This window comes from Schistocerca americana, chromosome 1 (assembly GCF_021461395.2).
Source record: "Schistocerca americana isolate TAMUIC-IGC-003095 chromosome 1, iqSchAmer2.1, whole genome shotgun sequence".
NCBI classification, from domain to species: domain Eukaryota; kingdom Metazoa; phylum Arthropoda; class Insecta; order Orthoptera; family Acrididae; genus Schistocerca; species Schistocerca americana.
Window position 1 is genome coordinate 500908628 of NC_060119.1, and position 144179 is coordinate 501052806.

At 41.6% G+C, this 144179-nt stretch overlaps 1 protein-coding gene across 1 annotated transcript; it reads right to left on the minus strand.

Annotated features, from left to right (window-relative positions):
- Positions 1-6114: 6114 nt before the first annotated feature.
- LOC124567466 (dynein axonemal intermediate chain 3-like) lies at positions 6115-120424 on the minus strand. Its single transcript, XM_047131035.1, has 3 exons — positions 119205-120424; positions 9523-9625; positions 6115-6231 (listed from the first exon to the last, which is right to left on the minus strand). Exons 1-3 carry the CDS (start codon positions 120422-120424, stop codon positions 6115-6117), a joined length of 1440 nt encoding a protein of 479 aa, XP_046986991.1.
- Positions 120425-144179: the final 23755 nt, after the last annotated feature.

A 144179-nucleotide genomic window follows, 5' to 3' on the forward strand; every position in this document is an offset into this window, starting at 1 on the left:
CAAACATAACGGCACAGGCGAGCCCCTCTTTATCAGACCCATTAATGGATATCCAGCTGGATTGGAGTACACTGCCGAATAACTGGCACCACACAGGGAAGCCGTACCGTACACTGCATGCAAACAAGCTCCACACATCCCCCACACAGTGAGATGATCTATGGCCGATCTCCCACTACTGTATAACGATCTTGATTGTTCCAGGAATGCAGCAGCAGCAACAACTGGGACACATCGCCATCGCTTGTCATGGTAATGATGCATGATACCTATACTAACAAATCCAACCTTGCATGAACTATCGCAGCTAGTAAGCCACTACTGCTCTTACTACCCATCCCACTGTCGCAGAGGTTTTTTTCCCACGGCACGAGCCATGGCACTTTTTTTCCTCTGCTCTTCAAATCGCTACCCTCACTCGCGTTTCGTCCACTATCTATCACCTGATGGACCGTGTTAATGCGTAGCCTTACCCAGACGCACAGACAACATCACAGCCCAGCATCCTGTGATCCACATACTAGACAACTAACATGTTTACGGAGGTGACAGTAGAACTTTTGGTTTGGTCACCACGTTGGTGCGGGCGTGGAGGGGCCCCATCTCTATTTGAGTGTACCGTAAAACTGAATGCCGCAATGCATCCTGACTCCAAAGTCGCCTCAAATTAGTCTACAGCCAGTATCAAAGCTACAGCGATTGTTAAAATTATTTTCGCACCACACTACGTGTCCGATTGCATAAAACAATTGCAAGAAATTTCGTTTACGGCATAGGCACCGTAGCATCGAAACAAAAGTCTGAAAAGATGTTTCCTTTAGTTGGTCAATACTACACCGAAACTGACGGAATCCAGCTGAAGCTGTTGAAATTTGATTCGCTGAATAACGAAACATGGAAGACAACTGCAACGTTTTGTCTCCATTAGGTAAATAAATCGCTTTTTGTGGAGACAATACCCGTACCAACTTCGGAGAGCTTAATTGGTGCAGCCAGAGGAATGTGTTTCACCATATTAAGAAAAGCTTGTAAAAAATGTAGAATGAATTGGATGCTCTATCTGTATACTCTACAATACTATACCAAGCGCTGCTCGAGTCTTAAAACTGTCGACATTGAAATAATCGTAATGAAAAAAAAATGGTTCAAATGGCTCTGAGCACTATGGGACTTAACATCTGTGGTCATCAGTCCCCTAGAACTTAGAACTACTTAAACCTAACTAACCTAAGGATATCACACACATCCATGCCCGAGGCAGGATTCGAACCTGCGACCGTAGCGGTCGCGCGGTTCCGGACTGAGCGTAATGAAAATATTTAATAGTTTTTCAATATACGTGGTAAGGACAAATAAGATGAAAGTATTCTGCTTACATGTTGATGTCAATCATCAGACTATTGTATCTCATTCAAAAACAAGATGGTTGTCGTTAATGCACTCTATTAAGAGGATTCTTTAGCTTTGGACTCCATTAAAACGATTTCTTCCGCCAAAGACAGGCCGCCGAAAATAACTTCAGATTCTTTTCAGTAGTACGATCAATGGAATTTATTTCATGTTTGTCCGCAGCTCGTGGTCGTGCGGTAGCGTTCTCGCTTCCCGCGCCCGGGTTCCCGGCGGGGTCAGGGATTTTCTCTGCCTCTTGATGACTGGGTGTCGTGTGATGTCCTTAGGTTAGTTAGGTTTAAGTAGTTCTAAGTTCTAGGGGACTGATGACCTCAGATGTTAAGTCCCATAGTGCTCAGAGCCATTTGAACCAATATTTCATGTTTGTGCAGTCAAACTTGGCTCTATTTGAAAAAATATGTATATAAGAAGCGTGGAGAAGAATAAAGTCTCGATGGTTGAAATAAGAAAAATACTAATCGATACTCAAAGATGTCTGAATGAAAGGAAGACTGCTAAATTTATTTGCTTGATGAATTTCAACAAATTAAGGAATTTGAACAAATTAAAGAATGAGAACCTTAACCAAGAAATAATTAATTTGATTTCAAAATGTGAGGAAGACTCTGTGGCTTCCTATATCGTAGTAATGGTTATTTAGAGATATGCACTATTTGCTTTAATAAATATGAAGTACTTGATTGGATGACACTATTTGAAACCCAAGATTGGGTGATAACTGAAAACGCTGTTCTATACTTGACTAAAAACGGTGTGAAGATTTCAGACGACAATTGTTTTCAGGAATACATGGATCTGAAGAGCTTATTAGAAACTAAGAGTATGTATGTATGTATGAATGTATTAAACCAGGGACCTAGAAACGATGGAGAGGCTTCATCCCGCCGTAACCCTCAGTGGTTCACAACACAACAACGGGCCACAGCAGTCCACCCACCCCACCGCCGCCCAACATCGAACCCAGGGTTATTGTGCGGTGCAGCCCCCAGTGGAACCCCCACGAGTGTAACCGCAAATGTTTGTGTGATAGAATAATTATGGTGTACCGCGTACTTGGAAATGGTATTTGCGCAACAATCGCCGACACAGTGTAATTAAGGCCGAATAAGGGAACCAGCTCGCATTCACCGAGGTAGATGGAAAACCGCCTTGAAAACCATTCACAGGCTGGCCGGCACACCAGACCTCGACACTAATCCACCGGGCGTATTCGTGCTGGGGACCGGCACGCCTGCCCGCTCTAGAAGCAACGCGTTAAGACCGCTAACCAAGAGTAGCTCTGAAGAATGGAGGTCAAAACAATGTTTGGAGGAAAGGTGGGTTTACATTCTTAAGGGACTTGGAAATCCTGAACGCAAATGCCAACTGCTAAAATTATGCGAGTTTTTGTTTTCTATTCCCACACACAACGCCACTATGGAAAGAGTATTTTAGATTATATCGGGCCAGCTAACTGATGAAAGAAATCGACTGCTGCCGGGGACTGTGGAATCAGTATTACAGTGCCAGTTGAAGCTGACTTGCTTGGAGTTTTATAAATATGTAAAAGGGAAAAATGTCGTGGTGAAAAAGGCGAAATCTTGCGAAAAGTAAGGTGTGCCAACTACTTCTGCCGCAACAAGTTCTATGTGACTGTGTTCTAAATAAAAAGTAATTAGATTAAAAAAGTTTTTTACTTCGTTTCCATACTCCCATCTCAGAATGCCCTGTTGAGGTCCGAGCTAGATGTGGCAATCCTAGTTGCAATCAAACTTCAGTGTCGGAGGAGCACCTGCAGCTTACTTTTAGATAAGTATTTATTTGACACTCACTTGTATGCCTAGAGAGAAGTATTGCAAGCGAAAGCAAAATTGGTGATGATTCTTGTGATTCTGCAAAAGGGCTTACATGTCAAAGAACGTTCCAATATAAGAAAATCCAGATTCAAGAAGAGCTTACATCAACCTGAAAAGCAAGAATGTAAAAAGGAACCTACCATTAAATGCAATCATGAACTAGAGGTTTCGCTTTCAAAAGCTGAAGGAATTAAAGAATGCAAAGCTCCTGAACTCTGCTATGAAGGTGTTTTCCAATTTCATCGTCATTGATCAAGAAAAGTTTTTGTGAAAATTCCTTAATATTTCTTCACCTCGGCGCAAAGTAGTGGACACTCAGAATGCAAAAAGGAGGAAAATAGTGATAGTGAAGTATACAATTAGAAAAAGTGATGGTGAAGTACTGCCTGTTTGTGCTTATACTTTCCAAGAAGTATCTGGCATGTCAAAGGGTAGGTTATCCTATCTAGCAAGCAGGTTCCGTGAAGGAGGAAGGTTGCCAAAGGAAAGGAGAGGAGGAAACAGAACAGGGAAGGATCATAAGGAGGTAACTATTGCCATTAAGAATGATATAAAAAATGTAAATGAAGAGTGAGCCACCATGGAAGGACGAAGTCTACTAAAGGTTATTTGCCTTCAGATATTACAGTAAGTGAAATGTTCAATAGATTCTGTGAAGAACGAAAAAAATTAAGACTGAGACAATGCTCCTTATCAAAATACAAGCAAATATTTTACAAACATTTCAGTCTATAGTTCAGCGCATCTCTTACCGATATCTGCTTCATGTATAAGGTTGTTTTAATGGAAATAAAAGCAGAAACATATCTGCAGAAGAAGAATGAACCACGAACAGGACACAGACTACATAAAATTCGTGCAAAGCGGTTTTATGATATAATGAAGGAAAATAATCCAACCGTCATTAAAATTTGCATTTGCGTTGACTTGTAGCAAAACCAGCCTATTCCAAAACCATCCTTCAGTGAGTATGATTTTACAATCTGTAAACCGTGATCCAAACTAAGGAGCAAAAAAAGAAAAGCATCATTTTCTACATGTGGTTGGAAACAGACTCTTCAAAAGGATACAATCAAATTGCTTCGGTTTTGCTGAACTTCCTTCCTGATTTAGATAAAAAAATAGCCAAATGATGACACGAATTATATACATTTACTTCAGATTCTTGCAGCAGCCAAAATACAAACAATTGTATGATGACGATTATTACAGCGTTCTTAGAAAAGAGCACGGAATTCAATAATATCTGTTACGTCTTCCCTGTTCGTGCCTCCAGACTGAGTGTTTGGCATAAGTGAGAAGCTGTACAGAAAAAAAGAAAAGATCTTGTCTCTTAAAGAATATTATGATATTTTAGAAGATTATGGTATTCTCAAAGTTCTAAACGCAAACTGGACTGTTAAAAATCTACAGGTAATGCACAGAAAGTACTAAAATTCAAGCTACCATTCAAAATGAACAGCCCACATGTGATGTCATACAAGAAAGCAAAGAAAATTGTTAATTTGTCAGTAAGTGATACATACTCTGGGGACCCAGTGCAAGTTGACATTCTGAGACGAAAGAAACCAAGTCACCCTACAGTACTAACATCCACCCTATTACTAAAACAAAATGCTGCAAGCAAAGAAAAGAAGAAAGATGTGTCTGCCTTTTAAAGTATTTAGAAATTCTAGATGATGCAAAGGAGTTTCACAAAGATGTCTAAGACGAATAATGTGTAGATGTAAGAAGGAAAACTTGACAATATCAATGAGTTTGTAACATGCAATACTTCGTTTTATTCATTTCATACTTCATGTAGTATTGATAATAATGATATAAACTAAACAATTATGTTAAAATAGTTATCGTTGCTATTATTGTATCATGCCACTGTATTTCTATTGTTATTGTTTGTATTCTCAATAAAATAAAAAACTGTAAATTAAAAAGGTTTGTATGTAATAATTATGTGAAAATATGCATTTTACAACAATGTAGGCATATAATAAAAATGGTTCAAATGGATCTGAGCACTATGGGACTTAACATCTGTGGTCATCAGTCCCCTAGAACTTAGAACTACTTAAACCTAACTAACCTAAGGACATCAGACACATCCATGCCCGAGGCAGGATTCGAACCTGCGACTGTAGCAGTCGCGCGGCTCCGGTCTGAGCACCTAGAAGCGCTAGACCACTGCGGCCGGCGTAGGCATATAATAAGCACTACAGCACGTCCTGCCGGTTGGTTTCCTCCTCCGGCAATTTGCATTTCGCGCTGTTGCGGTTCTACCACAGTTCCTCTGTATTCCATGGAGTGTCTGTTGTGCCTAGGTGGGGGAGTGACAGTGTGATGGCGCTAGCGGCGTCGGAGGTATTGCAAGCTCGGTCAGGTGGCTCAGTTCTTCACTGCTGGGGTTCACGACCGCATTGTTCCCTAGGGGCACTGCAGTGACGAGCCAGAGTTGTGTTGGCCGGGGTCGTAGCTGCCGAAAGTGTGTCCGTTGGCGTGAAGCTCTGCGGAAGTGTTGAGATACGTCTGTGGCGGTTTATTTCTACGATACCTTTGTTTTGGTTATTAGTTGGACTCAGTCAGGATACTGGAGAGAGTGACTTGAAGCCAAGACTGTGGTTAGACCTTCCTGATCGTCCCCGTTGTCTTTCCTCAACATTGCCGCCGGGTTCGGTTAAGTGATGAATAGCATCGTTGTAACGTTTATTTCTACCAAGACAAAGCCGACAGACCACGCCGACGATAAGGGAGTGTGGTGTTGCCAAGGTGGTTGACTAAGAGAACTGGCTAGGACAGCTGCGTTGGTTCCTTAGCTTCTTGGTCGTGTTTTCTATCGTATTAAAGGGCCAATAACGACTGAGAATTGTTAGCGTTATTCTGCAATTGTGTGCGACGTGTTGATTTCCTTGTCTAGTTTTGTGGTGGGGCCGTTGTGAGTTATTGCAAGGACTGGCACCGAGAACAGCTGTGCTTGATAACCACCTTGTTGCTAAGGAAAACCACAAAAGCATGTCCATCACCGCAGTAAAGTGATGGAAACGACCATTACGGAGTAGCTGCTACCATTCTAGAGATGCTACGTTTGATTCTCCTTGTCGTGCTGTAGCATGGTGAGGCCCGTAATGAAATGTTGTAAGGACTACCGGCTGCAAAGTTGGTGGCGAAAGGTTCATCAGTTGCAACGGAGTGGTAGCACATGGACCCGGCGTAGTTGGTTGCCAAAAGGGATTGTCATTCAGCAGTGATACTATTCTTGGCTGTGGCAACTCTGGATCGTCTGTATCTGGTTGTTGCTACTGATGTAACACAAAAGGGATAGGTACTGGTGGTCTGTCGGGTGGGTACGTTTGTAGAAAATTGAAGCTTGAGCTGTGGAAAGCTGAGTCGCCGCTGTGCTGTTGTGTGGTCACAATGCCCTGGCATTGCAGGCCGTTGCATAGTTAGGGCTTTTATCGTATTGTTCCTCTGCACTGGCTCTAAGGTTTTATTATAAAGTGTACAGGTTAACCTTTGAGGTGGTTGTATTGCGGTGTGTGTTCTTTGCAGTACCGCGCTTTGCTTCCGTAGAATGGGAAGTGGTGCACCACCGTAGTTAGTAAATCTTATGTACAGTGCTTGCGGCAACTGATGAGCTGGATACGGTCGCACGGGGTTAATTAATATTGTTTTGTGCAGTACCTTAGTGTACGCACGGTTACAACAACTTGACCAGTGTTCGGCCTCGCTTGCGTGGCTGCTCACCGTTAAAGTTAAGCTATGCTTTCGGTTGTGGCCCTGTGAGCGTATAGCGCGTCTGGGTAACAGTAGCTTATTGTTTGAATGTGGTGGTGACTTATCTTGGCCAATATTTAGTACAGTAAGTTTTAAAAGCCTTGTTACTAAGCCCTGTTAGCCTATTGTTTGAATGTAGTAATCATGCGCTTGTCCAGTATAAAGTTTTTTTTAAATAGTACGATTTCAAAGACTTGTTGCTACAGCCGGGCCCTGTTATCTTAATTTAGTTATCATGCGCTTGCCCACAAAGTTCAAGTTGTAAGAACCTTGTTGCCAAAACTTGACTGTTTCGCATGCCCTTTGTGTTTGATGGTTAAAGCCTTCCCTAGTACTGAAGCTGCCTACCGCCTATTCTTCTGTGTTATTTATAGTCATCGCGGGGTTAAGTAGTTGGGCTTCGGGCATGGGCCACGCCCATTAGAACTAAACAGGGCCGATAAAAAAGTTTAACTATTCATTGGAAGCCTAAGCTTTTAAGACCGCTGCTAAGTTTGCGCAAAGTTACTTCCACGACGAAGGTAGTGACTGTGGTCTGCTTCAGGGATTCTGCCGTAGCGTGTTGCACGTTTGGCCTGACTCACTCACCACCTGATCTCGTGGGAGGTCTTCCCGGGAGGTCGACCAACATCAAGAGATCCATCAGGACCGAGACGGCGTTCGCTTCCTGTCATCATACAGCGGGCGACGGGTGTTGAACATCCAAGAGAGCTGGATTTTTAATTATCGAAACCCATTTAAACAATTCATTCCATTCCACCCTCGATACTTAATAATCCAGCCCTCCAGTCCTACGACATCGGGAACAACATAAAATTAGTTGTGGAAAAAATATACGGAATTAAAGAAGGCAACATATCTGGTATCAGCAACAGTTATAAGCATCTATCGACTTTTGAAAAGAACTGGAAAATTCGCACCTTAACAAAACTGTTATAAAAATTAAATTTTTATGTATTTCATTACAACACTTTAATAATGTCAGTGAGATCTAGTAGTCATCCAAAAACTGAAATGCCCAAACATATTTAGCTGAAAACTCATTTTATGAAAAACTGTATCTGTTGCACTTATCGAGTTTTGAGAAAACGCTCAATTCATATACTGAAATAAATAGTTGGAATCCCGTCGTAAGTTGCATTAAGTATCTTTTTCTATTTATGGTAGTGCCTAATTTGCCATTGTCCGTTCTCAAACCGTCCGTCTTCGTAAGTCATTGAAATACAGTGAAGTGTGCATGTGTGGAACAGCCACGGCAGATAGTTTAACTTAGACTAGGCAAGTTACAGCAAACATTAGCTACTCGAAACATGCATACTTGACTGTATATCAGTTACTTACGAAGATGGCTAGTTTGAGAACAGCCACAATGCCCGAAACTAGTCACCACCAATAAATAGAGGATTCTTCTTACTGCAACGTATGACGGAATCTAACCATTTATTTTAATAAAGAAAAAGTTGCGGCCCAATTTCACCTACAGCATGTTAGAGGCCCGTAAAAATTTGTTAGCTGCATTTTGTAAACAGCAATATATGGCCTACATTTACAAAAACTAGTTTTTTTTTCAGACCCGTTGTGTCGTCTCAGTGAGAACCGCACCTAACTGATACAGCAATTGTCCATCCTCTAGTGCATATCCCTTTTGCACAGTCAGTCCTAGCACATCCCGGCGTCTCCTGATACCGCAGACAAGCATGTGGGTGAAAAATATCTCCAGACATTCTGGCGCGTAACACCTTCAGCGACTTTGTCGCAGCATGATTTACAGTCCTTCTACAGCGTGCTCCTAACTAAATGAATGAAATAAAAGTAAATAAGACATAAGTTAGCGTCGGTCACACAATATTGTGTGACTGACGCGCCTTGGTGTCTAATGTAGTCATATCATAAAGAAGCTATTGATCGTTACCTGTCCACTGAAAGTGAATGTGAATTCTACCAGCCCCACATCAATGTTTTTGAAAACGGATTTTCGCCCTTCCCGAATTCGTGACTACATCTAACATTACACCCCACAACTTCACACGAGACTACACTGAATATATACTTAAGGCGGATCACTCTTTATCCGGATACTGGATATCGACACGAGTGAGTCAGACAGCATCTGTTGTTGGTGGTTGATCAGCAGCAAGGGATCTCTCAGCGTCTAATCTCTTCTAGTCACATTTATTTTCCGGTGAAAGAGAAAAAGTTCCTGTCGACGAGGATGTTATTAGAGACGAGCACATGCTTAAATTGAAAGAGTGTGTGCAAAGATGCGTGTCCTTCCCAAATAAACTATCCTGGCATTTGCCTTAATCGCTTTGCGAAGGCCAAGGAAAACCTGAATATGAATCGCAGGGCGTGCATTTGAATCCCACTCCTCCGAATGTGATTTAAGCGTCTTAATCACGAGCACTTGCTGTGTTTCCCGAATAGGTGGTAATGTTGAAAGTGACAGAGCCAGCTTCACCTCACCTGCTTAGTCTTTCCGCGCCAGACCGTCGGCTCTGAGCAAACTCACCTGGCCACAGGCGAGTCCTCCCACCAGAAGATCGCCGTCCGTGGGGCAGAACGCCAGTGAGTGCACTTCATGCGGGCTCTCCAGCCGTAACTTGGGCGTGAACCTGCACACACATACACAACGGGATACTTATTGTACCCCACCTCCTGTCAATTAAAACTGAAAATTCTGCCTTACATTGAATCCCAAACTGTTTCCTAGAACATTTTACAGCACTGGAGCAACATGTTTTACATGAAATTTATTACTCTTGCAAACCATAGGGCTAGTTTAGCGCTGTAATTTTACATGTCGTCGAAACACATTTGGTACATCACTAGCCATTAAAATTGCAACGCTGGGCAGGATACCAAATAAAGAAATTTTACTTAATGTGCATCTACAGCGTACTAGAAAGAATAAAAAAAATTTCTGACAGAAGCAATGGCTTTAAGTCGGCTGGGTACAGAGTCGAATTGAGATTGGGTAACACACTGGTTCTATGTCAGAAAACAGAGAATGTTATGGTTGATGAGCAATGGTTTATCAGTCTTTGTGAAACCAAAGACCGCATGTTTTCAACTGATGAGAGATTTGGAGAACATGTTGGCCAGTACAACAGTCGGACACCCTCTGTGTCGAAATAGGAAGCTGCGCGGGGTAACCGAGCGGTCTTGGGCGCCCTAGTACGGTTCGCGCGAGCCCTTCCACCCCTCCCTCCCTCCACCCCCCCTCCAGTCGGAGGTTCAAGCCCTCCCTCGGCCATGGGTGTGTATGTGTTGTCCTTATCGTAAGTTAAAGTTAGATTAAATAATGTGTTGGCCTAGGGACCGATGACGACAGCAGTTTGGTCCCACAGGAACTTACCACAAATTAATCGAAATAGGTCGGGGTAGCACAGGCAACATACATTTCTGCATTACCTTATTGAAAATAACGTAAGAGAGACCTCGAAGATAGCAGACGGCCACGGCCTTAACACGACATAAATCTAACATCTGTCCACATTACCACCTATGCGAAACAGGTGATTGTGTGGTGTACCCAAAGGCACTGCATACCATCAAGCCAGGTGCTGATTCCGTATGAAGATGATGCATGTGATCTGGGAACATTCGTTCTCCTTCGCACCTCCATGCACCGATATGTCCATCGTGATGCTATATGCCAAAATGGTACTCATCTGAAACGACAATGTGGTACCAGTCTTGTGCCCAGTGATACAGTTGGGCACCCCACAGTCGGCACATGTCTCTATCGCTACTTCAAAGGAAACTGCAGCAATAGTAGGCGTGATGATGGCCCGCGGTTCTGCGAAAAACCATCTTCTCGGGCGCCAGTCACATGGGGTCTTTCAAATCCTGTGATTCTCTACATGTGACTCTCCTGAGCCCATCGATTCTATATGCGACTGACAGAGTGGGTTCCTCACGCAACATGAGCAGCAGTATTGGAAAACCATCAACTGCAGTTTCGATACGCTACGATTATGTGGCTGTCGGATTGCGACTCGTGCTGGTATTGTTTATCCTTTTTTTATACGATAAATAACGATTTATCACAAACAACATTCAAATGCGATTCAGGAATGAGGAACCTCCTACATGTTTTTTTTTCCTTGTATAGGGTATCCCAGAAATGTTGCTATAAACTTTGAGGGGTTGTAGAGGGCGACTTGAGGAACAAACCGAGCATAGGCACCTGTGTCCGGGGACGTAATCCAGCGACACTACAGAGTTGCCGCCTGCCACTAGGACACCCCTTCAGCAGCAAACGTGACTTTGTACGCTGTCGGATCGTAGGCGGAACACCTCGCAGTGTTTGTTATTCACTGATCGTGACTGATTGCCACGTTCGCCAATGGAGAAGATGGAGCTAGCTGCTGCGAAGGTAGGCCATGTGACCTATGAATGCGATGTTCTGTTGCCTCGGTGGATTATAGTTTTGAGCACGGATTTCCATCCACCGTTTATACTTCTCCTGTACATTGAGAAACATTCGAGACTTTAAAGGGTTCCAGGAGAAAAATAAGCTGTGGATGGAAACCTATAACTTCGATGCTATGTAGTGTAATTGGATGACGTTTCCAGACGGATTACTGTCCTCCATTTCGTCCTCAATGCACCCTCTCTAACCCCTCTAAGTCAGTCGTCATATTTCTGGGACATGTTTTATATGGTGTTCCGCCTAACTATTTTGTGTGGTTGAGGCAAATACTAATCGGTTGCATACTCAGACATGTAGTACGTGAGAGCCGGCTGCTGTGACCGAGCGATTCTAGGTGCTTCAGCCCAGAACCACGCTGCTGCTACTGTCGCAGGTTCGCATCCTGCCTCGGGCATGGATGTCTGTGATGTCCTTAGGTTAGTTACTTTAAGTAATCTATGTCTAGGGGACTGAAGTCCCATAGTGCTTAGAGCCATTTGAACCATTTTTGTAGTACACTTTGTCAATTTGATGTTATTACCTAAGGCTTTCACTGTGTTGAAATTTTAATGGCTAGCACTGAAATAACGTGTTACTGCATCCGACACCTTCAAACACTCACTGGCGACATTACGTTATATGACGGGCAGTATTCGGGCAAAAATCCAAAAATAACTGAATTAGAATACAACTGCCTGTCAACAATGAGACAGCTAAACTACCACAGTTTTGAAACTATTGTTGCGGCCACATGTAGTACGCATTGCTTCACGCAGTGGAGAATGGCAAAACAAAGGTACGCCAGCGACCGAGGCGATGCGAAATAAACGCGCACAGATAGCCTTGCTGACAGCAGCAGTCTACCAACCGGCTGACACAATGACGCACGCAAACCGAGTGACGAGCGAAGCATGGAGAGTGCTGAGTAAGGGGAAGTGAGGCCAGCACGCCAAGTTACGCTGCAATATACTGCGGGAGTAATAACAAAAAGCTGCCACCGTGGGTAAAAAAACGTCCTCCTGCCGGATATAAATAGTGAAGCGCAGGCAGCAACGGACAGAAGCCATTAGGAAGCAGTTCGGATCAGAGGACGGACGTGGTCCGTGTCCGAATGTTCAATCTTCGTAGGTGACGATTCTGGAAGTCTGTTCCAGCTCGCAGGTGTCATCCGTTCGCCGCCAGATGTCAACTTCAGCTCTGGAGGTCGGCCCGAGTGCGGTCGGCACCATGGCTGACTAACCACAGCGAGAACTTCCAGCAGGACCGGCCGCAGCACGGTCTTGGTCACAGGCGCCGCCGGGGACTGACGCCCGGACTTCACGGCAACCCAGCCAGACGGCGTGTAGTCCGTCCATGACGGGACCTTGCGGACATCGCGACTGATGGCTTCCCAGCCGCTGGTGAAGCAGGCGTCGGCAGCTGACCTCACGGCGACGCGGCTCCGTGGGCGTGCCCGTACTGGGGGCGCCGAGCGGCGACGAGTTCATCTCGGTCACAGGGCATCCCGGCTTCAGCGGAGCACTGGTGGCCTGAGATTCCAGAGTGCGATCAGCGGCGCGAGTTGCGCGCATTGTCGGAGAATCTACACAGCAGCAGCCAGGCGGAGGGATCCGCAGGGCTGGGCAGCGACGACGAGGGAGGAATTGTAAAGAAAGTTCCATAAATAATTGCAAAACTCCATGCCGTCTCAGTCTTGGGCGCAGCCACTGTGTCTGCTGCTAACGAGTGGTGCAGAAGTCGTAACAATATATTGTAAGAAGCAACTGTGTTCTATTTCAGGAACGTATCAAACATTCAAGTAAAGGGTTTATATAAAACACCGTTGCTCTGGAATACGTGTCCAGTATTGAAACACCATAGTTAGACAAAATTCGAGCATTTTTACGCTGCTTGACGATTGCTAAGGAACAGAGACGTTGTTAGACAGGAATCATCACAGGCAGTGATGGACGACATGTAACACAGTACATACTTGACAGAGATGGAGTGGTATATTTATAACAAAAAATGGCACAGATTTCACCACACTGGAAAGCAGGATCACAGACATAAGTAACATTCATGTCTGACACAGGTCAGGCTCCCAACACAAAGGTCGATATCGAAATCTCAGTGAGGAATATACCTTCCTTGTATATTTCACACCAGTTATTCTTGTCAACTACCGAACTGTTGACGAATTCTTCGGAGATATTGCTCCACACCTCTCCCAAGACGGTTTGCAGCTCTTGCACGCTTCGGGGAGGGTCGTTCGTTGAGAAACGTGTCTGCCAAGAGCATCCCAGGCGTGCTGTGTAGGGTTCATACCCTGGGAATATGCAGTCAATGCCACAGATAAAATATCTTCATTTTCCAGTTTGTCCTCAGCGGTTCAGTGCGGGTTGACATTGGCGTCCATAAACAGAAAGCCGAGACATATCGCAGTCCTAAATAGTCGGACATGATCCAGAAAAATCTCCCTGTTATACCGCTGTGCCGTAACGGTACTTCACGCTTAGATATGCAGTTGTGTTCGGCCATTGTGAGTAATGCCTGGCCAAACCATAACGCCTAAGGCATACCGATGACTTTCATGAACATTTTGTGGTGTGTAAGAGGTCCCCTCTCTCTCTACACTAACTGGTGGCCAGTATCGCTTGCCACAGTGAAGTGGGATCACTCTGAACCACTGTCGCTGACCCGAACCAACATGCTCCTACGTCAACGAAATCTTTCTTGACGATGGCGTAGTGGAAGTGAGGGTGCATTTAATAGGACTCCGAGTATATAAACCACCCGATTTAATAGCCGCAAAATTATTCTGGCATTGATACGTGTACCGGTGGAGGTTGTAAGGTCTGCAGCAGTAAGCCTAGGAGTGAGATGGCTGATCCTTTCCGCCACAAGGGCTATGTATGGGTCCTTTTGGGGCATGGTGGTTCGTCTACGGCCGCTGAAATGCTTTCACGTAGCATTTCCGCCTTCAGCGGCCTCTTTTTAATTGCGAGATGATGGTCTTGGACACATCCATTATTGTGGCCACAATAGTGACTATTGTACCGACTTCGAGCCGCCCAAGTGCTCGTTCTCAATCAAAACAACTCAAACGATGTCTTGCAGACATGTTGCCGTACCACACGGATCTTACATTAATCAGTTCCAGAACAAATGCCGTATTGTATGAACTGTCGAATGCATACTGAGCGTCTGTGCTCGGCTTCGCTGCAGTTAACACTTCCCGCTCTCTACATTTACTCTACCGTTAGTCAATTGTTCCGTAGCAATTGGCAGTTGATCCTTAGCAAGTGTCAGTTGTTTCTTAGAAACTTTCAAGCAGTATATGTGCGCAGTGGTGTCGTTTATCATGTAACACATGCAGACAGCCATCTATAATCGCAAAAAGACCAAAACGGGCCACCTATCGTGCTCAGTTGGTTTGCTGCTAATTGTGTAACAAGTCGATACGGAATGTTTCATCTTTATAAAACTCACGGTTCTCTGTTTTAGTAGAGTGGAAATATAGTGAGTTTTCATAGCCTAAACCCCCCTCCCGAGTCCAAAAATGGCTACAAGAACTATGGGACTTAACATCTAAGGTCATCAGTCCCTTAGACTTAGAACTACTTAACCCTAACTAACCTAAGGGCATCACACACACCCATGCCCGAGGCAGGATTCGAACCTGCGACCGTAGCAGCAGCGTGGTTCCGGACTGAAGCCCTTAGAACCGCTCTGTCACAGCGGCCAGCCTCCCGTGTCCCATAGCTCTTTAGTACGAATGTGTGCCACGCATGGGGCACTGATACATTTGTTTTGTTCCCATGCCGCAGTTCCCTGCTCTGACAATATACTAAATAAAGTTCTAGAAGTCCTGCATGCTCTTCTCGATTGCTTGGTGATGACCTGACTTGTCCATGTTTTGGACGCCATTTTACTAAATTTAACAGTGATGCGTTCCTTGTGGTGAATATTGCCCAGCGTGGCATGGGTCACAATCAAAGTGCAATGCTCTCTCAATTACTGTTTCCGAAAGTGTCCAAAACTCAGCACTGAGTTAACCCATTGTGTGTGAGGGAATGACAGTATCGCCAGATATGGCCTTGGTAGAGGCCCCTTGACCAGACAGTGAAACGTCCCCTTCGAAAAATTAATGAATTACTGTGCTGATAAACCTCTTACACTATTTGATTTTCAAACAGCTGAGCAAAACTGAACTTACTCAGACATTTCGCTCTTTACCTATTCTGATCAACACTAAACTGACACACAATATTTTTTAGCGCAACGCAATCTGACTTTCAAAAATCCCTACAAAAGAATCGCCCTGACTAACATTAACCTATACCTTTCACAAATCACTTACCTCACAAAAATCTTCGTTACTCGAACTACTGCAATACAGCGAGCGCAACTATTACCAGCTAAATAAAAGATTCAAACTACTGAAGGCACTAACTACTGATAGGCATAGTTAGCAAATGAAAGATTTTCATAGACAACAAACAATGTATTTACCTTAACAGTGTTCAAAAGTCATATATATATATATAACAGTGTTCAAAAGTCATATATATATATATATATATATATATATATATATATATATATATATATAATGACTTTTGAACACGGTTAAGGTAAATACATTGTTATATATATATATATATATATATATATATATATATATATATATATATATCAGTTCATGATACCCAGTCTTACAAATTTACTGTCTCTATCCAGATCATCCTCTCTCAAAACTCCGCCATCTCACTCCCCACATCCACCACTGCTGGCGGCTCACCTCCAACTGCGCAACGCTCCGCGCTATTTACATCCAGCTGCCCAACACTGCAATGGCCAACAACAATGCAAACCAGCCACAGACAGCACACAGCACAGCCAGTGATTTTCATACAGAGCGCTACGTGGCGTTACCAATATAAAAACCTAAACAGCCTACTTACGACAGGTGTCGCACTGTAGATACCAGCACTGGTAACTCCTTACGTATGCCGAGAAGCATCTGCCTATCGTGTTTGGGGTTGAAGACTCCCTGGCCACACCATGGAAAGAACGCTGATGCAAAAGACATGGAAAGAAATGTATTCCACAGTATTTTGTCTATGCCCAGAATGTCGAAGATAATTTCCTGGCCAAGAAACAACTGTGTCTGTAGAATAGACTGAAGATAGTGTTGGAGAATTTGTATCAACTAAGAGTACGAAAATAAGAAATGGGTAGATCCTTATTAAAACAGCGTCCGTGAACCAATAATGGGCAGCACTTTCCTGTGACAAGCTTGATAATATAACTGTCAACACAATCGTTCAACTTGGTCCTTGTCCTTATATTCTTCTTAATTTAATACTATAGACAGATGAAGGGTTATGTACCAACTTGCAACTATGTGCAATTCATTTTTCATACGAAAGAGACCGGTGCCAAAGTTTAATAGAGTTGACACCTGAGTCTCCATCTTGACATTTCACGGCGATTTAGTACCGTAAAAATTAAAATTCACTGCACGAACAATCCCATCCCATCTAATTAGGGCGTGTAGAAAAGCATGTGAGCCCCCAGAAACTTTAGTAGTAAGCACTGCACTCCTAATAAGTCAGAAATTGTACTTTTGATTAGTCTATCAAATGCGTTTTGTATTAAAGCAATTGCGTTGAATGAGATAGTGTCAAAGATCGAATTTCTACATTCCACGTTCTAACACTTCAACTTCCATACATCATTGCATCAGTAGAGATAAGATACAACACACAACACATGAAAGTAGAACAAATGGTATCCCTACAGCTTACAAGCTGCCACTGTCAGTGAAGTTCTGCAAATGTTGGAAAATACACTGCCTGAAAAAAAATTTTTGCACGCAGAATACAGCATCACACGTTGAGTGATCACTGCGTAGTCGCGTGAGACAGCGTTATCAGCACCTCAGAGTGTTTGATAGGGGCCTTATTATGGGTCTCCGTTTGGCTGGCTGGTCGAATCGTGTAATATCCAGATTTGCTGGCATTCAGATGTGAAAGTGACCCAAAGTTGGACTGCAGGGGAACATGAGAACAGGCATGCTCGTCATCAGATTCTCATCGACCATGTCTTACCATCACAAGGGAGGATCGCCATATTGTATAAGCTCATCATAACCCCTTCACATTTTCACCTGACAACAGAGAAAAAGTAATTAACTCCTGCAACATTATGTGTCATTCTGCACCAGCAGTTGAGGACTAGCAGCAGCCACGCATAGGCTGCGGTTAACATCCCAACACAAACAGTTGTGACAGATGGTGGGGTGAACAGGAAGCATGGACTGCTGATGAATGGCATCGTATTGGGATCAGTGATGAGCCACAGTTCTGCACTAGCCTGGGTAAGCATCATAGGCGAATGTGGCGGCAACCTGCACATATGTTCCATAAGCTCAAAGTTTTGAATAAGTGCTGTGGTGTCACTCCTGGCATCATGGTACGAGTAGCGACCCTGCATGACCTCAAGTCACAGCTGGTTGTGATTGACGGAACTCGAATGGCACAACAGCACGTCACGGAAGTGCTGCATGCTCATGTGTTCACTCGTACATCAGAAAGTGGTGCCTTTTTTCAGGTGGACAATGGTTGTCCACATATGGTACATGCCTGTATGTACTGTCTCCATGTTGTTGAGGTACTCCCATGGCCAGCTAGATACCAAGATCCGTCCCTGATAAAACATGTGGGTGCGGGCTTAGTAATCAGTTCCGTCTCATCGCCAATATCCAGGACACAGGGACGGCTCCTGTATAGGTTTGCAGGTTTGCGCTATCTCCAAAGAATAATTCTGTTCAACTGTCTTTGCCTTCTGAGCGTTCTATACTAGTGGAGAAGTAGCGCTCCGTTTATCTCTTTTGAAATACCCGGGCTCCAAACGCTGAACGCAGCGAAGTTGGACGGAATGTGCCGACGTCGACAGGGGGTTGCACTGTGGCTGTGTGGCTGCAAACGTGGGTGTTTCAGAGGGGGTGCGGGGGCAATGCTTGGCAACACTGTACTCGTATGCGGGCTTTGTGTGTATAAACACCTCACCCGGGCCACCCAGGCAGCCACAGGAAGAGGGCCCGAACTCTTCCGAAGGGAAAGGAACTATCGGATCTTCGAACAAAGCGGGATTCACGCGCCACCTTACCATTTCAGGTGTAGCTGCGAGCGAACTATTTCCTGTGCGTTGTGTTAGTTACTTTAGCGTGTGCTACAGTGAATTTTGAGGCTCAAGTGAGAAGTGAATACGTGAAATAATGAATCACGTAATTTCATTGCTCTCTGAACCCTTCAGTTCACGGAAGTTTGAAGAAAAATTAGAAATCAAGAGGCTAGGTAGGCCGACTCCTGCTTTAACAATTTCGCAAACCGTTAAAATGAAAAGTAGCCAATTCAGTAGGATATTTAACTCTGAATTGTACAAGAAACATGAATGGCTGTGTGGTTGTGACACAAAAAAATACCTTATTTTGTTTTCCTTGTTTATATTTGGAGGAGATCTTTCATGATCTAAACAGGGAGTCTCTGACATTCAAAGCCTCCATGACAAAATTAGAAAACACGAACTTTCTTCAGTCCATGTAAATAACGTTTTGAATATGGCAAGTCTGGGCAATGTAAATATAGCTACTCAAGTAGACAGTGGGTACAGAAGGTCCGTGGCATTACACAACCAAAAAGTTACCGATAATAGGTACATATTGAATCTAATTATTAACTGTATTCGTTTCTGTGGTGTATTGGAACCTGCCCTTAGAGGACATGATGAGATTGAATCATCTTCCAATCCTGGTGTTTTTCGTTCCTTGATTAATTTTAGTGCAGAGTTAGCCTCTGTATTAATATCGCATTTAGAGAAAGCTACAGTCTTCAAAGGAACCTCAAAAACCATCCAGAATGAACTCCTCCAGTGCATGCTTCAAGTCTGCCAAGAGGGAATTAGAAAGTAAATGAAGGGTGCTGAGTTTTTGGCCATAACAGCTGACGAAAGCAGTGACGTAGCCTGTGTTTTCCAGATGGTTATAGTATATAGGTACATCATTAACGGAAAACCAGTTGAAAGATTTTGGGACTTCATAGCACCAGAAAAGCATGATGCCCAGTCTTTGGCAACGTCCATCATCGAACAGATAAATAATCATTTGAGGTACTGTCCACATAAGCTAATAGCGCAAACACATGATGGTGCAGCAGTCATGAGTGTTTCGTCACGTGGTGTGCAGGCTCTTGTTAAGGAAAAGTTTCCCAGTGCTTCATACATTCATTGTTATGCCCACCAGTTGAATCTCATTATGCGTAAAGCCGCTTCCATTAATAAAAGCCGGCCGTTGTGGCCGAGCGGTTATAGGCGCTTCAGTCCAGAACCGCGCTGCTGCTATGGTCGCAGGTTCGAATCCTGCCTCGGGCAGGTTAGTTAGGTTTAAGTAGTTCTGAGTTCTAGGGGACTGATGACCTCAGATGTTAAGTCCCATAGTGCTCAGAGCCATTTGAAACATTAATATGCGAATATTCTTCACTAAACTTCAGGGACTTCGCAGCTTCTTTTCAGCGTCTCCTCAAAAAACAGCAGTTCTCGACAAAATAGTACCAAAACGACTGCCACGTTCAGTGCTTCCTCGTTGGAATTTTCAGTCAAGGAGTGTCAATATCGTTTTCGAATATAGGATAGATATTATCACGTGCATGAATAATATGAACCAGGGCGAAAAACTGTAACGAGAACACGATCCTGGAAGCCTGTGGCTTAGTAACAATTTGAGGGACGAAAATATTTTTTGGCTTTCATTTTTTCATAAAATCATGATCCATGTGGATGTTTTGTATAACCAGCTACAAAAAAAGGATATTGACCAAACTTACACAAAATCAGCTGACAGCTTTTGAGCGTGAAATTGCGAACATTAGAGGAGGAGTGAGTGAAAACTCAGCTAGTTTACACGAGTACCATAAAAGAGGGAGAACTGAAGACACATCGATCGTTTGCTGCCATAGCCAGTCAACGCTAAATTCCGTCGCATCGTCGACACGTTCGTCGTTCTTTCCACATTCAGTTTTGCTGTTATTTCAAGCAGTGTTGCTTGTCTGTTAGCACTGACAACTTTATGCAGACGTACACTGCGTTGTCCGCGGTGAGAGATAATTTCTGAAATTTGGTATTCTAAGCACACTCTTGACAGTGTGTATCTCTGTATATTGAATTCCCTAACGATTTCCGAAATGAAATGTCCTATGGCTCTAACTGCCACTAACATTCCGCGTTCCGAGTCTGTTAATTCCCGTCGTTCGAACACATAATTTGGGAAACATTTTCACAAGAATCCTCTGAGTACAAATGACAGCTCCGCCAATGCATTGACCTTTTATACTTCGTGTATGCGATACTACCAACACCTGTATATGTGCATACTGCTATCCCCTGACTTTTTTCACCTCAGTGTATGTGCCGTTCGAGCACTCCTATGTTGCTTCTGTTTTCCTAAAATAGTTCCCAGAAAAGGCGCTCCCTCATCCAGGTTTTTGGCGTTACGTCGTGGTTGATTTTTCTCGCTGTATCCGTTCTTAAGATGAATTGATATTCTCGCAGCAGATCCTATCCTCTCGTAGCCGAAAGAACACATATGTAGTTGCCCGGATTATTGATTTCATGATTGGCTGATTGCTGCACCTTACCATAATAAGACAAAAGAGTAGTCTATCCGAAAGCAGCCGCATGCCACATATGTTTCTGTCTGGAATTCGAATGCATGCGTAGACCCAGTTCACCAGAACGGTCAACGCTTACATGTAGACAGTTTTCCCTTTAAAATACGTTACAAACAGAAGAAAACGACAGAAGGTCTCCGCGAAGATACATATATGTCTAGAAGTTCTGATGCTGATAGATGTATCAATGAAGATTACCGCAGAAGATGAAATAGTATGTAACACAGAGCAAACCTGCTCTCATTTTGGGTTGTAGTCAGTGTGAGCGCTTTGTGAGGTGACTACATAACACAAAGATATATTGACTGTAGTTTCCAAAATTATGCCGCACTTGTTACGTTGAACATTATGTCTATATTTATTTGCCTCCAGAATCGCTATTAGGATCCATGCTCCCTCACGCTAGCTTAGTGCTTACACCACACTCAGTGAAGAATAATTGAGACATGCAATATGTCACTACATCAACAGCAAGCCACACTATACACACTTACTCAGACATCCGAACTGAAGAGATTGAGACTCATTACTGGCTTCAGACACGTAGAGAAATTACTGAATCCATGTATTCATTTACATAAGAGATTCACCTGTCCGGGTAGTTCCTATTTAATCGGAAATTGAGGTGTTCAGCGTTAATAGAGAGTGAGAAACATGAATATGTGCGTTATATGTGAAATATCTGAACTGCTAAGATTAATATGTGTAAGTAGGCTGTTTAGGTTTTCTTATTGGTAACGCCACCTAGCGCTCTGTATGAAAATCTGGCTGTGCTGTGTGCAGTCTGTGACTGGTTTGCATTGTTGTCTGCCATTGTAGTGTTGGGCAGCTGGATGTGAACAGCGCGTAGCGTTGCGCAGTTGGAGGTGAGCCGCCAGCAGTGGTGGATGTGGGGAAGTGAGATGGCGGGTTTTTGAGAGCGGATGATCTGGACATGTGTCCATCAGAGACAGTACATTTGTAAGACTGGATGTCATGAACTGCTGTATATATTATGACTTTTGAACGCTATTAAGGTAAATACATTGTTTGTTCTCTATGAAAATCTTTCATTTGCTAACTACGGCCTATTAGTAGTTAGTGCCTTCCGTAGTTTGAATCTTTTATTTAGCTGGCAGTAGTGGCACTCACTGTATTGCAGTAGTTCGAGTAACGAAGATTTTTGTGAGGTAAGTGATTTGTGAAAGGTATAGGTTAATGTTAGTCAGGGAGATTCTTTTGTAGGGATTATTGAAAGTCAGAATGAAGCCAGTTTTACTACTGATTTATTTTTCTTGTTGCTGCACATTGGGTCATATTAGTTGTAATATTGCAATTGCTTTGCTAATTTATATATACTATGGCTTGCTTTGCCAATTTCCATTTTTTTGGTCTTGCTCTTTGTGTAAATTTGTTATGTGCTGCTGCATTGCCTCGTCCCTTGGTATATATATCTGAGCTCAGTAGATTTAAGTTAGCTTAAGATGGGGTAGGCTATATGAGAGAACGAGTTGTGATGAATTGGAAGAAATGCATTGAGAAGCTATAAGAGAATGGTTTGGCCAAAAAAGAATTTTGAAAGAGGATGTGAACAAAAAAGTAGGGTTTAGGGACAACAGGTTTTGGTAGGATTTTCTTGGAAATAAATGATGAGGTAAGACAATGGAAAATAAATAATGAGGTAGGAAATATGCGAACATATAAATACAGAAAGCATGCTTTGATAGGATTTTTTTGGTGGAAACAAATGTTGAAATAAGACGAAAGATCTATGGAATGAAGTTTTGGGTTGGACTGCAGTACCAAATGTTACACTGAAAACAAACGCTGCCCTTTCCTCTTGTGTTATTCTGCTATGTGTTTGTGTACCCTTGTGTATTTGTGTTTTTCCTGTCTTTATGTGTTTAGCTGATGAGAGTTATGTTGTAGAATTTTTCTAATACTATGTTATTTACTTTGTAAAGATGTTTAGACATTATTTATCTGTTCTGTTTTGTTGCTCATATGTGAAGCTGATGTTTCAAAAGTTATTCTGATCTTTATGTATGTACTTATGTTATAATTCTTGTAACACTGATGTACATGTTTATTTCCATTCTTTTGTAAAGCCTGTTTTACTACAAGTGTTATCTGTATTGTTAGTTCTTTAATGATGTATTTTGTACGTTTGTTATTGTATTCTTATGTAATAAAATTGTGATTGACACCAGTTCATCAAATTAAGTAACTTGTAAGTTACATTTCACTGCACACGTTTCTGTTGGTCATAGTATATGCACAATATGTGCAAAAAAGAGGGCTGTTAGTGTTTGGACGTATGTTGATAATTCAGCAAGGGACTGATTAACAGCATTGCTGGTTCTAATGACAATTCCAAAAACTTTGTGCATGCACAAGTGGTGGTTTATGGACTTGCTATATTGTCTGCAAGACTCTTCGATGTTGATTGTGCACCTGCACAGTCGCAACAGATGGCTGCTGGCCGTCTCTACAAGGACTACAGTGAGTCTGCATCTTTGATGGCCCACGAATACCATAATTTCTACAAGGACTGCACTGGGTCTGCACCCCTGGTGGCCCACCAATACCGTAAACTCTACCAGGACTACAGTGGGTCTGCTCTGTGACGACCTACTTACCAATATTCTTCAAAACTTCGACTGACTCTGCTGTGGGTTTGCTCTGTTGTGGCCCATTACCTGTCTGCATGTCAAGAGTCAGCACTGTCTCTCCGTTGGAAGGACAACACTACTTGTTCAAGACTGCATGAAAATCCACTAATTCTGTGTGCATTTTCTTTTACTGCTCAGACTTTGAAAAAAAAAAAAAACTTTACAATTTTACTGTGATGAACGATCAGGACTGTCTTTATGGACTGTGAGAAAATTGTAGCTTTTGATCAATATTGTATCAATAAGTGTGTGCATTTGATTTCTTTGTTATTGTAATTGTGAAAAAATTTTAACAAATATGTATTGGCCAGTGCCCAAAACAATTTGTATAATTTTTTGTGGGGAGCATGGGGGCTATGTAAGTAGGCTGTTTAGGTTTTCTTATTGGTAACGCCACCTAGCGCTCTGTATGAAAATCTGGCTATGCTGTGTGCAGTCTGTGGCTAGTTTGCATTGTTGTCTGCCATTGTAGAGTTGGGCAGCTGGATGTGAACAGCGCATAGCGTTGCGCAGTTGGAGGTGAGCCGCCAGCAGTGGTGGATGTGGGGAAGTGAGATGGCGGATTTTTTAGAGCGGATGATCTGGACATGTGTCCATCAGAGACAGTACATTTGTAAGACTGGGTGTCATGAACTGCTATATATATTGTGACTTTTGAACGTTATTAAGGTAAATACATTGTTTGTTCTCTATGAAAATCTTTCATTTGCTATCTATGGCCTATCAGTAGTTAGTGCCTTCAGTGGTTTGAATCTTTTATTTAGCTGGCAGTAGTGGCGCTCGCTGTATTGCAGTAGTTCGAGTAACGAATATTTTTTTGAGGTAAGTGATTTGTGAAAGATATAGGTTAATGTTAGTCAGGGCCATTCTTTGGTAGGGATTATCGAAAGTCAGATTGCGTTGCGCTAAAAAATATTGTGTATCAGTTTAGTGTTGATCAGAATAGGTAAAGAGCGAAATGTCTGAGTATGTTCAGTTCTGCTCAGCTGTTTGAAAATCAAATAACATAAGGGGTTTATCAGCACAGTAATTCATTAATTTTTCTGAGGGGACGTTTCATATGGTAAAAAAAAATTAAGAACTTACTGAGTTGCTCTACTGCGTGGAGGTAGCAGTCAGTGTGGGCCAGAGCGGTGCTGTCGTTGTTGAAGCACTAGCTATTCTTAATATTTTGCTGTCCCTGTGAATACAGGTCGTTAAACCGAATATCACACTAGAGTAATCTGAAACTGCTCTATCGAATGGACACGAGATACACCGCTTTAAAAATCTTTCCACATTGGACGTCGCAAGAAAGACGTGATGAGCAGTATTTGTTTGGGCTGATTGTAGCTACATATCGGAAATAGGAAATTCCAAACATGTGTCAAAACACCAGCGGAAACGGGCCTGATGTCACTTACGAGAGATACCTGGTGTATACAGGGTGTCCCTAAAAGACACCGACATACGTTAGCGACAGGTTCCTTGCACCAAAACAAGAAAGGAATTTCTTGTAAACAAGGGCTCTAAAGCGTATATCTTTGAGTTATGAGTACTTTTTCATCTTCAGTGCTATGACACACCTGCCTTCTACTGCAAGCTCTTTGCTTTCCATATTTTGGGAGGAGGTAGTATCGACCAGAACAAGAAAGAAAATGTCTAGTGAACATGGGCTTTAAAATGCATACCTTAAGAGCCGTGAGAACTTGTTCAGTAGAAGAGATGGGTGTCGCGCTAGCGAAGATGAACAAGTGCTCATAGCTCTTACAGTATGCATTTAAGGCCCCATGTTTACCGCACATTTCTTTCTTGTTTTGGTCAATAAAATCTACTCCCAAAATATGGAAAGCAAAGACTTTGCAGTAGAAGAAACGTGTTTCATATTATCGAAGATGAATAAGTTCTCATACCTCTTAAGGAAAGCATTTTAGAACTTATGTTTACTAGATGTTTCTTGCTTATTTCTTTATTAGGCATCTGTCCGTAAGGTTTGTCGGCGTTTTTGGGTCACCCTGTATATGGTGTTTCGAAGTATTTTGTTGGAGACGAAGTGTTCGCTGGCGCTTCATGGAGGCGCTAGGCGTCCTTTTCTATAGGTTTTGCTCCTGAGAGGCGACAGTCCCCAGGCATTTTGCGGCGTGCATATGCAGTGGTTGTTGCCTGTAATTGTCACCTGCTCTACGTAAAAGGGGATAACGAACTCTTCGTCTTGGCCTGAAGGTCCCAGAAATGTCTACTGACCGCAGTGTCATCCTCTCTACCTTACGGTGTCATGCGGGCACGGCATGGAGGGACATGTTTCTGCATGTCCATCTTTATACAAATGTTTGCAGAGTCTCTGCTGTTCAGTGCAGAATGTCGAGTCAAAACATTTCAGCCGTCTAAATTTCCAAGTGTTATTTTATTTGTAAGCAACCACTTTCGGCGATATATTACGCCGCCTACAGGTCCCTGACAAACGTGTAGGAAGATTTCAACCACTCAGGTAGGGGTCAGTATTCAAAGACTTGTGTCAGTAGCTATACGAATGCAAATCATTGAATTCTGATTCCTATTCTGACTGGACCAGAGATGTGAAGCTTCCTACACGTCAGTCAGGGTGCCTGAAATGGCGTAATATATCGCCGAAACTGGATGCTCGATAAATTAACAATCAGAAATTACGACGACTGAAAGGTGTTTTCATTCGACGTTCTGGGGGAGCATGTGGTCAGCACACCGTTCTCCCGGCAATTTCATAGACTCTCCAGACCGTGGAGCTGCTACTGCCTGTCAAACAGGTCCTCAGTTGGCATCACGGGGCTGAGTGCACCCCGTAGCAGTCCTCTCACCAAGGAAATGTCCTTAGCAGTATCGAGCATAGAGCCCAGGTCCTTTGCATGGTAGCCATCTACGCTGACCACTCAGCTATGAAGGTGAACGTGCAAATTTAAAGTTACTGATTCACTTCGAAAATATCTATCCTCATTTGGAGACAATCATTCTTAAGGTGTTTTGTTGTTGAAAATCAATCTATCAGATTACTGGCATAGGTAGTACGCGCCACACCTGGTTAATAGGCCCTGAAAATTTTATGAAATCTCGGCGTCGTAGGGCCAAATGTTAAAGGACACCTAGCGTCGCCGGAAAGTATTAACGAACATTTTGTCTCTGATAAAAGACGTTCCCCATGACGTGGTCTATCACCCTACAGACATTTGATGCAAAAACGTTGGCACACGCTGTATATATTCCACTTTCACTGGTTTCACTATTTTAAAGTTAATGTAGCGCTGATTAATGCTAACATTCAGCTCGTACTGCGCATATTTTTTCATAAATTCAGAACTTACTACAAGTGAAAGCTACGATAATATGTAGTTATACAGGGTGATTATAATGAAAGTTAACCGTTCAAACCGCTGTAGAAATAACACTACTGGCCAGAATGTCGTCAAACTGCAACGGAATATTATCGGAGATGGGAGAAACCGTATGGGAGAAGAAAAATAAATAGTTACAAAATGTCGCAATAGATGGCAGCAATACAGCAATGCCTAAGGTTCACATTTGAGGCTAAACAAACTGTACTACACAGTGTGCATGGGTGTACAGGTGTGATGCTGTTAGTTGCGTAAGCCCATTCACCACGACATGGTCATATCACATTGGATGGAAAAAATCGGTTTTTAGTTGTCCTGACGCCAAAAACCGCATAAAAAACATCGATCAAAATCATATCGGATTATTAATTTCCGTATACTGGCGCAAAGCTTTGTAACACCAATATCAGTTAGAAGTAGGTTTATACTATGTAAATGTTTATCTATGATTATGAAGTTTTTGTTCTTTGTTAGTTGAGGACATTGATTTGTGTCATGTAATTTAAAGTTTGTAATGTATGTATAAAAAAAGATAGATGACATTTAAAATAATGAAATTTTACGAAATATGTATCTTCATAAAGAAAAATTTGTATGTTGGAAGCTGGTTCATGCTTGGGGAACTTGTATTGTGAAATATACAAGCTGTAGGGAAGCCCCTCCGCAACGAAAGTGGCTTGGTGCGACGTAAAAGGTGGTTTTGACGGTCGCACTGGGCGGCTCCTTGGTGGGAACGGTACGCAGTTAGTGGCTAGCCGTTGTAAGTACACATCGAGGGTGCCAAGTGGGGCATTTGGAAGCTGTTTTGTATGGAATTTTGCCTCGGATGTGGATGGGCATGGTGCTCTTGGCAATAAGGAATGGCTCTAATACGATACAAATCCGTCGCCAAGAAGAAATTAGAAAGAGCATTCAACACCAAGAGCCGTGAGTTAGCCCCCACGTCGCTTGCCACCACTACTTCGCCACTGCTCCACCAACTTAAGGTACACAGATATGTATTATAACATGGACCAGATAATTTGTGCGAGTGTTTTTCAATAATAATCCAAGTACTATAAACCTGTGTTTGAACCATAGCGTTATCCTAATCATGGACTGATGCAGGAACCCATCCTAAGTGTGCAGAAAACCAAGTATCCTGTTTCTAACAAGCTATTGATTTGTTTCTGTGTATTAAATGTGCAAAAGTTCAGTTCCAGAGTATGTAAATGTCACTGCCTAAAATACCTCTTTCACAGGTGATGAAAAAGGTACATAAATTAAACTTATTTGAAATGTATTTTAGCCTTGATTTCAATCATGAACTATTATTTTTTGTTGAGCTTAATCGATCTTTGTTGAGTAAATTTCTTTAAAGGATGAAAACATAAATTATTCCAAGTAGGACTAAACATTAATTTTGGTTGAATTGAACTTTGCTTCTGAAATAATTATAGAGTTGCCTATTGAGACAGTATCAGTTTATGGGTCCACACCATATTCTTTTCATATTAGAAAGATATTTGGAATATAATCACTGCTAAAGAAATCTGATACATCTCTATAAATGGGAGTATAAAAAGTGTAAATGTAATATTATTTAATTTTATTTGTGGAATTTATGTCAGTTAAGTCAGATACCTTTTCAGGCCCAACTTTAGTTCAGTGTTTCCTTCAGTAACATCTCAATACTGAATCGTGTAATGATAGTGATTGTAACTTATTATAAGAGTGGGGCACTATCTTGCTTTCTATGATTATTGATTGATCCATTAATGGTAACTACTGCTACTCACAACTTAGATCGCCCTGTATTCTTGTGTATCCAATGTGCTATTCAAAGGGAATCTTAATGAAAGTCACTTCAACAACTCGTATTCAATTTTCTTAAACATAATGTTTCAAATTAACATACCTAATTATGCTGGCGACTGTTTATTGTTTCATTTGTATGAACTTTTCTACTTTCATTAATCCCAAAGTAAAGCCCATTTAGTTTTCTATTAATTGCAATATATACAAAATTACTGTCCGATACCCTTTATCCGTTAGACAAACGTGCGGTCAAAACTCAAAATCCTCACAGAGGGTAACACTAGCTTTGTGTCACGACAGGCATGTTAGTGACGTATAACAAAGTATGAATAGTGTTATTACTTGTTCAATATGCTGTCCACCGTTTCTACAACAAGTTGAGATCGAGAAACAGCAAGTTCCACAACTGATCGAAGTGTTTCCGGGGTCATGTTCACAATGTGTTGCGCAATGTGTGCCTTCAACCCAGCTAAGTTTGCAATCAGATCACTGAACACATCTTTCAGGTAGCCCCACAGCCAGAAGTCACACGCATTAAGATCAGGTGATTGGGACGGCCAGACTGTAGGTAAATGGCGGCTGATAATTCTAGCACTTCCGAAATGGGGCTTTAGCAGTTGCTTAACTGGGTTTGCAATGTGCGGAGGTGCGCCATCTTGTATAAAAACGATTCCATCCACACTTCTACTCTGTTGGAGAGCTGGAATGACGTGCTTGCGCAAAAGACATTCATAGCGCTTACCAGTGACGTTACAAGTAACAGAACCGGAAGCACCTGTCTCTTCGAAAAAAATATGGCCCTATGATATATGATGCCGTAAACCTGCACCACACAGTGACTTTTTCAGGTTGAAATGGTACTGGTTGATTTGTGTGTGGATTTCCCGTTGCCCACATTCGACAATTCTGTGTGTTGACATATCCTGTCAGGTAGAAGTAGGCTCCGTCTGTCCACAAAATCTTCCACGGCCAATCATTGTCCACTTCCATTCGAGCAATAAGTTCTAATGAAAAGGTCTCTCTTGCTGGCAGGTCAACAGGAAAGGATGTTTCGTAGGATTTTACGCACCGTGCTCACGGTGAAACGTCCCCTTTTGAACAATTATACACGACTGTCCTTAAACTGACACGTGGCGTTACCAATAAAAGAACCTAAACAGCCTACTTACATAAAGAAAACATAAACAGCCTACTTACAACGGGTATGACAAATGTTCGGGCGATTCTACGTGCACTATACGTTTCCTCACCACCACTCGTCTCCTGCATTGCTGTGGCCACTGCTTCCACTGACGTCAGTTCGTTTCCTCCCTCTACCAGGTTGCACACCAAAAGAACCTGCCTGTTCGAACTTCCGAATCATTTTCTCCAGACCCACGGCTGTCATCGGACCAAAGCCTTTTTTAAAACCCTTCGGTGTGCGGAACTTCTGCACAGTCATCATTTTTGTAACACAGCTTTACAAGCAGAGCGCGATCCTGTATAGAGACAGTTATGGCGAACGTAGCAGACGCGAAAGGAGGAAAAGCCGCGTATCTGGCGTGTTTATACCAACTTCAATGGCTAGTGCGCATGACAGGTATTTTAATTTGCGTACTTGACACATACAGCGCCATCCATTGATCAGTTTTCACACTATGTGTTTCCTTCTGCCATACGCGTTCCCCCTTCTCCGATAATATTCCGTTGAAATTTGACGTCATTCTGACCAGTGGTGTTATTTATACAGAATTTTGAAAGTTTAATTATAATCACCCTGTACATAGAAAACATACACGCAGGGTGTTTCAAAAAACATTTAAAAAAAATTTAGGATCATATTCCTTACACCAAAACAAGAAAAAAATTCATATGCATATATGTCCGTAAATTTTTCGTTTTCGAGTTATTAATGAAAGCTGATGTTCAGCGGCTTTCCAGGTACAACACAACAACTTCACTTATCTATGCTCCAGTTTGACCCAGGCTTCTAGAAGGCGTTGTGTTGGCAGGGAGACTTGTTCACATTCATCATTCGTCTGTCTTCAACGTGTGCGTTGCGTAGATGTACTACAGGTAGTGAGTTAACTGAAAGTGCTCAGTTCAAACCTGGCAGTATGTTCATCCCGTGAGCAGGCAGACATGTTTTTTGTGTACGGCTGTGAGAATGGTAAGGGACACGAGGCAGCACGGTTGTATAAGACGGCGTTTGCATGCCGCATCTTTAGAGCTGTATTTCCCCGCGTTACCGGGACACGATCCGTAACAACAGACTACTGATCGAGGCAGTCCACATGTTGCTCGTGCGCTTGATCAGGAAGAGCACGTTCTGCGGGCTATCGAAGAAGGGCCAGTTATCAGCGCAAGAAGTGGCTCTGACATGGGGTACATCTCCAAGTTCAGCATAGAGGATGCTTCACGAGTAAGTCACATATCCATATCATCTTCAACGTGTGCAGGATCTTACGATTGGCAATCATCCACCACGGGAGAACTTTTGGAACGTTTGCCGACGGTTTGTTGAACAGACTGCTAATCTGTTGTTCGTATCTTTGGATTTGTTTACAAGTGTGGTGACGTGTGGAAGAGATAGAAAAGAAATTTGCACAACCAGCACATAAGAACCAATCGAAATCCTCATGCTACAGTACAGGCTATATATCAGCATCAGTTTAACGCGTGAGCTGGAATTGTATGTAGGGCCATTGTTCTCCCAATAAGTCTTACGTGTGCCATCTTTATTAAAGACTTTATTTAGAACACCCCTCTTCCGAAGCCCTACTAGACGATGTGCTCCCCTCCCCCCCCCCCCCGAAAAGAAGAAGAAACATGTGGTTTCCGCATGATGGAGCTCCAGCACATTTCAGTCTCAGTTTTTGAGACGCACTGGATAGTACTTATCATGACAGATGGATACGTAAAGGAGGACCTGTTCCATGGCTTGCACGTACCCCCGACCTCAATCCTTTGAATATTTATCTCTGAGGACACCTTAAACAATTGGTCTATGCAGAAGACCATCCGGATGCAGAAATTCTTCATAAACGTGTCATGTAAGCCTGTGAAACTATTCGAAACGGTCAGGGAGTATTTGGAATTGTGCAACAGACAATGAATCCATACGTGTAGTCGTGTTTAGAAGCAAGAGGTAGAGATTTAGAGCATTTATTGTGTATTTGAGTGTTGGTCAATTCCGAATACCTAAATTGTAAACTTCCATTGCTAACTCGAAAACGAAGGATTTTCAGACTGATGTTTATACCAGCTTTTTTCTTGTTTTGGTGTTAGAAACCTGTCCTAAAAGTTTGTGAAAGTATTTTTGAAACACCTTGTGTATTGGTGTCATTCAGAATGAACCGAGCCAGAGGCTATTAAATAAAAACCGCTGAAGGGACCGTAATCCCTTTGCCTGAGGAAGAAGATACGGTCGTTATGAGAGCGTCGAGGCCACAACCTCGCTTCTGGAGGGACAAGGGCGCACAGTCGCGCACCCACGTGACTACAGAGAGAGCACGTGCACGCGACGGCCGTCCACTGCACGCGCTCGAGCTCAAAACAGAGAATTGGAGGCTTAAAAAGACAAGCAAAGGGTTTTAGTGCGTTTTCTTACAGTTGAAGGAGTGCAGGGAACGTACATTCATTGAAGAATGGCGCAAGTGTACGAAGAGCACTGAACAACCGTTGTAATTACGATGCTCAGTGCGGCCTGCGGGGCAATGGCTGGCACGGTAACTCACTGGTCTTCGATAATGTGGTCACCTACATGCTATAAATGGTATCGGTAATCTACATCTACATATATACTCCGCAGTTCACGATACGGTGCTTGGCGGAGAGTACCTCGTACCACAACTAGCATCTTCTCTCCCTGTTCCACTCCCAAACAGAACGAGGGAAAAATGACTGCCTCTGATGACTCTGTACGAGCCCTAATCTCTCTTATCTAATCTTTGTGGTCTTTCCGCGAAATATAAGTTGGCGGCAGTAAAATTGTACTGCAGTCAGCCTCAAATGCTGGTTCTCAAAATTTCCTCAGTAGCGATTCACGAAAAGAACGCCTCCTTTCCTCCAGAGACTCCCACCCGAGTTCCTGAAGCATTTCTGTAACACTCGCGTGATGATCAAACCTACCAGTAACAAATCTAGCGGCCCGCCTCTGAATTGGTTCAAATGGCTCTGAGCACTATGGGACTCAACTGCTGAGGTCATCAGTCCCCTAGAACTTAGAACTAGTTAAACCTAACTAACCTAAGGACATCACAAACATCCATGCCCGAGGCAGGATTCGAACCTGCGACCGTAGCGGTCTTGCGGTTCCAGACTGCAGCGCCTTTAACCGCACGGCCACTTCGGCCGGCCGCCTCTGAATTGCTTCTATGTCCTATGCAGTGTGACTTTCCAGATGGAGCGTCATCGGCCAACGATATCCGTCCTTCCTTGAATCGTTTGTGCCACGACTTGACCCATTCAACGAACGTGCAGTGCTCGTCGTACACTTGTGCCACTCTTTGATGAATTTCCGTTCTCCGCAACCCTTACGGTGTCAGGAAATGCACAACATCGCTCTGATCTACCAATCTCTTTTTTTTAGCACGACTTGATCTGATGATAGTGATTTATGGCGGAGGGCTCTAAACAGCAAGTTTATCAACGCCCTTGCGTTAATGATGTACCGACGAACATGATGAAAATCTATGGTAAAAGGCCAATAAACCTGAAAACCGAGTTTCATTCCCCCACAAGAATAGCAAGGCAGTAACAGTATGGTGGCGAGCTTCAGAAAAGCCTGTAATAAAATGCCAACGAGACACAGCAGAATAACTACATAAAATCATGGATAAAACACCTGTAAAGTCACGGTTAAAAAAGGGGCAAATGACTGCGGCTGGATTACTACTTATAAATTATGAGTGACCCAGCCACTCTGTGACACATTAAGATCTCACAACCAATATTTTGGGAAGTATTCCGGACACCGCACAAAATCTCAAAATAAGAACAACACGCGCGTCGTTATCAATTAAAATAGATGGCCGATCTTGTGGGAGGCCCAGTTCAAACTTCAGGTCGTCATCTAAAACATACTCAGTTAAAATATGTCGTGTTAACAGCTGTGTCCAGTACCTCTGACATACTGGGGTCTCATCCCGATGAAATAGCAAGCCATACGTCAATGGACACTTTCCCACTCTAAGCCGTGTCATGGCTAGTTCTTCAGACCGTCGTGGGTGGAAGGAGGTAAACCACGGTCGCACTGAAGTTTTTATGGAACATAGTTTATTATTCCTTACTTTCAGCCACTGAGACTCTCACCAACATACGGCCTTCCTGGTTACAAATGAAGTGACAGCCGGCAGGAGGACCGAACAGCGTGCAGGAGAAGGAAAGGAGGAAACCTCCTGGGCAGCCGCATCAGCGAGTTTGTTTTCCTGAATGCTGTGTGCCCTGGAACCCAGGAGAAAATTATTCCCTTGCTTTGCCTTTGCAATATAAGCAGAGCGTCCTGCACTTGTTGTACCATACGATGTGCTGGGTACATCTGCCCAACATCAAGAAGGACAGTTAGAGAGTCTGAGCACATCAGGAATTTCTTATCATGATGCCGTCTCATCTGCTCCATTGTCCTCAGGATTGCAAACAATTCCGCTTAATGAACTGAAAACTGTTCTGGGAGTCCTATCCTGAGGAAAACGTCGGGAACAATCGAGAAAATCTCCCTGCTTAGAACCATCCCTGCAGACAGAAATAAAATCTGGATGGCTATGTAGAATCTTTTTAAATTTAATTTTAAAAATATAGTCCGGGGTTCAGTATTTCCTCTAAGCAGTCATTTCTAGAAGCAGTCTGGATCTCTGTAGTGGCCAGGGGGATGCCCTACTTCACCCCTGGCTTTGGACCTTAAAGCCCCCCACCTATAACAACTCAAGGTTTTCCCTTGCATGGATACCAAATGGCCTCGTCGCTTGTGGCCGATGACTAAACAGCTGTTCCAGTGGGGGCTGTACAACGTAGCTGGATGTTGGCGATGCAGGAACGGACAGTGCTCTATATGCTTGACATACCACGAGAAGAGGACGTCGAATAGACAATGGAGGCTCACCAGCCTCTGCACACAAGCTAACAGCGGGGCTCATGCGATAGGGTCTGGCTGACAGCCTAATACTCTCGTGGTGAACCGCATCCAGCATTTTGAGGTATGAAGGCCTTGCTGACCCATAAATCTGTCATCTGTATTCAAGCTAGGATCGCACAAAGGCGTTTTAAAGTAGGAGTGACATACCCTGTCGACTCCCCAAGAGCTATGACTGACACGTCTAAGAATGTTTAAGGCCCTGAAGCATCTCCGAGTCAGTTCTGTAAGGTGTGGCAGCCATGTTAACTTCTCATCAAAAGTAAGGCCCAGATACCTCACCTTTTCCTTAAAAGAAAGGACGGTGACACGGTGCCCCCCCAGTTTTAAAATGGGTAAATTAAACAGAGAGAGGAAACGATTAAAATCGACACAATCTGTTTTCTTAAACGAGAATGTGAAACCTCTGGTGTAAGACCATTCCTCCAACTGCCTGATCGTCGCGAGGCTGGAGGATGCGCAGAAGATGTAGAAGTCTTCCGCAAACGAGGAATATAGTAAAGGACGTCGCACTGTGGACGTAATACTGTTTATTACAATGGCAAATGCTGTTATAATGAAAACACTCTCTTGAGGGACACCATTCATCTAATTAAAACGGTCAGACAGGACATTCCCAAGCTTGTATAGAACATATCTGCCCGAGAGAAAGGACCGTATGAAGATGGGTAGACATCCACAGAATCCCCTACTGACAGAGCTGCGACAAAATACTGTATTATGCTTCCAGGTAGTATCGTAAGCTTTTTCCAAATTGAAGAAAACGCCGATAAGTTGTTTCTTGTGAAGGACGGCTTGTTGAATTTCTATGTTGTGCAGGTCAGCTTATGGAACTTGGAGTTATATCTCCTGAACTCACACTGGAAGTGACTGAGCAGGGACCCGGTTTCGAGAACCCACACTAGGCGCCAATTGACAATATGCTCCACTGTCTTCCCTATGCAGCTTGTTAGGTTAAAAATACGATAATTACAGGGGTCTGTCGGATCCTTCCCTGGTTTTAAAATTGTGATCAAAAGAGATTCTTTCCATGAGTTGAGAAAGTCGCCAGTCATCTAAATTTCTTTAAAGAGCTGAAAGGGGGATCTCCTTCGACCGTCGGTCCACCTGTTTCAACATGCTGTAAGTTATCGGGTCGTTTCCAGCGGTTGTATCATAAGCTACTGACAATGCAGAATCTAGCTCCCTCAGAGAGAGAGGCTGGTTGTATTCCTCCAAATTGGTGGAACAGAAATCACAAACAGCCTTCTCCTGTGTCTCCCGATATCGGCAAAAAGTAGGATCCTGGCTAGAATCGGCTGTAAGATACTTATATGATTCAGCCATTGTCTGACCTATGTCTCGGCGATGTCACGGGAGACTCCTGTATTTGTACAGCCGCTATCGGCGGTCGAGAGTTACACCTTGAGATCCTCCTGATGGCTTCGCATACTTTAAATGCAGATGTGGAGCTGTTGATGAGGTTCAGGAACTCTTGCCAAGACCTCAGTTCACTCTCCCGAATTATTCGCCTCGCCTTTGCACGCGCCATTCGGAAGTTTGCAGGATTCTTACCTGTAGGGCATCGATTGAATCTGCACTTAGCCGCCCTCCTGCTTCTGACTGCAGACCGAAGCTCAACATTCCACCAAGGGACGGGTCGCCTCCTAGTCGTTTCCGTTGACTTTGGGATGGATGCATCAGTGGCATGGTGAATCACATCTGTAGTGCGATTCACCCAGTTCTGAACGCCGTCACACTGCTCGAAAGCAGCTAACTGCCTATATAAAGCATGCAGTTAGCCTTTTTGAACAACCATGTCAGAAGTGGCTTCCTTTCGGGTTCTCCTTCGTCAGGCAGATGGATCTAGATAGGGTAGTGATCGGTACCATGAAGGCTATTTTTCACCCCCCCCCCCCCCACACACACACACTGAGCAATGTCTGCTAGAGCAGGCGAGCAGAAGTAGAGGTCTATGGCTGTAGACGAACCTGTAGTGGTTCCAAAATGTGTAGCTTGATCCATGTACATCAGTATGATATTGGTAGTGCGTATCAGGTCCTTAAGTATCTTACGCTTGGGGCAAGTGGGGTTAGAACCCCATAGTGCACTGTGTACATTGAAGTCCCCTAAAAGGAGAAAGGGATGGGGTATTTCATCAAGATCATGAGTGAGGATTCCACAGCCCAGAAGCTCATGGAGCGATAGGTACACAGAACACACCACAATGGCAACATTAGCCACTATCTGAAAATCAACTGCTTGTAGTGTTGTGGTTAAGAGAACATCCTGTCACCAGTATTTTCTGTAGGGGTGATAGCCTCCCAGTACACGTGTGTCAGTCTCTTTAAAATGAGTCTCTTGAAGACAGACGCAAAGGGGTCTGCGTGTACAAGGAGCCTCAATTCCTCCAGATGAGTCCTGTATCCGTTTGTATCCCATTGGAGTATGGGAAACATTTCATCAGTGTGGTCTTGACCTACCCCTGTCCTTGCACTGGGGTGGGCATTCTGCCTGGGACTGGTGATGAGGCCTCAAAATCTGTTATGTCCTCATCAGTCAGACATACCAGAAGACATCTGACAACACCTGGGACAGCTTTCGACCTGAATGCTGAGATCGTTTCCCCGCTCCCTTTCCAAGCAACTATGAAGAGGAAAGGGTGCAGTGAGAGCCACTTTTCTTTTAAGAAAGTGGGTAATGAGAGGTGCTCTGCCTTTGGGATGCTCGCTGCGAAAGCGTTACTGGTCTCTTCCGTCATAGCTGCCTGGGTAGCTACGTCTTTAACTTTGCTTTGGCATGTACAGTGCTGGTGGTGGATAATGGTTCGCTGGATGTCCCCTGTGTCGAAGTATCAACCTTAGGAACAGATTTCTACACCAAGGAAGCATAAGAAGTGGCAAAGACAGGGGGTTTCATAGTCTTATATTCCTTTTTGGCTTCTGTGTAGGGGATATGTTTGGTCACTTATTTCCTGAATTTTGTGTTCCTATGCAAAGACAGGCAGTCTCGGCTCCAGACTGGATGGCTCCTAGAGCAATTAATACAGACTGCTGGACATGGACAGACAGTCCCAGCATCATGGGCCATCTTCCCACACTTCCAACAGGTCGCTTTGTGTCTGCACCGCAGCGTTGTATAGTATTTGAAGCAGCAGATAAGGTTAGGTACATAGGGCCTAACCCTATGTCGGAGGAAACCTGCAAGATGTGTTGAGGTAGCGTCGGAGAATTGAAGATCACAATGAAGGTGGCAGTCTTCTCAATTACTCCATTATTCTTAAGCGTCCTTTGCTCCACATCTACTATCACCTATGATGACCATTCTTGTTTGAATTCGGCAATGTCGATGTCCATAATGTCACGGCAAGTGATCACACCTTCGCTGGAGTTAAGGAAGTTATGCCACTCATTAATGATGTCATAATGACCCAATTTTTGTGACTTCCTAACTAGTTCCATCTATAGATCTTGTAATTAAATGTTTCCCTGAGACCTACGATAATGATCGAAGCAGAAGGAACTAATTAAAATTTGTGGGATGGCTGGGACTCGAACTCAGGTCTTCTTGTTCACTAGGTAGAAATGTTAACCATTAAACCACTACAGCACAATGGCCAATTTTGCTGCACGAACTACTCAAGTAGAGTGCCCTCCCCAACACAAACTTCATTTCATATCTTCAGCTTATTTTCCTTTACATTGTCATTACTGCCAGGGCTCTCCGGTATTGGAACAGCACCCCAGCGTTGGGCGTAATGGGAAAGTCCTGTACCATAGGTGATCTTATCGTAGATAACGAAGAAATTTAAATGTCTCAGGGAAACATTTAATTATAAGATCTGTAGGATCACCTATGGTACAGGACTTTTCCATTACGTCCAACACTGGGGTGCTATTCCAATACCGGAGAGCCCTGGCAGTAGTGACAATGTAAGGGAAAATTAGCTGAAGATATGAACTGATATTTGTGTTAGGGAGGGCACTCAACTTCGGTAGTTCGTGCAGCAGTGTTGACCATTGTGTTGTGGTGGTGTAATGGTTAGCGTTTCTGCCTGGCAAGCAAGCAGACCCGTTTTCGAGTCCCAGCCAAGGCACAACTTATAATTGATTTCTTCTGCATCGATCATTATCGTAGTTCCACCTAATTTGTCTATTCAGTCTGTCAGCAAGGAACCACTGGGCAACCGCTTAATAGACTTTAGAGTACCAGCAAGCCCTTCTAAGCCTTTATGGACGTAGAAAGGGGGACACTTTCAAACGTCCCCTCTTTCCTCTTGCTCACTACAAAGACATTCTGATTTATGACTGCTTGAGCTCTCTTACTAATAACAAGTTAATTACCAGGAGGACTAGCCTCCCTCAGTCGTTTGGATAAATGTGTGTGAGTAGTCCCAGGCAGTACGCCCTTCGAACTGAGAGTAGGAGAAGAAGAAGAAGATTTCGAGGGTCCCATCTTGGCCCCACGAGCAGCTAGGGAAATAAGGATCGACACAGAAAGAGCCCTGCGTGCCTGAGCATGCCTTGTACAACTCTGGTACGGCAGGTTCCCCAGAAGTTGCCCGCTAATAACTGTTCCACCTCAACAGCCATGCATCTTATCAGCGCGCAGCACATCTTGAGATTGAGGTTTTTTATGGAGGTTCATTCCACGCTCGCGATCCGTGTGGTCAATTTGATCTGATTTTCTCCCAAATTTTTTCACATAGGCATGCAACTGTCACTTCTTGTAACGTATACAGGGCATTTTCTTTATGCAGAACTGTTCTGTCTTAACGTATACATGGCATTTTCTTTATGCAGAACTGTTCTGTAAGACAAACATATGAGTCAAAGCGAAGAAAGTTTGGAGTAATTGGTGTTCTGTACTGTTTCTGACGAAAGTAGAAATAAACATGGAACGGTATTTTGATACCACATATCTTTATTGTTTTGCTGCCTAACTGTGCGTGATTAGCGCTCTGATACTGCAAGAATGCATGCTTGTTTTACGATTCGATGGTGCATGAAAATCAGGAATCTAGTTATGAGATACAATGTATAACGTTAATTACTGTTACAGTTATTGATTAATAAACATGATATTCGATGTATTTGTATGTCACTTTAACGTCAGTCTGTAAGTGTTAATTGTTAAATGTCGATGCTCTAGAGGTCGTTTATTACCATCCATCGATGTTAAGACGTCGATAATGGAATTGATATCAGCATGGATGTTTAGATAACATCGCACGTACCTAATAGCAAGTGCAATAAAAAATTGTCGACAGATACGCACAATGAGTACAGCATTATGCGAGTCCAACGCCATTGTTTAAGGGGCTCCGGAAAGGCTCAAAATCATGAAAAGTTCAATTTTTACTTTTTTGCGTTTTCTGAATCTGCAGACTATTACCTTTCAATAGATATATAATTTATTCAATTCCGAAGACTACGACTATTTTTAAATGTTTTTCGAAATGTGTTCTACATGGGCGTGACCCACTGTGGCGCTGTTAAACTGCTGTCAAATGGTGTTATTATTAACGTCCGTGTTCATCAGGTACATTTTAGTGATGTGAGATAAAGTATGTGTTGTGGCTAACCTGTGATGGTTCAATATATATCGCTGGTGTGATTGTCGATTGTTTCATGTTTATTCTGTCGTTATCTCGAAAATATTCGTAATTAATTCTGTTTCTTGAGTCTCTGTTTTGTTGAAGTATAATAATGAGTAAAAGTAAAGTTATTAGAAATCCTCTGAAGGCTTTTAAGAAAAGGAGAAATGTTGGAAAGCCAAAGGTATGTGTTATTACTGTAAACAATAAAGACGAAAACCAAGTGAGTGAACCTAACCTCTCAAGTACACCTGCCCATAGCAGTCAAAGTGGGAAAGAAAATACTTCACAGAAGAAGCTTGGTTCAATGAGTGAAAACTATGAATGTTTTATGGGCGAATCGGATGTGAATGAAATATTTGATATGTCGGTTCTCAAAGGAATTTTTTCAAACTGTGTAAGATGTATTCATTGTAGTGAAGTTGGTCTGGAACTCTCCATAATAAAGCACGTAGGACTTTCTAGTGAATACAACTGAAATGTGATAAGTGTTCATACATGACCACCTTTTGGAACAGTGTTGCAGTAACTGCAACTGAAGAAAATGGTAGCAAAATCTACGAACACAACAACGAGCGATGCTTGCTTTAGACAAGGAACGCCTTCGGGCTGCAGACAGGGCTGTAAAGTCTAGAAATACAAGCAAGAGTAAACAGGAGGAGGAACAAGAGGAAGCTGGAGGAGGAGTTTGCAGAGGATGAAGATAATCCATTCTATGTACCTGGAATGCACTAAAAAGTTAATCCAATATTTGTCGCTCGATTCCCAAAACTTTTATTTTCTCATACTAATTACATGTTTTCTAAGAATCTTCCAAACATATTTTTTTCAAACTTTCAGTAAATGTTACACAGTACCTTCTGCATAATTTAACACAGCCTTTTTCCAAAAAACTGCATATTTTTGAATATATAAATAAAAAATTGCAAAAAAATGTTGTGAATTTTCATTACAATTGAAAAAAAATCATCTTTAATAACTGAACTAAAATTTTGTAAAATCCCTGTGTTAAATTGTAGCCCATATTCCAATAAATAATCTGTAAAAAGTTCAACTTCCTACCTCAAATACTTTGTGAGGAAAGATGTAATTTATAAGCGTTATTTTAACATTGCAAGTATAGGGCGTTCCGGAGCCCCTTAAGGAAAATCTAATATTCCAATGTAACTGCTGCCCCAAGATACACTAAAAATTCAGTATAGGTACATCCAGAGATGATAGCTGCTACCATACCAGCGGTTCTCAAATTTTTTTGGTCAAGTGCCAAGACTGACATTGTGGAGCAGTACCTCGGGACGCGCTTGTATCGATGTTGGTATTAATTCGTCACCTACATAAATTAATATGTTATGAGTCCCCCAAAAATTAACTATAGTAAGGGGGCGATCAGTTGGCCGCTGGCCCCAAAGTTCTGATCGTTAAAAGACGGTACCATTCGAAACACTTCGTGTCGAATGTTCTCTGTTCCAAATTACTGTCACCCTCAGCGAATCCAGTGACGTGACACTGTAATTGCCTCATGCAGTGTTGTGTTGTCTGTGTAAGTGGAAGAGGAATTAATTAATAACAGTAATTATAATAATATTGAAATGCATCATGCAATATGATAAACGATGACACGTGTTTACTAAACGTAATTTTTGTTCTGCTCATTTCGTTGCATTACAACAGAATTATTAATTTCATATTGCTTGTTACAAATAAGTACCGCATTTGAGATAACTGTTTCTGTAATGTGTATCCACGAATCCATGTTACTTCCATGTTAACATTTATACTATAGCAATTGATTGGTAGGGTCGCGCATGCCCGTGAGTTGTCAGTACTGGACGACAATCAATAATACATTGCCCTTCCCCCGCACTACCCCTGCGCCCACGAGATAAACGGCTACCTTTACTTAGCTCACGGCCCAGTTCACCAACGTCAGTTAAAATTAAGCACCTCTTAAAATATTACTGTCTTTGTAAGTATTTTTGTTTAGAACTGAACAGGAAAAGTACTGTCTTAAAAAGCTCTTAACGTTACTTGACGTTTCTGGATTCAGTTGTTGGTTGCTACATGCATATTATTATACGGGGCGATCAAAAAGTTTCCGTTTGAAAGCCGTGCAGCCCATAATCGGTATGGTTACATGCGTTATCATGAAACGGCACCCATGAGTATATAGTAAGTGGAGTTGTCATGACATCACAAACAATAATCCGCCATCCGCCATGTTAGCAGCACCAAGCATTAGTTTCTGATGAAAGCATTTTGATAAAAAATACCACCTTGCATCATTTACAGGTGTACTAGTCGTTCTGATTGCAGTATAAAGTGTAAAGGAATATTATTTCACTCGTAAATGAAGTCGTTTAAGTGATATTTGCTTTTAAATACAAGAATTTCAGTTATGCTGGTTTCTTTTGTTGTGTTGGTTTTATTTCTGTATCTGACTTTAGATTTTCTATTAGTACAGCTCGAAGAGTGCTCTGGTTGAACACTGAAGGAAGGAAATACTGGATACCGCCCAGACAGCAGAAAATACGGCCTTAGAATTTTCGGTAAGGGGACATACTGTAGATGGAACGTCAGTCTCGTCATTCTTTATTGGGGAAATTGGTGAATTTAAGAAAGCAGCCCTTTCACGTCACTTACTTTGCTTCTTGGTTGTTCGAAACGAGTAACCAAAACAAAGTTACAGTAACGATGCCAAGTGCATCATATTACTGGATCAGATATGCCTTTAAGACCAGAAATACGCCTGAAAATGCCTTTCTGAGACTGTGTTACTCACGAAAGCACCGCAATGTTTACTATTTAAAACAAATGTTGCGTGGACACAACAGAAATTAAGGACAAGAAACAGCTCTGAACACTAGTCTGCTAATTTTTAAGAGCTACGAGTACTAACATGGTGTCGCCGGTTACAAAGCAACGTACACTGATGTGACAAAAATCGTGTCGAACCTCTTTTTGCCCAGAGAGGCATGGACTCAACAACTCGTTGGAAGTCAGCTGCAGAAATATTGAGCCATGCTGCCTTTATAGCCGTCCTTAATTGCGGAAGTCTCGCCGGCGCAGGATTTTGTGCACGAACTGACTTCCCGATTATTTCCCATAAATGTTCGATGGGACTCAAGTCCGACGATCTGTGTGGCTAAATTATTCGCTCGAACTGCCCAGAATGTTCTTCAGACCAATTGCAAACAACTGTACCCCAGTTATATGCACATTGACACCTATAAAAATTCCATTGTTGTTTGGGAATATCAAGCCAATGAGGAGGCTGTAAACGGTCTCCAATTAGCCACATATAATTATTTACCGTCAATGATCGGTTCAGTTGGACCAGAGGATCCATACCACTATTAAGCCACCAGCAGCTTGCACAGCGCCTCGTTGACGACTTGGCTCCGTGGCTTCATGGGGCCTGCGTCACACTCTAACCCTCCTATCAACTCTTACAATCTAAAATCGGGACTCATCTGACCAGCCCATGGTTCTCCAGTCGCCTAGGGTTCCACCGATATGGTCACGAACCCAGCACAGGTGTTGCAGAGGCTGCCGTGTTGTTAACAAACGGACCCGCATTCTGCCGCACTGTCCTAACAGATACGCTCGTCGTTAAGTCCCAAGCTGATTTCTGCTGTTATTCCACACAGCGTTGCTTGTCTGCTAGCACTGACAACTCTACGCAAAAGCCGCTGCTTTCGGTCATTAAGTGAAGACCGGAAGACCATCGGCCACGGCTTTGTCTGCGATGAGAGATAACGTCTGAAATCTGGTATTCTCGTCACAAACTTAGCACTGTGGATCTCAGAATATTGAATTCCTTAACGATTTCCGAAATGAAATGTCCCATGTGTCTAGCTCCAACTAACCCTCCGCTTGTAAGGTCTGTTAATTCCCATCGTGTGGCCATGATCAAGATGGAAACACTTGCACATGAATCACATGAGTACAAATGACAGCTCCGCCAATGTACCACCCTTTTATACCTTGTGTATGCGATACCACCACCATCTGTGTACGTGCATATCGATATCCCATGACTTCGGTCACATCAATGTAAGTCTGTATCGCCAGCTCCCCTTATTATACCTCCTTGGCAACAGCACACCTTGTCACATCTTTCAACAGACAATCTTCATTTTCTGGTGTATAACGCTGCCACAGTACATGTTTCCGCATTTACCGCACACACGTGGGAAATACATGAATGGCATACTAATCCCTTGCCTTCATGTAGGTACTAATATACCAACATCTGAGACGCGATACGGTAGTAGTAGGGCAACAAGGACGCCACACCACGTTGAATTGTTGTCAGATTTATTCAACATGGCGGATCTAAGTTGGCGACTATAGATGTGAAAACGTTGCAGTGACATGGTGGTAAATTCAAATTATGCCGGGAAAATAGTCAATTGGGCTACCTTCACTAACATAACCCCCCTCACCTTCTCCCTCCCCTCCCTCATCAGGAAATTGGCGGAAAAAGGACTCAGTCTGTGCTGGGCTGTCAGATAGGATAGATGTAAATCTTTATTTTTCGATACATTGCTCCCCTCCCCTTCTCTCCCTCATCTGGAAATTAGTGGGAAAAGGACTCAGTCTATGCTGGGCTGCCGGACAGGATGGACATAAGTATGCATTGTTTATTCAAACAATGTAAGTTGTCATGGGCACTAGCTCCATCTGGTGTGTTCACCATGAGGTCTGGAGTCCAGCTGATCTAGTTCACAATACAACTACCAGAGGACACTGTCGTCCCTCCCCCTTGCCCCTCCTGTGACTAGCATTCGAGAGAACGACAATTCAATCCCGCGTCCGGCCATCGCACGGCCGACTTCCTTTCCTAATCCGATGAGATTGATGACTTCGCTGTCTGGTCTCCTCCCCCAAAACAACTCAACCTCCTGTGACTAAATCCAAGACGGCGTTCTAGGCAAAAATGGCGGGAAAAGGACTCAGTCTGCATATAGCTGTCGAACTGGGAGGACGGACATAATTGTTTACTGTATTCATTGGATGAGATGTCTATGCTCACAAAGAAGGAGTACATCAGCTGTAACCATGCATCTAAGAACTGTGTTGATAGCAATGATGTTTGGTGAAGACAAATATGTGTCATGAAATAATTAAGATGCAGAAGGATGGGGCTATGTTACACTTCACAACTCATGTGCAATGCATGTGGTGTAACTGAAGATCATTCGAAAAAAGTCAGTCTCCCAAAGCGCAAGAGGCAAGACGTTCACTCCAGTGCGCGTGCTCCACTGGAGGAGACGCCACTCGCTGGCTTACGGCATGGCCACGCGGTACCTGCAGGAGTGGCCACGTATTTCCTGTCGCATTAGAAATACTGGCGCCCTTCCTCCTTCCCATCCCCGGCTCAATGATACACTTTGTTGTTGAACACAATCTGCTTGGGTTGTTATTCCATCTGGTGTTGAGGAATATTGTCACATAAATAACATGAAGATCTCACAGAAACCAAATGTATCACTGCACAAAGAGAGCTTTGTAGATGACGCAAGAATATTTAAACAATTACACGTTTTATTCCGAGGAATATCACCACCGCTACACTTGAACACAAGACTCTAAAAAGATCGCGTCACACTCGTGAAACCATCCCAGAGACATTTCGCGTGCTTTTCTGACATGTGCCCCTGTCCTGAGTATGGGCCGCTTCAGAAGTTACTAAATGCAACTGAATATGGGTCTAAATACACTTTCAAAAAGATCGTTCCACAGTAGTTTGCTTCAATTTTGCGATGTATAACGCCACAGACTAAGAAAAATACACGACACACTCGTGAAACTACCAGACACACTTCGCACGCATTTGTGGAAAATACCCTTGTCTTTGAACACGAACTGCTCCAGGAGTTACTAAATCCAATTGAATATGTCTCTAAAATACACTTTCAAAAAGATCGCTGCACAGAATTTACCTCAGTTTTGCAGTGTGTACACTACACTTGAACATGTACTCTAAAAAGAGATTGCGGCACACTTGTGAAGCCTCCCTGAGACACTTCACATGCTTCTGTGGGAAACAGATCCCGAAACCGATATCATTTGCAATATCTGATTTTTACACGTCAAAACGACGATATTCGGAAGTCTAAATAAATATCTCCATAACTCTAGGAGCAGTCCATTTTCTTTTAGTTTTATGAGGAAAATCTCTATGGTTTTTATGTTCAACTGCAGGATAATATATGCAGCTCATTATTTTGCGACATTCAACGGAGTGCACCGCCGCCGATTATAGATAATCAGCAGAGACATGTTCACCCCACGTAAAATTGGGGAAAAAAGCTTCCACAATTGTGATGTGAAAATTATCGATCACCACAGAATGTTCTCGTTATTTCTAAACCGTCATCGAGCAAAGAAAAAGCGAAAATTTAAACTCCAAAGAAATACATCTATGTTAAGCAGTTTCTTTCAACTTCATGGACAACTTTTTACGCCCTGAGACCGTCTATCGCGTTCAAATCAGTGTCTGTAAGCAAACCGTCATGCACTTATGTATTACAAATACACTCCTGGAAATTGAAATAAGAACACCGTGAATTCATTGTCCCAGGAAGGGGAAACTTTATTGACACATTCCTGGGGTCAGATACATCACATTGTCACACTGACAGAACCACAGGCACATAGACACAGGCAACAGAGCATGCACAATGTCGGCACTAGTACAGTGTATATCCACCTTTCCCAGCAATGCAGGCTGCTATTCTCCCATGGAGACGATCGTAGAGATGCTGGATGTAGTCCTGTGGAACGGCTTGCCATGCCATTTCCACCTGGCGCCTCAGTTGGACCAGCGTTCGTGCTGGACGTGCAGACCGCGTGAGACGACACTTCATCTAGTCCCAAACATGCTCAATGGGGAACAGATCCGGAGATCTTGCTGGCCAGGGTAGTTGACTTACACCTTCTAGAGCACGTTGGGTGGCACGGGATACATGCGGACGTGCATTGTCCTGTTGGAACAGCAAGTTCCCTTGCCGGGCTAGGAATGGTAGAACGATGGGTTCGATGACGGTTTGGATGTACCGTGCACTATTCAGTGTCCCCTCGACGATCACCAGTGGTGTACGGCCAGTGTAGGAGATCGCTCCCCACACCATGATGCCGGGTGTTGGCCCTGTGTGCCTCGGTCGTATGCAGTCCTGATTGTGGCGCTCACCTGCACGGCGCCAAACGCGCATACGACCATCATTGGCACCAAGGCAGAAGCGACTCTCATCGCTGAAGACGACACGTCTCCATTCGTCCCTCCATTCACGCCTGTCGCGACACCACTGGAGGCGGGCTGCACGATGTTGGGGCGTGAGCGGAAGACGGCCTAACGGTGTGCGGGACCGTAGCCCAGCTTCATGGAGACGGTTGCGAACGGTCCTCGCCGATACCCCAGGAGCAACAGAGTCCCTAATTTGCTGGGAAGTGGCGGTGCGGTCCCCTACGGCACTGCGTAGGATCCTACGGTCTTGGCATGCATCCGTGCGTCGCTGCGGTACGGTCCCAGGTCGACGGGCACGTGCACCTTCCGCCGACCACTGGCGACAACATCGATGTACTGTGGAGACCTCACGCCCCACGTGTTGAGCAATTCGGCGGTACGTCCACCCGGCCTCCCGCATGCCCACTATACGCCCTCGCTCAAAGTCCGTCAACTGCACATACGGTTCACGTCCACGTTGTCGCGGCATGCTACCAGTGTTAAAGACTGCGATGGAGCTCCGTATGCCACGGCAAACTGGCTGACACTGACGGCGGCGGTGCACATATGCTGCGCAGCTAGCGCCATTCGACGGCCAACACCGCGGTTCCTGGTGTGTCCGCTGTGCCGTGCGTGTGATCATTGCTTGTACAGCCCTCTCGCAGTGTCCGGAGCAAGTATGGTGGGTCTGACACACCGGTGTCAATGTGTTCTTTTTTCCATTTCCAGGAGTGTATTTCAGACACGTGAAGTAACATTAGGGAATATAATCTCTCACGCCGTTGGCTCACATGCCGGAAAAAAATGTGCGATGCTGTTACTATCGTTTACGAAATAAATCGTGAGCGCCAGTCTCGCCCTGTGTAGGTGGGAGATTGAAACATCGTGAAAAGGTATCACCACAACGAAAAAAAAAAAAACCGCCTGTCAAGAATCATCCCTTGATACCTCAGCCATCTGTAACACATGTACAGACACAGACATCCAGAAAACAGAAGAAACGTACTGCAGCTGTAGAATATGTGGTTGGAGGTGACTGGATGCATTCGAGAACAGCGCTATATGAAGCTGTCCGACCAGAAAGGTAGTGGATTTGCACTAGGTGTTGACAACTGTCCTACATTTACAAGCAATTTTAGAATATGTGGTAAGAAGTAATATCATGATCCTATGAGCTGAAGTGAAATAAAATCGATAAAATTACGAGAAATGACGAAAAATACGTATACACTGAGGGAAAATATGCTAAAATGCCGGGAGGGGGAATGAGAGGAATAAGTGGATACGTGCATGTCTTCTGCTTGGTGAAAAAAATTCTTGTGCACGGGAACGAGTATGCAACAGCAAGAGGAATACGAGATGAAGTTGGCATGGAAGCACCTGGAACCAGGAAAACCAATCATTTTTCGTTGACAGCGATAAGACGGTTGGGATAGAATGTTTAACGTGGATGACCACCAACTGCAGAGTAATAAATTTATATGTGTCGTGTCACAATTCCAGGTGTGAACCCAAAGTTATCGCCAACGCCTTATAAATTTTTATAACGTGTCCTTAGCTAAACAGCATTGTATTACCAGCTGGGGTGACTACAATATATAACTACAGAATGGATCTCATGTTTGACCCTGTGCAGGACTATTTAGGTGTTTCAAACACTAATGAACTGTATTTACAATATGCTTCTCTGTGCTCTCTTCCAATCACAGCCATGCGGTGTGAGCTAACAAAAACCTTACAAACGGTTGCTGTGTGGCTTTTTTTTCTTTTTAACAACATTTTGCTGAATGTCTATTGAGATAATAGCAATACATGGAAGTTGAGTACTGTCTTTGATGCTTTCCTGAAAAGAAAAGAACCATGTGCCTCTAAACTGATGTTGATCTTCGTTAAAGGATGGAGTTAATGGTAGATAAGGGTTGTGGCAAGGTATGATTTAATGGTGGACTGATGATGCATTCTAGGGAGAGGGGGATGTTGCTGCAAGCCATTCGTCACGCTGTTAACCATTTTTCTCCGTTGTTCTCTCAGGGTGTATCAGTTGTGTGGTATAACCTGCGATCGACTAATTTAAAAAATGGTTCAAATGGCTCTGAGCACTATGGGACTCAACTGCTGAGGTTATTAGTCCCCTAGAACTTAGAACTAGTTAAACCTAACTAACCTAAGGACATCACAAACATCCATGCCCGAGGCAGGATTCGAACCTGCGACCGTAGCGGTCTTACGGTTCCAGACTGCAGCGCCTTTAACCGCACGGCCACTTCGGCCGGCGACTAATTTACAATTGCGTGTTCTGTACGTGTGACTTAGAGCACTGTCTGCCGGCGATGGCTAACAAGAAACGTCTCCATACGACAGTCATTAGAGGGCTTCCAACGCATATGTGATGATGAAACATCCATCAATGGAAAACCCGTTTTGGCACTCTCATCTAGATGAACGAAGATGTTTGCGGTGTACTCCATTTCTCTATCACATCTCGGACATAAATTGAGTCTTCAGTTTCATATAGTAGGTATGAAGCAGCTGTTACTATACTTTTCATGTTCGCTCTACCCAAAATGCGTTCAAGTGGATTGTCAGGCTGGGACAGGACTTTACTAGATTGGTGTATAAGACTCACAAAAATTCTCGTAGAAAATCAAACAGAACATGGGTATGTCAGCAATATGACCATTTACATACGAAAAACTGTGGAAAAAATGCGGAAAATGACATAAAATCGGTAAAATTCAAGGAAAAGGTGGTATAATCACGAAAAATTGATGTGAGATGCGTAAAAATTGAGGAAAGAAGCGTGAAATATGTCAAATCGCGAAAACCTCGTAAAATTATGGAAACTGACTGAGTACACATAAAATCGGAGACAAATACCACGAAAAGAGTACTGAGCAAAATCAATAAAATTGAGTGTTCTGGAGGAGGAGGTAGACTGATGTTACGTACACACCTTAATAGTGGAGAGAGGAGGCGTTCTAGACACGTGGCGTCAAGGCAAACTGCAATATTATTCTGCACATGAGCAATACAACCTAACTTTGAGCCAAGATTTCTAAGTGCAAGGCGAAGGTTACCAGGGGCAGTGGTAACTGCGGTAAGACTGTTACATCTCATCCAGCTATTGATGTGGTGTTTATTTCTTCTTATGCATTTTCGGCTGTCGAAGATAATTTTATAGGGCTGTTGTGAGTGTAGTAATTTCCGAACCGTAATCGTGCTTGAACTTCGTAAACGACAGGCGTCACACACATCTGGAAACCTATGTAGTGTTTGTGTTACAAAGAATTGATGTTTTCTTTGTTGTGCAACGTAGCAATTTTATACTTCACAGTTTGTCACCATACTTTATCGTAGAGAAACTTGCAGAGAGACGTTATATCATGCGTTGGGAATATATTTTTTACACTGGAATATCAACAGCGAAGCATTCCACGAGACTAATACGCCGGAATCTGTGCCGCTCTATCATTACAGCGTGATTTAAGTGCAGAACCTTGTAGCCTTAGTAATATATGTGTTTGCATTTCACGATCATTGTTCTCTTACCAATACCTTCTTGGTACTTTCCCCAGACGCTAGAACAATACTTCTGAATTGATAGCGCAGATCATTTACGTAAAATGCTTCAAAATATGTCCGTCTGGACTCCATCAAGCATAAACTACACATTTCTTCCTCATAACCGTCTGTTATATTGTCGCAGAAGAAACTGAGTGGCACAGTCACCGTGGTGTAGTGGTTGTAATACTAGACTGTTGGATGGAGCGTCGTGAGTTCTAAACTCATCTGAACTCGAAACTTTTAATTTCTATATTCGTTTCGAGTACATTCTAGAAGTATCCACAAATATCAAGACTCGTTGTACTGGAATGTTCTGTAACTGTACATATACCATATGTGTTCTGGCCGGAGGCAGTTCGCTCCGCGCTCTTGTATGTGCAAGTGCTGAATAAACCTTCGTTAAGTGAAGTTAGTGTTCGTCATTCATCTAATTACAAAATCATCACAACACTCTCATAGCTACTATACACTGATAAGGGGTGCTAACCTCCTCGACAGGCCCGCAGCTCGAGAGATCTTGTACACTCGGATGGGCGCCGTAAGATTAGTGTGGAACAGTCTTCGCTGAACGACAGTTATGGGCTCAGTTCACTCTGTTCCTCCGAAAGACATGGAATGTAGTGCATACAATAGCCTACTTCTGGTCAGCTGCAGATTAAATCGGTGACAGAGTTTCAGGGAGGGTTGGTCAAAGACAATGCGGGGAGATCTCTCAATCTCCAACTTTACCCTAAGAATGCGACAATACTTCGTGTCTCCCAACCTCGTAGGGAAAGATGGGCAATCGTAATCGTAAATAATGCACTATGTTCGAAGTACTAGAAATGTGTAGATCAGTATAGGACCTGTCTGGTATACTTTGGTATATATATGTTCGAGAATTAACAGTGATTGGACGTACTGCACAGTCATCTATCTACATTTGCAATCTTGTATATGGTACTGGCAAAGTAGTGTGGGGGGGGGGGGGGGGGGTTTAGCGATGAAACAGAAATTTGGAAGCACACTGCCGCCTCATTAGTTGGTGTTGATATTGTGTTGGCAGAAGAGTCTACACCGTGTTACTAGTAGAGGCCGAAGTGCACGCGTTTTAGCTTTCGCAGGCTGGCGTGAGGAGGGAAGAACTACACTGACGTGAGGTCTGGAACATGACAAGGAATTAGAATTCAGAAAGCGGACGTAAATAGTTTGATACTTAACTTTAATCCATTAATGATGAACGTTGCTCTTGACGATACATGATTCACAATATTATCTCTTCAGAATAGTAACTGAATATGGCGCCTTGCTAGGTCGTAGCAAATGACGTAGCTGAAGGCTATGCTAAACTGTCGTCTCTGCAAATGAGAGCGTATGCAGACAGTGAACCATCGCTAGCAAAGTCGGCTGTCCAACTGGGGCGAGTGCTAGGGAGTCTCTCTAGACTAGACTTGCCGTGTGGCGGTGCTCGGTCTGCAATCACGGATAGTGGCGACACGCGGGTCCGACGTATACAACGGACCGCGGCCGATTTAAAGGCTACCACCTAGCAAGTGTGGTGTCTGGCGGTGACACCACAGTTGAAATTACAGAAATACTTGTAAAATTGCTAAAATTGATCGCGCTATCAACTGTGGTGCTTATTACAGTTAATCGACAGCGTCTTTTCCATCCCAACCATCGACTGGTATGCTGTTGATTACCACATAAAGATTGACTGACATCACTTGTTTGAGATGGAGAGAGAGTCTTAGTGGGAGCAACAGCCTCTGAGAGTGACCCGCATCAAAAGGATGATCGCGTACATGACTGTGATATTATGGACCAATGGAAATGAGACACCTAGACATCAATTACCACATCAATGTGTTTGGAAACGCCCCACAATTTCGCAAAACTCTACCAGTTTCCGTATGTTGTGATGTCTTCTGCATTTTTTTCTTGATGAGAAACACTACCTCTGTCTTTTATTTTAATCCCCCTGTATCTATTGTGGAACCAGCAGCAGCATAATTTACACCATGTGATGTCCAGTTTTCTGCAAGAGCCAATGGATTAGACTTGTTAATGTCAGTTTGGCACCTGTCACAAACCTCAAAGTCATGGTGCAAAAAACAAAATGATTGTGGCGGATGTAGCTGTATTCATGCACTGCTTGGATGTGTTACAGCAGAAAAAAACAATATATCAAACAACAACACAGGAACCCTCTCTTACGATTGATAGTCTGTGGGACATGGTCCTCCTACAGTACAGGTAACAAAACTTTACACTGGTCTGTGGAAGTGACTTCGATCATGAGCCCCCTTCTCCAATGGACCAATATCTGTATATTTAATAGGATCGCCACATATGGTTAATGCCCGCAAGTAGACTGTATTTGTTTTCGATGTATCAGAAGACAGGGATTTGGTAATATCTTATAGAGTTCTCTAACGGATGCCAGTAGCAGAGTTTTTATAGTTTGTAGTTTCTCTGCTGGATGGTACAAAGTAATGAGGTGTGATGGACATGAATGCACTATGAGAGATGCAGATCTCCTTTGGACTGCAATATCTGTATGTAGTTTGAAGATGTGCCACAATGCACTAGCAAAATCCTCATCCTTCCTCCATGCCCTGTATAATGAGGAGTTTTCCTAATTTTCCCAACAAGAAACACCACTGTAACTGTTCGTACTATCTTTTCTACTACCTCATGTCGCAGTGGAAGGCTTCATTTGGCACTGGCCTCACAAATTGTACACAGTTGGTGGAGCTACGACAACATGTTTCCATTTCCACTGAGTAGTCAAAACGGGCTCCTGTTTCATTAACTCTTCTAATTCTGTTTCCCCGTGGGATGCAGGAGGTCTTAGATATAGCACACTCTGACTTCCATTTAGGTTCAACTTAAATGGGGATGATCACATGGACGAAACTACGGGGAAGGAGGGGCAGAGACTGAGGAGCTGTTACAAGACGCAGAGGGACTGTCTAAAAGAGAGTGCTGGCGTTTATGCTATATGGGATCCTTAGCAGACAGGTTCGAAAAAGGTGACTCGTTTCGAGATATGAGAGTGGCACGAATATATGAATGTCATTCACCAGTGGCTGTAATCATTAAAAGACGTCTCTACAGGATCCAACGCGGGTATGTAGTTGAATAGATACACTTGATTCCAAATTGCAGACAGCATTTCTACCAGAAAGTGTAACGCTATCACAGACTCTTATGTGTACCTGTAGACCTAAGACCACATTTCATGCAGGGTGATGGTAACATAGTGGTTATGATCGCGTTTTTAAAAGCGCAGTCCTTACGCAAATGTATGTTGTGGACTGTAGAATCCCTCTGGGGTCAGTTTCAAATGTCAGTTCTCAATAGTAATAGTGTTCCTCGAAAAAAACATCGTCTTCCACCCTCCCCTCCCCCCCTCACGAATTGCTATTTGATTTACCTGTTGAGTGTATTTCGCCTGCTGAAAAAAAACTACTTGCCATGCAAAGTGGCTCTCATGATCAAGCCCGCATCTCGTGGTCGTGCGGTAGCGTTCTCGCTTCCCACGCCCGGGTTCCCGGGTTCGATTCCCGGCGGGGTCAGGGATTTTCTCTGCCTCGTGATGGCTGGGTGTTGTGTGCTGTCCTTAGGTTAGTTAGGTTTAAGTAGTTCTAAGTTCTAGGGGACTGATGACCATAGATGTTAAGTCCCATAGTGCTCAGAGCCATTTCTCATGATCAATTTCAGTAATTATCCTATCAATTTTATATGAATGACATGCAGCCTGGTGGGTGGAAGAGATGACTATGGCAAAGTGGAATGTTTCTTGACAGACATTTTTTCTATTTTTTCGTTGCCGCAATATCTTTTAACGATGTTTCAATCTCCCACCTACACAGGGTGAGACAGGCTCTCACGGTTTGTTTCGTAAACACTAGTATGATACAGCGTCACACTGGTAAAACGGGACCCACCGTGATGTACGAAATAGCTCCATCCTCTTGAATTATAGCTTTTTGTTGTCGAATATAAAATGATTTGATGGCATGAAAGATTATATTCTGTAATACTATTTCACATGTCTGAAATGTTTGTAATACATACAGGCATGACAGTTTATTTACAGACACTGATTTGAACGCGAGAGATACTCTCAGGATGGGTAAATTGTCCATCAAGCTGAAAAAAATTGCTTAACATACATGTTTTTTCTTTGGAGCATAAATTCTCGCTTTTTCTTTACTCCGATGGTGGTTTCCAAATAACATGGACATTCTATGGTGATGGGTAATTTTCGCATCAAAATAGTGGAAGCTTTTTCCTGATTTTATGCAGGGTGAACATGTCTCTGCTGATCATCTGTAATCAGTTGCGGTGTACTTCGTTGGATGTCACAAAATAATGAGATGAAAATTGTATCCTGCAGTTGAACGTAAAAACTATACCAGTTTTCCTCATAAAACTAAAAGAAAATGGACTGCTCCTATTTTTTCTGGAAAGAGGACATTTATTATCGTCGCGATTGTATTTTCCTTTTTTAATAGATGCTTGATTATGGGAGACGCGTTGATATTAAATATAATTGTTACAGTGCAGTGCTTAGAATGGGGTGGTGGTTGAGTTCTGTAGGAGGTGGTAGCTGTCCTTTTAGACGAATAACCAGCAATAAGGATAGACCTCATTTATCACAGTTTTGTTCTGAGGAATGCCGGCGTCATGTTCTATTGTACGTGTGGCTTTTGTCGTCGTCGATAACACTGACTGCCCAGCGACGTGCTCATGGAGTCACATTGCACTGAAGACACAGTGATGTGAGGCTCCTCTAGGGTCTGCAGTATCTTTAGGGGAAAGGCTTCCAAACAGTCGATTTTTGAAAAAGCCATCTGGAGCATTCTCCGGAATTTCGTTGTTGTTCCGTAGGTGTCCAGTCTTTCCGATACATATGTTTAACAGAATGCAAGAAAGAATTGCATTGATGTTAAATAAAAGTGTTCTCCATCGCAGAAAGCCAGGCCTATAGGAGGCATTGTGGCGTGCCTAGTCTGTGAGGTCGCCTCCACAGTGCGCCCCGTGCAATGGAGAGGAGAGGGAAGAAGGCAGCAATGATGTGTGGAAGGGGGGGTAAGACTGCCTAACAAGTCGGTTAATTTGTGGGCGCCGATTGAGGAAAATGCATATTCAACTACCGCCCCCTCTGCTGTCTTTTGGGATGACAGTTTTCCCCAGTGCATGTGTTGCATTATGACCCATTCATTATAAATACTGGTTTTTTCATAACAATTTAGAAGTGTAATTAGAACAGTGACGCATTTTTCCTATCAGTTGTGGTAGTGTGTATTGGCTTTGGTACCTGGTCTACAGGATGACTGTCGAACATGCGTCTGCAGTGTAATCTGTTGTCAAACAGCATTAGATACTGTCCTCAGCTATATGCTTACAGGTACAACACTTATTAAACTGCTCTCTGTCCAACACCAGCATCTCGTCATTTGAACGTATTTTGCGCAAAAAAAAAAAATAAATAAAGATAGAACCTCACATCCCAGCCTTTTTCGTGCCAGCTTGTAGGTTAAGGGTAGAGTTTGAGTGTGTCTGTCACTAGTGTCGAATGATACTGTGAAGTTTTTTTCTCGCACGATAATATCAGTTGTATGGCGTCGTCAAGTTTTTAGCTGTATTGCGATTTTAGACATTCCTTGTGTAGCACTATGCATATAGTTGTGTAATTAGTGCCAATTTTTGTGATAAATTTCGTAATTAGGAGCGATGTTTACATCAGCTTTCCAACCAAAGTAAATAAAGTACACTAATCCAACCTTCCTCTCCTGCATCTGTGCAGTTTCCATGTGTTGCACTTGGACTTTCCATTCTGAAGCACCAGAGTTCGAGCCACGGAATGTGTACCGCCATTTTTAATTTCACGCCAGTTCCAAGTGCCTCTCGTAGTATAATGTGTTACGAGGGTGCATTTGTGCTTTCTGTTCAGGAGGGCCAGGTCTCAAGTCCCAGAAAGGGCGCCACCATTTTTAATTTGCCACCAATTCGCGGCTAGGGGGTGATATGGGACGTCATCACAGACCAGGGAAAAAGAAAGTTTCACCAAAAATTAGAAATTCAAGCCAGAATTCGAAATTCCCAACAAAATTCGAAATTTCCACCAATAGGGTAGGGGGGAGAGGGAGGGGTGGGGAGGGGAGGAGCGGCTGGGACCCACGTACAGGTTGAGAAAACACATGAGGTAATCCTGGGGTGTGGTTGAGCGTCACTGGTGGTGGTAATTAATTGACCAATTAAATAATTTGCATATCAATTTGAGATCAAGATGATATCAAAATTGTGCTCGTGCCCCTACTACCCTACTACTATTCCATTCCCCTGTGCTTCTTGGGCATAAAATCGAGTCATCATATTCATAACTATGGTGATTCTAAGTTAGCAACAGGTGTTTCTGAGACACTGCATTCCCCATGCATACATCTGCTTGACCGACGTCCGATTTATGGAGTTAGTGGCAGCATCACTGCTGCTATGCGTTTGTCTGTGTCCTTGTAAGAGGCATTGTCCATTACTAACGATCATTTTTATAGGACTGATGGGATCATAGTATAATTTCTGTACCGTGGTCAGGTGTGAACAGTGTGCACTATACACGTCTGGAAAGCTATATTGTGCATATATCACAAAGAATTAATGTTTCAAGGTAGTAATTTTTCCATTTTGCAATATGTCACCATAGTTTATCGTAGAGAGACCTGCGAGGAGACTGTATGTCGTGCGCTGGAATATTAACAGAGATGTATTCCAAATGACTAATAGGTCAGAAACCGTACCGCTCTATCATATAGTGTGTTTTAAGTGCAGAACCCTTTAGCTTTAGGAGTGCATGTGTTTATGTCCACTCTTACCAATATCTTCACACTAGACAGACACTAGACCAGGCGCGGCTCGTAATTAAAGGCTCTGAGGCGGAGCCGCCCCAAAATATATGTTAAAGTAAATTTCGCAAGAACATATTACAAAATTTAAATTATCAGGAAGAATTTCGCACATTTCCCATTCCGATTAAAATAACGACGGTCAACGTTTTTGGAACTGTTTGTATCGATAGATGTTTTCGGAACGGTTAGTAGTGTTTAGGCTGCGCCTTGGAACGTCCGTAAGCTGCATGTAGTAGCGGTTTGGGGGCGTGGCTTCCACATAGTACCGCTCTTTATGGGCGACTCGAAGGCTCAGAGCTTGCAGCCTAAGGGTGTCATACCAACCACCACACGTTTTTCACGTTCCACTATCTATGTAATAAAGGAATGCAGAGTGACCGAAACTTCGCTATCCAATCTCTGTCTCTGCACATCTCTACTACGCTTCGATGCGTCATTAATCGACGTTTAGTATTATTGTTTTGATAATGTTTTACATTGTTGTTTTGTTTCTACCATTGGCTATTTTATCCACATTTAGAATAAGTTTGCAAATGTCCCGCCAGAGTGCACTAGACTACCGTAACTACAGGCTCTCTAACCGTAACAACAGTACTGCCATCTAGCGAGAGTTTCATAAGTGATTAGAGGACAAAGCGCGCGAAATTTGTCCCGTGACTTTACTTTCCTTGCTTGCTGATGCTGACTGCTTTTGTTGATATCGTATGATATTAGCAAGTTTCTTTTTCGGAGTGTATTTTGCAAGATTTTAGTGAGTTTTACTTGCTTGTGAAACCAGCGCAATATGAATTCAGTGTGCAATTCAATAGGTAAAAACTTGGAACACGCCCATAGGATGCAAGTGAAAGAACTTTGTGCACCCAGACCCGATCTAACGATCAATCAAGAACAGAAACAGTGCAAGTCTAGGCAAGGATACAACCGCAGTTTTAATAGAGCAATGTACGATGCAGCCGAGTGGTTGTGAAGTGAAAAATGCATTTTTCTGTTTCACCTGTCTTCGTACAAATAGTACTGACAGTGCCTGGACTGAAACTGGTATCACTGACAAAGAATTTTCACGCAAAGGTGAAAAAACATAATTCCAGCGAAAAACATTTAACTTCGAGCTTTGGAGGTAAACTACAATAAACGCCTTAAATTTAGAACTGAAAACACCAAAAATATTAAGCAGCCGCAAAGTTAACATTCATCGCATTAAAGATCTCTCCGAAACGCGTCTTTTCATATGATTTGCTGCAAAGTGTCAGAAAATGTAATAATGACGTATAAAAACACTAACCAAAGATTTTAACTCCAAGTTAGCCTCTAATGATATTTAATAAATACCTGATTATAGAAGACACAGTACGTAAAATTATGGGTAGAGAGTGATCTGCCCCCCCCCCCCAGACTAATCTGTAACGTAACCAGAGGTCTATATTGGCTCCGATTGATAAATGCCGCAGCCTTCCCCAGTATAGAAACCACGAGCCGCGCCTGCACTAGACCAATACTTTAGAACTGATAGCGCAGTTGATTTACGTAAACTCCATCCATCTGGAGCTCCATCGTGCATAAAAACCGCACGTTTCTTCTTCTTAATCGTCTGTTATATCATCACAACACTTTCATATCTACTGTACACCGATAAGGCTTGCTAACCTATTCGACATGTTCGCATCTGGAGAAATATTAGGCAATTGGATGGGCCCTGTGAATAAAATTGGTGCAGAACAGCAGTTAGGGACTCAACTCGCTCTGCTCCTTCATAAGACATGGAATGTACCAGTCTACTTCTTCTCAGCTGCAAATTTAATCGCTGACAGTGTTGCAGGGAGCGTTGGTCAAAGAGAATGCGAGATCTTTGAATCTCTGACTTTATGCTAAGAATGTGAGAATGCTCTGTGACTCCCATCCGTATAGGGAAAGGTGAGCACTTGTAATCGTAAATTACGTACTATGATCGAAGTGCTATAAGTAAAGGGCGCGGCAGCGTTCATAGTAGGAAATTATAAACACCATCAGGCAGTAACAGTAATTTATTTATTACCTCTCACGTCAATTGATAGTTAAAGGTATGCCATTTACTAATGTGTAAGTCACTGTCCATCGCATGGATTACTTTTTGAACATGACTCCTGTCAAATGATGCCCCCTCTGCACAACACATTCATCTAGGCGGCGTTGGAAGCTTTCCCTGGGACACTGCCGACGGCAGTTCTGATGCAATCCTTCAACTCAGGAATGGTGGCACAATGTGTTCGGAACACTTCTTGCTTCAGGTAGCCCCAAAGGAAAAAGTCTGCACATGTAAGGTCAGGTGAGTGAGACGGCCAGGAAATATCACCAAAATGGGAAATTACTCTACTGGGAAATGTCTGTCGCAAGAAATCCATGCAAATTCTGGCTGTATGCGAGGTCGCTCCGTCTTGTTGAAACCATAATTGTTCCACATCCACATCGACCATACCTAATTGGGAAAGAACGAAGTCTTGCAGTATCTTTAGGTAGCATTCACTGGTGACAGTTACAGCCACACCGCTGTTCAAATGGTTCAAATGGCTCTGAGCACTATGGGACTTAACTTCTGAGGTCATCAGTCCCCTAGAACGTAGAACTACTTAAACCTAACTAACCTAAGGACATCACACACATCCATGCCCGAAGCAGGATTCGAACATGCGACCGTAGCGGTCGCGCGGCTCCAGACTGAAGCGCCTAGAACCGCTCGGCCATTCTGGCCGGCCTCACCGCTGTCATCCTCAAAGAAGTAAGGGTCAATAATCCCAAAGGAACCAACCAACTGCACACCACACTGTGACACGAGAACAGTGCAAGGGCTTGAGGTGCAGTCCATGCAGGCTAACATCACTCCAATAACGCATATTCTGTTTATTCACTGAACCACATAACTCGAAATGAGCTTCACCTGACACCAGGATAGTGGGCAACATTGGTGGATTTTGGCGAAGGTGATCACACATGGTTAAGCAGAATGTTTCGCATGAAATCCAATCGCGAGGTCTAATTTCCTGAAAAGTCTGCAGCTTACATCGGTGAAAATGGAGATCTTCGTGCAGTATTCTCCTGAAGGAGCGATCGGACATAGGCACAGTTTGCGCGTGACGACGAACAGATCTTTTTGGACTATACAATAGTGCAGCACGAACATTTTCCATGATTTCTGGTGTCCGCACAGTTCTTTCACTTCTTCCCGGTTTGCCATTGCAAACAGAACCTGTTGTTCGAAATGCACTTACCCACCTCACAATCGTCCGACCATCTGGATCTTTCCCATGACGTCCCAAGTTGAAATGTTGCCGAAATAGGGTCGTTATTCTTGAAATAGCTAGCAGCAGGAAAGGCACGATGCTGTTCACTCCACCGCTCCATATCACTGTCACACTCGAAATGGCAGCTCATTAGTACACGAATGCGGCACGAGCTGGCGCGCATTCCTGCAGTACATCATTATACTATGCAAGTCAAATTACGCTACGAACGCTGACGCATCCTGTATGTCTATCGCTTTCTGGTATGCTTTGGTATGTATATGTTCAAGAATTAACAATGAATGGTCATACTGCACAGTCATCTATATACATTCACGATGGTATTCGCAAAGTAGTGTGGTGCTGCCTTTAGCGACGATACAGAAATCAGGAAACATGCTGCCATGTCACTGGTAGGCGTTGAAAAACTGGTAAAATAGCTAAAATTGATCACACTGTCAACTGTAATGTTTATTATTACAGTACATCGACGGCGTGTTTTCCATCCTATCCACCAGTACACTGCTGATTACCACATAATGATTGACTGACAGCACTTGTTTGAGATGGAGAAAGAGTCTCAATGGAGTTGGCAACACATTCCAGGGATGGCTAGCACAGAAACAGTGAACGAGTGTACGACTCCACTATGAGGAATCAATCGAAATGGAACTGCGAGCTATCTGCTGTCCCAACACTGTGAAAGATGAGACTAAATGTGGAGCTCATCAGTCACCTTCAGACAGGTGTTTGGAAACGCTCCACAATGCCGAATAACTCTTCCAGTTTCCATACGTTGTGACTGTCTTTTGCTTAAAGTCACCCAGTGTGTGTGTGTGTGTGTGTGTGTGTGTGTGTGTGTGTGTGTGTTTTGCAGGAGAAGCAGCATAATTTACATCAGGTGATGTACTGCTTTCAGTCAGAGCCAATGGATCAAAATGTGTTAATGTCAGTTTAGAATCTCACACAGACCTGGAAGTCATGGTGGAGCACAAAAGATATATGATGGTGTACAAAGCTGTGTCATAAGCTGCTTGGAGGTGTTATAGCAGAAAAAACAATGTGTTTAACAACAACACAGGGTCCCTCACTTGCGATTGATAGTCTGTGAGATACGGTCCTCCTACAGTACAGGCAATGAAATTTTACACTGGTCAGTGCAAACGATTTCCATTTTTGAGTGGATCAATACTTCTATATTTAATAGGGGTCAATGAAAATGCTCGATGCCAGCTCGCATATGATATTTGTTTTCTATATATATATCAGAAGTCAGGGGCGCGGCAAAATCTTATCGAGTTCTCTACTGGATGAAGTTAGCGGAGTTTAAATAGTTCGAAGTTTTTTATTCTCTGTTGAATGGTACATGAGACAGTGAATGTTTGGGCGACAGACGTGAATGCACCCTGAGAACGCAGATCTCCTTCGGACTACTGTACCTGTATGTGTTTTGGAGATGTACCGCAATGCAGTAGCAAAATCTTTGACTTTCTCACAGTTCCCATACTGAATTTTTTTCTACGACTACTTTGTGTTGCTGGAGAAAGCTTTGTTTGATGCTGATCTCATACAGCATACACAGTTGGTGGAGCTACGACAACATGTTCCTATTTCTAACGAATGGTCAAAACACTCCTGTCGCATTAATTCAGCTCATCCTGTTTCTACATGGGTTTCAGAAGGTGGTAGATATAGTACTCTCTGACTTCTGCTTAGTTCCGACTTAAACTGAAACGATCGCATGCAGAAAGCAGCAGGAATGGCTGGACATATACCAATGAACATTTACGAGATGCATAGGGACTCTCCAAAACCACGCTGGAGTTTTAGTGTAGCAGCTGGTTAGCTGGTTCGAAGAAAGTGATTCGTTTCAAGATATAAGAGTGCTACGAATATGATTCACTAGTAGCTGTATCGTTAAAAGTCATCGCTATAGGAGCCAATGTAGATATGTGGTTGAATGAAATGACTTGATTCCAAGTCGCAGACAGCATTTCTACCAGAAAGTGTAACACTATAGATGTGAAAAGCCAGTGTACGTTTCTTACGACCTCAATGTAGCATTGCATTTTTTAAAGTGATTCGTTGCATAACACAGCATCTACTGTATGTGACCATTCTCAGTAAACCATAGCCTATAACCCAGTGGATGTATTGCAGAATCTATGACATGGCATCAGGATAGAATGCATTAGAAATACTGGAGAAACATATAGTAGCTGCGTGATGGAGTTGCAAATACCAGCTCCATACCACGTTCCTTAGTCGAATCACTTTCTAAATTTGGTGATTTTATTATGAGCTTAGACCAGCGGCGACATGCTCCCGCACTTTTCATCTGTTAATACACATCCTGTGAACACTGTCTACATTCAATGTCGCGGTATTTGTGTGGAAAACCACTTCATTCAAAAGCAATGCCATACCTCGATTTATAAAGCTTGTGTAGTGTTTAACATGGATGTCCTTAGCGATACTTGTTGTCGCTGGTAGAACCAAAACCGCTTGTGACAGTTGTTTTTTTAACTTCTGGTGTCTTGTAAGACGATTACGTCTATCTTCCTAAGACACCCTGGTACAACTCGCAAGCAAAAACAAATGAGACGTATCTATCCATAACGGGTTTTCACTCAATATTTTTGATGTCACGAGCATTCATGTTGTGTACATAGTACCGCGTAGTCAGCGCGTACACAACTTTCCCACTAGAGCGCGCCCCGCGAAGCACAACAGCGCAGGCGCAGCGCTCGTCCGTCTCCGCACTATGAGATGGCGCTGCCATAAAGACGGACCATGTTCTGCTTCCGCCGATCCGCGTATTAATATGTAATGCAGCCAATGATATTGCTGCTACCGTAGAACCTTTTCTCCTCGCGGGTCACACTCGCGCAGTGATACCTGAACGCGAGAGGTATTATAACGAGTGTACGGACCTCCGATTAGTCAGTCTGCCTTAGTCTGCATTTGTCTGTAGTTAAGTTTCAGTCTGCAGTTAATAAGATTATCATATTCCTGTACATAGCCATGAAGAGAAATGTATAGACACTTTGTCAAGTATCAGAGATATGTGAGAATAAGATTAACGTACCAAGACCAAAGGAACTTCAGGTTGTCAATTGTAAACAGCATCCACAATCAAGTTACGTAATGTCTATGCTTTTTATTATTTTAATAAATGTGTGTGAAAATTAATAAAGTTCTATTTAAAGTTGGTCACCGTCAATCTGCTACTCTAAGCGTGCAAGTGGCATTTCTATCGTCTGACCTAACGGCAGAAGGTAAACACGCCACGATAAAACCACGTGACATATTGCTGACACTCGCCTGCTTCGCTAGAGCGACAAGTCAAATAATCTGATGGTGTGTGTACCGAAGGTGTTACAGTACGCACACCACAAAAATCTTTGTCTTTCTCACAGTTCCCATACTGAATTTTTTTCTACAACTACTTTGTGTTGCTGGAGAAAGCTTTGTTTGATGCTGATCTCATACAGCATGAACAGTTGGTGGAACTACGACAGCATGTTCCTATTTCTAACGAATGGTCAGAACTGTTCTGTCACATTAATTCAGTTCATCCTGTTTCTACATGGGTTGCAGAAGGTGGTAAATATAGTGCTCTCTGACTTCTGCTTAGTTCTGACTTAAACTGAAACGATCGCATGCAGAAAGCAGCAGGAATGGCTGGACATATACCAATGAACGTTTACGAGATGCATAGGGACTCTCTAAAACCACGTTGGAGTTTTACTGTAGCAGCTGGTTAGCTGGTTCGAAGAAGGTGATACGTTTCAAGATATATAAGAGTGCTACGAATATGATTCACTAGTAGCTGTATCGTTAAAAGTCATCGCTATAGGAGCCAATGTAGATATGTGGTTGAATGAAATGACTTGATTCCAAGTCGCAGACAGCATTTCTACCAGAAAGTGTAACACTATAGATGTGAAAAGCCAGTGTACGTTTCTTACGACCTCAATGTAGCATTGCATTTTCAAAGTGATTCGTTGCATAACACAACATCTACTGTATGTGACCATTCTCAGTAAACCATAGCCTATAACCCAGTGGATGTATTGCAGAACCTATGACATGGCATCAGGATAGAATGCATTAGAAATACTGGAGAAACATATAGTAGCTGCGTGATGGAGTTGCAAATACCAGCTTCATACCACGTTCCTTAGTCGAATCACTTTCTAAATTTGGTGATTTTATTATGAGCTTAGACCAGCGGCGACATGCTCCCGCACTTTTCATCTGTTAATACACATCCTGTGAACACTGTCTACATTCAATGTCGCGGTATTTGTGTGGAAAACCACTTCATTCAAAAGCAATGCCATACCTCGATTTATAAAGCTTGTGTAGTGTTTAACATGGATGTCCTTAGCGATACTTGTTGTCGCTGGTAGAACCAAAACCGCTTGTGACAGTAACATAGATGTTGCAGTTGTTTTTTTAACTTCTGGTGTCTTGTAAGACGATTACGTCTATCTTCCTAAGACACCCTGGTACCACTCGCAAGAAAAAACAAATGAGACATATCTATCCATAACGGGTTTTCACTCAATATTTTTGATGTCACAAGCATTCAGTTACTGGCGAAGTGTTTCATTTAGGAGTAGGGGATGCATGATAGATTCACTGTGATCAACGGGCATATAAAGTATGTGCGCGTACCGACTTGTGCAAAGAAAATGACTAAGTCCTGTCGTAAGGAAGGTATGGATTTGACGTGAAAATTTGCGATAGCCGTAATGCGAATGAAAGACATCTTTTACGTGGAAAAATACGTCCAGCTATAAGACATTAATATTTACAGAGCCACTGTCGCAAGGAGCGGGTATTTTCGATATTTCGAACATTGTCGAATGTTGTCACATTTAGGCTGCAGTTGTAATCTTTAACTGTAAATGCATGGATAAAATATATGTGTCTGGTTTCCTAGGACGACTCTGTCTGGGGTGTGAGAGCGCGTGTTGCGGCGGTAGCCTGTGGCTGGAACAATTGACATTTCCAACTTTCGTCCGAACTGGAGAAGCCAGCTGGGATACAGGAATGCAGCTGAGCTAATCCTGTCCCCTCTAGGTGGGTGAATAGCGAACTAATACTCAGTATGTTGTGGGCAGTCTTCGTGATCGCGTGTGTTCTCCATGGACATTTGAGAAGATTTGTGCTGGACTATTATTTCCTCCTATGTAAATTGTCTGGTGGATTGCTTCTACGCATTTTCTGTCTTTATTTGGTTGAGAGGACATCAATTGTGGTATGTATTGTGTGTATCTAGATGGTGGAAGATAGGAGGAAGAAATGTTTGCTGGTTCTCTAGACGTGAGAAACACCTAGTGAAGTACACTACTGGCCATTAAAATTGCTACACCACGAAGATGACGTGCTACAGACGCAAAATTTAACCGACAGGAAGAAGATGCTGTGACATGCAAATGTTTAGCTTTTCAGAGCATTCACACAAGGTTGGCGCCGGTGGCGACACCTACAACGTGCTGACATGAGGAAAGTTTCCAACAGATTTCTCATACACAAACAAAAGTTGACCGGCGTTGCCTGGTGAAACGTTGTGATGCCTCGTGTAAGGAGGAGAAATGCGTACCACCACGTTTCCGACTTTGATAAAGGTCCGATTGTAGCCTGTCGCGATAGCGGTTTATCGTATCGCGACATTGCTGCTCGCAGTTGGTCGAGATCCAATGACTGTTAACAGAATATGGAATCGGTGAGTTCAGGAGGGTAATACGGAACGCCGTGCTGGATCCAAACGGCCTCGTATCTCTAGCAGTCGAGATGACAGGAATCTTATCCGCATGGCTGTAACGGATCGTGGAGCCACGTCTCGATCCCTGAGTCAACAAATGGGGACGTTTGCAAGACAACAACCATCTGCACGAACAGTTAGACGACGTTTGCAGCAGCATGGACTATCAGCTCGGAGATCATGGCCGCGGTTGCCCTTGACGCTGCATCACAGACAAGAGCGCCTGCGATGGTGTACTCAACGACAAACCTGGGAGCACGAATGGCAAAATGTCATTTTTTCGGATGAATCCAGGTTCTGTTTACAGCATCATGATGGTCGCATCCGTGTTTGGCGACATGGCGGTGAACGCACATTGGAAGCGTGTATTCGTCATCGCCATACTGGCGTGTCACCCAAAGTCATGGTATCGGGTGCCATTGGTTACACGTCTCGGTCACCTCTTGTTCGCATTGACGGCACTTTGAACAGTGGACGTTACATTTCAGATGTTTTACGACCCGTGGCTCTACCCTTCATTCGATCCTTGCGAAACTCTACATTTCAGCAGGATAATGCACGACCGCATGTTGCAGGTCCTGTACGGGCCTTTCTGGATACAGAAAATGTTCGACTGCTGCCCTGCTCAGCACATTCTCCGGATCTCTCACCAATTGAAAACGTCTGGTCAATAGTGGCCGAGCAACTGGCTCGTCACAATACGCCAGTCACTACTCTTGATGAACTGTGGTATCGTGTTCAAGGCATAGGCACCTGTACATGCCATCCAAGCTCTGTTTGACTCAATGCCCATGCCTATCAAGGCCGTTATTCTGTTCTGGGTACTGATTTCTCAGGATCTATGTACCTAAATTGCGTGAAAATGTAATCACATGTCAGTTCTAGTTTAACATATTTGTCCAATGAATACCCGTTTATCATCTGCATTTCTTCTTGGTGTGGCAATTTTAGTGGCCAGTAGGGTAGAAGGATAATTTAGAATCTGTAATATCATTGACATTGGTATTCATTTGAGTTTTCATTTAAAGATCTTCGCAGACGCGATAAGTTTTAGTTTCTGAGTGGTTTGCAGTACGTTCCAGCTCGCTGAACCTCGCTAAAGTTTTGGGTTTCGAGAGAAATAATTTCCACACTTTATTTTCGGAATTATACTATGTGACCGATGGGTAGTGTACTGCTATGTGCTTGATATCGTGAACTATCGCTTAAATGGTACGATATTCTGGCAAACCATTTGAAAATACATATGTTCTTGTAATCTCAGAGTATGGAGATGGGTGAAGAAAGCATGGCAGCAGGCAAGCAAGCAGGTCGAGGCCTGAAACAGTTAAGTCTTTGAGCCGCGGGGGAGGGGGGAGGGTGGGGGACAACCCACCCATTGTACAACAGTTTGGAGAGTAACCACTGTCAATGGAGGGCGCTCCGATTGCACGTCGGGTCAGCGTGTATGTGGGTTGGGTCATGACCACTGGCTGTGGCGGATGACCAACGGACCTCACAGGAAGTGTCTAGTGCTGCTAGGACTACATAAGGTCCATGTGGTTATGTTTTCTTTGGGATCTGTATGTCTTTGCGACTTATGTTCGTGTGTATGGTGGCCGATAGCTATATGCAGAAGTGATGATTTTTTATGGTGCAGGATAGAAAGGGTATTTTCGACATCGATATGGTATGTGGTGATATAGCCCAGTGGGAGATCGGTTTCTCGCTGAAAGACATTCAAGCTCTCTTCAGCGATCTTTACAAAACAGTTTAGCCACAGAAAGTCTCGTAATTTGTTCGTCTGCAGAAAAAAATGGCAAACAGTGCTCCCACACCGGCAGCAGCAGTTTGGCGGGTTTCATAACCGAAAAATTCAAGCTTTCCTAAAATGTAGCAGAGCAGTGTAATTGATGAAGCGTCTTTGGCGATAGTTTCCATATTTCATAATCTGTAGACAACTTCTGCAGGGTTTAACTGTCACTGCAATATGACTGATGTATATTTTTTACGATCTGTACGAAAATAGTTCTGCCACTGGAAATCTCGTTATTTGTCTGTCCGCAGAAAATGGCGGACAGCGCTCACACACTGGTGGGAGCAGCAGCAGTTTGGTGGGTAAATTTACTAAGAGCCGATCAGAATGCGCCATTCTCAAGGCATCCTTTGTGCAGGGCACAGGAGTGCCTACAGACTGGTTCAAACAAGACGGGAGGGGGGGGGGGGGAGATGTCTAAGAAAAGTTTTGTGGTTTTGTGGTGTCTGAGACTAACGTAATGTCTACTTTGTTTGAGTGTTAAGAGGCACGTGAAAGCAGGCCATCCACCTCCGGCGGGATTCTGTAACTCATCCGCCATTGTAGGACACCGAAAATTCCAGCCATTTATCTCGTCTGTAGGAGAGTGCTTCGAATTTTTCTAATTTTATCGTCAGTGCTTTGGCACCAGTGTGTGCTTCGAGAAGCTGAGGAAAATAACGTTACTGACAGCAGCAAATGTAAACTAAAACCACTCACTGTTTCAGAAAAGTGATGAACACCACAACAGCTGTAGGATTCGGAAGTTTTTCTCTCTCTGGAAAAGCCTTCAAACAAGCAGCTAAAACTCGAAAAGTGGTGAGCATGCTGTTTAGAGTTAGAGATATTTATTTCGACTTCCAAATATCGTCATTTTGGCGTGTAAAATCAGATGCTGCGGCTGATATCGGTTTCGGGATCTGTTTCTCACAAAAGCGTGTGAAGTGTCTTGGACGGTGGGGAGTGTTTCACAAGTGTGGACTGATCTTTTTTTAGGGTACCTGTTCGAGTTCGAGATGTATATACGGCAAAATTGAAGCAAACTACTGGGCAGCAATCATTTTTAGAGGTATACTTACAGACATATTCAGTTGGACATGTCCGAAAGAACAGATACCATCTTCATGCAGATAAGGCTTACCGGCCAATGATCTTCAGTGTGGATGCACTCACATTGCTCAAAGTCTTACGGAAATTGGTAGATTGACTGCCGCGCGTGATGAGTATAGTGGGCAGGGGCACTACAAATGTAATGTGTGAACAGTAAGTTGGAAGTGTGGGTCTCACGGGGAGCGTGACAGAGGTAAGTCTCTGCATTCGCACTGTCCGCTGTGTGCTCGCTGGATCAGTTGGTTAGAGTATTTGCCATGTAAGAGGGACATCCTGGGTTTGAGTCCCAGTCGGGCCACACTTTTTCAACTGTCCCCGTTGAGACTTATCAATGCTTGTAAGCAGCTAATGGCTTGGATTTGATTGTAATTTCATTATAAGATCTGTCAAAATTGTGGAAAATTTTGTTCTGTAGCACTCTGGTCTGAAGTAATTTATACAATGTACTCATTTTTGCTATTGATGAAGACTCTTACTAATGATTACCATTGAGTATTTGGCCATCTATTTATTTTCCGCTATTGAGAAATCTGGCTTGTCTATTATAACCTGTAGCCCAGCTTGATGTCTAGACTGGGTTGGAAGGCAACAGTTTGGTTGTGAGTTGGCGAATCCATCGAGTGTGATAGTGGAAAACCTGTCTGTGGTGACAAATTGAACTGTAGCGTAGCCCGAGGTCTAGGGTAAGTTACAATCCAACATTTTGCTCGTGACTGATCGTGAAAGCCAAAAACAGTACATGCGCTGAGAAACTCACCTGTAGTGTGGCCCGAGGTCTGTGTTACGTGTAGAGAGAAAATTTCGTTGTGAGTTGTCGAAGGGAACATGAATATACGATGACTCTGGTTCATTTGTATCGCATATCCAGACAGATGATCCTCTCTGGAACAACCTACTTGTACTTCTAATTTTGCCGCATGTTTGGACGAAGTGTTTCAGTTACGACTTATGAGTGCTAAATACCAGTTTGATGCTGTGCGGGATTAGCCGAGCGGTCTCAGGCGCTGCAGTCATGGACTGTGCGGCTGGTCCCGGCGGAGGTTCGACTCCTCCCTCGGGCATGAGTGTGTGTGTTTGTCCTTAGAATGATTTAGGTTAAGTAGTGTGTAAGCTTAGGGACTGATGACCTCAGCAGTTAAGTCCCATAAGATTTCACACACATTTGAACATTTTGAACCAGTTTGACATTATTTACGAAAGAGTATTGTTATTGGCTTAGGATTACGTACTGACGATTGAACGTATTCAGTGTGTTGGTTGTGATGCTTATTTGGCTATTAATTTCGAATATACGGTATCTCGATTTATGAGGTTTTCTTTGTCATAAATATTTCGCTACCAGTATTTTCGAATATAATGTAAGCTACATTTACTTGCGGAGGAAATCATGTTTTCGAGAATCTGATTGGCTCTCTGTATATGACTGATTTGTTATGTTGACTTCCCTCATTCATAGCAGGAGCCACTATTAACAATGGCAGACACTGGAAAAGTTCCTGAGACTGTAGGTGTACTTCTAGTTTGCTTCTTTTGTGTGATAGTTTCGGCCTCTTTCGTTTAGTAGCATGTTTTTTTTTTTTTTAGTTATTAGATAGTATTCAGAGAAAATTGATGTATCTTACTTTCATAGGTTCTGTCGTTTTATACAGATACTGGTACCGATGGTTGTTAGTTTTGATTTGATTTAACGACCAGCAGTTCATCGTCGGTATTTGTAAATTCGTACTGAAATCTTCTTCCGATATGTCTAACCGAAGTGTATTTTCGAATAGTTTCCATTTTTACTATAAACATTTCTTTGCCTCTCACACTGTGCGTTCTGACGTCTATTACAACGACTGAGAGTGTATTTAAGATACTCGATAACTTTTTCCTTCTAATAATTATTTCTTTCATAGCAGTATTCGTAATTCGAAGCATTTATTCCACAATGTGGTAAATTTTCTTACTAAAAACTTTGTTTTCGAGCCGCGCCCATTCAGCTATCTCACTAGTTCAATGTCAATTATGGCCGAACGAACGGAAGAACAAAATGACATCCGATTTGGATTGGAGTAAAAAAACTCGGGTCCGGGTGGGAATCGAACCGAGGCCGCTAGGACGGACAACCAACCGCGTTGATCTCGCAGCTACCAAGGCGAAAGAAATAGGTTAACTTTGTAACGTTCATGATATCGACACTGGTATGACGCCACATTTGGGATATCATTTACGAGTTTTGTCGCATGTTTCCTACGGCAGCCGCAAAAGCCGACGTCGGGTATCGAACATTCCTCTTGACATGGTACATTCCTCGTAACATGGTACAAAGATATTTCAACAGTGTTGCTTCCCAAACAGTTTGTATATAGTAAGGGTTGTTTTCTTGTAGTGATTTACATTGGAATTTACATGAATCTGTCACCCAGAACTGTTATCAGTAGCCGGCCGATGTGGCCGAGAGGTTCTAGGCGTTTCAGTCCGGAACCGCGCTGCTGCTACGGTCGCAGGTTCGAGTCCTGCCTCGGGCGTGGATGTGTGTCATGTCCTTAGGTTAGGTAGGTTTAAGTAGTAGATCTAGGTGACTGATGACTTCAAATGTTAAGTCCCATAGTGCTTAGATCCATTTGAACCATTTGTTATCAGTAACAACGATGCCTAAAGTACCTATCATGCTTTACATTCTATTTTTATACTAATACGGTGCAAATGCTGAGTGAAACGTATTAAGAATTGATCATTATGATGGATTTACTAACATACTACAGTCGTTATAAAAGGTATATCCTTTATCTTACCCACCCTAAGTAACGTTTTGTCCAGAAGGTGGGAAAATGTATCAAGCAAATGTTTAGCTACGGGGACATGAACAAGCAGGACTGCCTTTATGAAACTTTGTTCGTTATGGTATGATCGTGTTTTTGAAATAACGCTGTATTTCTTTTATTCGGTAATCCACTTCCTCTGCTCAAGACCTGTTCAAAAACGTATCACAATGTACCGTTGATGTAAACATGACGTTATTAAAAACGTAACAGACTATGTTTACTTTCACTCTCTTGTACTGACACCATGTAGGTCACCATTAGCATTGACAGTAAACAAATGGAAACACAAGGAAAATGCAAACTGGTCATTCATTCGACATTATTTACCTTAGTAGCTGGAAAGGTAATTTCCAAGAAGTGTGTAAGAGGTCCATGACTAAGGAATTTATTGCTAGCGCACTCGAGCAGATGTAATTTCGATGGATTGCTGACGCGCTGCCTGCGATATGTAAGCTATAAGAGAATCTCAGACCCGAGAGGAGTGTCGGCTGCAGTAGGAGCTGTGTCAGCAGTAGAAGTAAGTAGAAGCTAGCAGTCTTGTGTATGGAGTTCGCGAGGCCGGTCGTGGGGAGCGATGGCGGTGCCTGAGAGATGTAGTATAAGGTAAAAACAGATGTGCGCATATGTAGTTTGTTACAACGAAGTTTGTACTATTGTTATATCAAGTCCCACGTGTAAGTAGGCTGTTTAGTTTTTTTTATTGGTAACGCCACCTCTGTATGAAAATCACTGGCTGTGCTGTGGGCAGTCTGTGTCTGCTTTGCATTGTTGTAATACTCGCCATTGTAGTGTTGGGCAGCGGCAGCTGGCTGTGAACAGCGCGTAGCGTTGCGCAGTTGGAGGTGAGCCGCCAGCAGTGGTGGATGTGGGGAGAGAGATGGCGGAGTTTTGAAATTTGTCATGAACTGCTATATTTATATATGATGATATCAAGGTAAATATATTGTTTGTTCTCTATTAATATCTTTCATTTGCTAACTATCCCTATCAGTAGTTAGTGCCTTCCATAGTTTGAATCTTTTATTTAGCTGGCAGTAGTGGCGCTCGCTGTATTGCAGTAGCTTGAGCAGCGAAGATTTTTGTGAGGTAAGTGATTTGTGAAAGGTATAGTTTAATGTTAGTCAGGGCCATTCTTTTGTAGGGAATTTTGAAAGTCAGATTGCGTTGCGCTAACAAAATATTGTGTGTCAGTTTAAGCACAGTCGTGTATAAGTTGTTCAAAGGGGACGTTACATATGTCGACCCTTAGCCGAGGATACCTCACTGGAATCTTCTGATTTTTTGTTGTAGTTTGTGTAATTAGTGTAGATTTTGTTTATTGCTAGCGCGTAATTGTAGAGAAAATCTCCTTTGTAGTTGCAGACTTTCATTGTTGTACAGTAAAACAGTTGTGGCATGCATGTAGATTTGCACCAAGTATTTCGCAGCTGCAATTAACTAGATATTATTTTCAGTGCTATGTTAATGTGTTCTCTTATTTTTGATCTTCAAATTGTGTTTTTCTGTGTTGTCGTGTGAAATACTGTGACAATAATGGCGTGTGAAAAACGTAATACTAGGCTCCAAAATAAACTGAGAAATGACAGTGAAAATGAAAGCAGTGTGTTAGCGCCACCGAGTAATGAATTAACTGATGTTCAAAGTAGTAATTTGGTAATTGTGCACAGGGAAATGGAGCGGGCGGCAAACAATGGCGTGGACAGTGAAACAGTTAGTGAAGAGGGAAGCATTATCGATCGATCGGTCGGCAACAGCTCGCCTCAGGAATCCGAAATGACAGGACACAATTTTGCAAATACTGTAGATTCAGGTTTTGCGTCCTCACCGTTTTCCCAAATGAGTCAAGACACGTTTTCCGCTTGTCAAAATGTGAATGTTGCCGGTGCAAATTCACTGCCGAAAAGCACTGAGGAACATGTTTCAGACACCAGTGCATTGTTATTACAGTTAATGCAACAAATGGGACAAAAGCTACAAAAGTTAGACACAGCACTTGAACAAAATCAGAAACAAATGGGACAAAATCTTCAAAAGTTAGACACAATGGAACAAAATCAGAGACAAACACAGCAAAAGCTTCAAAAGTTAGACACCACACTTGAAAAAACACGTGAAGATTTAACTACTGAGTTACATAACATTGAATCGAAATGTCAAAAAGCCTGTAATGACGTAAAAACACAAATTTGTGAGCATTTTCAACCTATTTTTTCGCGGCATGAAAATGCATTACAGAATCACGAAGCAGCCATAAAAGAACTGCAAATTATTGTTCATGAAAATCATGAGACCTTGCAAGCTAAATTTGACTCAGTTGCATCTACCGATTCGGTTACACAACTTGCAAAAACTCAGGAAAACTTAAAGGACACAGTAGATACTCTGAAACTTGGTTCAGAAAAACATACAGAGGAAATAATTTCACTATCGGATAAAGTAGCTGAACTTTCAGATCAGTTCACTAACTTATCTACAAAGGTAGATGATGATCTGAATAACACAACACCTGTAGCCTTCACTGACACAGAAGAGTATGAACAAATTAGAAAATTCAAACAAAATCAAAATCAAATCAATACACAGTACAAAAGAGAAATCCGGGAAGTGCAAGATCAGTTGGCACAAGTAGTACAAGAATTACATATTTCAGAGGACACTCGCGCCCCAATACGGGAAGAGGGACATAGAAATACGGAACAGACACAAAATAACAAGACAGGGCACTTCGGAAATTGTGAAAGAAGTTGGCAAGGTACGCCGAATTTTGAGATGGAACGGCCGACACGACCTAACAATGACCGATATGCGACTTGCCGACATGATGATTTTGACTATAAGCTGTTCATTACTACACGTAAATTCATAACATTTAAGAATTCTGGCAACGACATTCATCCACAAGCATGGCTCCATCAATTCTCTCATTGTTTTCCTCCCAACTGGTCGTTAGAACACAGATTAGAATTTATGTGTGGCTACTTGGAGAATGAACCAGCTGTAAGAATGCGGTCGGTAATTCACGATTGCCACAGTGAAGGAGAGTTTTACCATGCCTTCCTCTCAGCATATTGGTCTCAAGCCACACAAGACCGAGTAAAACATGGCATCATAATGATGAAACATTTCGAACAATCTGAATTTTCCAGTCTTGTGAAATATTTTGAAGACATGTTGCATAAGAATCAGTATCTTTCAAACCCATACAGCCCCTCAGAACTCATCCGCATTTGCTTACTCAAATTGCCTGAACATTTACGACATATTATTTTAGCAGGACGTTGTAAAGAAGACATTGAGGCTTTTCAGGGACTGTTACAAGAACTGGAAATTGACACAGACAGTCGCGGGATGCGAAAACAGGAAAACAATCACTACAGGTCACTTCCGTCACAATTCCGTGACGACAGAAACAATAACTGGACACGACAGGTCTATTCTTACAACGCAAATCGTGACCAAAACAGACACCACCCGTATGACAACCGTTGGCAGAGTAGTAATAATTACAGGGAAAGATCACCTCTCCGCGGTAATGACTATTACAGAGACAATCAGAGAAACAGACAATATGGGAACCAAAATAATTATTATTACGGGAGACAGAATAACTTTAGACGCAACAGTTCAGCGCGCAGTTACGACTCAGGGAGAAATTCTCCACCACATGACCGACAAACAAGAAACTATGTAAACTACCGACAAAACGACAGACGTGAATTTCATCAGAACTGGCAGGATTCTAACAGAGCTGGGCCCTCTCGGCAAGGCGAATTCGTAGAAGTTAGGTCTCCTAATCCCAATAACAACGCGCGCCAACAAAGAGACAGACAATGACTTGCGCCGCAGGTACCCACGTGCGCCGGCTGGCTCAGAGAAAAATAACATAGACGCTAACCTTGTAAAAAATTCCAGTATTCTTTACTGACGTATACTGCATGATAATTGCGTTCAAGCTGAAATTCTGAGTACTTTGAAGAGTAAAAGATTACACCACGTTTCACATGTAAAACCGTTTATTGAAAGATAATCTGCTTTTTAACTTTGTCTTTGCCATATAACTTTTCACTTTACATTGCTAGTAAGCGTTGTCAGACTTAGAATCTGTTAACATACAACAATGTTTGAAGTTAAATATCCAATCAAGAACCAAGAGAACTTATTTAAACAGAAATGACGAATGGATTGTTATAGTGAACAGACGTCACAGTGTTATTGTGTGTGTACATTCTTGCTTGTTTGTTGCACGATTACGTAACGACTATAAGGCTCACATACTTAGAACATTTACCAGTACTGCTAATGAGATTTTAATGCAACATTTTGGTTTATTTGAAAATACATTCTGAATTTAAAGTGCTTTCTGAGAGATACCAGATGACACAGAGGTTAGTTTATGTGACAGCTACACGATTTTTATCACGACGCTACTAATGAGTGACAATTTACAATGTTGCTTTTACGGTGTATCTGTTTTATATCTGCACAGTTTTCTGAATTCTTCTGGAAAGAAAAACATGTTTTAGTAGTAACTTTTGTGGTATAGGAACAATGAGACAGCCTTTTTCGTGGCACAACAATACTTTACAGTATAGTATTTTCTTGATCACAGTAATGTACATAATAACTAAGACATTTATACGCAAAGCATTTCACTTTTGTGTATCATGAGGTAACTACATTGACTTCTGCAGAACTTAGCTTTCGGAGGACGATAACTACGACACTTCCACAGAATTATCTTACAGCAAGACGCACATTTAGCGCTACAGGACACGCATTTGAGAGACTAATTTTGTACTTAAGCCATTTATTTTTAAAGATTTTTGAATTACAAAGAAAGTTTTCCGTGATACATTTCATTCCATTGCAATAATCTATAACACCTGAGGGTATAATTACATTAATCCTCAGGGGGACACGCTTACTTTGTGTACCATGTGTGTGGCAACCACAAGGAACCCTAGCTAATATGGTATTTGCTTATACAACATTACACATCGGTACCATATTTCTCTAACACACAAATTACACAGCTATCTGATCATGTAACTGAGAGATAAACTTTTTTTATTACATCAGTGACAGATGTTTACGCAATTACACAGTTGGATAACTTCACACTTATGAAATTGTATTTTGTCTGTACTTTGTGAAATGCTCATATTTTTTCGGAACCATTGTGATACTATGAGAGCTTTGAATGATATATTTGGTAAGGGAGCATGATTTTAAAGTACGTTTGAGGTAGATGACATTATTGAAATGAGCAGAGAATATCTTTTTAGGGTTTGAAATTATTGCAGAAAGCTACGACGATTTTGAGATTTGACTGAGGTGTTATGATGTTATTTTTACGACGACGATGTGTATTATGCTGCTGAGGTATGTTTATGATTAATAGGCTGAGGCTATATGAGTTATTTGATTATGCTTCATATTTATAATGACGAAATATTGACGAGTGTCGATGGATACGTACATGTGTAATAAGGTAAGGAGTAATGAATAGTGGGTAGGGACTCTTGACTTGTGAAACAGGTTGTTGGAAACCAAGAATCGTACTTTAGAATTATGAAATGTGTGTACATGTGTGAATGTATTACAATCCCGACGAAAAATTTTTTGGACACTGTTATATTTATAGGGTTTTGTTTCTACAGATTTGCAACGCTAATTCTTGACCTGTAAAATATTTTTATGTGAGACTGGGACTCTTGACTTGTGAAACAGGATGTTGGAAACCAAGAATCGTACTTTAGAATTATGAAATGTGTGTACATGTGTGAATGTATTACAATCCCGACGAAAAATTTTTTGGACACTGTTATATTTATAGGGTTTTGTTTCTACAGATTTGCAACGCTAATTCTTGACCTGTAAAATATTTTTATGTGAGACTGTCACTGTAGCGGAAACTGCTGTCGTAAATATTTCCGTAAGAAAGTTAAGTGACCACCTGCACGTAATGCGTCGCGGGCACCCACCTGGGCGACAGCCGCCGGAAAAAAAAAAAAAAAACCATTAGCCTTTCAGCGGCACAGGTAAAAAAAAAAAATAAAAAAAAAGACGCCATTAACCTCGCTTCTGACATTCCTTTGTAGAAAGCATCGCAAAAACGACACGGTCGAACTTGAAAACATATGATTACACTGGATGCCTAATGAAATGACGAGAAATATTTTTATGTCTATACACCTGATTATGACTACTGTCTCTCTAGTTGAGAGATTTTTCTACTAACTTATGAAATGTCACATGGCTATTGAACGATGTTCTTATGCTTTGCTGTGTACATAGTTGCTTATTTCATTTGATATCTAGTTTCTAGCTGCACTGCTGCATTGGTTCAAATAAAATTTTATAGATGTACTAATATAAATATTTTCTGTCTACAGATCCAGTAGATAGTAGTTTTGTGATATATTTCAAAAAATGAGGAAGCACAAAAAGATATTGCTCTTCACAGGAACTGCATACATAATTTTCTTTACAATACTTGGTAATTTATTTCATAGAGTAAGTTATCGTGATGCATCACCTTAGTGTTAAGATGTGACATAGGTATTAGACATGGCCATTTTTAGTGTAATATTTTTTCTGCTTGAGCTTTGTCGTGTTTAGGTATTTCATTTTCTGCTGCTGTTTGCCAGGCATAGTGCTACTGAACTTTAATTTGTGTTACTCTGCTAAGCCAGATTTATTTTTTTATTTGCTGCGAATTGCCTCGTATTAGTTGTAATGTTGAATTGCTTGGTAATTTAGATTTACTGTAGCTTGCTTTGCGATTTTCCATTTTTTTTCATTGCTGTTTATATTAATTGTTTTATGTGATGCTGCATTGCCTCGTCCCTTGGTATATATATCTGAGCTCAGTAGATTTAAGTTAGCTTAAGAGGGGGTAGCCTCTAAGAGAATGAGTTTCGATGAATTGGAAGAAATGCATAAAGAAGTTATACGAAAAGAAAAGTACAGAAAACAGGTTTAGGTAGGATTTTCTTGGAAATAAATGTTGAGGTAAGAAATGTGTGAAATATAAATACAGAAAGCATGCTTAGATAGAATTTTTTTGGTGGAAACAAAGGATGAAATAAGAGGAAAGATATATGAAGTTTTGGGTTGGACTGCAGTACCACATGTTACACTGAAAACGAACCCTGTCCTTTCCTATTGGTGTTATCCCACTATGTGTTTGTGTACCCTTGTGTATTTGTTTTATTCCTGTCTCTGTGTAATTTCATAGATTTTTTTTCTTCTTTGAATATTAAGCTACATTCACTATGATGAGGAATACTGTTATCCTCGAATATAATTGGCATTAATAATATGTTATTTACTTTGTAAAGATGTTAGACATTATTCATTCTGTTTAAATGCTCATGTGTGAAGTTGATGTTTCGCAAGTTATTCTGATCTTCTATGTATGTACTCATGTCATAATTCCTGTAACACTGATGTATATGTCTATTTCTATTCTTTTGTAAAGCCTGTTTTACTACAAATGTTATCTGTATTGTTATGTTCTTTAATGATGTATTCTGTACCTTTGTTATTGTATTCTCATGTTATAAAATTGTAATTGACACCAGTTTATCAAACTAAGTAACTTGTAAGCATTCATTTCACTGCACACATTTCCGTTGGTCATAGTATATGGACAATATGTGAGAAGTAGGGACTGATAGTGTTTGCACGTGTGTTAATAATTCAGCAAGGGACTGGATAACAGCATTGCTGGTTCTAAGGATAATTCCAAAAACTTTGTGAGTGCACAAGTGGTGGTTATGGACTTGCTATATTATCCGCAAGACGCTTCAATGGTGATTGTGCACCTGCACAGTCACAACAGATGGCTGCTGGCCGTCTCTACAAGGACTACAGTGGGTCTGCATCTTTGATGGCCCACCAATACCATTATTTCTACAAGGACTACAGTGGGTCTGCGCCTCTGATGGCCCACCAATACCGTAATCTCTACAAGGACTACAGTGGGTCTACTCTGTGATGACCTACCTACCAATACTCTTCAAAATTTCGACTGACTCTGCTGTGGGTTTGCTCTGTTGTGGCCCATTACCTGTCTGCATGTCGAGAGTCAGCACTGTCTTTCCATTGGAAGGACAACACTACTTCTTCAAGACTGCATGGAAATCTACTACTTCCGTGTGCATTTTCTTTTACTCCTCAGACTTTGAGAAAAACACTGCTATTCTCCTGTTATGTACGATTAGGACTGTCTTTATGGACTGTGAGACAATTTTAGCTTTTGACCAGCGTTGTATAAATAAGTGTGTGCATTTAATATCTTTGTTATTGTAATTATGAAAAATTTTTTCAAATCATTATTGGCCACTGCCCAAAAATATTTTGTAAAATTTTTTGTGGGGAGCATGGGGGCTATGTAAGTAGGCTGTTTAGTTTTTTTTTATTGGTAACGCCACCTCTGTATGAAAATCACTGGCTGTGCTGTGGGCAGTCTGTGTCTGCTTTGCATTGTTGTAATACTCGCCATTGTAGTGTTGGGCAGCGGCAGCTGGCTGTGAACAGCGCGTAGCGTTGCGCAGTTGGAGGTGAGCCGCCAGCAGTGGTGGATGTGGGGAGAGAGATGGCGGAGTTTTGAAATTTGTCATGAACTGCTATATTTATATATGATGATATCAAGGTAAATATATTGTTTGTTCTCTATTAATATCTTTCATTTGCTAACTATCCCTATCAGTAGTTAGTGCCTTCCATAGTTTGAATCTTTTATTTAGCTGGCAGTAGTGGCGCTCGCTGTATTGCAGTAGCTTGAGCAGCGAAGATTTTTGTGAGGTAAGTGATTTGTGAAAGGTATAGTTTAATGTTAGTCAGAGCCATTCTTTTGTAGGGAATTTTGAAAGTCAGATTGCGTTGCGCTAACAAAATATTGTGTGTCAGTTTAAGCACAGTCCTGTATAATTGTTCAAAGTGGAAGTTTCACACGTAAATGTTTTAAAAATCTTTTAATAATAATCTTTTTTTATAAAATTAACTTTTTTGACAATCATTCATTTGAATTTAACGAATTTACTAATTTCTGCAATCCATTGTCATCCCAATTATCGTAAAGAAAAATCAGTTGTTTCTTTTTATATATGACAAATCTAGTGGCCAGCATTGCACTGGGCTGTGCCAGAAAAATTTCTTATAGGAGCAGATATATACGCGTTATCCAGCGACTTCATTGAGGTAAGAATTTTCAATTTATTCAGAATGATCTTTCAGGGCCATGACGCAGCACTGCTGACGTCCAAATTTAGCGGTTTAGATTCACAGACAGTTAATTATTGAAAGGTTATATGTGAACCACAATCTTATTGAGAGATCAGTCACGTTATTATTGCGAGGTTATATCATAATAAACTGTTGTGAGTTTATGCTGAATGTGAATGATACTTATTTTTTACTGTTACACTTTATTTTTTTACTGGTGGGAGGTTAAACTTGGCGACCCCGCCAGGATCGTATTTTTTGTGAATTTCTGAGAAGTAGTCAGTTATATATCTGCTCTTAATTACCTAATGTTAAATGCAGTTTGCATTTGGGGCAACGTATTTACTAATTTGTCACTCCTTCTTTCACAGATCATCGGCAATTTATTGTTCTTTGTTGTTATTGTATTTGTTCCATTTTGCTTTGTCTTTGATTTTGTGAAAAATGCCGCGAAAAACTGCTAACAGTACATCGCGTTGTGTTATGAGTGAAAAAGCCGACTTGAATCATTTGACTGATAATACTAGCGACACTCAGTTTCATAATGATAATCCACCAATTACAGATAATCAGTGTGTGCCAGCCACCAGGAATGACTCTAATCTAAATGATGAGCAAACAAATTCAATTACGTCCACAGTAAATTTAACGACAATGTTGACTCGGCACGTTCCGATACAATGAACGCTGCCCAATTTGACACACCTGATTTGCAAAATTTACACAGTGAACAGATAAATGTTTCTAACGAAGACGAACAATGTGTACAAAATATGTCAGATTTATTTGATCCCGATGCAGTGACCAACAGTGCACATCCTATTATCAAAGCTTTTCCTGAATCAGACAATGACCAAATGGTTACACAAAACTTGACACATGCAGATACACCATCACACAGCACAGAGAAAACAGTCGCTAATTTTGGCTTGGATCAAGTTATGGCAGTATTGCTACAACTTAATCAAAAACTAGACAACAATTATAGGTAACTTAATGAAAATCTCAAACAGTCGAATGAAAAACAAGACAACTTAATGAGTCGACCAAACAACTTAATGAAAACTTCAAACAGATTGATGAAAAGATTACAGTCATTTCCGTGCAATTACGTGAAGAAATTAAGGCTTGTGCTAGGAATAGTAGCGAAGAGTTACGTAATACACATGCAGCCACAACAAAATTACTTAAAGATGAAATTAGTGCAGTTGCTAAACAATGTTCAGCAAACGCAACACAGTTACGCGACGAGTTTAAATTAATGTCAGCAGAGCTTTCATGCACACTGGATGCAAAAGTAGACAAGAAATTCGAACAACAGAACAGCCAAATTGACGAACGTTTTAATCACCACCTGCAAAACAGTGAAATGCGTTACCGTAAATTCATACAGGAACAGAACAAAGTAAAGAAACAAGTCATGGAAACAATTACTGCACAGAGACAGGAAGACAAGCGTAAGTTATTTACGAAAGCAAAAACATACGTCGACACCAACACTGCGACAGTATAAGGCGAAATCAATTCTGTCAAACAGTTGAACACTAAATTGCATTTTTAAGATCTCCGATCTTAAAACAAAAACAGACACATACACAGTAGACTTTCAGACAATGCCCAGCAGACTTGAACAATTGGAATTAATACAGGAACCAGATGCCATTAAAGCAGACGTTACGACATTGTACAACACCACACGTAAAACGCAAAAACAAATTAATGCTTGTGACACTAAAAATGCTCAGGTAAAAGCACTGACTGAAAAATATGATGAATTGGCCAGTTGTATTGACGTTATCGAAAATAACAATGACACCAAATAAGATGATACGTCACCAATTTCATTCAAACACCGGAATTCCAAAACGTACAGCAGACAATCAGTGAGATAGGTTCATCCAATAATACACTACTGGCCATTAAAATTGCTACACCAAGAAGAAATGCAGATGATAAACGGGTATTCATTGGACAAATATATTATACTAGAACTGACATGTGATTACATTTTCATGCAATTTGGGCGCATAGATCCTGAGAAATCAGTACCCAGAACAGCCACCTCTGGCCGTAATAACGGCCTTGATACGCCTGGGCATTGAGTCAAACAGAGCATGGATGGCGTGTACAGGTACAGCTGCCATGCAGCTTCAACACGATACCACAATTCATCAAGAGTAGTGACTGGCGTATTGTAACGAGCCAGTTGCTCGGCCACCATTGACCAGACGTTTTCAGTTGGTGAGAGATCTGGAGAATGTGCTGGCCAGGGCAGCAGTCGAACATTTTCTGTATCCAGAAAGGCCCGTACAGGACCTGCAACATGCGGTCGTGCATTATCCCGTTGAAATGTAGGTTTTCGCAGGGATCGAATGAAGGGTAGATCCACGGCTCGTAACACATCTGAAATGTAACGTCCACTGTTCAAAGTGGCGTCAATGCGAACAAGAGGTGACCGAGACACGTAACCAATGGCACCACATACCATCACGCTGGGTCATACGCCAGTATGGCGATGACAAATATCGCGATAGGCTACAATCCGACCTTTATCAAAGTCGGAAACGAGATGGTACGCATTTCCCCTCCTTACACGAGGCACCACAACAACGTTTCACCAGGCAACGCCGGTCAACTGCTGTTTGTGTATGAGAAATCGGTTGAAAACTTTCCTCATGTCAGCACGTTGCAGGTGTCGCCACCGGTGCCAACCTTGTGTGAATGCTCTTAAAAGAATCATTTGCATATCAGAGCATCTTCCTCCCGTCGGTTAAATTTCGCGTCTGTAGCACGTTATCTTCGTGGTGTAGAAATTTTAATGGCCAGTAGTGAATACTACGTAGAAAATTGTCATCTTTGCAGCAAAAAGTGACAGATATGAAAAATTTTTCAGCCTCTAACACGTCACAGAATATGCCATATCCTGAACATTTGTCACACTCACACAGCCAGTATAATTTAGGTAATTTACAGAGAGTACGTGACTTAGATTCTGAACAGACACAGACAAATAGATTCTCATGCAATCATGAATCTGCTCAGACATTCAGAGACGATAATTTTGATTTCAAAGCATTTTCTATCCGTTAGGAATTTTAAGGTATTTAAAAATGACAGAACACAGATTCACCCTTTGGATTGGATACAACAATTTAGCTTTGCTTTTCCACCAACTTGGCCCGTAACACACAAACTTGAATTTATTTGCAGTTTTTTGGAAGGCCAACTGGCAATTCGTGTGAGACCGATCGCGAGTCAATGTTATTCGGTAGAAGAATTTCAGAATGCTTTTCTGTCAGCGTATTTGTCGAAGACGACACAGCCCGGAATCAAGGTTCAGTTAATTAGCTTACCGAATTATGAGAACTCTAATTTTCCCACTGTCACGCAAGTTTTTGAACACATGGTACAACAAAACGAATACTTAAGTGAGCCATACAGTGAATCAGCACTTATCCAATTATGTATTTCAAAATTACCACGATCGTTAAGAGTATCACTTTTAAAAGGACAGCAGAAAGAAAATATTTCGGCATTTAGAGACCTGTTACAGCTTTTGGAAGTTCAGCAATCAGACTATTCCTTCATAAACAAAACGTTTTCACATCATAACGAAGGTCAACAAGCATACAGTAATTATGATCAGACACGCTACTTTAATAGCAAAGGTGATGGACGCTCCAGGAATGACAACCACCAGAACTTTAATAACAGACAAAATTATAATGATCACTATCATCAAAATTATCAGCAATAGCAAACACATTATAGTAACAATAGAGGCTTTTCTCCACAACAAAACCGGCCGGTTAGCATACCTAACCAACAATGTAAGGAGCTAGATCAACCAAGCTTTAATGTTTCGCCGCCTACACGTATAGCGTCGGCTCCGACAAATAGTAACGCACAGCAACAAGTAAATCACGACGTACAGAAGACGACTATCATGACAGACGTAAAAGTAATGAGCACAGTTTTCAGCGCACGTTTAATAACAGTAGGTCTTATCAGCAGCAGAATCATCCACAACAACAGATTATCGTGAATGAACCAGACAGTCGGTATCATCAAGAAACTAATACGTCAGGACGAAGTAATAGAGCAGTACAAATAGTCGAAATGCCACAGCATCCTCCTGCAAATAACAGTACGTCAGAAAGAATTTCACCAGATGCAGTACGGGTTGCATCCTCCAGCAACGTAAGCAATACTTTTGATACACAGAATCTTGTTCACGAAAATGTTATTACTTTTGACGACATCCGAGACACACTTTTACATGAAAAACCAGTTATTCAAAAAACCATTTCCCACCCTGTTATTGAAGTAAAGGTTTGATTGTCCACATTTTCAGCAGTAATCGATTCTGGATCACCTATGTCAGTTATAAATGAAGAAACTTTCAACGAATGTAACAAAGAGAATACTTATCCTACGTTACCATTAGGCAAACTAAAGTAAAAGGAGCAGCATGTGGTAAAGGAGTAGGTGTAAAATTACAGACACACTTATCATTTTGTATTGCTGGTCATATGTTCCACTCAAATTTTTGGATTGTTCCCTTATTGACAACAGACGTTATTTTAGGTACGAATTTTTTGGTACAACACGACGCTATTATTGACTTTCAAAATTCCTATTTAATGTTAAAGGATGAAAAGGTACAACTGGCATTAGAATTTCAGCACGCTTTATCTACAGAAGAACAGGCAATTAATCGTACAGAGGTCATTTCTACATCATGTAACATAGACTGTCATTCTACATTGTTCACAGATACGTACGTACACAACTATAATACTCCAGACGAAGCCGACTATGACGTTATGCAAATGATTTCTGACAAAGTAAAAGAGAGCAACGCAAATACAGAGGTCGAACGTACTCAACAACGCAAAATTCTTTTACAGCAAGCTCCAGTTTTTGACAACATCCTTGGTACTATGTTCGGTTTTGTGTATGAATTTCAAGTTAAACAGCACGACACATTTAAAGCCAAACATTTTCCCATTCCATATATCCACAGAGAGCAAGTTAAGAAAGAATTGCAAGCTATGCTTGACCAAGGAATTATTGAACCGGCAGTTAGTCTGTACATAAACCCGCTCCATGTTGTCATGAAAAAGGACGGTTCACTTCGCCTCGTACTTGATTCACGTCATGTCAACGACATTATTATCAATGAAACAGATCGCCCACAGACACTAGAAGAACTTTTACAGAAATTTCATGGTACTGCTATTTACTCCACATTAGATTTGAAATCGGGACTTTGGCAAATTCAGCTCCATCCGACCTGCAGAAAGTATACAGCATTACTCTGTTTTAGTGACTCTTATCAGTTTTTCAAATTACCGTTCGGTCTAACAATTTCTTCAGCAGCATTTATTCGCGTTTTGAATACTATACTTCCGACAGAAGTTAAAGACAGTATCACAAGGTATGCAGACGACATCCTTATCGCAGAAGCTAACTGGTCTGAACACAATTTGATTCTGGAACAGCTGTTGCAAACTTTTCGTGCACAAGGATTCACAGTTAATCTTTGCAAATCACACTTTGGCAAAACTTCCATAAAATTACTTGGACATGTAATTTCAGCAGGAGGCATTGCGCCTGACCCGGAAAAACTTCAAGCTTTATGTGACATTACTGTTCCAACGACGAAGAAACAACTACGCAGCTTTTTGGGATTAATTAACTTTTTCCACAAATTTATTCATTACTCTGCTTTAGACACCCCTAGATTATGCCAATTGACGGGTAAAAACCCTATTTGGTCCTGGGATAGCCAAGCACAGTCTGAATTTGTTAATCTGAAACATGCCTTGTTGAACGCACCAATTTTATCACACCCAGATCCTACCAGAAATTTTTCCATTGCCACCGTCAGTTCTAACACCGCATTAGGCGTACACATTTTTCAGGAAATTGAAGAAGACGGTACTACAGTAATTAAAAACATCGCCTTTGCAAGTCGCATTCTGTCACCTGCTGAACGCAATTATTCTGTTGCAGAACTTGAAACATTAAGTGTAGTATGGGCATTTACCACATTTAGGCATTTTCTTTATAGAAGACATACTACCGTTTATACAGATCATAGAGCTATACAGTTTTTACTTTCTGCTAAATTTACACATGACAGGTTAAGCAGGTGGAAACTTTATTTACAGGAATTTAATTTTACAATTGTTCACATTCCCGGTACACAAAATATTGTAGCAGACGCACTATCCCGTTCTCTCAGCAACAATCACCAAGCCATCGCAACCAAGCTCTGCCAAGCAAATTTTAGCGTCATGTATATTCAACAAGTTACATTTGAAAATTTCATTTCGACGTCATTACGAGACATAGCACAAGAGTATAGCAAAGACAACGTATGGAAAGAAATTAAACACCTTTAGCAAGATAGGAATAATGTTACCATTAGAAACCATTATACAGTACGCAACGATATTCTGTTTCGTCGCTCTCATCCTGACAGCGACAACTGGTTATTATGCATTCTGACGAGCTTGTTAACAAATTAATTTGGTATACTCATTTAAGTTACGCACGTTATGGAGCCAGAAAATGTTTCCTTATACTGAAACAGAACTTTTATTTTGCCGACATGGAGAAACGTATTCGACGAGTTTTAGCGTCATGTAAAATCTGCCAGAAAGCTAAATCAGACGTGAATTTACATATTCCTCCGTTAAATCCCATTGTACCGATTAAATTGAGATATATGGCCGCTGTAGACATTTTAGGACCGATTACCAGAACTAATAGAGGTTTTGGTTACTTCCTTGACGCTGTTGGACTCACTTCGAAATTTGCTACCTTCACTCCGTTACGCAAAGCTACTGCTAAATCTACACTCCTGGAAATGGAAAAAAGAACACATTGACACCGGTGTGTCAGACCCACCATACTTGCTCCGGACACTGCGAGAGGGCTGTACAAGCAACGATCACACGCACGGCACAGCGGACACACCAGGAACCGCGGTGTTGGCCGTCGAATGGCGCTAGCTGCGCAGCATTTGTGCACCGCCGCCGTCAGTGTCAGCCAGTTTGCCGTGGCATACGGAGCTCCATCGCAGTCTTTAACACTGGCAGCATGCCGCGACAGCGTGGACGTGAACCGTATGTGCAGTTGACGGACTTTGAGCGAGGGCGTATAGTGGGCATGCGGGAGGCCGGGTGGACGTACCGCCGAATTGCTCAACACGTGGGGCGTGAGGTCTCCACAGTACATCGATGTTGTCGCCAGTGGTCGGCGGAAGGTGCACGTGCCCGTCGACCTGGGACCGGACCGCAGCGACGCACGGATGCACGCCAAGACCGTAGGATCCTACGCAGTGCCGTAGGGGACCGCACCGCCACTTCCCAGCAAATTAGGGACACTGTTGCTCCTGGGGTATCGGCGAGGACCATTCGCAACCGTCTCCATGAAGCTGGGCTACGGTCCCGCACACCGTTAGGCCGTCTTCCGCTCACGCCCCAACATCGTGCAGCCCGCCTCCAGTGGTGTCGCGACAGGCGTGAATGGAGGGACGAATGGAGACGTGTCGTCTTCAGCGATGAGAGTCGCTTCTGCCTTGGTGCCAATGATGGTCGTATGCGTGTTTGGCGCCGTGCAGGTGAGCGCCACAATCAGGACTGCATACGACCGAGGCACACAGTGCCAACACCCGGCATCATGGTGTGGGGAGCGATCTCCTACACTGGCCGTACACCACTGGTGATCGTCGAGGGGACACTGAATAGTGCACGGTACATCCTAACCGTCATCGAACCCATCGTTCTACCATTCCTAGACCGGCAAGGGAACTTGCTGTTCCAACAGGACAATGCACGTCCGCATGTATCCCGTGCCACCCAACGTGCTCTAGAAGGTGTAACTCAACTACCCTGGCCAGCAAGATCTCCGGATCTGTCCCCCATTGAGCATGTTTGGGACTGGATGAAGCGTCGTCTCATGCGGTCTGCACGTCCAGCACGAACGCTGGTCCAACTGAGGCGCCAGGTGGAAATGGCATGGCAAGCCGTTCCACAGGACTACATCCAGCATCTCTACGATCGTCTCCATGGGAGAATAGCAGCCTGCATTGCTGCGAAAGGTGGATATACACTGTACTAGTGCCGACATTGTGCATGCTCTGTTGCCTGTGTCTATGTGCCTGTGGTTCTGTCAGTGTGATCATGTGATGTATCTGACCCCAGGAATGTGTCAATAAAGTTTCCCCTTCCTGGGACAATGAATTCACAGTGTTCTTATTTCAATTTCCAGGAGTGTATTTCGAATGCATTTGTAAAACATTTTGTATTCCATGTAGGGCATGTATTGAAAGTAATTTCCGACAATGGACCACAATTTCGATCAGCGACATGGACACTTATGTTACGAGCTAGAAACATTTCTCCGATCTATATATCCAGTCCAGGTATCACGCTTCTTCGAACCCTTCTGAACGACTGTGAAAGAAATTGATAAACTATGTAGAATATACTGCCATAAAAGACATATTGATTGTGATACAAACATACTCTCATTCCAGGATGTAATGAACTCCAGACCAAATGAATCTACTACGCTATCTCCGACTGTTATATAAAAAAAATGTTGAACCACCCAACAAAATTAAAGAATTAACACTCTTTCCTACATCTCGTCGACTACGCCACCATGAAATAATTGACATTGCGCTAAACAACATCAAACGTGCCGCAGAGCCCCGGAGATGACAGCAAAAACAGGTTTGTACAGGCCGTGAATTTCACAAAGGACAGAAGATATTAGTACGTACACATTATTTATCCAACAGAGGAAAGAGTAGATTCAGTAAATTTGAGCTTCTTATACGCAGGTCCATATAGAATTCGCAGCATTCCTCACCCCAATGTAGTACATGTCGAAACTTTGAGAACCAGAAAAAGCAAGGGCAATCACTATATTTCCAATATTAAACCCTTTATTGAATAAGCATACTTTATGACTATCACACTGTAATGCCTATTCCAGAAATTTATATGAACATTTACTGGTGATTATTATTATTATTTTTTTTTTCTTGGCAAGTGCCCGGCAAGGTAAGGTTAGCAGGTCGCTTTTCTTGTCGTTATATATCAGACCGTACACATTTTCCATTTTTTATGTATATATGATGGTTTTACCATTGAAAGTAGAATTTTTGTCTGTATGCACTATGAAATCTTTGAGATATAACAAAACCAGTTTACTTTGACATTTTGCCTTATGATATCTCAATATCTTGACTATTCTACATTCTTTGCTACTACATTATGATATTGCGTGTACATTTTTGCACTTGAAAACTGTCTATGTTTTTGACCTAATACGTTTTCTGTCATGCTATGCTGTACGCTTAGTTATATCACTAGAAACAAGTTTTCATATAATGGGTTTATGAATTAAACCCAATATATTAATCCATATTCATCATTTTCAGAAAGCAATAACGCGTAAAGAAATAAATTAAACAAACCACAGTGGTTTACTATGAAATGGAAATTTCACCATCGGAATGAACGAAAGAAAATGCAATACCTTGTCATGAAGAGTAAATGGATCAGAATTAACAAACATTAAGAAGAATATACTATACACACTGTATGATAGCAATCTTGACTAATTATTTTTCTTTCAGAATACGAGTCGATTATTTCAGGCTGTCAGACGGAACTATACATGTTAATTTTAGTGATGAAATATGTTAGAAGTAAGAAACTCTATAATACATGAAACAATGAATGATAATGAATAGTTCATCATCATCATTTAAGACTGATTATGCCTTTCAGCGTTCAGTCTGGAGCATAGCCCCCTTATAAAATTCCTCCATGATCCCCTATTCAGTGCTAACATTGGTGCCTCCTCTGATGTTAAAGCTATTACTTCAAAATCATTCTTAACCGAATCCAGGTACCTTCTCCTTGGTCTGCCCTACTCCTCCTACCTTCTACTGCTGAACCCATGAGTCTCTTGGGTAACCTTGCTTCTCCCATGCGTGTAACATGACCCCACCATCTAAGCCTGTTCCCCCTGACTGCTACATCTATAGAGTTCATTCCCAGTTTTTCTTCGATTTCCTCATTGTGGACACCCTCCTGCCATTGTTCCCATCTACTAGTACCTGCAATCATCCTAGCTACTTTCATATTCGTAACCTCAACCTTGTTGATAAGGTAACCTGAATCCACCCAGCTTTCGCTCCCATACAACAAAGTTGGTCGAAAGATTGAACGGTGCACAGATAACTTAGTCTTGGTACTGACTTCCTTCTTGCAGAAGAGAGTAGATCGTAGCCGAGCACTCACTGCATTAGCTTTGCTACACCTCGCTTCCAGTTCTTTCAATATGTTGCCATCCTGTGAGAATATGCATCCTACGTTCTTGAAACTGTCCACCTGTTCTAACTTTGTTCCTCCTATTTGGCACTCAATCCGTTTATATTTCTTTCCCACTGACATTACTTTCGTTTTGGAGATGCTAATCTTCATACCATAGTCCTTACATTTCTGATCTAGCTCTGAAATATTACTTTGCAAACTTTCAATCGAATCTGCCATCACAACTAAGTCATCCGCATATGCAAGACTGCTTATTTTGTGTTCACATATCTTGATCTCACCCAGCCAGTCTATTGTTTTCAACATATGATCCATAAATAATATGAACAACAGTGGAGACAGGTTGCAGCCTTGTCTTACCCCTGAAACTACTCTGAACCATGAACTCAATTTACCGTCAACTCTAACTGCTGCCTGACTATCCATGTAAAGACCTTTAATTGCTTGCAAAAGTTTGCCTCCTATTCCATAATCTCGTAGAACAGACAATAACTTCCTCGTAGGAACCCGGTCATATGCCTTTTCTAGATCTATAAAGCATAGATACGATTCCCTGTTCCACTCATAATACTTCTCCATTATTTGCCGTAAGCTAAAGATCTGGTCCTGACAACCTCTAAGAGGCCTAAACTCATACTGAATTTCATCCAATTGGTCCTCAACTAATACTCGCACTTTCCTTTCAACAATACCTGAGAAGATTTTACCCACAACGCTGATTAAAGAGATACCTCTGGAGTTGTTACAATCTTTTCTGTTTCCATGTTTAAAGATTGCTGTGATTACTGCTGTCCCGACTCCCAGGCCATTTCAATTATCCTGTGTAGCCATTTAAGACCTTACATTCCACTGTATTTGATGAGTTCCGACTTAATTTCATCCACCCCAGCTGCTTTACTGCACTGCAATCTACTGACCATTTTCTCCACTTCCTCAAATGTGATCCTATTTCCATTATCATTCCTATCCCATTCTACCTCGAAATCTGAAACATTACTGATCGTATTTTCACCTACATTGAGCAACTCTTCAAAATATTCCCTCCATCTGCCCAAGGCATCCACAGGATTCACCAGCAGTTTTCCTGACCTCTCCAAAATACTTGTCATTTCCTTCTTAACTCCCTTTCGAAGACTGCTAATTACACTCCAGAATGGTTTTTCAGCAGCTTGACCCATAGTCTCCAACCTGTTTCCAAAGACTTCCCAAGATTTCTTCTTGGGTGCTGCAATTATCTGTTTGGCTTTGTTTCTTTCTTCAACATAACTTTCCCTGTCTATCTGAGTTCTAGTATGTAGCCATTTTTGATACGCCTTCTTTTTCCTTTTACGGGCTGCCTTGACTGTGTCATTCCACCAAGCTGTTTGCTTCATCCTACTTTTACACACTACTGTTCCAAGACATTCTTTAGCCACTTCTAGTACTGTGTCCCTGTACCTTGTCCATTCCTTTTCCAATGACTGTAATTGACTACATTCAACTAACTGGTACCTTTCTGAGATCGCTGTTATGTACTTGTGCCTGATTTCCTTATCCTGAAGTTTCTCCACTCTTATCCTCCTACATACGGACCTGACCTCCTGCACTTTCGGCCTCACAATCCCAATTTCACTGCAGATTAAATACTGATCAGTGTCATCAAAGAATCCCCTGAATACACGTGTGCCCCTCACAGCCTTCCTGAATTCCTGATCTATTATTATATAGTCGATGACAGATCTGGTTCCCCTGCCTTCCCAAGTATACCGGTGAATGTTCTTATGTTTAAAAAAGGAGTTTGTGATTACTAAGCCCATACTGGCATAGAAATCCAAGAGTTGTTTCCCATTCCCGTTCCTGTTGGCCTCCATGAATAGTTGCATGAGGAAAATGGTAACATGAATATGAATAATGAAGTTTCTATTTTTTGCAGATGATAATAAATGATGATGAGTAGTTGTATGAAGAATATGGTAATATGAATAACGAAGTTTTTCTTTGCAGATGATGATAAATACGAAGTTTATATAGTTTCTATTAATTAAGAGAAGCTATGTAGTTATTTAAGTATTTGTTGCAGTTCTTTTTGGACCGAGCGAGGTGGCGCAGTGGTTAGCACACTGGACTCGCATTCGGGAGGACGACGGTTCAATCCCGTCTCCAGCCATCCTGATTTAGGTTTTCCGTGATTTCCCTAAATCGTTTCAGGCAAATGCCGGGATGGTTCCTATGAAAGGGCACGGCCGATTTCCTTCCCCATCCTCCCCTAACCCGAGCTTGCGCTCCGTCCCTAATGACCTCGTTGTCGACGGGACGTTAAACAACACTAACCTAACCTAACCTAGTTCTTTTTGACAGTATGTCATATGTCCCATAGTACAGGGTGATCAAAAAGTCAGTATAAATTTGAAAACTGAATATATCATGGAATAATGTAGATAGAGTGGTACAAATTGACACACATGCTTGGAATGACATGGGGTTTTATTAGAACCAAAAAAATAAAAAAGTTCAAAAATGTCACTAGTAACTTAATGCTACATGCAATAACTCCTGTATTGAATGGTGACTTATGAATAATGCATAATAAATGCTTTGTAACTGGCCAACGAGTGCCAATAATTACTGTAATGAGATGATCTATGATGCCAATGGTTCCTGTAATGATATGACTTATGAATGATGTTTTGTAATACTGCATAAATGCTGTGCCAATGATTAATGTAATGAGATGACTTATGAATAATGTTATGTAATACTCCATACATACTACATAAATGCTTTGTAACTCGGCCACTGAGTGCCAATAATTACTGCAATGACATAAGTTCTTAATAATATTTTGTTATACTCTATAAATGAATGCCAATGATTACTGGAATGAGATGAGTTATGAATGATGTTATGTAATACTTCATACATACTACATAAATGCTTTGTAACTGGCCAATGAGTGCCAATAATTACTGCAATGACATGACTTCTTAATAATGTTTTGTTATACTCTATAAATGCTATGCCAATGATTACTGCAATGAGATGACTTATGAGTAATGTTTTGTAATACTCCATATATACTACATAAATTTTTTGTAACTGGCCAATGAATGCCAATGATTACTGCAGTGAGATGACTTATGAATGATTTTATGTAATATTCCATACATACTACGTAAATGCTTTGTAACTAGCCAATGAGTGCCAATAATTATTCAAATCGGTTGATACACTAGTGTAATTCTGAATGATGACTAGCATAAGACTTAATGTATCCTTCACCTTCTGACCTAATTACTACAAATTACTGCGATATCCGTATGTCATGTCCATCCTCATGAACATGGAGCACTCTATTTGGTTTTTGCATTAATTCTACATTGATGTAAGAGTATGGATTCTACAAGAATGTGGTGTTGACATTAAGCTGTCCACCACTCTGACCGAAGATGTTATTATGGTCCTACTGTTTGGTGTACCTAATATACTACCACAATGATATCATACAATATTAATACAACATTTCAGTGTCTTGGCTACACTGATAAATAATTTAGGGAAGAGAACTTCAGATTGTCTCACTTGGAGTTGTGCTTCTGTAGAAAGATATGAACTTTTAGTACATCAATGTGCAAGTCACTATGCTACAACCATGATGCTATCCTTCCCATTCCTTTCCCAGTTCTTATAAAATGCTAAAGGCATTTCCCAGTTCTTATAAAATGCTAAAGGCTTATACAGTGTGAGTGCACTTTATTTCATTTCTGGATATATTCAAATTCTTGTAAAATGATAAAGATTTATACAGTGTGTGTGCACTCTTTTTCACTTCATAGTATGTTCTGTACTCATTCCGTATATACTTTGTCATTTCATAATATGTTCTGTACTCAGTGTGTGTGCACTCTATTTCCTTTCTTAATGTTCTTTACTTTTATTATCTGTCAATAATGTTATATATATGTATATACTCTGTGACTGTAGACTTAGTAAACTGAATAGACTATAGAAAAATTTGTTGCTCATGGCAAGTCCAATTGACTCACCATAACTGCCAAATTTTAACCCCCCCCCCCCCCCCCCCCCCAGTGGGTTATGTAAGAGGTCCATGACTAAGGAATTCGAGCAGATCACGCACTGCCTGCGATATGTAAGCTATAAGAGAATCTCAGACCACAGAGCAGTGTCAACTGCAGTAAGAGCAGTGTCAGTAGGAGTAAGTAGTAGCTAGCAGTCTGGTGTATGGAGTTCGCGAGTCCGGTCGTGGGGAGCGATGGCAGTGCCTGAGCGATGTAGTATAAGGTAAAAACAGATGTGCGCATACGTAGTTTGTTACAACCAAGTTTGTACTATTGTTATATTGAATGGGTACAGTACCGCCTGAAACTGAAAATAGGTACAACATTCTTCGTTATTCTTGTCAGTACAACATATTTTTTTTAATAATAACTCAGTTTAAATTAATACAGAGAAGCCGGATACCAGTGTGGGGAAGAATGACAATTTATTTATTTAATTGATCACATGTTCACTCCCACAAAATAAATCCCTACATCCAGTTCAGTGAGATCTGTGAAATGAATGAATGTATGGTCGTCTGCTAACTACAGATAGTGAATGTGAATATATGATCATCTTTGAGACGATCTTTTGGTCACCTTTGGTGGAACCTAAGAGATGAAATTTACTGGAGCTTTGAGCGCCTGAAATGTGGCTGACCAATGGGTAGCATGGTCTTCCCCCACCTCGAAGGAGGTGCGAGATGACCTGAAGAACGGCCATGTTTCAGCACTCTGCCGCTGGATCTTGTGTTGGTAAAACCTGTCTTAGATGTGCTCTGTAAAGAAAAAAGAGTGGAGACATGGTATGCATGTGAAAGACTTAAGAGTAGTTTGGAATAATAATTTCTCCATTTAAGAAACTTTTGTGGGGAGAATTAAATGTCAGGCAGGTAATATTAAGGGGATCATAGTAATCTTCGGAAGTGACCAACGGTCACAATGAAACCACGTGTAGCAATAAGCTGAAATACTTCCGAGTGCTTAAGTTAAGCTGAATTGCTAGCGTGTGTACTATAAGTTGGAAATATTTAAGAAATGGCGTGTGCAGGACTTGAAATTAGAGACGAGTACTTCCACTTGGTGAGTACTGTGTGAGTCTCAATCTGCGTGTGAGACAAAGGATAAAGAGAAGTACTCGTCCATGGTATCAGTTGAGGACTCGCGTGTGTGATGAATATGTTCTTAATATTACTTTGCGTGTTATGTTTCCGTGTGATGCTTGACTCAAACTATAATACTCTGAGAGAGAAGCAAGGTGAGTCAGCCGTCTATCCAGCAACGCCACTTGGCTTGCATTGCACAGGAAGACGTGCATATATCCTCCAGAGTTCATAGTAGGAAAGAAAAATTACGAAGTGGGGCAGTGTCGTGTGAAACTGGGATAAATACTAATTGAAGTGGGAAAGCTGAAAGTGATGTGATTATAACGTTGTGACTATTCTTTGTATTGTATGTTGTCAGTGTGGCGTATTTCATGAAATTTAAGTATGTGTGGTTGGCATGGGAGAGTAACAAGATAGTTTCAGAGGCAGTGAGTTATGCATGTTCCTTTTTGTACCGCTCGGTCTGGAGGATTTATCATGATGATGGGTGTGAGAGTCGAAGTGTGAGATATAGCAAAAGATCCACCATCTTATCCAGAAAGTGCACTGTAGCGTTAAATAATTACGAGACCATAAGATAGAGAATCACCAATGTAAAGCCATGCCCACTGGGCGGAATTTCTCATGTGTTATCGTTGTAGGTTATAGAATTTGTGTGTTTAGCTTATAGAATTTATCGGAATAAATAAGATAGTGAAAAGAAAAAGATTGGTGGCCTTTTCCTTCGAATAGTATGTTGTCATGATACACAAAATTTATAATGTGTGCGCCATTCATATTCAGTACGATGGCCACGTGTTGATCAAAGCCGTTAAATAAGAAAGAAAATGTGGTATTGCCAGTGTGTAGTGAACAGTCAGAGTTGTGTAAATTACTAATAGTCGGGTTTGCGTTTCCGTTGCGTAATATCCAAACAGGAGAATTAACTTTTAACTTAATTGTGAGTACTAGAGTTCATGTTACTCGATAAATAAGAATGAGTCCACTTGCTTGGCAGACCACTCATCTTGCAGGCCTGACTGCTTGATGCCACAGTATGAGCAAGGCATGTGGGTGCCTCTCAATATCAAGTCCCATGTAAATGTTTTAAAAAATCTTTTAATAATAATCTTTTTATAAAATTACCTTTTTTGACAATCATTCATTTGAATGTAAAGAATTTACTAATTTCTGCAATCCATGGCCATCCCAATTATCTTAAAGAAAAATCAGTTGTTTCTTTTCATACATGACAAATCTAGCAGCCAGCACTGCACTGCGCTGTGCCAGAAAAATTTCTTATAGGAGCAGATATATACGCGTTATCCGGCGACTTCATTGAGGTAAGAATTTTCAATTTATTCAGAATGATCTTTCAGGTCTATGAAGCAACACTGCTGACGTCCAAATTTAGCAGTTTAGATTCACAGTCAGTTAATTATTGAAAGGTTATATGTGAGCCACAATCTTATTGAGAGATTAGTCACCTTATTAACTGTTGTGAGGTTACACTGAATGTGAATGCTATACTTATTTTTTACTGTTGGAAGGTTACACTTTATTTTTTTACTGTTGGGAGGTAACAAGTGTTGCATATCAAGTCACGGCCTGCCTCCAAGCGATGTAATTATATCGAAAGCGCGACTCTCGAGGATGCAAATATGGATACTATTTACAACGTTGACAAGAGCGACGAGAAATGACGAATGTTATATAGCAAGGTAATTTACGAAGAAAACCAGTAATTATCACGTACTTTACTCGCCGGCAACGTCTTCAGCTTGAAAAATTCCAGACCGTTGTGAATCATGGATGTACAAATACAGGAATATACATAGTTCGTCTCGGTCGGCCTTCTCTCTTACCTCATGATTTTAAAGATTTTCGCAACTACTCAGTATTCTGCGTGAGGACCGATGGATCCTCGGAAGATACAGATTCAACGGAATGGTTCACGAATTCGTGATCTATGCCTTCTTTCTTCAAAGTTTTATAAGTCTTTCGGTTATCAGTTGTAACTTTGGTTCCTGGCAAAATGAAGTGCTTTATAGGGGCATTCATGTTTTCTTGCAGCTAGAGCGTACTCGAAGAATAAATCACTTCCTAGACTCCCCTTAAATACCTCCAAAAACCCACATAGGTAAATCCATTTCAAATCACCCAATATAAATAAAATTTGTCTCTCAGCATTTTTTGTTTTCCTGATTTTTTATCATGAGGTCCCTATAGGGAGACAGTCACAAACCACTGTTTAAAAAAAATTGATAAGCCATAGTTTTTTCTGGCAGCCATTTTTAAAATGGCGACTGGGCAAATTTTAATGGAAAACGGTTTACAGAAAGTTTATCTATCAAGTTACATTCCAAGCCATCAGAATAATTCAAAAACCAATGTGTTCAGCATGAAATGAACTTAAGGAATACAATTTTCAAATTTTTCTATCATGCAAGAGAGTCAGTCAATCTCTTCGTGTAAAGACTCGGATAAAATTTATCAATCGTTACTTTTTAAGAGCATAAATTTGTATGAAGGAAAGAGACTCACTAATAACATGTTATTTCTGTGTAGAGGACTTACATAACTACCTGTAGTATAAGTTTAGTCCTGAGAAAGCACTCCTGTTTTCTCTAGAACTTTTTTCAAAACTGACCAAAAGCCTTTTAACATCAATTTTCAGAAGTATCTAAAAAGGGACTGAATGGAAACAAGTGCAAATTTTACAGAATTTTCTTTATACTCATAGGAATATCTCACAAAAAATATGACTGAATCTCAACTACGTTGAGGGTATATAACAGTGAATTTCAGTAAAAATGCATCTTTCCACACGCCCGTTCTATGCCAAGTTAGCAAACAAAGGCTTGAAATTATTGCAGCTGACGTTGGTTGAATGATGTGTAAATCATTGCTTACAATAAATGATCGAATGCTTTTTACTTTTAAATAGTAGTGGCACTTATAACAATAGGTAAGGTACTAGTTGAACAGGAAGAGTAAAAATGTGGATATTAACCTAATTCCTGTACAAGCTCTATGTCCAATTTGTGAATCACGAATATTTGTAGAAAAACAGATGAAGAAGCGACAAATACTGTTGAAAATGACCATAAATTTCTTCCAGGGCCTTTTGAATTAGTTGAGGATAATCAACTGCATCAAGTAGAAAGTTGTGAAACTTTGGATTTATCTCCTTTGTGTAAAATAATGAAGCTTAACACAGGACAGGGACTGCCAGATTTACAAAGAAAAACAAGCGCAGTCAATCTAAAATTGCTAGAATCTTTCCATAATGTCTTAGAAACTCATATCAAAAAAGTATATAAAATTTACAAAAAGAGTTGAGATAGGTGGAACAAAGAAATGAGGAGTTACACGAGCTTCCCTTCAGAGATCTTACACAGAACATATCCCGACTCCAGATATTGTTGACAGAATGTTACTTGTACCAAATATATACTTGTTTCTTCACCTGAAATTGAACAAATCAAAACTGACTGGGATATTTGAATGTTCTTTATCAGTTAAAGGAAAAGGAAAGCTATCACAGATTTGTCCCTATAAGTGAAAATCAAATAAGATGTATTGTTACTTCCAAAGGCTCACACTTTGATGATCATTAAACTTCAATACTTTTTACAAACATGTCGTCTTTAACAAACAATGAAATTATTGTTTCTATATATGATGAGAAGTGATGGCTTGAAAAAACTGAAGACAAACAATGATGTTTTGGTGCATTTATTTCAGTCTTCTGCATCAAAAATTGGCTTTCAACTTTCCAAAAATGATACTGTTTGGTGCCTGCAAAGACAATAGTATGGAAAGTGAGTCAATTGGAACTCACACCATTGTTTGGTAGAACACACAACATCACTGATAAACAATGCAATGAATTATCATGTATGTTTAACTCACTAATGAAAATTGCAGCTGGCTAACTTATGTTTAAATCTAAACACATAGAGAAACGTTATTGTATGTATACTGTACGCAAATGTAGTACAACAAAAGTATTGGTAAGTTAAGTTTAAGAATTAGAATTCTTAGCTATGGTTATCACTGCCTATTGTTATCTAAAAGCAGAAACATGGTATCATTTATTGTATGTAGTGATTTTAATATCATTCAGCCAATGTCAGTTATAATAATTTCAAGCCTTTGTTTGCTATCTTGGCACAAAACGAGCCTGTGGAAGGGTTGCGTTTTTACTGAAATTCACTGCTCTATTACTCTCAATGTAGTTGAGCTTCATTCATAACTTTTTTGTGAGATACTTCTATGAGTATAAAGAACATTCCATAATATTTTAAGTTGTTTCCATTCAGCCGCTTTTTAGATACTATTTCTGATGTTGATTTTGCCCATTTTTGAAAAGCTGTAGAAATATGTGAGTGCATTCTCAGGACTAAACCTTATACTGCAGGTAGTTATCTAAGTACTCAACAAAGAAATAACATGCTCTTCCTTCAGAAAAATTTATGGTCTTAAAAAGTAACGATTGATAATTTTTTCCGAGTCTTTACAGAAAGATGCATGATAGAAAAATTTTAAAAATGTGTACCTGAAGTTCATTTCACGCTGATCACACTGGTTTTTGAATTATTCTGATATCTCGGAAAATAATTTGGCAATTAAATTTTCTGTAAACCACGTCCTCTATTAAAATTTGCCCAACCGCCATTTTAAAAATGACTGCCAGAAAAAAGAAAAACTATAGCTCCTAAATGTTTTTTAAAACAGAGTTCTTTGCCTGTTTACCTTTAGGGTACTCAGGATTAAAGAAGTAAGTAAAATAAAAAATGTAGAGCAACATTCGGTGATATGAAAAGGATTGAACCACATATGTTCTACTTCGTTTTTTAGAAGACGTCCTCTCTCGTACTTCCGAGTGGTAGTATGTGACTCATCAACTTAGCAACCTTGCTCTTACCACCGATAAGGACACTTCTATTCGTGACAATAACACAGAAAACCTCATGACAAAAACCGAGTCTACTGAAGAACTGGATACAACCCGTCGGCTTTGCCCAGTGACGTCAGAATTTGCCAGAGATGATTTATTACACAGATGTAACGGCAGAGAGAGTGTTCATAAACAGAGGAATGCGGGAGAGAAAAGAGATGGTAGACATATATCAAGTCTAGTAATATTTCGACCATAATGTTAAGGATATCGCTTGTTTGAGTCCTAGTACTACTTTAAAAAATAAAGAAGAAAAAGGGATGGAAGTAGCGGTAGCATAGAATACCTCAGTTGATATATACGTCGATTTCTTCGTTTTCGTTAGCATTAGTATCCTATTCTTCAGTTCAAATGTATAGGTCAACTGAAGTACGGGATACAAATTTTACGTGTGTTGCTTCTTTCGCCTCCGCTACCAATAAGAGTCTGTTCTTACGTAGATAGTAGTACTACCAACGGCAGAAAGATCTACGTACACAATATTTGTATCCCTTACTTCAGTTGACCTATGTATATATTATACTGCTAACGAAAACGAGGAAATCGACGTTCGTTACCTTTACCCCACTTGAACTACGCGAAGGCGCAAAAAGACGACACACATAAAATTTGTATCCCATACTTCAGTATGGGATACAATTATTTTTGCCTCGGATGCTAATAGTATCGACTGAAAGTTATAGTCTTGCTAACGACGACAAGAAAACCAACAGCGGTGAAATCTGTATCCCATTCTTTATTTGAGCTATATAGATCCATTCAAGAATAGAAAAGTAGCACTAGCGAATGGGAAATAACGACATTTATGACATGCGTATTCAGTACTTCAATTGACCTATGTATGTCAATTGAAGAATAGGATACTAGTGCTACGGAAGACGAAAAATAGCGCCATACGTAACATTTGTATCCTGCTCTTCAGTTGACCTATATAGGTAAATCACATAAATGTCACATATATCGCTCTTTTCGTCTAGGTAGTACCAGTATCCCGTACTTCAGTTGGCCTTCTACATCTACATCTACATTTATACTCTGCAAGCCACCCAACGGTGTGTGGCGGAGGGCACTTTACGTGCCACTGTCATTACCTCCCTTTCCTGTTCCAGTCGCGTATGGTTCGCGGGAAGAACGACTGTCTGAAAGCCTCCGTGCGCGCTCTAATCTCTCTAATTTTACATTCGTGATCTCCTCGGGAGGTATAAGTAGGGGGAAGCAATATATTCGATACCTCATCCAGAAACGCACCCTCTCGAAACCTGGCGAGCAAGCTACACCGCGATGCAGAGCGCCTCTCTTGCAGAGTCTGCCACTTGAGTTTATTAAACATCTCCGTAACACTATCACGGTTACCAAATAACCCTGTGACGAAACGCGCCGCTCTTCTTTGGATCTTCTCTATCTCCTCCGTCAGACCGATCTGGTACGGATCCCACACTGATGAGCAATACTCAAGTATAGGTCGAACGAGTGTTTTGTAACCCACCTCCTTTGTTGATGGACTACATTTTCTAAGCACTCTCCCAATGAATCTCAACCTGGTACCCGCCTTACCAACAATTAATTTTATATGATCATTCCACTTCAAATCGTTCCGCACGCATACTCCCAGATATTTTACAGAAGTAACTGCTACCAGTGTTTGTTCCGCTATCATACAATAAAGGATCCTTCTTTCTATGTATTCGCAATACATTACATTTGTCTATGTTAAGGGTCAGTTGCCACTCCCTGCACCAAGTGCCTATCCGCTGCAGATCTTCCTGCATTTCGCTACAGTTTTCTAATGCTGCAACTTCTCTGTATACTACAGCATCATCCGCGAAAAGCCGTATGGAACTTCCGACACTATCTACTAGGTCAACTGAAGTACGGGACACAAATTTTACGTGTGTCGGTCTTTCGCCTTTGGTAATGCTAGTATAGACTCGAAAAGATCGTACTGATACAAGTGCTGGGAAAGGGGAGAAGAGCAACAGCTGCAAAATTTGTATTATGTTCTGCAGTTGACGAAAATATACGTAACGGTGTAATACAATAAAATACGTCAAAATAGACAAATGCAGTGAAACAAAAAAATAAAAAACTGAACTTACCACACGGAAACTCCTCCGCATAAAAACCGAAGCTCACCTAGAAAAACATCAACAAAAATCACATACCCACACACACAAGAACACAACGTCACGAAAACACACACACACACACATTCATCCCCCACCCCCATCCCAATCTGAAATTAACTATTAAATTTTGGACGATACATTTGCACAACATGTTTAAGAAATCATTTAAACGGGCAGTATGTATCGGGTACACTATGCTTCGATGAATATTCATCTAAGTGACTCCGTGGAGTCGAAATCCTTCGTTCCCCTCTCCCTACAACAGATTTTATAGCTGACCAATAACCTTCTATGCTATTTGTATAAGCCCCAGAGGATAAACATCTGAATTCAGTATTGTTATTAACAACAAGATGCTGATAACCCCTATTCCCCAAATCCCTATATGAAGAAAAACCATCTGAAATCACTACGGAACCATCTGCAACACGATCTTCAATTAATGTGACCAAAACTCCCTTCGTTCGATTGGGAACTACTTTAAAATCTACATCGTCACATTCTTGACCTGAAACTGCAGCTCCCCAAACCCATAATCCTACCGGAGGTTCCCCCCTGTTGTACTTTCTTTTACCAAAATGCGACACGTCGATTTCAGCTCTAACACCCGGCCCTCCCAACGGCCCCCTGTACTTTAAATATTCCCCACAAACTTCCCCACAATAGGAGTACCAATCTACAACTGTAGGCTCACTCACACAACATTCATGCACACACAGCCACACAGGATATGGGTCAAATGGCTCTGAGCACTACGGGACTTAACTGCTGGGGTCGTCAGTCCCCTAGAACTTAGAACTACTTAAACCTAACTAACCTAAGGACAACACACACATCCATGCCCGAGGCAGGATTCGAACCTGCGACCGTAGCGGTCGCGCGGTTCCAGACTGTAGCGCCTAGAACCGCTCGGCCACCCCGACCGGCCCACATAGGATACCTCAAACACCAACAGTATGTAATTTTTATGATATCCCTCAAGGCGAACTTAGATTTCTCGAACCATGTTCCTCGTCTAATGGAGCGCCACAAACGATCTTTGCTGCAGCGCCATACGAATAAGTCGTGAGTAGGGCGAGCAGACACACTAGTCAGGCGCATATGTTCGCCTCACTCACGACATCGAACGTAATCGGCAACAAGGCCACACATTTGTAAAAATCGAATCGCGGCTATCATGTTCACGCCCATAGCCTCCTTTAAATCATCCAGATTCATTGGAATAGATGAATCCACACCTACAAACGAAAATGAAAACCTAAAAATTCTCCTAAAATAAAAAGTATTAGTCCCAATTATCTCAGACTCACTAATGGTTCAAATGGTTCAAATGGCTCTGAGCACTATGGGACTTAACATCTGAGGTCATCAGTCCCCTAGAACTTAGAACTACTCAAACCTAACTAACCTAAGGACATCACACACATCCATGCCCGAGGCAGGATTCGAACCTGCGACCGTAGCGGTCGCGTGGTTCCAGGCTGAAGCGCCTAGAACCGCTCGGCCACACCGGCCGGCTTCAGACTCACTAAGAATGAAATTAAGTGCCGAATGAACTGCAAACAACCAATTACTTAAAACAATGCACATGAAAAAAAATTTACGCAATATCTAACGCCGTCTTTTAAAACCACATTCAATTTTTTTTTAATGTGCAGTGATGGCGCTTATCCGCAGCAGACAACCAATTTATTATCTATGGTTGGAAAGTAAAGACATTAATATCTATAGGCAATCTATGACGTCATTGGTCAAGGCGACGGGTTGTATCCCGTGCTTCAGTAGACGTAAGTCCGCCCCCGGTAGCTAAGTGGTAGTTCCGTTTCAGCCGCGCTAGCGAGTGGCCGCTGTTAACCGCTGCGCTGCACTTCCGTGTATACATCGCAGTACTTGTGCTTCGCCGACTGCTGTCCGTTAATCTCCGTGTTCGTTCATACTCCTTGTGATCTGATCGCTCTTTCTAGTCTTGCTGCTGCTAATTGGAATTTCGGGTGTGTAACCGAAATTGCGTCGCTGAATTAACCATGGCTACAAACCCCGGGAAGAATACTCTGGTATTTGCTTTTGACAAGGAATCCCGTCCTATTCAGCCGACATCCCTGGAAATAGATGACTGGATTACACAGGTAATTAGTCTCAATTCTGAAACCGTCCATACCTGGCAACTGGATCAGGAAAAATACTGTGTTTTTGTCAAGTTATTCAGTGCTGCGACTGTTGGTAAAGTGTTACGAAAGTGGGGCTATGAAGTAGATTTTGTGCATATAAATGGTTATAAAAGTAAGGTTTCAATCTACAGAGCGAAAATTCACTGCAAAACCGTTCGTGTCTTGAATCTTCCCATTGAAATTGAAAATGATGAGATTAAGGAAGCTCTTTCAAACTACAGGGACGTTACATCAATCGCAAATGAAAGATGGTAGCCTCGCTTTAAATTACAATGTTTCAAAGGGGACCGCTGTGTAGAGATGGACGTTTTTACAGGTCAGGAAGCAACATGTCATATATGTAACGAAATTGACCACTTCGGACAGGAATGTCCGCGGCGAACTGTTGTTCTTAAAAGTAATTTGATACAGCGTCAGAAGCTTACCTTAGATGATGTGTTACCAAAGAATAGCCCGGATCAACTGGTTGAGGATGTTAACGCAGCAGGCCAAGCTGATGTCTCCCTTCACGATAACAGTCAATTTCCCCCGTTAACAACAAAGGGAAACCCTGCTACCACTACTTGTGAAACTGAAATGCAACCGGAAAAACGACCTCTGGAGACAACTGATAGTTGTTCAGAGGACGAGCTGTCCTGTCCAGCTCCCTCACTTCGCAAGCAAAAACAGTGCGATGAGGAGGCAGAGGAACCGGAAGGCAAAATGCGAATGGAAACTGATGAACAGAAAGGTAATACACATACGGTACCAGAAAATGAAGGGGGTGTAATCAGTATTAATTTGCAAGAAACTTTAGTTGCAGTAGCCGATTGCAAACATCAGCAGCTATCCTGTTAATAAACAAATTCAGGGAGAGGTTGCAAAACTGCAGTCTCCAATTGTTTCCCTCGATCAGGGAGTAAGTGATATTAATAAAGAAGGAGGAAGTTTTGGCCCAACTGAAATCACGGTCAACACCTCAGGGCAGGCGCCGGCAACAGAAATTGCGGAAGCGTCTGCTGCTGCTCCAGATAAGCCGCGAAGTAAAATACCGACGCAGCCAAATGAGAATGTAGCTCGCAACCAAGGGAACGGAAAATCCGGTAACGGCGACCCAAGCCCAAAGAATGTTCGGTCCGAAACGGTCCTACACGGATCACTGGAGGAAAAATCAGAAAGTTTACCAGTCTGCTTGCGGTACAAGAGAACACATCAGAAGTAGAAAAAAAACTGGACAGTAACTAATAAACTGACTGAAGTGTTATTACATGTTCAGCCTTCCGAGAAAACTGTTATAGCTTAACTGAACCTTGAACCACAGGAAATAAAATTAGTTCATCAAAACAACTATATAGCGACAGCGCAACGACGCAATCTTATTCTGTCACCATTATGAACATAAATAAAATTACGTCCGGTTTGAAATTATCGGCCCTTAAGGAATTTTTTTACGAATCCGCGACTGATATTGCCCTGTTACAAGAAGTTCTAATTTCGGATTTAGTAATTCCCGGTTCTGTCAGTTACATAAAATGTGTCTCCCGAAACAAGTGTTGGAACAGCTGTTTTGGTGAGGGAAGGGATTACAGTAAGCGAGGTGGAACAACTGGAATCCGGAAGGGGTATAGGACTAAATATCTGTGATGCGACTATCATCAACTTGTATGCCCCTTCAGGAAGTTCTCACCGAACTGACAGGGCACGTTTCTTCAAAGGTGACCTGATATAGTACTTTTCAGACCATTCAAGTGCCGGCCGGTGTGGCCGAGCGGTTCTAGGCGCTACAGTCTGGAACCGCGCGGCCGCTACGGTCGCAGGTTCGAATCCTGCCTCGGGCATGGATGTGTGTGATGTCCTTAGGTTAGTTAGGTTTAAGTAGTTCTAAGTTCTAGGGGACTGATGACCTCAGAAGTTAAGTCCCATAGTGCTCAGAACCATTTGAACCATTAAAGTGTCTTAGCTTACATAAATCTAACGAGACAGCCAGTTCGCCGATTCAAGAATCAGTGGAATTTGAACACTTCCTTGTTAGTAAATCATGATTTAGAAGACCTGATTAAAGAAACAAGGGCAATATACCTGCGTGCTAGTAGCAGATATGCCACTGCTATCGACAGGTGGGTTAAAATGGCGAATCCAAAGTTGAGGAAGGTTCTTGTTCAATACAGTGCCCAGAGCGCAAGAGAAATGAAATGCACTATAGAATATTACTATTCCGTTTTGAGAGATCTATATGATCAAGTCTCAGCAGGTTCCTCACTTCGGATAGCAGACATCAAAAAAGTCAAAGCCACGTTACTTAATATCAAGAGAAGTCAAATGGAAGGATTGAAAATAAAATCGAAGGCAAAGTCGGGGTCAGAAGATGAAACTACTTCCCTGTATCATTTAGTGAAGCATACGAAAAATAGGAGGACGACTTTTATTGATGAAATTCGAACAAAACGGTATAATTCTCAGAACCAAGCAGGATATCAAACAATATTTATCGCTATTATTGCGAGCTATATTCTGTACATCAAAGTAGTGATGCTTCCTTGTAAGAATTCCTTGACATCCTGGCCCCACAGCTGACAGAAGATGACAACGAAAATTTTCTCGAGGTTGTCAGTGAAGAGCACGTGTATGAGACTCTGTGTGTCTCACCACCAAAAAAATCCCCAGGACCGGATGGTCTGCCAGCAGAGTTTTGCATCCGTTACTGGCCAATAGTAGGTGCGAAAATCGCGGACATTGTAAATGAGGTTATTCAGGGTAAAATGCTTCCGGATGAGTTTAAGGAGAGTAAAATTGTTCTGAAGACAAAAAATAATGGTAACAAAGATTTAAATAATTTTCGTCCAATTTCACTGCTGAATTTTGATTATACACTCCTGGAAATTGAAATAAGAACACCGTGAATTCATTGTCCCAGGAAGCGGAAACTTTATTGACACATTCCTGGGGTCAGATACATCACATGATCACACTGACAGAACCACAGGCACATAGACACAGGCAACAGAGCATGCACAATGTCGGCACTAGTACAGTGTATATCCACCTTTCGCAGCAATGCAGGCTGCTATTCTCCCATGGAGACGATCGTAGAGATGCTGGATGTAGTCCTGTGGAACGGCTTGCCATGCCATTTCCACCTGGCGCCTCAGTTGGACCAGCGTTCGTGCTGGACGTGCAGACCGCGTGAGACGACGCTTCACCCAAACATGCTCAATGGGGGACAGATCCGGAGATCTTGCTGGCCAGGGTAGTTGACTTACACCTTCTAGAGCACGTTGGGTGGCACGGGATACATGCGGACGTGCATTGTCCTGTTGGAACAGCAAGTTCCCTTGCCGGTCTAGGAATGGTAGAACGATGGGTTCGATGACGGTTTGGATGTACCGTGCACTATTCAGTGTCCCCTCGACGATCACCAGTGGTGTACGGCCAGTGTAGGAGATCGCTCCCCACACCATGATGCCGGGTGTTGGCCCTGTGTGCCTCGGTCGTATGCAGTCCTGATTGTGGCGCTCACCTGCACGGCGCCAAACACGCATACGACCATCATTGGCACCAAGGCAGAAGCGACTCTCATCGCTGAAGACGACACGTCTCCATTCGTCCCTCCATTCACGCCTGTCGCGACACCACTGGAGGCGGGCTGCACGATGTTGGGGCGTGAGCGGAAGACGGCCTAACGGTGTGCGGGACCGTAGCCCAGCTTCATGGAGACGGTTGCGAATGGTCCTCGCCGATACCCCAGGAGCAACAGTGTCCCTAATTTGCTGGGAAGTGGCGGTGCGGTCCCCTACGGCACTGCGTAGGATCCTACGGTCTTGGCGTGCATCCGTGCGTCGCTGCGGTCCGGTCCCAGGTCGACGGGCACGTGCACCTTCCGCCGACCACTGGCGACAACATCGATGTACTGTGGAGACCTCACGCCCCACGTGTTGAGCAATTCGGCGGTACGTCCACCCGGCCTCCCGCATGCCCACTATACGCCCTCGCTCAAAGTCCGTCAACTGCACATACGGTTCACGTCCACGCTGTCGCGGCATGCTGCCAGTGTTAAAGACTGCGATGGAGCTCCGTATGCCACGGCAAACTGGCTGACACTGACGGCGGCGGTGCACAAATGCTGCGCAGCTAGCGCCATTCGACGGCCAACACCGCGGTTCCTGGTGTGTCCACTGTGCCGTGCGTGTGATCATTGCTTGTACAGTCCTCTCGCAGTGTCCGGAGCAAGTATGGTGGGTCTGACACACCGGTGTCAATGTGTTCTTTTTTCCATTTCCAGGAGTGTATATTAATAGCTAGAATAGTAAACAAGATAATCTCATGCCTTGCAGATAAAATTATTAGTCAGCATGAGAAATGCGCGCAAGGCAGAACCATATTTCAAAATCTAGCATAATTCAGGGATATCACTGCGACAACTACTGTAACAAACATAGTGTGCCTTATGTTTTTTAGATTTTTATAAAGCGTTCGATGTAGTAAATCATTAATATCTTCTACAGACATTGAAGAAAATAGGTTTCAACGATTGGGTCATACAGTTGATTAAGAACATAGCAACTGGAATAAATTCTAAAATAACGGTGAATTGTCAACAATCCAGGCCGATGCAAATACAACGAGGTGTTCCTCAAGGAAGTCCTCTGTCCATGTCGCTCTTCGCCATTTCGCTGGAACCTTTCCTCCGACATGTCCATGCTAGATTAAAAGACTTAACATTATCAGGAAATAAAACAGTTATAAGAGCCTATGCTGACGATATATGGGTCATTATAAGGAATAATGACGAGGTAATCACACCAGTAACAGTGATTGATTCGTACTGTAGAGCATCTGAGCCCATGCAAACGAAAAAAAAGTAAGATGTTAAATTTCAGAGATTTTGATAATATCAGCGTCGAGTTGACAAAATTAGTCCGACAACATAAAACACTTGGGATCACTCTAACAGCATGCCCCATGAAAATGACGGCTTTAAATTGGAAAGTTGCAGCAGATAAAGTGCAAGGAGCCATTATAGAGAATTTAACTCGATATATTAACCAAGTTCAAAGAACAAAGTATATCAGCTCATGCATCCTTGCTAAAGCTTATTATACTGCCCAGTTGTTTCTAATACCGAGAATGATAGCAAGGAGAATAATGTCCAAAATCACCAACTATTTGTGGAAATGTGAAGTGTTCAGAGTACCTGTTAAAGTAGCCACTATAGATCCTAAAACTGGTGGACTAGGATTAATTGATATAACTGATAAAGCCTCTGCACTTTTTATCAAAGGAAAGTTAATTTAATAAGAGATTCGCGAGAAAGCCTAACCAGCCAACTTTCCGAGATCATTTAACCTCGAAGCCAGCTTCCCCCGATTGACGTGCAGAATATCAACAGTCGTTTACAGCATGTGAGGATTTTCTGTGTTGAGTTTAGTTATGTAAGTGTCGAATTCAGGCAGTCACGACACTTAACATCAAGAGCCATAATGCGGGAACGAAAGAAAAGCGAAGGAAGGAACAAAATAGAACGACGGTTTCCAAACATTGAGTGGACTGATATTTGGAAAAACATTAGTTCTAATGTGCTCGCGTCTAATATACAAACATTATGGTACAAGACAGTTAACTACATAGTTAGCACCAATGAAAGACTGTACGCAATTGGACTCTGTGAAACAAATTTATGTCAACAATGCCATCTAATTGACACAATAATTCATAGATATACTTAAGTGGTCACATGAATAGTTGGAAGTGGATCCGGGAGCAAATACCTCTGATTACAAGGACATCCCTGAGTATATATCGCTGTCATTGATACACAGGCCTGAAGCACGTTATTTCCCAGAGACAGAAAATAACGCTGTGTACTGGTTGCTGGGTAATTTTGATAATTACGTCCTTAGCAAATTAGGATCTGACAGCACCATGGAGTTCAAGGTACACATGCTGTGTGAATTCCACAAAATTAAAAGATACTCGAATCACAAGAAAAAGTTTGGTAATATGTTAAAAATTATATTTGAAAGAATGGGCATTGGTTAATAATAAAAAGAAGACTGTGTTGACAGTGATGTATTGTAGTTATTTTAAGGATATTATTTAAAATTTTACTGTATATTTTTGGTGTGTGCTTTTACTACTTCAGAGAGTAGTTTTTGAAATTTTATAAGCTAATGTACAGAACTTATGTGACAGTCAGATTGTGCGTCTAATAGTGTCAAAACACAAAACATTAATGCTGCATTGTTGGTTTAGATTAGAAACCTGGAAATTGACAGTTTTTTTATGGAAATGTCGTTATCGATTGGTTAAAACCATATGATTCTATCTGATATAATATAATATTCAATTGCTAGCACATTGCCCTGTTCATTTTAGCACTGTGATGTCTAAGTCAGTTTTGCAGTGAAAGACTTATTATATAGGTCTGATCACTTCAGATACTTAGCATTCAGTTAATGTCCAGAAAGTGTAGTTGGAAGGCTAGTCAACTTTATAATATCTCCTTTCCGCCATTCTCAAGTATTTCAGAAATTGTCTGATATGATTATCAAATTGTTTTATACGCGATGGGCATAAATCTTCCATATTCTGTATTTGGTGACTTCCATACATTTGTGTGAAATGCTCATAGCTAGTCTGACTAGGCTGAGGAGGTTAAAGATCAGTTTCTACCCTTAACCTCTCTCTCACAGAGACGATTTCCTTGTGTACATTAATATATTAAAAATTATCCCACCAGCTTGCTGCTATCCTTCATAAAGAGCTATTTCTGCTTCTGCGAAGATCGGAGCACATGTAATTCAAAGTGCAATTTTTATTTCTTCATTTTGAAGTTTGATGTCTTTAAAAAAACTTTTCTTGATGTTTAACTTAATTATTTCTGGTAATTTAGTCAGTAACACAATCTACTGTTGTATTTTTTTAACATCAGCATAATTGCAATGATCAAACTGTTTTTGTTTAAATCATTTCATGTATAACATGTGTACATGGTTAGTACGTATTTGGAATGTGTAACATTGTTATTTTAATAAATGTTTTTATAAAAAAAAAGTGCTCAGCGCGACAGAATGTCAATCCTAATGGCCCGAGTTCAATTCCCGGCTGGGTCTGAGATTTTCTCCACTCAGGGACTGGGTGTTATGTTGTCCTAATCATTATCATTTCATCCCCATCGACGCGCAAGTCGCCGAAGTAGCGTCAAATCGAAAGACTTGCACCTGGCGAACGGTCTACCCGACGGGAGGCCCTAGTTACACATTTTTATTTAGTAGACCCCTAAAACCGTTGTAATCGCCAACAGCATTTCAGACGCAGTGGCTTGTAACGTGTATTCTTTTGCCCATCACGACACTATACTGACACTCACTCGATGGTGAATTTGGAGATATCAAATCATGGAAGTTCTGTTCTTGCATTTTGTGTAGTGCAACTGAAAAGAGAAGTCAACAGGGGCGGCCCTCTTAGTATTCGTCGCACACTTCTCCCCATGACAGCCATTGTGACAATACTCTCAATAAAACTGTAAACAATTGTCTACACTACACAATCGCGGAATTAACTTCCACTCTGTGAGACCATTCGAACTCGACAATATACCGGTTTCAGTCATCACTATTAACAACGTTATACGACGTTCCGTTGTCAATGCAGAAAACAGTATCCCTATTTGCCTCCTCGAGAGTCGCTTGTTCAACATATATCGCTCGGAGGTAAATCGCGACTTCGATGTACAATTTTTCTTGAAAATTACCGGAAATTAAAAATCAGTTTCGAGATTTTTTTAGTAACGTCGTGTTACGTGAATGGTACACTGTGATACGTTTCTGAACAGGTCTTTCACCGAATGAAAGGTACAGGGTGCTATTTAAAAAAGACGTATTGCTTTTCATAATGAACAATTTATTTCGCTTCTGGACAAAAAATTGTGGCGGTTAAGAGAAATAGGACACATTGTATAAAAGGCAAAACATTTATTGATTACATTCTCTGTAATATGGATGCTTAATTCTGTAGGACAACAAAAGAATATGGAAACGAAAAATTTCGAAAGCAGAAATAAATAAGAGATGGGGGTGGGCAAGTGTGGAGGAGGCGGCGGTGAAAAGTTTCTGGCCTAGGACGCTGACATCAGTAAATCTAGCCCTTAGCTTTGCCAATATCTACGTGCACTTGCTTATATACAAAGATCCATGATGTCATATTTCGAGTAACGAGAATAGTTTACAAGAGTTATAAAGACAGCAATGACAATCCGTTACGTTCTTCAAGATGGCGGTCTCAAGAGAGGACATTTCGGTCGAAAACAAGTATAAAAAACCCGCAAGTATTTTAATAAAGTAATAAAATGATATCAACGGGACAAGCGCGCGAATAAGGGATTTTGGGCTGGGACAAACTAAAAAAAAGTCTAATAAAGCTAAGATCATTCCAAAGGAACCAAAAGACCGAAAAGTCATGCATACTAATTTCTCTAAAATAAACGGAACAAAAATATACAGTACACAATGGAGGTAAAAAAAGAAGGGAGGTGGCACCACAAACACACGCTATACGTTGTTTTGAAGCCAGAGTGGGCGGGGACTGCCGCTATTTTAAGTAGTCCAAAACGTTAGCAGACTACTGTTTACAGTTGCTTCTTGTTATTTCTGCCGCGCGCGCGCAACAACTGTTCTGAATGTTAAAAATTAGAGAGCGTACATAAATAACATAGTGTCAGGAAGGCAGTTTCGAACGTTTTTCTGTGCTAGAATGCGTATTTGCTCTAGTAATACGACACAGAGTAGCGTCGCAAGGCAGTGTCACCACGGTGAGCCACGAGGGTATGAATGCAGTGGACCTAATATTTTGGGCTAGATAAGATGGCGGACATTGGCTTCAAGTTTGTGACGTAAAGCCATCTCCCCCTTTTTTATCTCCGTGCAGTACGGTACACAAAAAATCTTAACCAAATAATTCCCTTGACCTATATAGGTCAAACGAAGATCGGTACTACTGAACAACGGGATACAACCCCTCAGCTTTGACCAATGCCGTCAGAACTGCGAGAGATGATTTATTACACAGATTTAACAGCAAAAACGAGTGTTTATAAACAAAGGAATGCAGGAGAGAGAAAACAGATGGTAGACATATGTCAAGTGCATTATTATTTCGAACGTAACGTTAAGGATATCACTTGTTTGAGTCCTAGTGCTTTTGTAAAAAATAAAGAAAAAAGGGATAGAAGTAGCGTTAGCATGGAATACCTCAGTTGACATATATGTAAGCTATATCTCGAACATCAGTCGATCTGTACAGGTTAGCTGCAGAACGGGATACAAATTAAACGTACGTCGATATCTCCGTTCTCGTTAGCATTAGTATCCTATTCTTCAGTTGACGTATATAGGTAAATGATAGTAGTGTTACATACGTCGCTTTTTTCGTCTAGATAGTACAACAATACCCCGTACTTCAGTTGACCTGCAAACGTCGACTGAAGTACGGGATACGATTCTTACGTATGTCGGTATTTCGCCTTCAGTAGCGCTAGTATAAACTCCAAAAAATCGTAGTGACACTAATACTACAAAAGGAAAAAAGAACAACAATTGCAAAATTTGTATTCCGTACTTCAGCTGACGAACCCATACTTAACACAGAACAATATAATACGACAAAAAATGCATCAAAATAGACAAATTCAGTAAAACATAAAAATAAAAGACTAAACTTACCAAAAGCAAACTCCTCCACAAAAAACCAAAGCTCGCCTTTAAAGACGTCAAGGAAAATCACATACCCACATACATAAGAAACGCAACATCGCAAAAAAACGCATACACACTTACATACAAATATATAAACCCAGAGTCCACATCAACGAAATGAGGTAAAATAATTAAAGAAACAACCACAGAAGAAAATTACCTAACAAAACAAATGAAGAATGATAGACCAACCCCAGAAAATCCAAATCAATATTTTTACCATCGCGACCAAACTCATCGTTTTCCTTAATTATCAGTTACCCCCACCCCCCACCCCATTCCAACCTGAAATTAACTAACAAATTTTGGAGAACGCATTTGCCCAACACGTTTAAGGAAACACGAAAACGGGAAATATGTATCGGGTACTCTACGCCTCCATGAATATTCATCTTAATGGCTTTGTAGTCTCGAAATGCGTCGTTTCTCTCTCCCTGCAACAGATTTTATGGCTGACCAATAACCTTCTATACCATTGGTACAATCCCCAGTTGATGAAGATCTGAATTCAGTATTATGATTGACGTCAGGATTGTGAAAACCCCTATTTCCCAAATCCGTATATGAAACCGGAAAAACTGCAGAACCCTCTGCAACATGATCTTCAATTAATTTCATCAAAATTTTCCTCGTTCGATTAGGAACCGAAATCACATCCCACTATACCTATAATCCCGCCGCAGTTTCCTCCTTGTTGTACCTGGTTTTGCCAAAATGAGACTCATCGTTTTCGGCTATACCATCCGCCTCCCCCCCCCCCCCCCCCCGCCCCCTCCAAAGACCTCCTATATTTTATATATTCCCCACAAACTTCCCTACGAAATAAATACCAATCTAAAACGGTACGCTCACTCACACGACATTCATGCGCACACAACAACACAGGATACCTCAAACAACAACAGTATGTAATTTTTATTATATCCTTCAAGGCCAGCTTCGATTTCTCAAACCATGTTCCTCGTCTAATTGAGCACCACAGTCGATCCTTGCTACACTTCCATATGAATAAGTCGTGAGTACGACGAGCCGACAAATTTATCATGAGTACATGTTCGCCGCACTCACGACATCGAACGTAATCAGCAAGAAGACCACACATTTGCAAAAATCTAATGGTTGCCATCATGTCTACGCACAAAACCTGCTTTAAGTCTTCCATATTCATGGGAATAGATAAATTCATTCCTACAAATGAAAATCAAAAGTTAAAAATTCTTATACATGAAAAACTATTCTCCCAAATCATCTCACACTCACTAAGAATGAAATTAAATACCGAATGAATTGGAAACATCCAATTATTTAAATCAACTCAAACGAAAAAAAATCTCACGCAATGTCTAGTGCTATCTTTTAAAAACACACTCATTTATTTCAGTTTACAACGATGGCCCTTATTCTCAGCAGACAACCGATTTGTTATCCACGGCTCTAAAGTAAAGACATCAATATCTATTAGTAACATATGACCTCATTGATTAAAGCCGACGGGTTGCATCCCGGTCTTCAGTTGACCCGCGATACCTAGCACACACACTCCAAAACGACGTCATAATCTAAAAATGATTAACACACACAAATTCCTCCAGAATAAACCAAAATCCAATAAAAAACACAACTGGATTCGAATTTTCGCTTGATCTAAGTAACTCACACGAAAATAGCGATGCCAGACACACAACCACAAAACAAACACATAATCGAAAAATAATACAAAAATTCCTCCGAAATAAATCGAAAAAAATATATGCAAAAAAATGAAATTTCACTGCAAACGAAAACCAGGTCAAAAACCGAAAGGAAACAAATACCAGAGGCTCGATCCTATCAGCTATACCATTAGTATAAGCAACATCACAAAATCGAGCGAGCATTCACCAAAAGAGTGAACCACCAGCCACAATAACACGACCCCTCGATTTCATATACGCAGTGTCTCAACGACATCACGTTCACAAAAAGCAGACAAATGTTTGTAAAACCCAAAACTAAAACTAACATTACTATTTCTCTCTAAAACGTGCCACATAACAAAAATAGAAAAATAATTCTAAGAAACACCATGTTAATTACAATAGGTAATCATTTCACTCGTGACAATTTCACTTGTGCTCTTATGTTCCTGCCTAACCTTACCCTCAGAAATCGTGACAAATACAGCAAGAAACAGCCAAATATTTCCGAGAAAAAAAGCGTAATCGCTACTAGTTTCTAAATCGATAATTTAATGTCTGCTCTCAGGTTCCACCCAAGCTACACCATCTTACATCACCATATATTTGGAATAAACAGATTAGTTTACAAACATCATTAGTAACTAAGATAAACACAGATAACATTTAATAACAGGCCGCATAGATCCTTCTCAACGTAAACTCTTGTCAAAGCAGAAGGGTGGAATCGAACCTTGCACTTGACCCAAAGATATGGACTTTGTGCTACATAAATTATAGAGTAATGCAGAAATCAGATCAACGTACTTGTCTGTGAAGCTCCAGAGCAAAACAAGGTTGTTGCCATAGAACCTATTCTTGACCTCCCTGTTCATCTGCTCCAGACCCTTAGACGCAAACCTCTCGTAGAAAGTGAACCGTGTGTGCTCCGCGTAGGAGACAGCGACTGTGCCAGTAAGTGTCGGGTGCCACGCCACTGACGTCACCACCCTCTCCTTGCAGTGCTGCACATCGATGAAGTTCTCGTACTCGTCGAAAACGACTTTCTCGCGAACCTCATAGTCTTGAGCCCCAACGCCAATCCTGCCGTAGTCGTCGCAGTACAAGTCTAGGACGGCGTTGTAAGTGAGTTGACTCTCTACATTGTCCATCACCGAACTCAAGTAGCCTTCAAGCTTTTCTACGACTTCTTCTTGTAACGTCCCCGCTCCTACGTCCACTGTGTACTCATACTGTGACCAGGTGTGTCTCGGAATGGCAGTGTACGTCTGTGCCTCTCGGTTAGTCACAGGAGGACTCGCCTGACAGAAGTTATCGTACCTTTTCCTCGCGATACGTTGTGATTTCAAATGTTCTTTGGGGAAGAACCTGAAACTGAAGTCGTCTTCCCCGTCGCCACCTTCGTCTTCAAAATCGGCGGGTGCCTGTGATTTGTCTATGTCCCGTTCTGCAAACATTTTTGTCTTCAGTTTTGGTCTCGTGTCCCGTATAGCAGCCTCTTCTAAGAATGTTTCCGTTCCGAGTGACTTCCATTCCTTGATACTCTTCAAGACGGCGTTCCCCAAGCGCTCCTCTACAGCTATTCTCTTTTGCTCCAACACGTCAAGAATCTCTTCTCGAGCCTCTTTCGTCAAGCACAGTAGAAATTGGTTTTCTGCTTCTTCTAACACATCCCACCCGATGAACATCCTATCTCCGGGGTAAGTGGTAATTGCAATTCTGTTGTCGTAGAACGGTGACTCCGCCTTAAGGGTTCCAATGTTTTCTTGGATTGCAGCTTTTCGCACTTCCACCCAAGGAGAGTCCAGAGTGCATTGTTCTCCTATAACGCATTCTAGCACGGTTTGAATTTCCAACGGCAGGCAAAGGCGCACGATACCTTCAATAGCCATGGGTGGGCCTTCCTCTTCGTCCTCTTCCATTTCCATTTCCGTCTCGGATTTAAGGGATACATGCTTCTTCTTTTCAGTGGATTCACCTTTCCCATCTTCAGTTACGTCTTTCTTACCTTTCCCCTTTTTTGGCATTTCCCACTGAAACTGTATGAACTAAAGAAAACTGCTCTTGATAATTGCTCTTCTCTTATGTCTTTCTTTATTCTTTGCGTTATTCTTTAAGTATCTCTTGGAACTTACAACTAAATGTACACGTACTGTAATAATTCGTTTTTGCTCAAAAAGTTCCGTGGCTGCCGTATGCTTTTGTGAAATTTTATTCTTCCTTCACTGGTGTCACAGTTAACAATTCGCTACCAAAATCTTTCCTTTATCTAGCACCTAGAACCAATATGAAGCTGTTTTGTAGAAAGATATACCACTTTCCAACTAACGTCTCTCATACTGCAAGGAGTCCATCATCATCTCTCGAATACTTCAGTTTAAACGAGTCAGTACATTCGAACTCACGTGAAACAGACCACTCAAGCGGCAACACTCGTCATAGGTAAACCGTTTTCTTTTTCTTTTCGCTGATTGTGTTGATCAACACAAGACTGTTAATGTTGCCGTGCTAACAGTAAACAGGTAGTTTGCATATAAAATCTCTAGAGGCAACTTTGGTTCAGAGAAACACATATTTTCAATAATTGCTAGCAAAAATAAAAAGATTAGCGACCAACAAAGTATAGTGTTGTGTAACAGTTGATTTCTTCACTCCTTAATCAAAGCAATTCCATCCGTATAAATGCACGTCGCAGATTATTGATGATACTTCGTTAGAATAGGTTAGGAAATATATCATTTCCTTTCTTTCAAACGGTGTATGTTCATACGGTTGTAACAATTATTTTTTACCACTTCAATAGAGATCCGGAAAATGAACATTAAATTTGTATTAATAACATATTCTACATACGGTTATGCTTTTCTCTCATGTTCCATCTCCTTACTATGGGTTTATGGAAAGAACAAGGTATCTAATCTGATGTACACTTAGAACTAGTATTAACTTAGTTTGCTCATCGCTGATTGACAGCTGCTTACATTGACGGGGACATTGTATGCGTCGGTCGGCTTAGAATGTGACCTGCCATGGTTGACCGTTTAGACAATTACTACTTGCTTCTGTCATCATCAAGGATGGTAAAGTATGGGATCACGAGTCCCAGTGGTGATGGTGTTGTGACGATGATGAGGATGGTGGGTGTGGTCTTAGTCGGTACTCGTGATACCATTTGTGTGGGGCTTGAAGGCAAATGTTGATCCGAAAAGTTACTAACGGAAATTTAGAACTCGTACACAGTTTCAATTTGTTCGCTACGAAGTTAAAATTAATATTAATCTAGGGAAATGAAAAGATCTGCTCGTTTACCGTAATACAGGGTCGGCTAGAGCGTGGCCAAGTTCACACGCACAGCGTGTACCGGCCGCGGGAGAGCAAGGACCTGGCCTGTCATTTGGCGTTGCTCGTTCCTTCCCGGATGTTTCTGGAACAGCATGACATTCATTTTTCATTTCGAAGCGTCATTTTTCGGTCGGCCCAATTTTCTTGAGTTCTGTACAGCAGTGCCGTCAGCGCAGTTTACTCTTCGCTGTTTGCTCGGTGGTATGAAGGACGTTCACAGGTCCAGTGGTTGTTTGCACAAAAGAGGCAGTCTGTCGATCTGAATCCTTTAACATGAATGGGAATGACAGAAGAGAGGATGGGAACTGTCAGTTTGCGTAAGCGACGAATACTCCATCTTGGCCGTGAATGGCATTACAATACCATGCAGAAAGAATTTAAACATTAATTGACAATGAAAGACCAAAAAGTTACAACGGTCGACAGATGGGATTCGTTGTTCTGTAAATCAAGAAACACTTTGTGCTAAATTTGAAGGCATGGAGCACGTGGAAGAAATTGGAGGTACATTTCTGAAGCCGCATGCATTGTTCCATTATCCATTGCAACTGTTTTAAATGGAACTGAACGAGGAGTATGAAGACTTCATATGCTCGTATTGCTGCAAAGTACTTTAGTTAAGTGAAGGGGCAAGTCTGGAACGATTTTTCGATTCAAAACCAGCTATTTTTGAATTTATGAAGGATAAAAGAGTGCAGGAATGAAAATTAGAACATCCGAAATGGATTGCAGACTGCGCATTTTAAGTGTACTTGACTGCACACTGTCCACAGTAAGACATTGCAAGATAACTTCTTTCTTATTTGATGTGGATATGTTTATAAAGAAAATCGCTTTGTAGAAGGGACACATTCTGACAAACACAGTCATGTTCCTCAAGTTCGATGCCGTTAAAGAAGACGAGAGGGTGGAAGAATACAATGTGGTCTTGACAGAATTATAACGTTTCCTAGACGTTTTGAGGGCACTGCCAATGACTCTTACATCTCTTTTCCAGCTGTTTTCGAGACCCTTTGCCGTTTCAGTTGAAAGCAACCCCTGTAACTGGGTCAGGTGTGCACTACTCATTGGAGACTGCTACTTAGATAGCTGACTGCCTGAGGTGCACACAAGGGTTTTTAAATTATGCGACTCTCCACCCAATTCAGATAACGATAGCTGTAGGAAATCTGGAAGTATCGGCGTAAGATCAAAGGAGATGCCTCCCACAAGTGAGAGTATTAAAATCCTGGGTCAACTGAGCAATGGAATACAACCCGTCGCCCATAGACCACAGATAACCCAGACTGCGCATGACGTCATTTTACTGGAACCAACATCTAAGTCATGTGACTCGGAGCACGAAGCCGAGTATGTCATTACGCATTCACAGCGGACAGTTTATGATATCTGTGTTACAGATCAAATGTTTTGCTTTTTTACTAGAAGCAGAACTATTGACCTTCACATATGCTCAGATAAGTCTTGTTTTATATCCTGCTGATTAGGTAAACTGACGAAAATCTCGGGTGTGAAAGTGAATTACTTTAAAATACTCGCAGAGATATTTCCATAAGCGGAAAGTTAGAATGCATGTTACTCCTTAATTGTAAAACTCGATGAAAAACTAACGTTTTAAAATGAGAGAACGTTAATATCTCACTCACTACAGTAATTCTCTACTATATTTTCTAATAAATTATGTCCACTATTTTGCTTTCTGTACTCGATTAAGCAGAAGTCATAAAATATAAACGCTTATTATGGGAGAAACGGACATTATAGATATAAACTGATTACATTTCTTATAAAACCGTAATGAAATATTTCATACGTATTGTTGAGGAACTGTCAGAAAATTAATGCTGCCTGTCAAACATATAGTTCGTCTTATAATCTTGTGAAAGTGCTGAATTAAGACTGACAGTGTTATGAAAACAGGCATTCACCGAATAACTGTAATTCTGTGTTTCGTGAGAAGAATTGTCAATACTTTTCGAATGGTCACGTGTAATACCGATAACCATGGCATTAATATTAGGAATTTCGGAGAAACTAAGTTAACTGTACTATTACACAGAGAATAGTAGCAATACAAGTCATTTTATTGTTAAAGTGTGTGCTTGACTTCAGGTATAAATGAGAAAAACTGTCAGCCCCACTTTGTAATGACAGAGTTCGGTTTGCTGCAATGAGTTTAGCTTGCTCCCCCGAGTCACGTGACTTAGATGTTGGTTTCTGAAATCAACACGGCAAGAGATTGGTGCGTGCGCGGTCTGTATTATCTATGGTCTATACTGTCGGCTTTGACCAATGACGTCATGGTCTACTCATAGATATTAATGTCTTTATTTTTGAGCCATAGATAATAACCGTTATCTTCTGTGGCGAGGTATCATCATTATAAATTAAAATAAATGAATGTGTTTTTAAAAGAAGGGCTAGATATTGTGTACGATTTTTGCCACCTGTATTAATTTAAATAATTTGTTTGTTCCAGTTCATTCTTAGCGAGTTTGAGATATTTTAGAAGACTCGTTTTCCGTTATGGACAATTTTTACTTTTTGATTTTCTTTTTTAGGTATGGATTTATCTATTGCTATGAATATGGCAGACGGGAAGCAGGGTTTTTCCAGAATACAGATTTTTCAATTGTCGGTTTTTTTCTCCTTCGCTAACACTAGTATTGAATTACGAAGATAGTATCCTGCTTTTCAGATGACTTACAAGGTCTACTGAAGTACGGGATACAAATTTTACCGTTGCAGGTTTTTTCGCCGTCACTAGTGCTGCTGCGATGATTTACAATCGATGCTATTAGTATCGAAGGCGAAAAAAAATTGTATCTCATATTTCAATTGACCTGTATAAGTCAACAGAAGTATGAGACACAAATTTCATGTATGTCGCTTTTTTTTTCACCTAAGGTACAGGATTTCAGTGTTACGTACGTCGATTTTTTCGTCTTCATTGGCATTAGTATGCAATTTTTCAGTTGGCCTATATTGGTCAGCTGAAGTATGGGACACAAATTTCATGTATTTTGGTCTTTTCGCCTTCACTAGTACTAGTATCAACTGAATAACAGGATGTTAGTAGTAGCAGAGGCGAAAAAAGTAACACCTGTAAAAATTGTATCCAATACTTCAGCTGACCTACATAGGTCAACTGAAAAATAGGGTACTAGCCCTAGTGAAGGTGAAAAAACCGACATACGTTAAATTTGTATCCCGTATTGCAGTTAAACTATATAGATCAGTTGAAGTTCGGGATATAACTCGTATTTGCCAACAGAGGTATTCCATGCTAACGTTACTTCTGTCCTTTTTTTCTTTCCTTTTTGCACCAGTATCCCACTCTCCTTCCATGAACCATGGACCTTGCCGTTGGTGGCGAGGTGCAACCACAACGGAGGGGTATCTGTTGAGAGGCCAGAAAAACGCGTGGATCCTCAAGAGAGGCAGCAGCCATTCAGTAGTTGCAGGAGCAACGGTCTAGATCAGTGGTCGTCAAACGTTTTTGCTCAAGGGCCAAAACTAAGAATATGATGTGGCACCTCGGGCCGCAGATTTCCAGGTCTTTTTATTAACTGACAAACCACGTAAATTGTGTGTTATGAACCTCCAATAGACTAGCTGTAGTAAAGAAGCGAGAGGTTTACCACTGACTTTCTAGCACTTATCGTTAAAGTCGATACCATTTGGACCACTACGTGTAGAATGTTCTCTGCTTCAGATTGTTGCCACCCTCAAAGACCCGTAAATTGTAACACTGTAATTGCCTGACGAAATGTTACTGTATTGCCTTTGTGAACAGATGGTTAATAACAGCAAATGGACTTATGCTTAAATGTATTATGTAACATGAGACACGATCACAACTTTTTTCTACATGTTATGAAAGTCATTTTTCTTCAGCTCACTTGGCTGAACTACAACAGCCTTAATTTTATTTCATACTAGATGAAGTACCAGGCACTGGCTAGACATGTATTTATTCCAATCTTACGTTATTCTATCTCTTCCTCCCCTCACTCTCTGTCGTCCATCTCGACTTTCCCCTCACTCACCATCTCTTGACTCCTTTATCTGTCCATTTCGCACTCCCCCTGTATGTTTCTGTGTCCTCCTCCCCTTTCTCCCTCCACATTACCATTCCCCGCCCCAATAAGACGTTGCCTTTGCCTACCCCATAATATTTCTTTACAAATTGAAAATAATATGTGTATCAGTGTGGTTGAAATTAATCCGAGGGTTTAGGAGGAGAAGTGGAGGATAAAACACACACACACACACACACACACACACACACACACATACATACATTTTTAAGAGCTAATGACTAACTATTTCTTTTAACAAATATGTACCGTATATGACCGTCTCTACAATGCTTATTCATGAATCTAACGCACTTTCATTTAAGGCCAGTATTACACTAATAAATTTCTTTGTCAAATATCTTTGTCAAAAATCTTTGTCGAAAATATTTGATGGTGTAATAGGGAACTTTGTCAAATGTCATCCAATATTTGATCAAATCTAGGGCCTCGCTGTAGATTTGATCAAAGAAGTCGCTTGTCTTCTGTTCACAGCAATGTGACATGTTACCACATGGAGCGCTAGCATCACTGCAGCGTTCTGTCGTCTGTAGTGTTTTTATAAACATTGCCGGTAAATACAATTGGTGTGTGCCGACAACTACAAAATTAATAGAGGTGTGTGAAGCTGATGAGGCGCTTTACAACGTGAGGCACCCCGAATACAAAAATAGATTAAGAAGATTGTAGACCTGGCCTAACCCAACCTAACCCTCTCCTGTAGCAAGAAATCGGAGTGTTACAGTGAGCCTGTCTTCTGCAGATGTAGCAGTTCTTAAGTGAATATTGTACTTTGTGATATGAGAATACACTTCACTGAGCACATACAGAAATGAATGCTCATCCGTTCTTAAGTAATTGATGTACGACTTGACGTCCTCCACTACAAGTTCACGTAACAAGTCTTGTTGAATGATTTTATCGTGTCCTCGTAAAACCCACGGCTTCACCCAGGTACGTTTCCTTTTTCTCCCCCGCTTCTCTTCCGCATGTGCACACAGTGCAATTGTGGTACATGCAAATGCTGCGGTTAATAAGTTGTTGTTGTCAGCCATCTTGAACTTTGACGAAATGACGACAGTGTAATAGCCCTTCTAGCGCTACGTCAAAGATCTTTGTCAAATATATTTGACGGAATATTTGATCACATCTTTGATCAAATCTTTGACAAAGAAATTTGATAGTGTAATACCGTACTAGACTAATACCACACCAGATAATTGGTACGAAGCACATGCACCCATTTTTTGTCAGCACTGAGAAACAAACAAGAAAACATTTCCATTATTACGTCCCCTCCAACCGCAACGACAAATCTATCTGCCCTGTATCAAGTGGCACCTGTAAAGGTGATAGAACAACTTTACGCGGTCCTACTTACAATTCCTGAAATATTTTTCATTTGACGAAGGAGACAGGTACAGCAGACAGCTGCAAACCATTTATTCTGTACCGGATTTGGATATATATCATTTATCGTTCTTCAGAATCTGTAAACATTAGCACCTGTTAAAATGAAATAGTACTTTCGGAAACAAACCACTCGCAGCTTTTGGATGTATGTGACTCCTTCGCCAAATAACATTGCTTTGCAGTTGCTGACAACAATAAGCCATGTTTGTGACACAGAAAATCTGCAACAAAGGGAAAAAGATTTCTAAATACCTGTCCGTCGGTTTGACAACTATTAGATTATGAGGGATATATTCGTAGGGAACATACAAGTAGCTGTCACATTGTCAACAATTACATTTTTAGTCAGTCTTCACAGGAGTAAAGTGTTGAGACCTACTGGAATAATCGTTGTGGTAGCATGAGTCAATGATGACATGTGCCATTCACAGACTTTCGCAGAATGACTGTCACCATGTTAACGAGTGTTGAAAACTGCATAAAATGCTGCTGATCAAATTTCAATACACTGGAAAAAAAGCATACAGTGCATCCGACTAATTAATTCCAGTTTAATTATCTCTGTGTAAATAAAATTCACATGACTTGCATAATCTTACAGTATTCATGTACATAGGCAGGAGCATATCATGGGTGAAGGGAAGGAATGAAATACTATTAATTTTGTGCCACTACCAAAAACAAATCTGGTATCAGTGTATCTTGTTCCTATTTAGTTTAAAGTACTTTCATGCAAGATGAGACATATGTATTCTTAAAATATTATATTACATTATTCAAAAATGCCACAAAAACTTTATTGTAATTGCATTAATTTCAAACTTTCAAAAAATGTAGAAATAAGTAAGAAATTTAAAAAATAAGAAAAGGACAGATGCATTGCACATGCAACAGGCTATATAAGAAAGCCACAGGTCTCTTGTTGAATTTGGTTTTTATTCATTATAATTGCAAAACAAATGTAAATACAAATATATAATTTTTATTAATGTAACTTGTGATATTGAACTTTTCTGGCTATGTCGTCTATATCTGCGTCGTCTGGCTGCATGCAATCCTCATTGCGTCTTCTAAATGACTGGATAACCGATTACGATATTTATTTTTGAGGTACTTCATTTTTGAAAATGAAGCTTCACAAAGGTAAGTAGAAGGAAATAGTGTTAAAATGAACTGTGCACAGTCTCGAAAATTTTTATAATTGTTAGGCACACATTTTCAAAATTCAGTGTATTGTTGTGTTTCACAATGTTCTATGAAGAGAGCTTTAAGCTGTGAATCATACTTAAGTTCGATTATTTCATTTAGCAAATTAGTTTTAGGAAATCCAAATTGGCAGAATAATTTGAGGTCATCATGTCCAACATGCCAAGGGTTCTCTACGAGAATGAAACAGTTTCGAATATTTCTAACATTTGCAAATCTGTTTTTTTATTTCTTCCAAATAGGCTTCCAAATATTCTTTCATGTTTTGGTAAATAGTTTCAGCGATAGTTAAGCCTGATCGGAGCAAAGCAACAGTTGGAAAATTAGACAGATATTTTACTTCGAGTTCATTTATATACAATTGCAGTTTGGCTTCAAATGGAAATATTTTATTAGTCATTTGTCCAATTATCTCGTTTGTTCCTTGTAATTCCAAGTTAAGAGTGTTGAATTTTTGTGTAATGTCGGCCAAAAAGCTGTAAGTATCCACCATTCACCATCATCAAGTTCAGGATAATTTTTGCCACTTTGTTGTAAGAATAAAATAATTTCAGATTTCAAATTGACATACCGTTCCAACACTTTTCCTTAGCTTAGCCATATGACAGCAGTATGTAGGAGTACATCACTGTTACAAGCTTGCAATTCCTGCAGAAGTTCTTTAAATTTTCGGTGATTAAGTTCATGGGCACAAATGAAATTTATAACGCTTATAACGGTTTGCATAACATTCTTCAATTGGGTATTTGAAATCTGACATGTCAAACTTTCTTGCTGCAGTAAGCAGTGAATGGAGAGTAAATGTGGCAAATTCCATTCCTTCTTAATCAGTGCTATCAAACTATTGTTGACGCCCGTCGTTGACGGACAACCATCTGTACATACTGATATTAATTTGCTCATAAATAAGTCATTTTTTTTACAAATTCTTTAATTGCATCCACAAAATCATATCCTTTTGTGTGATCCTTCATGGTTATATTTGCTAAAATATCTTCCTCTATTACCCCATAATTTGTGCAGTAACGCACAAATAATGAAAACTGATCCATCGAAGCTAAATCTGTACTGGAATCACATGTAAGACTGAAGTATTTGCATAGTTTGACTTTATTAATTACTGCTTCAAAACATATATATTGAAATAGCTTCTATATGACGTCGACAGGTAGATTCTGAAAGTGTAAGCTACACTCCTTTCAGCTGATATTTGTTTACTGTTGGAGAAATTCTGAAACAAAGTTTCAGAAACAGTCATCATACATTGCTTCACTAATTCAGCATGAGTGAAAGCTTTCACATTTTTTGCCAGAATATTACATACAGTACTTCGTATGATGCTCTTGTGACAGCCTCACTTTGCCCAACTGCTGCTAACATAACGTTTTGTTGACGGCGAATGGTAGATTTTAGATGAGCATTTTTTTCCTTTCTTTCATTTGAATTCAAAGGAAAAGCTACTGTAAATGATTTGTGCTGACTTGTGTAGTGGCGAAATAAATTGAATGTCTTCAGTCCCACAATCGTATCCCGGCATATTAAGCAAGTAGCACTACCTTCTTTGTGTCCACTTATAAACCGAAACTCTTCTTCCCATATTTCTTGGGAACTTCTTTTCTCTTCACATATTTTCCTCTTAGTCACTGTTCTTGAGGGTACATCAGACATTATTTATTCCACTAATAATTATATCACCAAACATGAGCACAAATACACTCAATACGCGACGAACGACGCACTGACACTACAAAGCTAACAATGAGGCCGACAAACGAGCAGCCGTGGGCACGCGGCGCGTTGATGCACGGCTCACATTGTTGGCTAGCAGGCGGCTCACGCCTGTAGCACTGCGGAACACAGGAAAGTAGCGCGTTAAATGAAAGTGGTGGATGGTTTTCAGTTACCTAATTACTTCCCCAACCTTAATCACGATTCTTCGCAGTTTCCGTAAACAAAACACCGCTACGTCAGACATGTAGTTAACTAACGCTACCCGTGCGAAGCCGAGGAGGGTCGCGGGCAGCACTAAATCATGATCAGGGCCGCATGCGGCCCGCGGGCTGCAGTTTGACGACCACTGGTCTAATTGATTGACTGATCTGGCATTGTAACATTAACCAAAACCGCCTTGCGGTGCTGGTAGTGCGAAAACGGCTGAAAGCAAGGGGAAACTACAGCCGTAATTTCTCCCGAGGGCATGCAGCTTTACTTCATGGTTAAATGATGATGGCGTCCTCTTGGGTAAAATATCCCGGAAGTAAAGTAGTCCGCCTTTCGGATCTCAGGAGGACGTCGTTATCAGGAGAAACAAAACTGGCGTTCTACGGATCGGAGCGTCGAATGTCAGATAATCGGGCAGGTAGGTTAAATTTTAAAAGCGAAATGGATAGCTTAAAACTAGATATAGTGGTAATTAGTGAAATTCGGTGGCAGGAGGAACAAGACTTAAGGTCAGGTGAATACAGGTTTATAAATCCAAAATCAAATAGGGGTAATGCAGGAGTAGGTTTATTAATGAATAAAAACAGGAGCGCGAATAAGCTGCTACGTACATCATACTGAACTTACTATTGCACTAAAGATAAACACGAAGCCCAAGCTTACCACTGTAGTAAAAGCTTATAAAGGCTACCGAATAGCTCCGCAATGACGAAGAGACTGAGGAAATGTATGATGAGATAAAAGAAATTATTCAGATAATGAAGGGAGACGAGAATTTAATAGTCATGAGTGACTGGAATTCGATAGTACGAAAAGGAAGAGAAGGAAAAGTAGTAGGTGGATATGTGAATGGGGGTAAGGAAAGAAAGAGGAAGCCGTCTGGTAGAATTTTGCACAGAGCATAACTTAATCATAGCTAACACATGGTTTAAGAACCATGAAAGAAGTCTGTATACGTGGAAGAGGCCTGGAGACACTCGGTTTCAGATAGATTATATAATGGTAAGACAGAGATTTAGGAGCCAGGTTTTGAATTGTGAGACATTTCAAGGGGCAGATGTGGACTCTGATCACAACCTCTTGACTATGAAATGTAGATTAAAACTGAAGAAATTGCAAAAAGGTAGGAATTTAAGGAGATGGGACCTGGATAAACTGAAAGAATCAGAGGTTGTAGAGAGTTTCAGAGAGAACATTGGGGAACGATTGACAAGAACGGGGGAAAGAAATACAGTAGATGAAGCATGGCTAGCTTTGAGAGATGAAATAGCGAAGCAGCAGTGGATGAAGTAGGTAAAAAGACAACGGCTAGTAGAAATCCTTGGGTAACAGAAGAGATATTCAATTTAGTTGACGAAAGGAGATAATATAAAAATGCTGTAAATGAAGCAGGCAAAAAGGAATATAAACGTCTCAAAAATGAGATCGACAGGAAGTGTAAAATAGCTAGGTATGGATGGCTACAGGACAAATGTAAGGATGTAGGGGCGTATGTCACTAAGGATAAGATAGGTACTGCCTACAGGAAAATTAAGAAGACTTCTGAAAAAAAGAGAACCACTTGTATGAATATCAAGAGCTCAGATGGAAAACCAGTTCAAAGCAAAGAAGGGAAAGCAGAAAGGTGGAAGGAGTATATAGAGGGTCTATGTAAGGGCGATGTACTTGAGGGCAGTATTATGGAAGTGGAAGAGAACGTAGATGAATATGAAATGGGAGATACGATACTGCATGAAAAGTTTGACAGAGGACTGAAAGACCTAAGTCGAAACAAGGCCCCAGGAGTAGACAATATTCCATTAGAACTACTGATAGCCTTAGGAGAGCGAGCCCTGACAAAACTCTGCCATCCGATAAGCAAGATGTATGAGACAGCCGAAATAACCTCAGACGTCAGAAATAATTTAATAATTCCAACCCCAAGGAAAGCAAGTGTTGACAGATGTGAAAATTACCGAACTAACAGTTTAATAAGTCACAGCTGCAAAATACTAACAAAAATCCTTTACAGACGAATGGAAAAAGTGGTAGAACCCGATCTTGGGGAAGATCAGTTTGGAGTCCACAGAAATGTTGGAACACGTGAGGCAATACTGAACCTACGACTTACCTTAGAAGATAGATTACGGAAAGGCAAACCTACAATCCTAGCATTTGTAGAGTTAGAGAAAGCTTTCGACAGCGTTGACTGAAATGCGCTCTTTCAAATTCTGAAGGTGGCAGGTGTAAAATACAGGGAGTGGAAGGCTATTTACAATTTGTGCAGAAACCAGAGGGCAACTATAAGAGTTGAGGGGCACGGAAGGGAAGCAGCGGTTGAGAAGGGAGTGAGGGTAGTAGCCTATCTCCGACGTTATTCAGTCTGTATATTGAGCAAGCAGTAAAGGAAACGAAAGAAAAATTTGGAGTACGAAGTAAGTTTTTTTAGTGATGGTAGTGATAAGACATTCTATGAAACTTTACTAAATGCCTTCTCTGAAAGCTACGTAGAACAGATAGTTAGTAATACCCGCTAATGATGGAAACATATTGGATCTAATGGCAACAAATAGACCTGACCTTTTTGAGGGACGTCGAAACTAGTATCAGTAACAATGATAAGGTTGTGGCAACAATGATTACCAAAGTACGAAAGACAACTAAAAGAAGCAGAAAGATATATATGTTCAGTAAACTAGATTTTTAAAAAAATCATTAGTGTCATATCTAAGTGAGGAACTTGAAACTTTCAGCACAGGGCACGAGCATGTAGAGGAACTACGGCTCAAGTTTAAAAGAATAACTAACTCTGCACTGGATACCTATGTGCCCAGTAGAACAGTTCGTTATGGGAGGGACTGTCCATGGTATACAGTCACTGGAAAGAAAAGCTCTAAAGAAACAAAGATTACTGCATAATAGATGTAAAATAAAGCGTAGGGCTATGGATAGAGAAGTGCTGAATGAAACGCGTCTGGCTGTCAAGACAGTAATACGTGGTGCCTTCAATGATTACCATATCAGAATATTGTCAAGTGATCCCAAAAAAATTCTGGTCATACGTAAAAGCTGTTAGTGGCATCAAAGTTAGTGTCCAGTCCCTAGTGAATGAGACATGAACTGAAATTGAGGGTAGCAGGACAAAAGCTGAAATGCATAACTCCATTTCCAGATGTTCCTTTACAAAGGAAAACCCAGGAGAATTGCCCCTATTTAATCCTCATACCACTGAAAGACGCATGAAATAAGTATTAGTGTCACCAGTGTTGGGAGACAGCTGAAATCATTAAAAGTAAACAAAGCTCCAGGGTCCGATGGAATCCGTGTCAGATTCTATACTGAATTTGAGATGAGTTGGCGCCTCTTCTAACTATAATCTATCGTAGATCACTTCAACAAAAAACCGTACCCAGTCCTTGGAAAGAGGGACAGGTCACTCCCATCTACAAGAAGGACGGTAGAAGCGATCCCCATAACTACCATCCCATATCCTTGACATCGTTTTGCAATAGAATCTTAGAACATATTCTGAGTTTAAAAATAATGAGGTATCGTGAACAAAATGACCTCCTGAATGCCAGCCAACATGAATTTTGAAAATATCGATCATGTGAAACCCAACACGTACTTTTCTCACATGACATACTGAACGCTTTCGATCAAGGAAGTCAACTAGATGCTGTATTTCATGGTTTCCGAAAAGTATTTGACTCAGTGACACACTTATGCTTATTGTCAAAAGTACGATCATATGTCGTATCAAGCAAAATTTATGACTAGACTGAGGACTTTTTGGTATGGAGGACGCAACATGTTATCTTGGATGAAGAATCAGCGTCAGATGTAGAAGAAACTTCGAGTGTGCCCCAGGGAAGCGTGTTGGGATCCTTCCTGTTCATGCTATATATCAGTGACCTTGTAGACAATAGTAAAATCAGGCATTTGACGACGTAGTTATCTACACTACTGGCCATTAAAATTGCTACATCACGAAGGTGACGTGCTACAGACGCGAAATTTAACCGATAGGAAGAAGATGCTGTGATATGCAAATGATTAGCTTTTCAGAGCATTCACACATTGTTGGCGCCGGTGGAGACACCTACAACCTGCTGACATGAGGAAAGTTTCCAACCGATTTCTCAAACACAAGCAGCAGCTGACCAGCGTTGCCTCGTGAAACGTTTTTGTGATGCCTCGTACAAGGAGGAGAAATGCATACCATCACGTATCCGACATTGATAAAGGTCGAATTTTAGCCTATCGCGATTGCGATTTATCGCATCGCGACATTGCTGCTAACGTTGGTCGAGATCCAATGACTGTTAGCAGAATATGGAATCGGTGGGTTCAGGCGGGTAATACGGAACGCCGTGCTGGATCCCAACGGCCTCGTATCACTTGCAGTCGAGATGACAGGCATCTTATCCGCATGGCTGTAACGGACCGTGCAGCCACGTCTCGATCCCTGAGACAACACAAGGCAACAACCATTTGCCCGAACAATTCGACGACGTTTGCAGCAGCATGGTCTGTTAGCTCGGATACCATGGCTGCAGTTACCCTTGACGCTGCATCACAGACAGGAGCGCCTGCGATGGTGTACTCAACGATGAACCTGGGTGCACGAATGGCAAAACGTCATTTTTTCGGATGAATCCAGGTTCTGTTTACAGCATCATGATGGTCGCATCCGTGTTTGGAGACATCGCGGTGAACGCACATTGGAAGCGTGTATTCGTCATCGCCATACTGGCGTATCACCCGGCGTGATGGTATGGGGTGCCATTGGTTACACGTCTCGGTCACCTCTTGTTCGCATTGATGGCACTTTGAACAGTGGACGTTCCATTTCTGATGTGTTACGACCAGTGGCTTTACCCTTCATTCGATCCCAGCGAAACCCTACATTTCAGCAGGATAATGCACGACCGCATGTTGCAGGTGTTGTACGGGCCTTTCTCGATACAGAAAATGTTCGACTACTGCCCTGGCCGGCAGATCTCTCACCAATTGAAAACGTCTGGCCAATGGCGGCTGAGCAACTGGCTCATCACAATACGCCAGTCACTACTCTTGATGAACTGTGGTATCGTGTTGAAGCTGCATGGGCAGCTGTACCTGTACACGCCATACAAGCTCTGTTTGACTCAATGCCCAGGCGTATCAAGGCCGTTATTACGGCCAGAGATGGTTGTTTTGGGTACTGATTTCTCAGGATCTATGCACCCAAATTGCGTGAAAATGTAATCACGTGTCAGTTCTAGTATAATATATTTTTCCCATGAATACCCGTTTATCATCTGCATTTCTTCCTAGTGTAGCAATTTTAATGGCCAGTAGTGTATAATGAGGTACTATCTGAAAGAAGCTGAATAATTATTCACTCAGAGCTTGATAAGCTTTCAAAGTGGTGCAGAGATTGACAACTTGCTTTAAGTGTTCAGAAATGTAAAATTGTACACTTCGCAAAAGGAAAAAAAACGTAGTATCGCATGATTGTAATATCGATGAGTCACTATTTGAATCGGCCAACTCGTACAAATATCTGGCTGTAACGGGATATGAAATGGAATAGTCATATAGGTTCAGTCGCTGGTGGTAGACTCATGGCTTATCGGCAGAATACCGGAGAAGTGCAATCAACCTACAAAGGAGATTGCTTACCGATCACTCGTGGGACCGGTTCTAGAATATTGTTCAAGTTTGTTGGAACCCGGACCAGATAGGACTAACAGGGGATATTAAACATAAACAGAGAAGGGAAGACGAATGGTCACAGGTTTGTCAAATCCGTGAGAGAGTGTAATAGAGATACTGACGAAACTGAAAGGGAAGGCTCTTGAAGACAGACGTAAACTATCCCGAGGAAGTCTATTAACGAAGTTTCAAGAATGATCTTTAAATGATTACCTAGGAATATACTTCAACATCCAACGCATCGCTCTCAAAGGGATCATGAAGACAAGATTATATTAATTACAGCAGGCACAGAGGCATTCAAACGATCATTCTTCCCACGCTCCATAAGTGAATGGAACATGCGATGTACCCTCTGCCATACATCGATGGTTTGCGTAGTGTAGATGTAGACGTAGATGTAGATGTGCATGTGCAGATGTAACTGATTGATCTGCAAGATATTTCCCATTTTAAAGACAAATTCCTTTCACGCTAAGACTGTTCTGGACGTCTACAATGTTTTCCTCGGGTAGAGTTTGCAAGTTGCAAAAATACTGCAATATTTCGAAGACAAATTTGTGTGAAAGAACTTTTTTTCGATTATGAAGCAAACAGTCACGATTACAAAGCAATTTGAGTGCGAGACCGTGAAATTGACTGCGTTTGTCCGTATGACGACAGTGAGAACCAGATAAAAATTATGTTAAGTCTTCAACACGCCAAAAATGGTTAAGTAGTACTGAAAATTTGTTCTGTTTGTGATCTGTGTTGCTGACATATGTGAAATATCAAACCAAGTCGTATATAGTGTGGCTGCACTGCCACTGAAATGCAGTGCGTTCGCGGTTTTCCCCCTCCTCGAGCTCAGACATTGTGGCGTGGCGGTGACGGAAATGTGTAGGGAGCTTTGGCACTCGTGACCGACACGGTTCGCAAACCGAAACCTTGGACACCCCTGCCGTAATACATTGAGCGTTAGCATGCGAGAAAAGAAGGTGAACAACCCGACTCGTATACAACTATGAGTCGCACTAAAAATCCTGGCCAGCATTCAACTCCATTCAGAAATGCAACATATCAATAATTAAATAACAAAAGGACTTTAGAAGACTCCTAGGATTAGCCCTACATATTCAGTGTCTGACGACATGCACTACATTCTCTCCAGTGGCAGGTAAGGCAATGGTTCACAGAAATAAAACAAAAGAAAAAAACCATAAATCCAGAATTTCTTTGTCTATCGTTTACTGACTCGAAGAAACTGCAAGTATTCCGAAACGCCCATAGGAAGTATAGCAAATGTGTTCAGTTGCTCATCAAGTTAGTTCAACAGTACAGCTACAACAACGCTGAAAACTAATGTCCTTCGTTGGTTGCAGTACATTTTGACATAACATCATATTTCTATGGTCGAGGTTGAAGACGTGATTGCAGATTAATTTTTTCTTAACATCTGCAAGCAGGTCCTGTTCAACATGACAAAGAACTGGAAACAACATTTATTGCTAATTTGTCCTTGGAGTAAGAGAAAGGTTTACAGTCTGCTTTCGTTTGCCAGTCGCGATTCGTTTTCAGTTTTTTCGTAGTATCCGCATCGGTCCTCTGCTTTGCTACAAATTCATTCATTACTGGTGTAGTCATTTACGCTGACGTAATATCTGGAACAGGATGTCAAATCACACACCTTTCAGCCGTCTAATTTCCAAACGTATTTTGTTTAGCTACCAGTTTCGGCGATTTACTACGCCATCTTCAGGCCCCTGATCGACATCTTCGTTCTGGTCAAAATAGGGGCCAGCATTCAAATACGGTGTCTGTAGATTTCTTCTTGCTATACCGATCACTTCAACCATTATCTGCCGCTACACGGCATCTACATCTTATAGTCAGATATAAAGCATAAATAAATAAGTGTAGGCATTAAAAATTAAAATACATTAAATTTCAAGTATGTAAAAATGAATTAACATGGTTTTGTTTTCAATAAAACAAACCTGGATAGTGTGTGCCGTAAGAATTAACATTACAGATATTCTCAGATACATTCTCTTCCGGCTGCTGTATAGGTTGGGGATATTTTAATTTCGAATCTTTTTTAAGCTTCATATTCTCCACTATCTCACGTAACTTCGAGCAAAATTTAAGCGCCTGGTCCTTCTCGTTTATTACTCAGCTAACATCACTGCCTATTTAGAAATTTCGATGATTTCTTCTCAGTAAGTACACTATGTTGATTTTAGAATTCGGGTTTTCCTAATCCGTTGTACTTACGCGACTTTGTTAATTCACCACCAGATGTGTCGTAAACTCTGCATTCTGTGCCACGTTTTGAGTCAAATTTTGCCGTTTCGTGAACAAGAGTTTATTTTGTCCTTAAAATCTGTTACTCGGAAAGCAAACAGTAGACTTAGACTGTATCGCCCTGGATTGACAAATCGCGATTATTTCGCTTATTCAGTCTTGTAGTTCTGCTAATGACCTGAGGACGTATGCTCCTCTTTCTTCCCAAATTAATAATACTTCTTTACGTTTGTACACTGCTGACCATTAAAATTGCTACACCAAGAAGAAATGCAGATGATAAACGGGTATTCATTGGATAAATATATTATACTAGAACTGACATGTGATTACATTTTCATGCAATTTGGGTGCATAGATCCTGAGAAATCAGAACCAGAACAACTACCTCTGGCCGCAATAACGGTTTGATACGCCTGGGCATCGAGTCAAAGAGAGCTTGGATGGCGTGTACAGGTACAGCTGCCCATGCAGCTTCAACACGATACCACAGTTCATCAAGAGTAGTGACTGGCGTATTGTGATGAGCCAGTTGCTCGCCCACCATTGACCAGACGTTTTCAGTTGGTGAGAGATCTGGAGAGTGTGCTGGCGAGGGCAGCAGTCAAACATTTTCTGTATCCAGAAAGGCCCGTACAGGACCTGCAACATGCGGTCGTGCATTATCCTGCTGAAATGTAGGGCTTCGTAGGGATCGAACGAAGGGTAGAGCCACGGGTCGTAACACATCTGAAATGTAACGTCCACTGTTCAAAGTGCCGTCAATGCGAACAAGAGGTGACTGAGACGTGTAACCAATGGCACCCCATACCATCACGCCAGGCGCTATGCCAGTATGGCGATGAAGATTACACGCTTCCAATGTGCGTTCACTGCGATGTCGCCAAACACGGATGCGACCATCATGATGCTGTAAACAGAACCTGGATTCATCCGAAAAATGACGTTGTGCCATTCGTGCACCCAGGTTCGTCGTTAAGTACACCATCACAGACGCTCCTGTCTGTGATGCAGCGTCAAGGGTAACCGCAGCCATGGTCTCCGAGCTGATAGTCCATGCTGCTGCAAACGTCGTCGAACTGTTCGTGCAGATTGTTGTTGTCTTGCAAACGTCCCCATCTGTTGACTCAGGGATCGAGACGTGGCTGCACGATCCGTTACAGCCATGCGGATAAGATGCCTGTCATCTCGACTGCTAGTGATGCGAGGCCGTTGAGATCCAGCACGGCGTTCCGTATTACCCTCCTGAACCCACCGATTCCATATTCTGCTAACAGCCATTGTATCTCGACCAACGTGAGCAGCAATGTCGCCATACGATAAAGCGCAATCGCGATAGGCTACAATCCGGAAACGTGGTGGTACGCATTTCTCCTCCTTACACGAGGCATCACAACAACGTTTCACCAGGCAACGCCGGTCAACTGCTGTTTGTGTATGAGAAATCGGTTGGAAACTTTCCTCATGTCAGCACGTTGTAGGTGTCGCCAACGCCGCCAACCTTGTGTGAATGCTCTGAAAAGCTAATCATTTGCGTATCACAGCATCTTCTTCCTGTCGGTTAAATTTCGCGTCAGTAGCGCGTCATCTTAGTGGTGTAGCAATTTTAATGGCCAGTAGTGTATTTGGGTCCATTTGTTCACAGTTCTCCATTTTATCGGATAATGGTGAATGGTAAATCACTGGTATTGTGCATTCATGCCTACTACCAGAAACTGAATGGACACACGTAGTTGTGCTTTATCTGAACTAACTTACACAAAAGCTAAGTGGCAGAACAGGACTAGGTTGCTTTCGATTAGAGGTACTACGTGTTGAAATTCTGCGGGGAATTCCTGTTGTGTCTGGCGTAATCCTGTCAAGAATTGTGTTGGACGTAAGAGTGTGGAACCCAGATTTCCGTGCATGGCATGGTAAACAGCTTCTTGTAGCCAGAATGACATTTTCACTCTGCAGCGGAGTGTGCGCTGATATGAAACTTCCTGGCAGATTAAAACTGTGTGCCGGACCGAGACTCGAACTCGGGAACTTTGCCTTTCGCCGGCAAGTGCTCTGCCAGCTGAGCTACCCAAGCACGACTCACGCCCCGTCCTCACAGCTTTACTTCTGCCAGTATCTCGTCTGCTACCTTCCAAACTTTACAGAAGCTCTCCTGCGAACCTTGCAGAACTAGCACTCCTGAAAGAAAGGAGCACTTGCCCGCGAAAGGCAAAGGTCCCGAGTTCGAGTCTCGGTACGCCACACTGTTTTAATCTGCCAGGAAATTTCAGCTTCTTGTAGCGCTGCTGCGGGTAGCCTCACGTAATTAGAGCTATCTGCCAAGGCACCCAATAGTCTGGCTATTCTCATTCTCCCTTCTTAAGCTCTAAGTCGAACCTGAATTCTTCCCAGGTTGTTATTCATTGTCCGCATGACACCTTTTGTTCGTCAATTCTGTTATCAATCCTCTTATCATTCTCATTTTATTAAGTACATTCTGTTCCATCTATTCACCTGTGTAGTACGCCAATTTGCTGTAGTTCTAGGGGTATCAGCTGCTTTGTTGTAGTGTACTATTTAAATTTTGTACATCTTCATTGTCTCAGGTGCCGAATACGGTTTTCAGTAACTTCCACCTTGCACCCATCCGTCCTCATTTCTTCCTGGTTAACATCTGTTTCTGTCAGTTAGTTAAATTGCGCTCTCAGTTTCTCATATGAAAGTCTGTGCTCATGATTCTCATTTTGTATTTCCTCCAAAACATTCTCTTTATGCGCGTCTTCGTGTAATTCCGTGAATATCTCCTGTAACCTGCATACCTCAGTTCGTATTTCCCATATGTCGAAGGTTAATCTTAACGTCCACCGATAACTAGTTATTAGTACATGTGGTTGTCTGGAGAACTATTCCCAAATTGAACGATTGGTTCCGAACTGTATTCGGCATTCCTTCCTTGACGAAATGAAGTGTTATCAGGAGTACGATAACATTCCTGTAAGTCCGTAGTGGTACGCAATCTAAGAGAAACGAATGTCTCATCAGTTCCTTCCCTTTTCGGGAAATGTGTAAACGTGAAAAGAAAAGAAACTCTGTCCTACTCGATACAAAATTTCTGAGCTCTTTTGCACACGATATGTCAAAAATACGTAGCAACACTTAAAGACAATGAATGTACAGCAAACTCTAAAACAATATAAAAAATCTGATATACAGTGTCTCATTGCGCGGTCCGAGTGCATAAGGCATTTAGTGTATCTCTTGATCGTTAATAGATACTCGTTTCTTATCGTTTTTGGACGCTTTTTCAGAGACTTGTGCAACTGATGGAACTTGTGGTAAAACATGAACAGCTCCTTTGAATGGTTTTACTCTGCTAATGTGAACAACAGATGTTTTAGTTGACAATTGCGACTTAACATTTACCTGTGACGTTGTTTTAACGACTTGTTACAGTCTGTAGTACTAAGTTAATTTTTTTTGTATCACGTTTCTGTGTATATGGGTTGGTGAATAGTACCCACTGACTAACTCTGGATCGGGGCAGTTTCCTCTAAACTTTGTTTCTGACTTTCTCAAGCTTTTGTGTTGGCTCGTTTTACCCCTTGGCAAACTTCACGTAAACGTTTTGCAAACCCTGTTACTGACTAGTTGTTAGCTTCAAGCTTGGATTTTATCATGTGGAAAGGAGATGGCATTTTTCTGCCATATACCACATCGTATGGTGAAACATTGTTACTGATGTGAACTTTAGAACTGTGCAGCAAAGTTGTGAATGATAGTTACATATCCTAATTATTGTACTGGTTGTTAACATGATAGTAAACATTTTGGAAGCCATTCTGTGAACTCTCTCTGTTCGTCCATTTGTTTGTAGATGGAAAGGACTTTTTTGTTCAAGTTGCGTATGTGAAGGAAACGACACAACTGGTCAACTCTGATATGAAATTTGTTCTGTGATCTGTTGTTATGGCATCTGATACTCCAGGCGTGAGGATCCAATTACTTACTAAGGCCAGTGCTACTGTGTCAGCTTGTTGTTCTGGGATTGCTACCTTTTCGATGTATTGGGGAAAGTGATCTACTCTGAGATGACAAATGTCATGGGATAGCGATATGTACATATACAGATGGTGGTAGAATCACGCACACAAGGTATAAAAGGGCAGTGCACTGGCGGGGCTATCAATTGTACTCAGGTGATTCATGTGGAAACGTTTCCAACGTAATTATGGGAATTAACAGACGAGGATACCAAACTTCAAGCAGTTGCGTTTGCGTAGAGGTGCTAATACTAATAGACAAGCAACACAGCATGAAATAGCCGCAGAAATCAGTGGGGGACGTACGACGGACGTATCTATTAGGACAATGCGGCGAAATATGGCGTTAATGATCGGTGGCAGCAGACGACGGACGCGAATGCCTTTGCTAACAGCTCGACGTCGCCTGCAGCGCCTCTTCTGGCCTTGTGACCATATCGGTTGGACCCTAGATGAATGGAAAACTGAAGCCTAGTCAGATGAGTCCTGGAATCATTTGGTAAAAGTTGTGGTAGGTTCGAGTTTGGTGCAGACCCCACGAAGTCAAGTTCTTAACAAGGTATTGTGGTGTGGGCTATGTTTACATGGAATGGACTGGGTCCTCTGGTACAAGTGAATTGATCATTGATTGGAAATAGTTATGTTCGGCTACCTGGAGATCAAGCCATCCATTTTAGGGATGACACTACTCCATGTCACCGAGCCATAATTGTTCACAACAGGTGTGATGAGCATTCTGACCATTCAAGTGAACGATTTGGCCGGCCAGGTCACCTGACATGACTGCCGTAGAATATTTATGGAACGTAAAGGATGGCTATAGAGACAGCTTAGTTCAATATTTCTTCACGGGACTCCCAACGACTTGTTGACTCCATACCACGTAGAGCTTCAGCACTGCGCCAGCTGAAAGGAAGCCGACACGGTATTAGGAGGTATATCATGACTTTTGTCACCTTAGTGGGTTATTGTTAATATATACTTATTTCCTGCAGGGGAATTATTAAAACGCCCCAGGACGTTCAATACAAGATTTTCAAACACTTTGTTAGCTTCTGGCAGTAGCTGCTTGGCGACTAACAAGGGAACCTCCCCATCGCACCCCCCTCAGATTTAGTTATAAGTTGGCACAGTGGATAGGTCTTGAAAAACTGAACACAGATCGATCGAGAAAACAGGAAGAAGTTGTGTGGAACTATGAAAAAAATAAGCAAAATGTACAAACTGAGTAGTCCATGCACAAGATAGGCAACATCAAGGAGAGTGTGAGCTCAGGAGCGCCGTGGTCCCGTGGTTAGCGTGAGCATCTGCGAACAAGTCTTCCCTCGAGTGATGAAAAGTTTAATTTTTTGTTTCCGCAAAGTTATGATCTGTCCGCTCGTTCATTGACGTCTCTGTTCACCGTAATAAGTTTAGTGCCTTGCCAACGGGAACCGAAAACATTTGATCGCAAGGTCATAGGTCAACCGATTCTTCCACAGGAAAACACGTCTGATATATTCTATACGACATTGGTGACGGCATGTGCGTCACATGACAGGAATATGTTGTCGACCCACCTAACTTGTACACTTGGCGAATGGGTAAAAAGATTCTTCTACCTTGCCCGATTTAGGTTTTCTTGTGGATGTGATAATCACTCCCAAAAAAGTGATGAAAACATAAGAGTTTGTCACATAAACTGCAGCAAATGAATGCAACAGTTTCACAGTCGCACAGTTTTTCCTGTGCTCTGTCAAAACATATGTTTTAATGTTTTCAAATTTTTCCGTGTGTAGACCGTCAAATCCTGCATATGTCCCAGCAAATCTGAACATGTC

Excerpts from the sequence above, each read along its gene's own strand:
- LOC124567466 (XM_047131035.1), bottom strand. The coding sequence starts at position 120,424 with ATGCCAAAAAAGGGGAAAGGTAAGAAAGACGTAACTGAAGATGGGAAA. Across the intron at positions 9,626-119,204 it reads CTCTGGAGCTTCACAGACAA|GTTCACGCCCAAGTTACGGC; the intron begins GTACGTTGATCT and ends ATGTGTGTGCAG. Across the intron at positions 6,232-9,522 it reads GAGGACTCGCCTGTGGCCAG|CAACAAGGTGGTTATCAAGC; the intron begins GTGAGTTTGCTC and ends GGTTTTCCTTAG.